The following is a 121,896-nucleotide window of genomic DNA, read 5'->3' on the forward strand; positions in this document are numbered from 1 at the left end:
TTCACGCCTCAGGCTGGCTCTGCTCATTTGTTCTGCCCTTGATATTTCTCCCTTTTCATCTTTTGTTTCATGTGTTGCACTCATTTAGCACTTCAAAGGGAATGCATATCACTTATGGAGAGTGTCTGTACTCAATTACTTCTCACACATAAATGAATCATTCAACACGGAGCTGATGTCAAACCATGCTGCAGGGATAACTGAGTAATTCCAGTCGAGGAGGTAATCGCTTGACCTATTAATCCCGCCCTTCTGGCTCACACCAGGCCTGCAAACAGGGACTCTGCAGCCAACCTGTCCAGCAGGTTGCAGTTATAACGCACTGATGTGTCAAAGTTTGATTGGTCGGATAGGGTCAGTGACACATCTGTTATGTCAATTGGAATCCAGGGTGCGTAGGTCATGACGGAATTGAAAAATCCAGACGGAGCCACAGGTGTAACTGTTGCACATGGGCGTACCATCCAGCGGCGGTGACCTCTCAGGGGCCCGTGGAGAGGATAGGGAGCAGGCTGAGAGAGCTCTTTTATGGAGTCCATGTACTCCTCCATGGTGTGGGTGGAGCAGTGAGGGTCACTGTCCTCTGAGTCGCTCTCTTGCATCTCATTGATGGTAGGAAGTCTGTCCACCGTGGAGAGGAGGCATCTGGGCTTCATCCTGTATAAGAAGGCACGCCCTTTAGAGTGTTATTGTTGTATTGTGATCAGAGCATATCAAAAGGATTTCCTGAGAGGATTAAATTTAATATTTAAAAGGTCAACTGGTCCAGTTTATGACAAAGCATTTTGTAAAATAACTATTGATGATTTTGTTAAAGAATGTCATCTTAAAATTTGTAATGTTAACTTAAATAGTGAATCCCAATTTCTAAATATAATAATATTATAAACCCTTATATAACACATATATAATTCAAATAAATATAATATTGTTTCAATTAAAATTCAAGTTTGGATATTTTTATTGTGAAAGGTTTAAAAGTCTTTTTGTTTGGCTACATGTCACATTTTTTACAGACAGAAAAGGGCCAAAGTCATTGTTTTAAAAGATCCCCTCATACTTTCCACTCCACCACCTCCGTATCCCTCCAACACCCCCAATAACATAATAAAGTGTATATTTTTCAAAAATGCCTCATAAAAGTTTTCTTTAGATGACCAAGACGTTTCTCTTCCCTTAGTGAAGGATTAGGAACATTCAGACCTGAACAACAAAGCATTTTATTGTATCTAGTATTAGCATTCTTATTATTGCTAATGACTAATTATTAATTCTGTTTGTACTGGTTCTGGCGCTGGTAGAATCAATTCAACTATTCAGATTTAATATACTTAAAGTTCATCCATCCAAATGCACACTCACCTGGGATGTCTCTGTGATTCTTGTCCTGTGTTTTTGTCACAGCTCCCTCTTTCTGATCTCTATTTTCGTAAACAGGATGCTACCAGTCTGTGGTTTTCATCTGTGTTTCTGCTGAGGCTCTCAACATGTACGGAACACGGAGGTGTGGATCTAGAAATGCTGCTAGAGGATAAGCCAGGTCAGGGGAGCTTTTATACTGCATTAGCCAGACTGGGCTAAGAGAGCTAAATATAGCTGAGCACAGAGGGAAAGTCTAGCTGTGATGGTGCATGTAGGCTGGGATGAGCTGTGCAACAGGAGGGAAACAGGTCGGGGGGGTGACAAGACCATCAGTGAGCGGGTTATCGACATGGAAATGTCATTAAGCCACATCCAAACAGCTAGCGGCTGCACAATTTACAAGTGGAAATCTACCTTTATTGATTTGTGGAGGTAGTGGTTAAAAATGTCAATCTTTGAATTTCCTTTGTTGAAACAAACGGGACAATAAACTGTTTTCTTAATAGTGACTTTGCAATGTCTCTGTGTTTTACACTTAAAAAGTCCCTGACAAGATTTAATATATAAGAATAAACAAAAATGCTGTTGAATCATACAGAAAGTATGAATTATTATGTATCCTAATGTGTGAGATGTGGGATTCTGAGTTTATCTCTGTGTTGAAGTTGGCTTAGTTTATTGATAGTGTGCAGTTCTTGCAGCTCCACTGCAAAAAAAGTAGTTTTTTAAGTAATAAGCTCAATATATGACCATCATGTGTTTCGGGAATACAGCTTGATACTAATCCTGCCAACATTCTTCACTACACATCTCATCTCTCATTTTGTGGTGTGAGTTTCAGGAAACAATGTAAGGCAGCTTATCATGAGTTTCATTGGAATTGTTATTTATCATCAGTTGAGAGAGTTTCAACACTGCACTGTAAAAGGAGTTGTACCCAGTCAGACTCTAGCCATCACACTCAATGTGTTTTATTTATCACAGTTTACTGAGTTACATTTTGAAATGAGCAGGTCCGTGGCATAATTCCTGTTAATCCCTTTTTTAATTCACACCTCTTACCTCCATTATCTACTAAATGTAATGTAAAATAGAACCCCAATGGGAATATCTGATCGTGACAATTCCTCCTCATCAAAGTGTGATGTATGTCTGGGTACGGAAAGATTTTAATGAAATTGAATTGTAGAAATGTACATTAACACTGCTCTTTATGTCCGGAACACTGCAGCACTCCTAGCTCACTAAGACTGTAACTTCAGCTCAGGGACACACTGTAAAAAGGTGTACACTCAGAATGCCTGCTAATGTGCTATTTCAAGCACATTTCTTTGGCAACACAGCCCAACATAAACCCTGAGATTAATGCCAGGGCTGAAAATAGATGCTGCTGTGATTAAGAATAGCCTGAGAGGCTCAGGTGCTTTGGGTACACAGATAATAAAGAGGACTTAGCTGAGCTAGCTCCACCGTGTCCGCTGATCTTTTTGGGACATTAGCATGAAGGTTCAACTAATGGTACTGAAGCCCACCTTAAAACTTAATTCATTAATTTATATTTACTGATGGCAGCAGCTTTGGAGTTGACACATATAAAAGAAAAAGAAAAACTTAAAAAAGAATAGTTGAAGATTTGGAGAAATGTTTGCCTTCTTGCCAAAAGTTATATGAGCAGCTCAATGCAAGTCTTATGTACAACTTATGTATACTGTATACATTATCTTCATCTTCATCTTCATCGTCATCCGCTTATCCGGGGTCGGGTCGCGGGGGGAGCAGCTCAAGCAGGGGGCCCCAGACTTCCCTTTCCCGGGCCACATTGACCAGCTCTGACGGGGGGATCCCGAGGCGTTCCCAGGCCAGTGTTGAGATATAATCTCTCCACCTAGTCCTGGGTCTTTCCCGAGGTCTCCTCCCCACTGGACGTGCCTGAAAAACCTCCCAAGGGAGGCGCCCAGTGGGCATCCTTACCAGATGCCCGAACCACCTCAGCTGACTCCTTTCTAAGTAAAGGAGCAGCGGCTCTAATCCGAGTTCCTCACGGATGACTGAGCTTCTCACCCTATCCCTAAGGGAGACGCCAGCCACCCTTCTGAGAAAACTCATCTCGGCCGCTTGTACCCGCGATCTCGTCCTTTCGGTCATCACCCAGCCCTCATGACCATAGGTGAGGATAGGAACGAAGATCGACCGGTAGATCGAGATCTTTGCCTTGCGGCTCAGCTCTCTTTTCGTTACAACGGTGCGGTAAAGCGAACACAATACCGCCCCCGCTGCTCCGATTCTCCGGCCAATCTCACGCTCCATAGTACCCTCACTCGCGAACAAGACCCCGAGGTACTTGAACTCCTTCACTTGGGCTAAGGACTCATTTCCTACCCGGAGTAAGCAATCCATCGGTTTCCTGCTAAGAGTCATGGCCTCAGATTTAGCGGTGCTGATCCTCATCCCAGCCGCTTCACACTCGGCCGCCAGCCGATCCAGTGAGTGCTGAAGGTCACAAGCCGATGATCCAATGAGGACCACATCATCCGCAAAAAGCAGTGACGAGATCCTCACACCACCGAACTGCAACCCCTCCCCACCACGACTACGCCTCGATATCCTGTCCATGTATATCACAAACAGGATTGGTGACAAGGCGCAGCCCTGGCGGAGACCAGCTCCCACTGAGAACGAAACTGACTGGCTGCCGAGGACCCGAACACAGCTCTCGCTTTGGGAGTACAGAGATTGGATGGCCCTGAGGAGAGACCCCCTTACCCCATACTCCCGCAGCACCTCCCACAGTCATTTCGCCCACGGTCCGTAGTTCCACGTCCGGGGCGAAAACCGCATTGTTCCTCTTCAATCTGAGGTTCGACGATCGGCCGAACCCTCCTTTCCAGCACCTTGGAGTACACTTTACCAGGGAGGCTGAGAAGTGTGATACCCCGATAATTGGTACACACTCTCTGGTCCCCCTTTTTGAACAGGGAAACCACCACCCCGGTTTGCCACTCCTTTGGCACTGTACCCGACTCCCACGCGATGTTGAATAGGCGTGTCAACCATGACAGCCCCTCAACACCCAGAGCCTTTAGCATTTCTGGCTGGATCTCATCAATCCCTGGGGCTTTGCCACTGCGGAGATGTTTGACTACCTCAGTGACCTCCACCAGGGAAATTGACGACGAAACACCATCAACCTCGAGCTCTGCCTCCAACATAGAGGGCGTGTTATTCGGATTCAGGAGTTCCTCAAAGTGTTCCTTCCAACGTCCGACGACCTCCTCAGTTGAGGTCAACAGAGTCCCATCCTTACTGTACACAGCTTGGATGGTTCCCCGTTTCCCCCTCCTGAGGTGCCGGATAGTCTTCCAGAAACACTTTGGTGCCGACCGAAAGTCCTTCTCCATGACCTCTCCGAACTTCTCCCACACCCGCTGCTTAGCCTCCGACACGGCAGCAGCTGCAGCCCTTCGGGCCTGTCGGTACCCTGCAACCGAGTCAGGAGTCCTCCAGGATATCATATCCCGGAAGGCCTCCTTCTTCAATCGGACGGCTTCCCTGACCACCGGTGTCCACCACGGTGTCCGAGGGTTACCGCCCCTTGAGGAGCCTAAGACCCTGAGGCCACAGCTAGCCGCCGCAGCTTCAGCAATGGAGGCTTTGAACACCGCCCACTCCGGCTCAATGTCCCCAACCTCCACAGGAATGCCAGAAAAACTCCGCCGGAGGTGTGAGTTGAAGATACCTAGGACGGGGGCCTCCTCCAGACGTTCCCAGTTCATCCGCACTACTCGTTTGGGCTTACCAGGTCTATCCGGAAATTTCCCCCATTCCCTGATCCAACTCACAACCAGATGGTATACATTATACAGCTAGATAAGTTTGGCACACTCTGAGGCTGTCAGGCCTCATTTGGGCCTTTTAAACCACACGTTGTCAAGCAAACAAGTTTGTGTTTTATAGGTGCCAGTATATGTGGAATATGTTGCAGCCTAACTGTTCTTTCTCTTTCCATGAAGCTTACCAGTTACCAGCTGTGGCTTCATGTCAACCGAACACAATAGTGTCATTTATCTTATCTGACTCATGACATGATATATTTCAATCAGGAGAGACTTGGTTTTTACTTTAACGAGTTTATTTTTTTCCTCTCCTGGAACCGTCACCTTATCGTGGTGGAGAGGTTTGCGTGTCCCTGTGAACCTGAGGGCTGTGTTGTCTGGAGCCTTGCTCCTGGTAGGGTCTCTCATGGCAGAGTGGTCTCAGGTGAGGGGCCAGACTAAGAATGGTTCAAAAACCCTCAATGAATATCGACGGAAGAGGAGATGTGACCCGGCCCGGAGGAAGCCCGGGGCCCCCGTCTGGAGCTAGGCCCAGACGGAGGGCTCGATGGCGAGCGCCTGGTGGCCGGGTTTGCCACGGAGCCCGGTCGGGCACAGCCCGAACAAACTACGTGGCACCCCCCCCCCTCTCTTCATCTCATGGGCCCACCACCTGTGGGAAGACCCGTTGGGGTCGGGTGCGCAGCCACATGGGTGGCAGCGAAGGTCAGGGGTCTCGACGGACCAGACCCGGGCGGCAGAAGCTGGCTCTGGGGAGGTGGAACGTCACCTCGCTGTGGGGAAAGGAACCGGAGCTTGTGAGGGAGGTGGAGCGCTACCAGTTAGATCTGGTGGGGCTTACCTCCACGCACAGTCTCGGCTCTGGTACCGTACTCCTGGATAAGGGTTGGACTCTATTCTTCTCCGGAGTTGCCAAGGGCGTGAGGCGCCGGGCGGGTGTGGGGATACTCATAAATCCCCGGCTGAGCGCCGCGGTGTTGGAGTTTACCCCGGTAGACGAGAGGGTCGCCTCCCTGCGCCTAAGGGTTGTAGGGGGGAAAACTCTGACTGTTGTTTGTGCGTATGCACCAAACAGCAGCTCAGAGTACTCGGCCTTCTTGGAGACCCTGAATGGAGTCCTGCATGGGGCTCCAGTAGGGGACTCCGTAGTTCTGCTGGGTGACTTCAACGCCCACGTGGGCAACGATGGAGATACCTGGAGAGGCGTGGTGGGGAGGAACGGCCTCCCTGATCTGAACCCGAGCGGTCGTTTGTTATTGGACTTCTGTGCTAGTCATGGATTATCCATAACAAACACCATGTTCGAACATAAGGGTGCTCATAAGTGTACCTGGTACCAGAGTACCCTAGGCCGAAGATCAATGATCGATTTTGTGATCGTGTCATCTGATCTGAGGCCGCATGTTTTGGACACTCGGGTAAAGAGAGGGGCGGAACTGTCAACCGACCACCATCTGGTTGTGAGTTGGATCAGGGAATGGGGGAAATTTCCGGATAGACCTGGTAAGCCCAAACGAGTAGTGCGGGTGAACTGGGAACGTCTGGAGGAGGCCCCCGTCCTAGGTATCTTCAACTCACACCTCCGGCGGAGTTTTTCTGGCATTCCTGTGGAGGTTGGGGACATTGAGCCGGAGTGGGCAGTGTTCAAAGCCTCCATTGCTGAAGCTGCGGCGGCTAGCTGTGGCCTCAGGGTCTTAGGCTCCTCAAGGGGCGGTAACCCTCGGACACCGTGGTGGACACCGGTGGACAGGGAAGCCGTCCGATTGAAGAAGGAGGCCTTCCGGGATATGATATCCTGGAGGACTCCTGACTCGGTTGCAGGGTACCGACAGGCCCGAAGGGCTGCAGCTGCTGCCGTGTCGGAGGCTAAGCAGCGGGTGTGGGAGAAGTTCGGAGAGGTCATGGAGAAGGACTTTCGGTCGGCACCAAAGTGTTTCTGGAAGACTATCCGGCACCTCAGGAGGGGGAAACGGGGAACCATCCAAGCTGTGTACAGTAAGGATGGGACTCTGTTGACCTCAACTGAGGAGGTCGTCGGACGTTGGAAGGAACACTTTGAGGAACTCCTGAATCCGAATAACACGCCCTCTATGTTGGAGGCAGAGCTCGAGGTTGATGGTGTTTCGTCGTCAATTTCCCTGGTGGAGGTCACTGAGGTAGTCAAACATCTCCGCAGTGGCAAAGCCCCAGGGATTGATGAGATCCAGCCAGAAATGCTAAAGGCTCTGGGTGTTGAGGGGCTGTCATGGTTGACACGCCTATTCAACATCGCGTGGGAGTCGGGTACAGTGCCAAAGGAGTGGCAAACCGGGGTGGTGGTTCCCCTGTTCAAAAAGGGGGACCAGAGAGTGTGTACCAATTATCGGGGTATCACACTTCTCAGCCTCCCTGGTAAAGTGTACTCCAAGGTGCTGGAAAGGAGGGTTCGGCCAATCGTCGAACCTCAGATTGAAGAGGAACAATGCGGTTTTCGCCCCGGACGTGGAACTACGGACCAGCTCTTCACTCTCGCAAGGATCCTGGAGGGGGCCTGGGAGTATGCCCATCCGGTCTACATGTGTTTTGTGGATCTGGAGAAGGCGTATGACCGGGTCCCCCGGGAGAAACTGTGGGAGGTGCTGCGGGAGTAAGGGGTAAGGGGGTCTCTCCTCAGGGCCATCCAATCTCTGTACTCCCAAAGCGAGAGCTGTGTTCGGGTCCTCGGCAGCCAGTCAGTTTTGTTCTCAGTGGGTGCTGGTCTCTGCCAGGGCTGCGCCTTGTCACCAATCCTGTTTGTGATATACATGGACAGGATATCGAGGCGTAGTCGTGGTGGGGAGGGGTTGCAGTTCGGTGGTCTGAGGATCTCGTCACTGCTTTTTGCGGATGATGTGGTCCTCATTGGATCATCGGCTTGTGACCTTCAGCACTCACTGGATCGGCTGGCGGCCGAGTGTGAAGCGGCTGGGATGAGGATCAGCACCGCTAAATCTGAGGCCATGACTCTTAGCAGGAAACCGATGGATTGCTTACTCCGGGTAGGAAATGAGTCCTTAGCCCAAGTGAAGGAGTTCAAGTACCTCGGGGTCTTGTTCGCGAGTGAGGGTACTATGGAGCGTGAGATTGGCCGGAGAATCGGAGCAGCGGGGGCGGTATTGCGTTCGCTTTACCGCACCGTTGTAACGAAAAGAGAGCTGAGCCGCAAGGCAAAGCTCTCGATCTACCGGTCGATCTTCGTTCCTATCCTCACCTATGGTCATGAGGGCTGGGTGATGACCGAAAGGACGAGATCGCGGGTACAAGCGGCCGAGATGAGTTTTCTCAGAAGGGTGGCTGGCGTCTCCCTTAGGGATAGGGTGAGAAGCTCAGTCATCCGTGAGGGACTCGGATTAGAGCCGCTGCTCCTTTACTTAGAAAGGAGTCAGCTGAGGTGGTTCGGGCATCTGGTAAGGATGCCCACTGGGCGCCTCCCTTGGGAGGTGTTTCAGGCACGTCCAGTGGGGAGGAGACCTCGGGGAAGACCCAGGACTAGGTGGAGAGATTATATCTCAACACTGGCCTGGGAACGCCTCGGGATCCCCCCGTCAGAGCTGGTCAATGTGGCCCGGGAAAGGGAAGTCTGGGGCCCCCTGCTTGAGCTGCTCCCCCCGCGACCCGACCCCGGATAAGCGGATGACGATGAGATGAGATGAGATGAGAGTTTATTTTTTACAGCGCACAGAGAATGTGAATATTTATAGTCTTTGGCATTTTAGACCCCTGTGTGATGTCATCAGGATTAGAAGGGGGTGGAGCAGAACGTTTTACAGGAATGCCCCCCCAGGGGTCTAGACACTGGTGGTGGTTCATTGGTCAATCGTCTGTTTAGATGGTCCATATATGAGCATTGTCTTATTGGACTTCCTAAGTGTGACATCCTCTGTCCTTAACCCTCACAAGAGTAAGGAAAAACTACGAAAAAACCCTTCTTGAGGGAAAACGTAGAAACCTCAGTAAGAGCCGCATGCGAGGGATCCCTCTTCCAGGATGGACAGAAGTGCAATGGATGCCACGAGTAACAGTCTGTTGTCAGGCAGTCAGCTGCCCCTTAATCCGTGATCGGTTGTCATCGGGATCCGGAAGAGGTGATTAATGTTCTTCTCAGGACTGGAGGAGATTGGGGTGGAGGAGGGGTTGTGCGAGTCACTGCATTGACACTGCTGAGGAAGAGAAGAGAAGGGATTTTTAAAGTTTGACAGCTGCTGTGTGACTGGCTGAAGGAAACAGCGCGGGCCTGATTAGATGATTGGGAACACCTACGATCAGCTGACAGCATGCAGGTTAAGCCCTCCCATGGGCATTCCCGATATTTTAGGACCGCCCGCAGTCAGCTGATCTGAATGGGGTTTTAAGTCTTCCTTACTGAACTTACGCTGAGCTCCATTTCAATCAGGAGAGACTTGGTTTTTACTTTAACGAGTTTATTTTTTACAGCGCACAGAGAATGTGAATATTTATAGTCTTTGGCATTTTAGACCCCTGTGTGATGTCATCAGGATTAGAAGGGGGTGGAGCAGAACGTTTTACAGGAATGCCCCCAAAAGAAGGAAGACGAAGAATGTAGATCAGGGGAAGTGAGATACTGGTGAGTCTTACCTTGTGTTGTAGTATCCTAGAGGATAATACATACTTGGAAAACAATGATTGTTATACATTTATCAAGTAAAATATAAAGATGACTCGTTGGAGTGCATCTACGCCCCCGAGTGGACAGATATGGGGTAAGTGAAGAGGTATTCACGAGTATAAACAGGGACCTAAAATGTAAAACATAATTAAATCAATTATGACGGTAACTACATGACGATAACGCAACCACTATAAATACGATTTTGAAGATATTTGAAAGCGCGTGACACGCCGCAACAGAAATGAAGTCGCACGATGAATGGGAATTAGGAAGGTCGGCATACCGCCCGAGAATTAAGGGCATGGCAAGCTTAAATCGAGGTCCACTGACCGAGTCAAGCCATGGTGAGTGTAGGTCCTAAATGTAGAAATGAATAAAAGGTCGCAGAGACCAACATAAACAAAAGGTCATTTGACCAAAATGAGTTTGTAAGATCCAAGATCAAATTAAATAAATAACAACAGAAATGCAAAAGCGGCACGGCACACCGCAACAGAAATTAAGTCGTAAGACAAACAGAAATTAAAGCGCCTTAGGAAAATAAGAGCGCCAAAGAAAATAAAGGGCATTTCTACCTTAACTTAAGGGTCCACTAACCAAGTTAGAGCCATGGGAGAGTAGGCCTATGTATGGAACTGAATAAACGGTCTCGGGGGACCAACATAAATAAAAAGGTCATTTGACCAAATGAAATTTTTTAAGATCCAAGATCAAATTAAATAAATAACAACGGAAATGCAAAAAACGGCACGGCACACCGCAACAGAAATTAAGTCGTAAGACAAACAGAAATTAAAGCGCCTTAGGAAAATAAGAGCGCCAAAGAAAATAAAGGGCATGGCTACCTTAACTTAAGGGTACACTGACCGAGTTAGAGCCATGGTGAGGTGCAAAATGTAAACTTAGAAAACGGTCGAGAGGACCAACGAAAATAAAAGGTCATTCGACCAACAGAATAACGGTCCAAGACCAAATGATATTAAATGTCAACAGAAATGCAAATCGGCACGGCACACCGTAACAGAAATTAAGTCATATGACAGAACTGAAAATAAGGTCCGCTGGACCGAAAGTAAAATACAGGGTGCACATACACCGCTCGCACGTATGGGGTCATCCGACCAGGTGTAGTGCAGTATGTAGTGAGGAGTGCCCAAGGCAATTTCCTGTATGTGCATATGTACATGGCAATGAAAATAATTCTGATTTAAAGAGAATTACTGTATAGCTAGCGTCACTCAAAGAATGAGCAGATGATCCGGAACCACCACCAGTTATATGCATTTGAAGACATCATTATATTTATTCATTTATTTTTTCAAACTTTGATTCAAAAGGAATGTGTTTATGCGAGGACGGATATAGGGAGTGAAGGCAAAAGATACTCTTCCCGGTTGTTCTGGTAAGCCAAGGGAATACCTGGAAGGCTGAAGAAGTTGCATTTCCTATTCTGAACGCATGGCTGAATAGAGTGCGGCAAGAGTTTGCTTTAATTAAACTTGTTTATGCTGGTGAAGAACTGTTTTCTTTTAGAGGGGAGGTTTCCGAAATGAGGAATACGGGACGAATGGAGAAGGCCAAGGCTGCGCCATTGTCCTTGAAAATCCCCCAAAACTCACAGATGCAGTACATTTGTGAATAACTGCAGATAATCAGTCAGATGCACTGCTAAATATATTATTATTTTGATTTATTTTGATTGTGACATGTGATTGTGCAGATGGGGCCAGACGCAGGTCGGATCGGCACCTTATAGGTGACATTCCAAGTCCCATGGATGGAATAGTTAATGGAATTTCATGAGATGATGTGTACCGCGAAGTGCTGAGGAAAGCAGCCACTTATTTGTGGCGTATTAGCTGCATGGGAGGATTTATGTCGCGAATATGCTGTACAATTGATTTATTTATTTTAATTCGGACTGCGGGACACCGAATGATTGAAGCATTTAGTTAGAGAGGCTGTGCCTGACTCCGTGGAACTATCGTGGGGGGGGGGGGGGGGGGGATCATCCAGCAGATGAAAACCGCAGGACCTCTCAGGAACACTCATCTGACAATTTAAAATGGAGTCAGCTGTTGCGCTTGCACCTTGATCAGATCGCGGTGTACCTATAATCTCACCACTGGGGATAGTTTGTGTATTAACGTGTAAGTAAACGTGTTCATAGATTGTTTTTATTTATTTATATTTGAATTTATGCATTTATTTTATGGGAACGATGAGTTGAACGAATCGATTTAATATAAAGAATGATTTAATTTATCTATTAATTTAGATTGTTGTTCGCTCCAGAGTTTATAAGTCTGTATTTAAACGTCATGAAAATACTTTTGTGCTCAGTATTCTACGATTTTTAGGGGGCTGAATTCCGCCTAAACTGTTCTTCAGCCCCCCAAAATAAGTTAGGATCTTTTATTTTTATCAACTATTGTTTTCACGTGAACGAGTTGTTTATAACTCTACCTGCTACATATGCGAGTGCGTTTCTGTTTTGTATGTTTTCTCCCCCTTCAAATTACGATCCAATAGCCTCTCATCATACTTAGTAAAACCGGGCACTAGGACCTTGGGGAGTCTGCATTGCTGCTGCGCTGGCTCTCACCCTGCCAAGTAACGTCTCTCATCGAGACGGCAGGATTACAGCCAAGGAGTTTAGCTCATAGTAAATGATTCACGGAGTGACATTTTAAGTGCAGGTAGTTACAGAATGTGGCTCTGTAGTTGTTAACAATTGTTACCTGCGTAAATTTAGGTTTACTTGAGGCAAATGAAAGGGAATATTGTAATGAGCTATGTTAACAACTTAGCTAGCTACTTTGTTAGAAAATGTCTCCCGTGAGCAAGACTGAACGAGCAAATTTGAAATGTAAAAAACTATCGACAGCTCTCTATTCTTTGCATTAATACCCATCTCTAGTATTTTAAAACAATAATATCGGTGCCTATAGAATGTTGTTTATAATCAGTTAATGCTAGTGAAAACTTAATGTCATAGTGTCCCTCGTAGCGCTATAGCATCCGATTCATTGAGACTTTATTTCTCTCCATTTGAGAAAAGTTCATATTTGTATTGTCAGATTTCACAATGACCCTGAAATTATGTCTAGGGTTAGGCTTAGACAACATTCAGCGTCCTTGGGGCTAAGCCCCCCCCCCCCCCCTTTCTTTTAATCCTAGAAACGCCCCTGGTGAAGGATGTTTGTGGATTTTAAGATTACGCAGGGAGGCAGCGCTGCCATGTAGATTATCTGTATGGCCCCTCAATCGTGTACGGCGTGACGATGCTAGTCGTTTCTAACGTTCACTGATACGGGGAATTGATGGGATTCAGGCCCAGTATTTTTGAATGTCCGCCAGGACGTTTAGATTATTCTGAGGACGTGCACGACTGACGCTCACGAGGTCTCGGTGTATACGAGACGGCCATCAAATGCACGCGCACCTGTAATCAATTTAGAGGAAATTAATCGGTCCGGTTCAGGTGTGTATTGCATGCCTCAACCACAGCGCGGTTTTATGATTCTGAAAAGGTCAAATGCTTCCGAGTCTCAGATCAGATAATAAATACGCCGATGCGGCGCCTGCGGTGTGCGAGGGTTTAAGACGAGTGTCAGTGTGCTGAGGACCGGGGACTGCAGAGTGGTGGTCAGAATATTATCAAAAGCTAGAGTGGTTACTATGAGTGTTAAAAGGACAATGTAATACTTATCTTCGGGAGGGGGCTTTGGAAGAGGTCGCTTGTTGAACTTTTTCGACAGCGAACAGACGCGGCGCGGGACCCGCTGGGGTCGCTGGATCAGGTTCCGAACTGCGACCCGGTAGAATCAAGCTGTTTCCTTGAACCGCTGCTCACGGAGCCGAGGAGGAGGCTGCCTGGAGCTGGCATGATGCCGCGGTGTTGAATCTGAGCCATGAAGTCGCCTCCCCGCTGGAGCCTCGTCAGTTAAACCGGCGAAGCCTTGCACCGACGAGCCGCAGGATTTGACCGATCTCTTGAATGCTGGGTCCAACCTCTTGTGTACGATAATCGTTGTCAGGATCCGACGTCGAAATGAAAGCGATGTGACTAAGCTAGATGAGTGACCGCTTGCGTTGTGCGAGTCACTGCATTGACACTGCTGAGGAAGAGAAGAGAAGGGATTTTTAAAGTTTGACAGCTGCTGTGTGACTGGCTGAAAGAAACAGCGCGGGCCTGATTAGATGATTGGGAACACCTACAATCAGCTGACAGCATGCAGGTTAAGCCCTCCCATGGGCATTCCCGATATTTTAGGACCGCCCGCAGTCAGCTGATCTGAATGGGGTTTTAAGTCTTCCTTACTGAACTTACGCTGAGCTCCATTTATCTCACCACTTTGAAAAAGATTAATTTAAAAGGTGTATTTGGTAGTAGCTTATTTCACGAGCTGATATTACTAATCTTAGTATAAATATCATTATTATTATTAGGGATGCACCGATTTATCGGCCGAACATCGGTAGCGGCCGATATTCGCCTCGTTAACTGATATCGGCTTATCGGTAGTAAACTTGACTTTCACCGATATCATTGGCCGATGTTCATATTTGTGGTAAAACCGCTGGGCACGTGCCGCGGCTGGGGGAGCAGTCGCTCCGTCGCCCTCCTCTCCGCGCCGCCGGAGGCTCAGTGTGCGGCACCGGAAGGTCCTAATCCGGTGCCGCCTAACGGCGTCGCTGGTGCGGGGGCTTTCTTTCTCTTGTACCGCGGGGCGGTGTCCATCGCCGGCGCGGAAGGCGGGCCGTTGGAGGGGACCGGGTACGCGGTCAGCGGCGGCCACTCTGGACGCGTGTCGGGCCCTTCTCGCGGATCACCTCAGCTACGGCGACCGCTGGGGGAACCCTCCGGCTGGCGCCTAGCAGCTGACTGAGAACTGGTGCGGACCAGGGGAATCCGACTGTTTAATTAAAACAAGCATCGCGAAGGGCCACGGTGGGTGTTGACGCGATGTGATTTCTGCCCGACACTAAAAACAGGTAAAACTGAGGAGGGCTTGTTAAGTTATCTTGACTCACGCAGTGTAACTTGGCGTAAAAAGTATGAGCGTAGCGTCTGATTAAGTACTTTATTATCATGTGCACCGGCTCTATTCATCCGTCTCATGCACAGGTAACAAGGGAATTGACAACATACGTCATACACACAGAAGCCGTAACACATCTAATAAACGGGCAATACTGCTACCGTAATTCAATGAGAAGAGCGTTCTCTATAATGATACTTTAACAGGGCTGTTTTAGACAGGGTAAAAAGGTGCTGTTTTAAATTATCCTTATGGTATTTTGACCAAAATATGTTACAGTCATTTCATTAAGATCCCAAGGAACCATTTCAACTTGCGGTAAAATGGGCATAATATGTCTCTGTTAAATAAAGTTTAGTTAAATCAAAGATTGTTTCATAAATCTGATTCAATTTGTGCTCATTAAAAGATAAGAGTGATGAAGGGCTGAACATTTTTTAAATAGTGCTTTTAAATAATGATTTAATTATTTTTCTGGCACAAAAGGGTGAATGAATAACAACAAAAAGAAAATAAACAAATATCGGTATCGGCTATCGGCCAGATTGTTATTTTAAATATCGGTATCGGTATCGGCCAAGAATTTCCATATCGGTGCATCCCTAATTATTATTAATATTATTATGTTAAACCATGTCAGTGTTTTCACCTTCATGATTGGAACACTGGTGACTATAGTTGCTCTTTAATTGGTTATACACTACCGTTCAAAAGTTTGGGGTCACTTAGAAATGTCCTTATTTTTCAAAGAAAAGCACTGTTTTTTTCAATGAAGATAACATTAAATTAATCAGAAATACACTCTATACATTGGTAATGTGGTAAATGACTATTCTAGGTGAAAAAATCTGTTTTTTAATGAAATATCTACATAGGTGTACAGAGGCCCATTTCCAGCAACTATCACAATCACAGTATTCTAATGGTACATTGTGTTTGCTAATCGCCTAAGAAGACTAATGGATGATTAGAAAACCCTTGTGCAGTTATGTGAGCACAGCTGAAAACTGTTTAGCTGGTAAGAGAAGCTATAAAACTGGCCTTCCTTTGAGCTAGTTGAGTATCTGGAGCTTCATATTTGTGGGTTCGATTATACTCACAAAATGGCCAGAAAAAGAGAACTTTCCTGTGAAACTCGCCAGTCTATTCTTGTTCTTAGAAATGAAGGCTATTCAATGCGAGAAATTGCGAAGAAACTGAACATTTTCTACAACGGTGTGAACTACTCCCTTCAGAGAACAGCACAAACGGGCTCTAACCAGAGTAGAAAGAGAAGTGGGAGGCCCCAGTGCACAACTCAGCAAGAAGACAAGTATATTAGAGTCTCTAGTTTGAGAAATAGACTCATCACAGGTCCTCAACTGGCAGCTTCTTTAAATGGTACCCGCAAAACACCAGTGTCAACGTCTACAGTGAAGAGGCGCCTCCGGGATGCTGGCCTTCTAGGCAGAGTGGCAAAGAAAAAGCTATATCTGAGACTGGCCAATAAAAAGAAAAGATTGATATGGTCAAGGAACACAGACATAGACAGAGGAAGATTGGAAAAAAGTGTTATGGACAGACAAATCAAGGTTTGATTAGTTTGGATCATACAGAAGAACATTTGTGAGACGCAGAACAGGTGAAAAGATGCTGGAAGAGTGCCTGACGCCATCTGTCAAGCAAGGTGGAGGTCATGTGATGGTCTGTGGCTGCTTTGGTGCTGGTAAAGTGGGAGATTTGTACAAGGTAAAAGGGATTTTAAATAAGGAAGGCTATCACTCCATTTTGCAACGCCATGCCATACCCTGTGGACAGCGCTTGATTGGAGCCAATTTCCTGGCCGGTCTTTACAAGGGAACATTTATAAACAGAAGTTACACATAATAAGAAAAGCAGCTATTTTTCACCTACAATGTGTAGGGACATTGTAAAATGACAACACCTCATTTTCTGTTTGTTTTTTGTTTATTTTTTAGTTCGTGACAGTTAGGTACTTTGACCACTAACAATTTTATTCACTCAGATTTAATGTGCATTGTAAAATATGTATTTATTCAAGCGACACAACTATTTCACTATAACATAGGGCGTGTTCACATGAAGATGTATCACTGCAATGTTCTTTGTAAGGTCAACCATATATAACTTAGGGGTGTTGGTTCTTAACATGAGGTACAGATGACGGAAAATAAAAAATGTGTTGTCAATGTACAAATGAAGTGGGCCAGCATCATTGATGTGGTGTTAAACCAAGAATGAATCAACAGGTGACTGGATATCCATAAAACTGTCATCAATGGAGGAGGGAGACACTCTTGAGATGAAAGCACTTTTCTACCTGAGAGAGACAGAGGAAAGAGAGGAAGAGAGATGCGAGAAGAAACATGATCGAGAACGGTAAAGTTTTTGAGTTAAGAAAGATTGGAGACATTACTGTGATAATGAGAAAACTCACCGGTAGTTCTCTTCTTTCATTAATTCAAAAAACAAAATAACTTCAAACTAGTTTATATTCAGATCTGGCACATGCTGCTATTGAGAACAACGTTTTCTGTATTTTTTCCCTTCCGTGCTGTAGCCTTCAAGCCACAACTTCAATGGTTGTTTCCTGCCCCCTGTAGGTCAGCAGGTGCTACTACACACTTCATCAGACTTCGAGAAAAAAATAAGTAATGTTTGCAGAAAGCAAACATTACTAAAAATAAAAATGAACAATAGAATAAATTATAATTAACAATATCTCAGTCCCATATCAACATAACAATTTGTATTTACGTTTTATGACATGTCGTGGTCCTAATTGTATCATAAGTTGTATCATCACCACGTAGTTTGTGGTGATGATGGTAATGTATAATCACCACAAACTACACTGAAGTGTCTCAGTGTGTGGATAGATTGCATGATGTAACCTCAGTGATCCTCCATTCTTTTAGCACTATAATCAGGTCAATGTGTCCAATACTTAAGTGAGAAAATGCTATGTAGGATCAGATTCAAAGGCTTAACGACATTCACATCAGCCCCAGCTTCTTCAACGGTCTCGTGCAATAACGCTGATGATCAAGGTAAATATGATGAGCATATTAGCAGTCACTGTGAGTGTGTGCAATCTCAGTTTCTTGCATTCTTGCAGACTTCTAGTAATATGATGCATGGATATTTTTATTATATGGATACCTGCAATGTAGGCTACTAAATTTGTAGGTTATATGTGAACCAGTCAGTGATGTTTCGAGAGTCTTTGTTTCTCCAGCATGTGTGTTACCCCTTTTCTTTTCACACAGTAGTAATCATTTACATTATCAATCAATCAATCACATTTTATTTGCATAGCCGATATTCACAAATCACAATTTGTCTAATAGGGCTTTAACAAGGTGACATACATTACATTTCATTTCATTTAGCAGACACTTTTATCCAAAGCGACTTACATTAAGTGCATTCAACCATGAAGGTACAAACCCTGAACAATAAGAATCAAGTAAGTACCATTTGCTTTAAAAAAGACCAATCTACAAAGTGCTACATATAAGTGCAACTAAACTTTATTGATTTTTATATATTTTTTCATGACCACAGCCTGAAACAGAACCTTTGCCGCCATCTGAGTGAGAAGAGGACGTATTCTCCTGATGTTGCGCAGCCTGTATCTGCAGGATCAGGTTGTTGCATCACTGTAAGGGAGAGTTGACTGTCGAGTGCCCACCCAGGTTCCTAGCAGTCTGGGTGGGGGCTACCACGGAGCTGTCAAAGGTAACAGTCAGGTCATGGGTGGGAGAACCTGTCCCTGGAAGGAAAAGTAGCCCGATCTTGTCAGGTTGATTTTCAGTTGGTGTGCAAACATCCACTGAGAGATCAATCTCATCCATCTCCTTTTCTTTTATCGTATATGTGTTACAGACTGGCTGCTTCTTACGAAGCAGCCAGTCAAATCAGTCGAATGAAGCACAGCGACGGGACGCAAACCAAAGTTCGCAGAGCATCAGCACCCCTGTAACGGAAGAGGATAACACAAGCACAGAAATGCCGATGGATGAACTCACCCAACCACAGAGACCTCTAAAAGAGGAAAAGATCAAAGGGCACAGACCGAGTGTGAAGTGGCCCAAAGCCGTTGAAAAGAGAGAGTGGGATACAATCAACAACGACCTGATAAAAATCTTGGAACAACAGGTAGGAACAGCAGAGAAAAAGCTTGAAAGGATGGGAGACATTATCTACCACTACGGAGAAGAGCGCTTTGGAGTAAACAAAAGGATAAGTGGCAAGACACCACCCGCGCCAGCCAAATCTAGGAGGCAGCAAGAGATTGAGATATTGGTCAGAGAGAGAAGGCAGCTGAGAAAGCAGTGGAAGAAGGCCTCTGATGCAGAGAGAGAAGGTCTCATGCTACTCCAAGCAGACATTAAATGTCGGCTGGCAACCTTGCGAAGAGCGGAAAACTTAAGGAAACTTCGTAGGAGAAGGAACACTCAAGAACACGGTTCTATAAAAACCCCTTTAAGTTTGTCAAAGACCTCTTCGCAAAGGAAAAGTGCGGAATCCTAAAAACTCCAAAAGCAGAACTGGAAGAACATCTGGAAAAGGTCCACCAGGACACGAAAAGGCATGAGCAGATAATCATCCCACATGACATCCCACCTATTCAACCACCAGAATTCAATCTGGACACTGACCCTCCAAAATGGAAGGAAGTAGAGAACGTTGTCCGACGAGCAAGAGCGGCCTCGGCTCCTGGGCCTAATGGAGTACCATACAAGCTCTACAAGAACGCCCCGGATGTTCTACGCTTTCTTTGGAGGCTTATGAGGATAGTTTGGCAGAAGGAAATGATACCAAAGGCATGGCGAAGGGCTGCTGGTGTGCTAATCCCGAAAGAGAAGGATGCGACAGACATCAGTCAATTCTGACCAATCTCCCTTCTCAATGTTGAAGGGAAGATCTTTTTCAGTATAATAGCACAGAGGCTGTCCACTTACCTGGAAAGGAACAAGTACATTGATACATCTGTACAGAAAGCAGGTATTCCTGGTTTCTCTGATTGCCTGGAACATACTAGTATGATCTGGCACCAGATCCAAACAGCTAAGAAGGACAAGAGAGACCTCTATGTCATCTTCCTCGACCTGGCCAATGCCTTTGGCTCAGTTCCCCATGAACTCCTCTGGGAATCCTTCAACTTTTTCCACATACCAGAACCCATCACTACACTGGTAAAGGCATATTTTCAAGACCTGCAATTAGTCTTGCAGGTCTTGGTCTTGCCATGTTGTTGTGAACTGACTTCACAACAACATGGCAGCGCTTGGAAGTAGGCATAATGGCAGGCTGTACAATTTCACCTCTGGCCTTCACTATGGCCATGGAAGTCATCATCAGGGCATCGAGATGGGTGGTCGGCGGTGAGAGAACTAAGGAAGGGCTCCGTCTCCCACCTATCCGAGCATACATGGATGACATGAATACACTGACCACCACTGCAGCATGCACCAGGCGGCTACTTGCAAAACTGCAGGATAACATCAAGTGGGACCAGATGAAAATTAAGCCAAGCAAATCTCGAAGCATCTCCATAGTCAAGGGTCAGCTTAAAGATGTGAGGTTTTGCATTGGAGATGACCCGATACCAACGGTGTCTGAGCAACCCGTCAAGAGCCTGGGTAGATGGTACAACGAAAGCCTCCGGGATAAAGATCAAGTGCAGCAAGTAAGGCAGGACATCGCCGACGGTCTTGAGAACATCAACAAGACCCTACTGCCTGGGAAGCTCAAGCTTTGGTGCCTACAGTTTGGACTTCTCCCCCGGGTAATGTGGCCACTCACCATCTACAAGGTCCCAATAACAACAGTGGAGATGATGGAACGAACCATTACCTCATACGTGAAGAAATGGCTGGGTGTCCCACGATGTCTGAGTAACATCGGCCTCTATGGCAAAGGGGTCCTTGAACTACCTCTTACAAGTCTGACGGAGGAGTACAAGTGCTCTAAAGTAAGACTTCAGATGACATTGAAGGACTCCAAAGACCAGACCATTAGCAAGGCTGCACCTCCCCTACAAACTGGACGGAAATGGACATCATCCAAGGCTGTGCAGCAAGCAACATCAGCCCTGAGACACCAAGACATTGTGGGGACTATCCAGCCTGGAAGAGGAGGCTTTGGCCACAAGCTTGGGACACAAGCTAAGGCTTGATCACCCTTTAGCTGGCCACCTTTGATGAGAGTGTTTAGTGATTTAAGGCCGAAACACCCACTGATTCGAAGGCACACTACTGAGGATGTGTCCCAAAATTGACATCTTAACCCAGTCTAAGAAATACACCTCCCATGCCACTCTGTCAACATCACAGCAAATCATGTGAGAGCATACCATCTATTGGCACAATGGACAGTTTTAACATCTCGTCCCGTGTTTTATGATTCAGAGTAACACATAAATGCAGTGTCTTCTTCTTCTTCTTCTTCTTCTTCTTCTTCTTCTTCTTCTTCAACACAATGTAAACTTACGTTTGGTGATTACATATCACTTTAAAGAAGATTTAACATTTAGATTTAGATTTAGATTAAACATTTAGATTTCACATTTCGATTTCGATTTCAATTTAACATTTAGATTTAGATTTAGCATTTAGATTTAACATTTAACATTTAACATTTAACATTTAAGTGTCACATTTAACATTTGGATTTAAATATTTAAAATATCTCTAAGTTAACAAATATTGTTGTAAATGTGCATAAAAGTGACTCTCAAAAATTCACACCAGTTTTTTAAACATGGTTTGAAGCTAAATGTGACAACATTTTGCTGTTATTTTCAGCGTGAGCTGCTTTACAAACGGCACCCCATACCATCGAGCCACATCCACTGGTCCTTGAGTGAGACAGTGATACATTATCATCAAATCCAACTTCTTTAAGGATTCATCTTATATCCACAAACTGTGCGAAAGTCAGGCCTTTTAAAATCCTACAATTTTAGACACACAGGTCGAAACTTAAAAAATTATATTTGGGAACTATTATACAATTATTTGTTTTCAGATGTATCTGCAATATAGAGCTAGAGGATGGGATTAGTTTACCATAAAACTTGAAGCAAGGTTACAAGGTTCAGCTCAAAAATATACCTCCCAGCTTCCCTAAAGCTCACTTATTAACATGATGAATCTCATTGAACCATCATAATAAATGTGAACTATAACTTAGTCACAAGCAGCAGAGACATAACCTGTTAGCGAGTCCTGAAGGTGCTGGTACCAAGCTAACCTCAGCTCAGAACCTTACTCCAGAGGTCATATGTCTTTCCCCAAAATGTGTACAGATTTACAGAGTAGTTACATAGGAAATCTTTGAATGTGTAATGTTGAGCAACCATTCAACCTCTTGAACTTAACTGAGGGCAGGGGTGGACTGGCCATCTGGCATACCGGGCATCGTCCCGGTGGGCCGTTGACCCAATGTAGGCCGGTCTGGTCCGCTTTGTGTTTTTTTTCTTGTTTTTTTTTCTCTAAACTCCCTCCAATTGGGCCGGCCAATTGGCTACAGAGGGCTAGCAGTGTGTTGCCAGCATCGACACATATTATTGGTCTATTGTTTGTCATTGTCAATCAATCATGGGCTAACAGGCTCAGAGAGCCCTGACAGTGCTGCCAATCACAACACAAACCAGGGTGGGGCGGGACCTCATGGCATTGGCGGGGGGAGTCGCGGGACGGGCTGCTGCTGAGACAGAAACTTAAAATGGATAATAAGAGTGACAAAAAAACGGGTGGCGCTGAGAAGCATCGGAAAAAAAAGCTGAAGTCTCTGGAGGTGGAGGCTGCTAAATGTGCCAAACTGACGGACCTGTTTGGTGCCGGGTTCACCAGCCCAGCAGCAGCAGGTGCGCCGGGAGACGAGTGAGGAGGACTCGACAATGATGAGCGAGTGGAGGCAGACATGGCCTGGGGCTGGCTAGGCTACATTTTTTAAACATGTCCAAAACAAAGTAGAAAAGGTTTTTGATTTTGTTTTAATATGCCAAATTGTGATATTATAGGTTATTATTGTTCAGATGATTCAGCTAAGCTAGCTAAGAGCTGCAACAGTCAACTTTCTGAGCTGTAAATAGAGATGAGAGTGCTTATGTGTTGATCCTTAATGGTGTGATCATGTACACTAAATGATCAATTATTCTCCATTACAGGTTGTTGTGATATATTTGAGGAGTCGTTCTCCCTCTGTTTTATATGTGGACATTTGGGACCACTGTTAGAATTTGGTACGTTTATAATGTATTTTTTTATGTATAAATTCACACTTCATAATTATAATAATTTTCAAAAGGTTTTAAAAGAAACACACATCCAAAAAGTTCTCAACAGAGGAAAACATTTTCTTTATTTTTCAGACATTATAATGTATCCATGTCCTTCTCAGGTTGACCACTTGACATGTGAGAGCCTGAGGAGTTGTTCACCCTCTGTCCATGTTCGAGGACTTGCTCTCTGTCTGCCTCCACTCTCTGCCTTCACTGTACCAAAGTTTGTCTGTTGAGTCTCCTCTAGTCTGGTGAGTTTATCATTTTTCATGTTTTATGAAATCATACTTAATTTGTGATGATTAGAGACATTATAATGTATCCATGTCCTTCTCAGGTTGACCACTTGACATGTGAGAGCCTGAGGAGTTGTTTTCCAGACACAGGTAGAGCTGGCAGGGGCGTTACCCTGGGCCTGCCCTTTTGGGCTGGGTTTCAGCTGCAGATCTAAAGGCTGCTTCCAGGGGCATGGGGCCCTCAGCCTTTGTTTTTCTTTGCTTCTGCACCTTACAACATACATCACACCTTATTTTCACACATCCAAACACTGTTAACACCACTGACGCGTAACATATTTGACACATCCCACTACGTAGTTAGAGCTATCTTGATTTGGAGTTAAATAAATTTACTTTTGGCTTGAGAGGTTTGTGTGTGGCCTCCCTTTTTGTTGCCATCTTTGAGCTAGGTGGTAACAGTAGTATGCATGAGAGAAGACGCCGCAAGATTTGTGGACTTCTATGTGGTGTCCGCTGATAATGTAGTGGGCTGGTCTGGACGGCCCCCGGGCCGCATCCGGCCCTTTGGCTGTCTGTGACCGGCCCGCGTGAGGTCAACGGAATATTAGGAATCACACTTAAATAAGTGAACATCATGCAGCGAATACAACAACATTTCTTTTATTTTGAAGGTTTCTTTTTTTAACATTTACCTGACGTACATCCTGAATGCCGCGAGCAGATGATGTGTTGGCGAACGGAGTTAAGAAGAGATGTGAGTTCAGCTATTAGTCTGCAAAAATGTCAGCCCACGTTAAGAGAAGACAGAGTTTTTAACGAGACATGGACTGCTAAGTATTTATTTACTGAAGTCAAAGGGAAAGCCGTGTGCTTATTTTGTGGAGAAAAGATCGCTGTTTTTAAGGATTACAATTTGAACCGCCATTACGAGACAAAGCACGGAGAGACTCTTACGGACAGAACGTAACGAGAAGGATCGAGGACATCGCGGGAAATCTCGAGCTTCAGCCGCTAAAGAAAGTGGTCGATTTTGACTTTTTCTCGTTGGCTCTGAATGAGGGCTGTGATGTCCGCGACACAGCCCAGTTACTCATCTTTGTACGTGGGATGACGAAAGACTTTGCGATTACTGAGGAGCTGGCTGCAATGCGGTCAGTAAAAAGGACGACTTTTGAAGCAGATGCAAGATAAAGTGAGGGAAATTAACCCACGGTCATGAAAAACCTGGAAAAGCCATGGAATTGTTAAATGTTTATTTCCAGTCCTGGAAAAGTGGTTGAAAAAAATGTAATCCCAAAAGTTTTGGAAAAGTCATGGAGAGTCATGGAGATTTGTTATATTCATATTTTCATGTCGTTCATTTACACTGAGTTTTAATTAATAATAATTCATATGCTTTTAAAAGAAATACGCTCAAAATATAAGTAGGCATACTATCTCATACTAATTGAAATGTTCGGTGGGGAAGCAGGTGAGATAATGCACTACGCCAGGGAAGTGTAGATTTAACCATGCTTGGCTACAAATGGAAAAGTAATTGCCATGTGTTACATCAGACGTCAATCAAACTATTGTCTCATTCATTTGTGTAATTCAAGGTTTACTGTATGCTTTGAAATTGTCATTGTCAGCTTAAATACTAAATATAGTCTCTTTTGCATGTATACACTGAGATCTCACAAAATGTTTGGTCATGGAAAGTTGGTTTAAAGTTATTGAAAGTCATGGAAATCCATGGGTTAAAAATGTGTATGAACCCTGTGTATTATACATCAGGAGGTATTGTGTAAGTCAGTGCTAAAAATAAATCATGTTACTGTTGTAACTAAATTAGTTAACTTTATCAGGGCAAGAGCATTGAATCTCAGACAGTTTGTTGCACTCTTGGAGGAGCCTGAGACTGAACATGGGGACATAGGCTACCACGCAGCTGTCAGATGGCTCAGTCTGGACAAAGTGCTTAAAACAGTATGGGACCTGAGAGCAGAGATTCAAGAGTTTTGTGAAAAGAAAGGCAAGGACAGCCCAGAGCTCTCAGATGCAGACTGGATGGAAGATCTTGCATTTGCTGTTGATGTCACTGCATTAATGAATGAGCTAAATACCAAGCTGCAAGGCAAGGGCCTATTTGCACAGGAAATGTACAGCCTGGTGAGACTTTCATGAGAAAGTTGCAGTTTCTTTCAAGCCAGCTGGAGGGTAACATTCTCAACCACATGCCATCACTGAAAGAAGCCCCACCATCAGTGGATCACCTCCGCAGGTACACTGCTGGCAGAGCACTTTAAGTCAGTATCACTGCTAATGTTTTATTCTTCTCTCAAAGAGGAGAACTTTTCATACGTGAGGAGGCATGCTCAGAAGATGTTGGTTCTCTTTGGATCTACTGACATATGTGAACAAAGCTTTTCTGTGATGAAGTTTAACCAATCCAGATACAGATCCTCTCTCACTGATGAACACCTGTCAGCTGTCCTTTGCATTTCCACCTCAGATATTCAACCTGACTTCAGTGCACTTGTTCAAGCCCAAAACAGACTAGATTTCTCTCACTTAACAAGAAAAAAACCTGCAAATGGGGTGATTAGACTATAGGCAAATAGTAATAGCACTTTGTATACAGTTAATTTAAAGGTTATCTTTGGAATACTGCAAAAAAATTGCTTACCTTGTTCACAACTGTTCTTGTAAATGTTGATTAAAGTGTGATATATTGTTGGCGTTATACTTTGCCTGCCTCACTTTTTCATTGCCTAACCATAACATTTACTCTTACCTGTAGAAGCTTATCAAATTAATATGAGTAGAATTAAGTTCAGCTTATTGGTCCGGCCCTCCACAACTGTCCATGTTTCTCATGTGGCCCTTCGGGAAAATTAATTGCCCACCCCTGCCTTAGACCTTTGGCCACCAAATTCCAATCAGGTCATTTTTTAGTCTGTACCTAATTTGAAGAATTGCCATCAAGGTTTTCTTGAGATATCATGTTCACAATGGTGGGATGGATGGACGTACAAATGTACAGACAGACGCATAAACTGTACAAAATAATGCCTCTGGCAACTGGCTGTCGCTCACACAGAGGCATCAACATTTTATGAAAAGGAAAACACAAAAAGTGAAAATATGTGCAAAAAGAACTGCTCCACTGGCAGAGCTCCAGGCTGCAAGGGAAAGTAATGGGCTCCTTTTGGATAAGCAGCATTTACTTTTGGGCTTATTAAATTGTGATATGTTGTATCCATTTAGATATTGAACATGTGGCCACTTTATCCAAATAATGCTTGTTTGAAAATTTGCCCTGAAGCTTTCAGAGATGTTGGGACCAGCAAGACAAGTGAGACCAGACGCCATCTTAAAAGCTCACAGTCAGATGAGCAGAAAGTCAATATGTGGTGGTGGCCCTAAGCCCTTTGTAAATTTGCTGCCAGATTTGATGTCTGGAGGAATTTGATAAATATCACAATTTCATTTGGAAGCTAAAATTTTGGGTCTGCTTTGAAATAATAATAAAATAATATTAGTTCCTGCCAGTTTGTCTGAAGATAAAGCTAAATAGCTCTGCAGACTTTGTTATTTCAACATATCTCTATAGCAGTGTGGTCCATATTCAATTTCAGGTACATTTTTTAAAGGTGTGCAACAGATTAAGATTACATAAATATGTTTTATTCCCCTCACTGTCTAATCGATTTTTCCACTGAAAAGGTCTGCTTATTTATGGGCCTCTATAAAAGATTATTTTATCATAGTACTCAGTGTTGAGCTGAGTCCAAACTCCCTTGGATGAGAGGATTGTTTGGAATTTGAACAAAATCGTTCTTGGTCACATTTGTCCAATTTACAGGTCGCTTGTCACTACCCTCAGATGCAACCAACATGACTGTACCAGGCGAACCAGGCCGTGGTTTTCATGTGAACACAAATAAATACATGACTGAGGTTGAGGAATTTCCAAAGTTTGGTTAAGTTTAGACTTGATTATGGATGTAAGAAAAACAAGATAAATGGTTTCACATTGCCTCCAGTGTGAGGACCCAGGCTGCCTTGCTCTAGAATGTTGACCTACATCCCATTTACTTCCACTTTGGCTCTCTTTTTGCTTTGGACTCTAATTTAACAATCTAAGCTTATGGTGGAACTTCTGGACATCTACTAATAAGAAGATGGTTCAATCCCCAACTCCTTAGTGTGTCCTGAGGCAAGAAACTGAACCCCCTGAGCCCCTGGCACCTGTTCCGACAGTGAATGAGTGATGTTTGATAGAAAAAGAGCTTTGTATTGAACCACTATATGAATGTGTTTGAATGGGTGAATGAGACTTGTACTCTAGAGCACTTTGAGTGGTTGATAGGACTAGAAAATCTGTATAAAAATACTGACCATGGTCTGAAAAACATGAAAGAAGTACAAGTGAGGGAGATGCTTTATGCATTATATGCAGGTGACAATTATTCATTTATTTATTTAGCTTGCAATCATTGATCATACATTTTCCATGACGTATGTTTTATTGGGGGGTTTGCATGGTTGTTTACCCATATACAGGAGCCCTCTAATAAATCTCAAAATGCAATGAAAATATATTTCTACGGTATTGTATTTTTACTGAAGTTAAATAGGTATAAGTAAAATACACATTTTGGATTTTCAATAAATACACAAATAATTAGTCAAAGACTAAATTAACATTAAATCCACTTTTTCAAAGTTAGTAGATTATACATGTGTATCTTTGAGTGTCTTGGTTTCCCTCTTGTGTGGATTTCATCCTTAATAGTCAATGTGGAACCTCATATCAAACTTGTATAGTTGTCTCACCTGAAGGTAGAAACCACCCAACCAGGTTGTAAAAAATCCATTATGGGCAGTTTGCAAAGAGGAAACAATATTCCAGAGGACTGTGGATGGAGACCAGGCTGTTAGCCTGATGGAGAGAAAGAAGACAGAGGAGAGTGATCCGTGGAACAGAGCAAGAAGAACAGGACAGAGAAGGAAAGTGGTAAACTGAAGGTCAAGGCTGGCATAGAGCGTGGAGATGAAGAAATGGGCCTGTAGAAGGTGAGAGGGAAAAGGAGGAAGTGACATAAAGAAAGGGACCAGCAGAGAAAACTCAGACTGACAGTGTTGGTGAACATTGTCAGGTTGTCACAGACTTGAAGATGTGCTTTTATAAAAAAATTCTATAAATAAATAGACTTCATGATTCAATGTTAATGCTGACACCAATACTTCAACGTCTTAGTCATCCCTTTGTTTTAAACCTAAATGGCAGGATGCAATTATGTTATTGTTATGTTATAGATGGATGGATGGCATCATCTCAACCATATTATCTCTACCTCAGGTAATGGTATCGAAGAAAATATACAAAACACCCTAGTTTATGGTCTCTGTGACATTTGATAAATTTAGTTCATACACCAAGACAATATTCCTTGTCGTGATTGTTATATGAGTATACTGTATATTATAAATTATATTATATTATATTAGTATCACATATGCAATGACCATTATATCAGTTATAGAATTGTATAAGTTGGTGTCAAGATTACAGAAGGGGTCCAACCAGTCTCCCATTTCAATGAAACCATGCCAACATTTTAATCATTAAGAGTGAGATCCACATCACTCACCTAAGCAACTACAGTAAATCATAACCGTGTTATACACATCTGTGTGATTCACATTAGTAGTATATATAAAAAACGACAGAGGATATCTGCATCGAAAGATATCCGAGTTGGATAACCGAGTACCAGCTGAACAGCCTCTTAGCAGAATGTACATGAAAGCATTAAGTAGCTTCATGAATAAATGTAAGTAACCTAATGTTACTACATGAAACAGAGTTGAATGAAATACATTCAAGAGTAAAATCCAAGCTGATTTAAAATTATTCAAACAAGTGGGTCTACAACTTCAAACAAACTACATTTGAATGTCAATTGTTACTGCCCATCTCTGTGTTTGAGAGTGCAAAGTTCTGATATAAACTCTGGGTATATTCTGATGTCAGAGAGTCATAGTTGAGGCAATAGCAGCGTCCCAGGATCCCTGTCCAGCCTTCAGGACACATTATCCCCTGTGCGGTGAAAGTAGAAAAAAACAAAAAATACAAAACCACAGTTTCCTGCCACACATTACTTCGAGGCATATTTGTGACATCACAAAATAACCTACTACAGGAGAACTTGCATTACTCAGTTAATGTCATTTTTGTGATTAAGACCAAGTCTCTCTTTGAGTCAGAAACAAGGCTGTGTCAAGCTTTGAAAACCCTAACCCAGGGGGTTATTTTAGTTTGAAATTGTGTTTAAATTGACAAATGACTCCCAGAAGTATTAAGATACCATAAGAGAGTAACTTAAATACCCACAAAAATTACGAAGGATTAAGAAATAAAATGCACACAAAAATCTTCGCTATCTTTATATGATTTAATCATGAATTTGTCGTGCATGTTATAATGTACGCTAAACTGGACCCAAGAGTAGTCACAGGCTGAAGTTAATTTTTTGGGGGGTTAAAGCAGTTTATTCAAAGGTGTGGATGGATTTCCAGAGTGAGCTGAGCAGATGCTGGTGTGCTGGCAGGCTTGGTGAAGCTGGATTGTCGATCTGGGCTGAGAGTCTGAGCGTGGCAGAGATGCTAATGAACCAGGTGGAGATCTTGAAACACAGAGACAGGCAGTTAGTTCGAAACTACCTGAGCCAGAGAAAATGAGACACAAGCAGAGCCAAGTTGATACCACTAGTAGTAGCCACAGGTGTATAGGCAATCAGCGGCGCTCCGGAGGCCAGACATGTGCACACGCACGCGCGCGCGCACACACACACACACACACACACACACACACACACACACACACACACACACACACACACACACACACACACACACACACACACACACACACACACACACACACACACACACACACACACACACACACACACACACACACACTTACAGACATACAGGCAGATAGGTGACTCACAAACACAGAAGGGAGGGGAAACAGCAGAGAAGAAACAATTGGACAAAAGGGATCCTGACAAGAAATCTATCAATCATATGTCGTTAGAGTAATGTGTGTTTCAGGTTTTGCATTGAAGTACTTTCATCACCATCATGGAAATGCTAACTAATATATTGTAGTATTTTAAAAAGATATTAGAGAACTGATGGATTAATAATAGACAAATATAGATTCTAATCTATCAAATATCATCCCCTTACACTAGAAAACGTGTCTCCAGAAATATTCCAGAAACAATTATTTCTTTGTGTTACTGCAGCTTCGTTGTACCTGAAGGTAGAAACCACCCAGCAAACCCTCTTGATTGCCATTATTGTTGGTGAGCTGCTGGAGGAAACCAAACTCCTGGGCGCTGTGGGTGGAGACCTGCATGGAGTCAAGAAAGGCGCACATTGTCTGGGGGGGACAAATAGGGACATGGTGAAGTCTGACTTTATGTGCTGCTTTATAAAGACCTGCAACGACATCATTAATAAAACTGATGGATAGATAGATAGATAGATAGAGAGAGAGAGAGAGAGAGAGAGAGAGAGAGAGAGAGAGAGAGAGAGAGAGAGAGAGAGAGAGAGAGAGAGAAAAATATAAATAGAGGGAATCTGACCAACATCTCACATCATCACAACACCACTGTTTGATACCATTATGTGATACAATGGGAAAGACATAGTGGTGGCATGAAATGTGTACAGTCACAAGTGCTTGAAAAAAAACTTGTGTTGATGTCATTTTGTACAGAAATTACACAGAAATATGTTCAAGTGAGCAGAATGTGACATCAAGTTATTGACTTAACCCAATATTCCTGAGGTCAGGTGCAAAGATTAGATTTAGATACATTTATTGATCCCAAACACATGCACAGTAGGGATATATAGGGGGTAGGGAGAGTGGTCTTTGGACCAGATCGGGGTGTTGCCCTGGCAGGTACAGTGCCTTGCATAAGTATTCACCCCCTTTGGACTTTTCTACATTTTGTCATGGTATAACCACAGATTAAAATTTATTTCATCGTGAGTTTATGTAATGGACCAACACAAAATAGTGCATCATTTGGAAGTGGGGGGAAATATTACATGGATTTCACAATTATTTACAAATAAAAATCTGAAAAGTGTTGAGTGCATATGTATTCACCCCCTTTACTGTGAAACCCCTAACAAAGATCTGGTGCGACCAATTGCATTCACAAGTCCCATTTGCAAGTCACATAATTAGTAAATAGGGTCCATCTGTCTGCAATTTAATCTCAGTATAAATACACCTGTTCTGTGACGGACTCAGAGTTTGTTGGAGATCATTACTGAACAAACAGCATCATGAAGACCAAGGAGCTCACCAAACAGGTCAGGGATAAAGTTGTGGAGAAATATGAAGCAGGGTTAGGTTATAAAAAAATATTCAGAGCTTTGAACATCTCTCTGAGCACCATAAAATCCATCATAAGAAAATGGAAAGAATATGGCACAACCGCAAACCTACCAAGAGGAGGCCGTCCACCCAAACTGAAGAGTCGGACAAGGAGAAAATGAATCAGAGAAGCAACCAGGAGGCCCATGGTTACTCTGGAGGAGTTGCAGAGATCCACAGCTGAGGTGGGAGAATCTGTCCACCGGACAACTATTAGTCGTCTACTCCACCAATCTGGCCTTTATGGAAGAGTGGCAAGAAGAAAGCCATTGTTGAAAGGGATCCATACAAAATCCCGTTTGGAGTTTGCCAGAAGCCATGTGGGAGACACAGCAAACATGTGGAAGAAGGTGCTCTGGTCAGATGAGACCAAAATTGAACTTTTTGGCCTCAATGCAAAACGCTATGTGTGGCGAAAAACCAACACTGCCCATCACCCTGAGCACACCATCCCAACAGTGAAACATGGTGGTGGTAGCATCATGCTGTGGGGATGCTTCTCTTCAGCAGGTACAGGGAAACTGGTCAGAATAGAGGGAAAGATGGATGGAGCCAAATACAGGGAAATCCTTGAAGAAAATCTGATGCAGTCTGCAAAAGACTTGAGACTGGGGCGGAGGTTCATCTTCCAGCAGGACAATGACCCTAAACATACAGCCAGAGCTACAAAGGAATGGTTTGGATTAAAGAATGTTAATGTCTTAAAATGGCCCAGTCAAAGCCCAGACCTCAATCCAATAGAGAATCTATGGCAAGACTTGAAGATTGCGGTTCACAGACGGTCTCCATCCAATCTGACTGAGCTTCATCTTTTTTGCCAAGAAGAATGGACAAACCTTTCCATCTCTAGATGTGCAAAGCTGGTAGAGACATACCCCAAAAGACTTGCAGCTGTAATTGCAGCGAAAGGGGGTTCTACCAAGTATTGACACAGGGGGGTGAATACTTATGCACCCAACAGATGTCAACTTTTTTGTTCTCATTATTGTTTGTGTCACAATAAAATTTATTTTGCACCTCCAAAGTACTATGCATGTTTTGTTGATCAAACGGGAAAAAGTTTATTTAAGTCTATTTGAATTCCAGTTAGTAACAGTACATAATGGGAAAAAGTCCAAGGGGGGTGAATACTTATGCAAGGCACTGTATGTTGTATTGTCACCGCGAGGAATCGAACCAGCGACATTCCAGTCCGATGTTCGTAACTTTCTGCCCATAGTCCAATTATTCTGCCACTAGTCCACCGCCTCTCCCATTATATCCAGTACATTTTACTTATAAAATTACAAATTGATTATAAAGTCTTAAATCAATTTGTCCATGATGTGCGTTAATATTTCATTATCAAATAGGTCCTCATGGCTAAAATGTGGTTGAAACCTATCATTAGCTATTGTCTAACGCAGGGGCGGCTCATGGCATAGGCAACATAGGCGGTTGCCTTGCCGAGGGGCGCAAAATGCTGAGAGGGCTCCACAAGAGGCTGATTTATCATGACGTGATACATGCAATGTTAACCAATGAAGTAACGTCACACCATCATCTTCTAACCCCGGGCACACACCAGAAGCAGAAGCGCCGCAAAGCGCCACGAAAAGCTGTCCGCCACCTTTTCGCGCCCATGTTTATCAATTGGGCTGTTCACACCGGTGAAGTGATGGGAAGCGCCGGGAAGTGCCACAGCAGGCTCTTGATCTGCATGGTTTCCAGGTCTGATCTATTATTTCCACTACCTGCGAGCGTATTGGGCCAGAAAGCACACTTAAAATCAATATTAATCGATATAAGTCAGATATTATGCATTATTTATATGTATAGTATATCGATTTTTAAATCTGCATCCCATACTTATTATTTCCCCGCTGTTCTCCTGGAGTTTAAATTTCCCAGATTTTAAGTATGTACTTACTCCACACAATTGACAGTGGTGTCTAAACAGACAGTCACACACAAGCACACAATCTCTTGTGGGGTGCAGCTATCTGCAACCTGAAATCTCGCAGAGGGCTCGAACATTGCCAGGGCCGGCCCTGGTCTAACGGTAGCTAATGAACAATCAAATATGTAATTTAACCTTGAAACATGGTCCAAGTTCCCAATGATGATCAGTTAGAGACTTGTGAAATGAAAACAGTAAGTTATATTCTCTGTGCTTATATGAATAAACAACGACAGGATGATATAATTCTGTTCTTAAGAGCAGCTTCACACCCTGGCTGAGGAGAATGGTTGCTATGTGTATGGTCTATATGTGCAGTATTTGCATAATTTGGTGTAGAGTACGAAGCACAGTTTGGTGAAGAGTGTGGTGCAAAGATTGGTATAGAGTATGGTGTATAGCAGGGGTCTTCAACGTTTTTCAGGCCAAGGTCCCCCAAACTGATGGCGAGATGGAGCAGGGACCCCCTACTATATAAATTGCATAAAATAGTGTTTATATTATTCTGGGCCTAGTGCCATGTATAAACATAGCTACCCTGTTATTGTGCATTCAATACTACCCTTGTGGGTAGTAGCATGCTAACATTAGAAAGGTGGCTCAGACACCTCGCAAATCCTCTCAGACTTATTTTTCGGTTACAGTTATGTTTTTTTTACATGCACAGTGTCTAGTTCTCAGTAAATAAAAAAAAAAACTAAGCAAAAAAGGTCAAACTAACAACTTTTAGGTACAAATACGACCATCTACAGAGTTTGGTCCGCCATCTTTTATTTTTGAGCTTCGCGCTCTTTAGACGTGAGCATAAACGCGATCTGATTGGCTAGTGCCTGTGCTGTCGTATTTGCATGAAAGGTGCTGTGAACTGGTGCCTAGCTTGAGAGAGCTCCTGTGTGTAGCTGAATGTGTGCATTGCTGACTAAAAGATAACGTCTTCTGCCTCAATTTATCCGTTAGCTACAATATGTCGGATTCATGTCAATGTGTATCTAAAGACAATATATACAATTCTGGTTCTGAAGACATGAATTTTGTGGGGGGGAAAAAAAGAAAGAAATATAAATGTTTTTATTATCCTCCAAAAATGTCGCGACCCCCCTGCAGTACCCCCGCGGACCCCCTGTTGAAGACCACTTGTGTAGAGCTTGGGTCACAGTTTGGTGCAGAGTTTGGTGCAGAGTTTGGTGCAGTTTGGTGTAGAGTCTTGTTGACAGCAGACTGCCAGTAGTCGACCACTGCTGTACCTTATCTGAGGACGTGGAAGAGGTCACTTTAAATTTAGTCCACAGAGTGAAAGCACACAGCCCCACCCTCTACATATCGCTGATCACATGTTTATCTAAATGTCATTAATATTGAACATAGCCTGTGTCCTAATTGCATCAATTTTGATGCTGCTTCCCGGGACCACGAAGAATACAAATGCCAAGTGGTCAAGTGTGCCCATCAGATCAACCAGTGATGATATCTGAATCTTTAATAACATTTCTAAAAAGTATCATTGTTTCATAGAGAACCAGCAGGGGAACATGTGGAACACTGATCAGCCTGTTCCTCCTCTCATGACTGAACCCTGTACTACATTTCCATCATATAAATAGTAAGGGTGCAAACACTGAAAAACAAATCATGAAGTTGGGCCTGAACCTGCTTACTTCGGTGGCTGTGCTGCTCTACACTTAGCATTAATGTGACAGTAGTCAACTCTGATTTCAGCTGTGCCTTAAGTTTCATGGAAATGTAAGCAGATCCGACCGGGTAAGATTATGTAAAACTGAATCTTAAGGCCTAAGACCATGCTGCCTGTCACATATAAATAACTACATGAACAAAAAGCTTCAGGACCTTATGACCATTGTAGTACAACACCCGGTGTATGCAGCACGAAAACCCTTTGGCATTTTCTGACTTCTGAAAATGACTTTTCTAGTCTGTGTGGTATTTTGGTGAAGTGAGCATGGTGCAGAGGCAGGAGGACATGCACAAGCAGCTGGGGGGTTCATTCAAATGAGTCAGCACAAAGCAAATTGATGATATTTTAGGTGAAAAATGGTTCTGAAAATAGATAACTCAAAAATACATAATACATCCCCAACCAGTAGGTGTGTTTCCATCAGCATCAAAAGACAAAGTTTAATGTGGATAAAGCACAAGTGTAGGTAAAGCAGTCAGCATTTACTAATAAAACTGAGCGATTATTTTACTGTATGACGTATGAAAAAAGTAGATTAATCAACACCCTCTGATTTAAGTGTTTTTTCTTTATATCCTGTAACTTAACTGTTCATTCTCACTGCTTTGGTCAACATGTAATCCTGCATTAACAGAACTGTGTTTTCCTCAATTTTGGCCACATTGATCAAGTCCAGTATTTCAGCATCTGTTTTGCTCTGCTTTGGTCTCCACCAACTCTTTGAGCAGAACATGGTCTTAATGAACTTACCTGTGCAACGTTTTGCCAGGCTAATTATTAACTATGTCTTTCTGCTGTTTGGTGCTGAGGCTGCAGCTCACACAACCCAAACAATGAGTCTTGTGATGAATGGCTAATTTATTTAGAAATTCAGATCTTTCCTAGACATCACAATTACTTTACTGGTAAATCAGCTGTGTACCAGCTTAATCACTGTAAATAATGTGGAATTTATGCAAAGAAGGGTGTTTATGAAATTATAAATAAATGACATTAATGAATCAGGTCCTTATAATTTGGGATGAGTGTTGGTGTTCATTGTTAGATTGTAAAGTGAATGCAAGTCAGCAGGAGTGTGGAGTGAGGAAAAAACAACCTTCTGCTCTGATCCTGAAGCAGCGGCGCTGATCTATTTGTTTTAGTGGACCGTTGTAGAAACCCTTGTCTTCACTGTTTTTGTCGCCATTGGGGGCCTGTATGTGTTTGAGTGTAAACTCTCCAGATGAGATGCCGAAGTGACACGAACAAGAACAGAGAGAGTTAATGTTTGGTGCACCGGTGCAACCAAAATGGTTGCACTCTGGAGCCCTAGCCTCGCTGCTGTGGTGAATGAATGGCTTTCATGTCGGATGTAGTGCTACTGGCTGCTCAGATTGCCATTACACCTCTAAATCGTTTGCAATATCTGTATTAATTTGCCCTTTATTCACACTGGTAACAGTTAAGTCCATGTAGCTGTAGCTTAATTATTATAATGCTGTGTGGTAAGGGCTTCTATTGTTGCCAATGATGACTGGAATACCCTGGTATGGGCTGATTCCGTTTTTTCTCATACGTATTGTTTAGCAGATCACCACAGAATTGTTTACTCAAACTTGGTTTGCTAATTAATTTATATCTGAACTCTGGCTTATTGTTTTAAGATGGAACAGGAGACCTTGTCTTGCACTGATGCATGTGTTTCTGCTCATGTTTTCCTTGTTTCCAAACACTTTTTGAATCTTGCACAATGTTTATCTGGGAGTAAACAGTATTATTGAATTACGTGGCATGAGGGGGGCTTTGTTCGTATACACAGGAACTTGCAACATTCTCATTGTTTCTCATGAAAGATTTAGAGTGTTTCCCTTGATTTGAGATACTACTGCATTTTCCCAAATGTTCATCTGAGGTGTAAATCTCCTACTTTTCAGATAAGCTCAGCTTTGACAACGTTCACATGCTAAGTTCAATTAGTTTCAGAAAATATCATTGGTTCAGGATGTTGCTGGCATCCTGTCAGGGCCACATCAGAGCATTCAAGGGGGGGAACATTAAGCCTAGAATGTTTCCCTTGAGTGAAGAATCTATTACAGTCTTGCCATATGTTCATCTAGGATTTATCCGTATTAATGAGTATACATCTCCTTAGAGCAGGGTGTTTTAGCTGTCAAGGGTAGTTGCAACATGCTTGTTGCATAATCAGGATGGCAGATCATGACTATGGTTTGGGAATATTAAAGTTTACATACACAATGTTCAATATGGCAGATGTCTACTGGTATAGTCCCTCCTTTGCTCTATGTTGCCATAATCAAACCAACCATTCAAAAACCTGGACTGGACTCCAACAACCAAAACAACTACCGGACAATATCCAATCTAGAAAGTAGTCGCATTTCAACTCCACAGCTACCTCAAGAACAATAACCTCTTGGAACAATTACATCAGGTTTCTGCACCGTCTTCATCATCAGATCTATTGATGTACGAACCGTTTAACTCAGCACAATGGGTACCAGAGGCTTCTCTCATACGGCATTCAGACTTACATGTGGCATCTATTGCACTTCTGGTCGTCCTGGGAGAGGGATCCCTCCCATGTGGCTCTCTCTGAGGTTTCTACATTATTTTTACCCTGTTAAAAGGGTTTTTAGTAGTTTTTCCTTACTCTTGTTGAGGGTTAGGAACAGAGGATGTCACACCATGTTAAAGCACTCTGAGAAAAATGGTGATTTGTGAATATGGGCTACACAAATAAAAGTTGATTGATTGAAACTCTGGAACTCCCTTCCCCACCACATCTGCACACTGGACTCCATTACAAAATTAAAAACTGCTGTTTAAGCTAAGATACTAGCTTTAATCCCTTTTCAATGCACCTCATTTATTTTTTTGAGTGAGGGGGGCGGGGCACTCAAAACAGGTCATCTGAGGAGGGCTGTGTTAGACAGGGTAAATATTATTATTGTTATTAATATTACAGTCACAATAGAGCACCAGCATCTTGGCACATTTATAGATGACAAAAAAAGGATGCAGTTATTTTCCTTAGATTCAGAGATTTCCAACCTCCTCTATGTGCTATATTAAACTGTGAGAGACAGAGTGTGGCATTAATAAACCATTCATTAGTTTATTTCAAGCTTTCATTTGATCGTTTGTCAGCATCTGGATACTTACATTTGTATCCCTTTCTCTCACTTTCTGCATTTCCTCATGCAGTTATAACAAGGATCGATACCAGGCGAGGGATACATGTGAGAGGGGGGAGCTTGACAATGGAACTGAGCCCAGAGTCAGTTACTTACAAATGCATTCCATTTTCTGAAGATGTTGGACCTGGATAACATGAATTTGTCAAAGAGAACAAATGGCTGTCAATGCATAATCCAGTAAAGTCTGAATTTGAACAATTTGTCATGTTTTTCAAGGCATCAGCTAATGTGAATTGTGCAAAGGAAGGTTATTGAAAAACTCTTTGAGTATTTTTACCCATCACAAAAGTTTCCACCTCAACTCAAATAAGCAATTTGCAAACCCTCAAAAAATAAAGTTCCCCATACATTAATTCAGCATTTAATCCATTTATTCTTAAACATTCGTCTGTTAATGAAAAATTATACATGACAAGAAAGAAAGAATAAACCACTTAAAACCACTCAAAATAATGAATTAGAAATAATTACTCTTAGTTTTGTAAATAAATATACAGAAGTGAACACATCAGCACTTGTTCCTGCTGTCCAGCTGCAAATTCAATAACTGAGTGGGTGGGTGGGGGTGGGGGGGTTGTTCTTGTTAGCTTTAAGAATACCTTGTTTAGAATCACATCATGAGGTGCTGCAGTTTATTCTGTACAACTGTTCTAGTACAGTGCCCATACAATAACAGACTGCAGTGTGACAACAGACATTACTCAGAATATAATTCAAACTCTGCCTCAAATAGATCCAGACAGAGGCTGGTGGAGCAGAGGTTGAAGAGCTTTTGTGTCACACCTGTTTCCTAAAATCCACAAGAACAAGAGCAGCAGAAGAGGAATATGTCTTTCTAAACAAGAACAAAGGAACAGGCAGCCCAAAGAGTTCAAAATAAAATAAATATGATCAAATATATAAGCATAAAATGATCAACTGAACTAATGCAGAAATATTTAACCATGAAATTGTAGATAACCCAATACACTAAGAGGGATTTTATCATTATTATGAAAAGTTGTTTCAATCTTTACAAATCCTCTTGTTTCTACATTAGAATCAAGTCTGAATCCACTGCAGTGCTCTTTAGCTGAATGCATCAACACCCCTTGTAACAATGCAAACGTGATGATGTTTAGCAGGTTGTATTTATCATGTCATTAGATTTGCAGCTTAGAAACCAAATTATGGTGCCAGATCGAGTCAATTAAAACATTTCATCCTGAGGGTTGCAAGAATATCTGCAACATTATTCATGTCAATTCATGCAATAATTGTTCATATAATTAAGTCTGGTGGACCGGTCAAACCACTGAGTGACAGACATAGGAGAATGCTCCTGTTGTAGCCATGTGTTCATTTAATTATTTCACTATTTCAAGGTTTTTATCTGCATTTGTTCATCTGACCATTTATTTCCTAATGCATTATTGTCATGCATACTTTAAGACATACATACAATTCGAAGGATAGTTTACACCTAGTGAAAATTGTATTCTCCACTACAGACCATGATGGACAGGAAGCTAATGATTTAGCCAATGAATAGAAGCATACATTTACTTCTGCAGCTGTTACTCATGTGAATATGTGAGATATTTGCACCGCAGCATTGTTCCCATTTTGTCCCATCGCTACAATACGTGTCTGTCTGTCTCCGCTATCTTTAATTGTCCATGTCATTGCACTGTGGAGACAATGGATTAAAGCTATGTAGCTGATAAGATTAATTTACTATGTCTGTTACAACATTTACACATATTTAGCCTCAGCTTCTTCGAAGAGCTGCCCGTGTTCTCTTGTTGTACCTAAAGATTAATGCAAAATTCGTTTTATTTATTGTAAATAATGTAACAAGATATAGTTTGATTAATCTCAATCTATAACCCACTGATTTAAAAACAAAAGACATTGCTGAGAAAATGTTGGCACAACATGAACCTCACAACCTTCCTATGATTCATCCAACTTCTGAGTAAGTGTCTGACTATGTCGGGCAATGACAATCAAACAATTCATAACATCAAGCACTTTATTTTTAATATAACTATTTTACCTAAGTTATGTGAAAAAATAGGTTTGTTCTGTTACCCAAAATATTCTTTCTATACAATATAATTCATTGTTTTCGGAGAGCACCACTTTACCAGCATTGACTGTACATTGTTTGCTTTTTATGGATGCTCTGTTTGTGTATATGTGAACCCTCCTTATAGATCCTAATGAATACATACAGCTTGTCCCTTTTGTTAAGTCCTAACATAGTGTAATCAGTCCGTTTTTACAATACGAGGACAGCAAGTGGGAAAACCTTTGGCAGCAGACATAAAGAAACGTCAAAAGAGAGAGAGATTTTCCATATTTTCACCTGACAGTCAAGAATATGTTATCATGTATGCAATGTATTATATGAAGGCTAAAGGTCTTTGTCACATTTCTACCTTTATGGAAAAAAGAATCCAATCAAAATATTTTCAGTTTTCTTATTGAAACGTCAGCCTGATGAACTAATTAAAAGCTGAGGAACTAATTCAATGAAAAACATAAATTACAGCTTACTTTTAGCTGTAATATAGAGCATATAGAGTACATACAAAATTAAAACTTAGCAGTCAGTCCATCATTTAAGTGACTTTAACTGCCCATGATGCATTTAGGGAAAGTGGTGAAGAAAATGGTCCTTATTGTGATCTCATTTGAAAATAATACTTTTACATAAGTCCTTGTTTTTTTTAATTAAGCTTTTCACAATAAAGTAGCCATCTGGCAACAGTGATCCAACTGAGGCTCTAAAGTCTATAAATTAAAGCATAAATATTCCAAGTTGATCCAGCGAAGTCTGTGTGAAGTGCACTTCCTTTAAACAGTCAATATGACAAATAAGAAAAGCTTGACAGTAAGACCCAAGAGGAGCTGTGTCTGTTTTAGTTTTCTAATTCGAATATGACAGGGAAAAAAAGTTTTTGGCCTTTCAGACACCTCTTAGTTAAACCACTTAAAAAAAAGCATGATACCAGAAATAAAACCAAAACCTTCAGCTCTGTACCTCAACACCTGCGGTATTTGAGAGAAAACATTAATCTGACCAAGGTCTGCAGCACAGGCTGACTCTGAACCTTTCCTGCTCATCTCCGATGTCCCTTCTGCTTCTTGTTCCTCGCAGGGGTCCTGATTGGCTGACTGGCACCTCCATTTTCCAGTGACATGGAAACCGGTGCTGATGGCGGAGAAGTAGGAGAGAAGGGCTCCGGCTCTCCATGAGTGCTCGACTTGAAGGGCCCGGCAGAAGAAAACTTCAGGGGACTAAAGGAAAAAATTGTTATTACAAAAATACAAGATTGTTTAATAGAAAATAAATGCATCTCCTAGGTTATATAAGACATTTTTAGAGACATTAGTTCAGATCAAGTCAACTTAATTATCAATACATTAGCTTCTGGTGTATTGATGATGAATCATGCTAATGCTTTGTATATGAGAGCAAAGGACGTAAAAAAGTTCAATGTTATAAATAACTTGAATTACTGCTCTGTAGTTGTATGGCTCCGCCAACAAGTGCAGTTTCTATGTACATATTTCTAAATACTTTTTTTCTGTTTCATATAAAAGGTCACTGTGACTTTTACCTCTGACAACTGAAACATAATAATAAAAATAGCTTGAATTTATATAGCGCCTTTCAAGAGACCCAATGACAAAACAGGATAGAATATGTCACATTCACAGTGACATGAGGACACTGCGATCTTTACCTTTGACCTCCAGGTACCAAAATCGAAGCAGTTCATCTTTGAGTCCAAGTGAACGTTTGTACCAAAATTTGAATTTTCATTCCCTCAAGCTTATCTTAAGATATCACATTCATGAAAAACATACATACTTTGCGAGGCCACCATGACCTTTGGATCAAAATCAAGTGATATAATGGTATGTACGTAAAGACGGACAGACAACTCCAAATCGCCGGCCTGGAGGCATCAAAACGTTGTGATGGCTTCATAGATGGGAATTCATGTTTTGTGTGTTACCTGATGGGTGTGCGTGGGCTGCTGTTGTGTCGGCGGACAGCTCGTGTTCGGGGTTCAAATGAGAAGCCTTCTTTTAGACTCTCTAGGACCGATGGAGCCACATAGGTGAAACCCTGATGGGGCACAGACAGTCACAATTAATTCCTTGTAAACGTATAAGAGCCGCTTGTTTTATTTAGGGTGTTGAACAGGAAGGTGCTGGGAAAGAGGCACTGACACAGTACCTTACACAAAGAAATTTGTAACTCTTGATTTAGAGTTGTCAGTGGTTTCTAGAGCCTAGATATAAACTTATTAAAAAAAAGTGTGATAAGGAAGACTGTCTCACAGCGAAGGCAAGCTCTGCACTGTGGCCGAGTGAGGTGTCGTCAGGACTGTCCACTGGTGTCTGTCTGGTGAACCTGACGTCAAACTGGCTCACATCCTCATCCGAGTGCTACAGAGACCCAGACAGGGGCAGTTGAAAGTTAGACAGAGGAACAGATTTTTTAAGGTGATTGAATATAGGGATGAGTGGTGTTTGTGTGTGTGTGACACAAAGACAATGAGAGGTCAGGGAACATACAAGGGATGTACTGTACAGCAGAGTTTGATGAACAACAGGCTTATTAGTAACTCAACAAGATGTTTCATAGCATAAAGGAGACAAAATGACATCTAGTGACTTACCAGCTGGGGCTTGTAAGGCGGCTCCACTCTCTTGTTAAGAAGATCATCCCAGTTAATGTGCCTGAAGAAAGGATGTTTCTGCAGAGGAACAAAGCATTTGTGTATGGTTGGTTGTTATAATATGTTTGAAAAACATCTGCACATTTATTAAATATATCAATTCTGCATTTATACTGTGCTCAGATCAGTGTGTGCAATCATTGTTTCACTTTTCAGAGGCTAGATACACAAACAATCTCTTACTATATGTCATGCATTGTATATATTCTGTTTAGAAGATATTTAGAAGAGGATATGTTAAGAATGTTTTAATTTTTGTAGATATTTGTTTAAGCCAAACTTTTTACACAGTGTTTAGTTGCAGAAACAGATTTTCTGACTATTAATTCAGATACAGATTCAAAGGGGGAAATAACAGTAGACCTAAATTGGTTTGGTCTTCTTCCATTTAACAATCTTATGATGTTGTTATGTAGCATCAGAGCAGTCTGATCAGTGTTCAGTGTCAATCAGGTAATAGACATCTATGCAGAATAGTCTAATGTGAACTTGCTCATGGCTTCAAGATGAAGGACCAAAATGTTTTCAGGGTCAAATGAGAATAAAGAACAATGATCAAATGAGGAAACTGGGCTGTACCGCATGTCTGCCATTTCAAATTCTTGAAATGGCAATAGATACCACGTGTGTCTTTATTCACATAATAACAGTGCATCAGTGTCAGGTGTGTTACTGCTGCATCCGCCTAGAATCTGTTTGATTTGCTTGCATAGCTCCAGTTGGTTAAAGTTTTTACCTTGCCTTGATGGAGTGAAGTACTCAACCCAGGGAGATTGTTTAGAATTATCACAATTTCAGTATGCCCTGGGTCGTGACACAGGGATTTTAATGTATTTCTAGTTTCATAAGAAGAATCATAGTGAAAACATGCTAAAACCAGGCAGAACGCAGTGAAACTACTCACCTGGATATCAGCACAGTCTGAATTTCTTGAACAAAGTCTCTGGGCTGGATTCTTCTTCAACAGCTGAAAAGATAGACATGTCAAACTGATATTATTTAACCTGATCAGTTCATTTATACAGTTAATGCAAACATGGGTCTGAAAGTGGCTCCTTATACCCACCTGAATTAAATTGAGTTGTCTTGACTGTTCTACATCTCTGTTTCAGCGTATACATTGTTTTTAAGTACATTTAAGCTGGAGGTTGTCATTTTCTTAAATTAATAGAAAAGCATTGATTTGTTTTTTACAGGATTTCTTGTAATATGCACTATGCAGAATCATCATCGAAGGTCCTGAATGATAGAATTGAGTTTCCATTCCTTGTTGTGAATTGTTTTGTTAGATATGGTCATCAAGACTAGAAAAGACTATATAAAAATACTATATATATAAATAAATACAGACTTTGTATAGAAGATCAAATATGATCCCAGTTCTTGTAATTCAAATCAGAGTTGTGATGGGCTGTAATGAACATAAATAACCACAACTGGCAAAATATTTTAATTCTCATACTTCAATCATCCTTAACAGATCATGAAATTATAGCAAAAAAGAAAGAAATTTATTAATGTTGTGTATGAAAAATAGAAAAAAACTTTTAAAGACTTTCAGAGAATAAAATTGATAGAGGATCCTGAATGGAGAAAAAAAATGCACTCTGATATAAATTGGCAATTTCTGTGTTGTTATGATAATGTTTACAGTTTGTGAGCGCATTTGGTGCATTTGCAGGATACAGACCTTCTTAATGAGGTCCCTGGCATCAATGGTCAGGTATGGGGGTAGGTTGAGTTTACACTTCAAGATCTTATCAATGGTCTTCTTCCTGTTTTCAGCTGTGAATGGAGGCTGGTGGAAAATCAGAGGAGTGTGTCAGTGAAGGACATAAACAGACTCCAGCAGCCATTTCAAAATTATGCTGCTTTTAGACATGTGCTCAACTCCAGAGAATAGAATGTTTGAAAATAATGTAGCAATGAGTTTGAGCCTTCTGAGTATCTGCTGACTTTATGCTATAAAGTCAGTAGAAACACTGGAAGAGCTCATGTGTGAACACAGCAGGAAAACCCCGGCTGGATAGACATAAAAATGAAAAATACAAAAAAACTAATATCTCCACATGAAAAAGGGAAGCCACACACAGAGGTCACCGACAAAGATGTCAAGAGAGGTCACGGTGATAAGAGCTGGCGTTCATGTCATGGTGTAGTTAACAAAAAACCCATAATCTCCGCAGCAGAATTTATACATTACATCCTGCCTCTGTATGCTACACCAGCCCTCACCTGAATCCTGTGGATAATGTTGTTGTGTCAAAGCTGAGGATCTCCCACCGTGTTGTGCATTTGTGAAAGGTAAACTAAGGAGCATGTCTGGAACCAAATCTAGGGAAATACTCAGCAGGACATGCCTGAAAACAGTTTAGGAGGAGCACACTGGGTTGATCTGGACCCCAGCTAAGACTGCCTTCACGTCAGAGGTGTGTGAATATGAGTACAGTGGGGAGATGTGAAGGAAGTAGATTTTTCCCCCCAAAATCTCCCAACTCAGTTTTCTCACCATTAATGTAATGGGGATTATGCGCTACTTCAGGCAGCCAACTCGAGCTGCGCTATCATTCATATGACGTGCCTCTCTCTCCGCAGTCCTCAAAAATACACACCCAACCAATTTGGCAGTCTATTTAAGCTGCAAAAAATTCCCATCACTTCCTTTGCTTGCCCCCTGTTACTGAAGATGGCTGCTGGTTGTTTCAGCGCTGCCACCACCCAAGCATCCACCTGTAGCCTACGACAGGGGCGTAATAAATATTTGGTCATTACTCCCATTATATATCTTTAATCATATCTGGGGAGTGCTGAAGTCGATTCTGCAAAGTATGTTCTGCTGGTGCAATAAACATTTCAAATGTGAGTTGTCTGACTGAAACAGATTTGGTCTATAGCAGTTCTCACTTACAGATCCAGTCATCATATCATACATCAGGGCCCCCAGGCTCCACCAGTCTACTGCTCTGTTGTGACCCAACCTGGTCAGGATCTCTGGAGCCCTGGAACGGAAAAAAACACACAGAGAGGGGAGACATTCACAAACAAACAAAATGAATAGGTTGTCAATGTAAAAATAATACTAATTAAATATAAAGTCAAATAGCTTTGTTTGCTTCATTTACAACTTGCATTCCCCCATAATATCCACTAGTTTGTAAGTGAAACTTGTATTATAGAATTCCACAGCACCAACAAGAGCAGAGCAAATATTATCAAAGTGTTGATAATATTTATTTGTTGTTGTGGTCATATAAGTGCTAAAAATCTTGAAAATGAGAGTAAAGCACTGTGTGTGTCTATGAGCATTACCCACATGTATTCTATGGTGCCACAAAAGGTGTGTGTGACCGATCCTTCGTGAATCGATTCCTTACAGAGGCCAAAGTCAGTTAGCTTGATGTGACCTATAAACAGAGAAAGACCCTTTATTATTGCAAACAAAGGCTACATACCAGTCTACAAGTCACGTGTCAACTCAATATTGTGACCCTTTGTTTAGATACAAGCTAGCATGCATGGCTAAGAGAGAAGAGAAAAGAGAGGGGTTGTCAGAAGAAGAGAGGTAGAGGGGATGGAATGTAGACTTGCTCATTGTTCTCCATTTTGACAAACAGAGTTAATATGAATTCCATTATAATCCATTAAAACACATCATTTTAATTTAAAATGATAAATAGACATTGCCTATTGCATGGCATTTAATTTTTGAAAATAATAAATATTTTTCTTAAATATGAGGGAATAGAAATTTAAACTTTCAATGTTCACTTGATGAAAAGATTATTGACCCTATTGTGACCTCTTTTTTTCACCAAATTGGAACCGAAACAAGGAGTCAAGCAGAAACTGAGTCGATAAACATCATCTGAATCCATATAATTAGGGCCGAGCACCAACGGTCAAAGTTTGATTACACACCATCAAAACACAAGCTTCTTTATCTCTGGCATATTTGGTCCAATCAAGTCCAAATTAGACATAAGACAAGACTCACCACCTGATGAAGTCTACAAAGAAATCATGACTTAAAATCACAGCTCCACCTGCTGGCTACAGGAAGTGAAGCGTTTATCCTTGCCGCATAGCGCAAACCGCATGCAACGCGGAGACGTGTGCTTGGTCATCGATCGCTCTCTCTTCACCGACCGCAACAGGCTTGAAATCGCCTGTGCTCGGGCCTGTTAGTGCTACAACGTAGCCCTAGTTTTAATTATATCTACCCAATTCTATTTCCATAAATCTGAGAGCTATACTCGATTTTTAACAATAATACATAATTCAGCACATGTGTTTCACAAACTATTATAAGCTATATTTATTGTTATTCACAAGGTTTCTACTTCAGTCAATAGATTTTATTTATTTTTTCCAAATTTAGTAAAGGAACTAAAAATGAATTCTAAGTCATTATAGCAGCCTCACTCAGATGGAATAATGATAAGACTGTTGATTAGTTTTGAGGCAGTGAGTGATTATATTTACATATACAGTATTTACTATACATACACACTGTGTGTTACCTTCGTGATTAAGCATGATGTTTTCAGGTTTGAGGTCTCTGTAAATTATCCCATGCGAGTGGAGGTGACCTATGGCCAATGTGATCTCTCCTAGATAGAAACTAAACACACACACACAGATGCTATTTAACTACACAAAGTAAATTAAACAGTAGAAATAATTTCCACTGAAACAATATCATTACCAAACTTAAGTTGTACAAACTCAAAATTATAACTTATACGCAAATAGTGAGTTGAAATGAGGACATCCTTACCATGCAGTGTCTTCCATGAAGATACCTTCCTTCTCCAACTGCATGAACAGCTCCCCCCCTGGTGAAAGAAAAACAGTACACATCGGTGAAAGATTTTTACTCCCATTCATTCCTTTATACATCTTTTTTCCTACAACCGATTCCTTGCTATGCAATCAAAAACTTTGTTGCCATAAATGTTAAAAGTGAAGGGATTTGATTAGCTTTTGCACAATTGCACTAAAATTAGTCCATGGCATTTGTCTCTCCTCTGATGTTTCTAATCCTCCACATCCGTAAGTCCATCCTTAAGGAACCCTTTCTTACCACTTAGACACTCAAGTATGAGGTAGAGTTTTCCCCCGGTCTGGAAGGCGTAGAGCAGATCCACGAGGAACGGGTGTCTCACCGTCTCCAGGATCTCCCGCTCTGCTCGCGTGTGAGCAGTGTCTTTAGCATTACACACTATCTTAGCCTTATGACAAACATGTTGAGAAGAGGGAAGGGAGGGGAAGAAAAATAGGTGTATGTGGGGGGGGGGTAGGACAAATACATGGAGAGGAAATGAGGCAAATAGTGGACAAGGTAGGAAATAAAATGAGAAGAGTAATGGAGGAACATCAATGCAAAATTCATATCGGATGAGTTGTGTATCAAGAGAAAGTTGTCAGCTCCTTCACTGTACCTTTTTCAGCACCTTCATGGCAAATATCTTCCCGATCTGGGCTCCTTGAACCTTTCTCACCTGGAAAACCTTAAAGAAAGACAGAGGTGAGTTGTAAAGAGTAACTTAGGACTGTGCTGAAAAGGATATAATTTCCGCAGTGCAAGATTTACTGATAATAATTTTGTCTCTGATTTAAATTAGTGTGAACTGGTTATGTTTCTCAGTCTTAGGCAGATATCAGCAATAACGCCTTTCTGAATTTCTTTTTCTCCCTTTTTTAATAGATATTTACATCAAACCTTATAAACACTTAATTACAACGTTACTGTGTTGTGGGATACATTTGGTTGGTAGCTCTAAACAGTTTATCTTTATAACTTTTGGTAGAAAGAGAAAGATCCTTTAAAATGGGTACATGTAAACACCAGCATGCAAACACATGCAGACACACACAGATACATGCACATACACACACACAAACCTTGCCATAGGCTCCTTTCCCCAGCACAGTAAGAAGCTCAAAGCAGTCAGGCCCAACTCTCTCACTGTCTCTGTTGACGCTCTCACTGGTCAGTTCCACCTCCTCTATCTGACCACTAAGTTAAAGGATGAGAATGACACAGTAACACAGAGGGTAAGGTTTAAAACCACTAAAAATTACATTCACCTGAGAAATCTAAATCATTATTTTCTGCATTGAGGAGATAGCTCAAATCCATGTACTGTTAGTCTGAACAACCACAAAATCCTAGTGCCTGCACAAAACCGACAAAGTAATAATGGCATATGTATTACTAAAAACACAAGTATCTCCCACTGTCACAAAACCAATTCAAAACACAAACTGGCTCAAGCAACACATGCAAGACAATTATGCTTCAAAGCCATTTTAAACATGACCTCCAGAGGATGTCCGGAGAATTCACATATTAACACCACAGCAGGAGATTCACTGCTCAGATGTGTTCACAACAACACAGAAATGTCAGGACTGTTCAGGTGAGAGTTGGAACAGCAAGTAGACCTAGGACTGTTTTGTTTTTTCACAAATTCGTAACTCAGCATGGTGACTGTTGGACTTCAACCCACAGAAACCAAGCTGCTATTTTTATTTTATTTTATTGTCCTTTCATCTGTTTTTATGTTGTACTTGTGAGCCGAAGACAATCTTCCTCCCTTGGTGGACAATAAAGTTCTATTCATTCATTAGCATATTAATTCTGCTGTCGAGATCACAGACACTAGCATCTGCCCGTATTAACAAAAGCTCTCTTGACATCTCTGTCAGTGTCTTCTATGTGTATGGCTCTGTTTTTTGGCTTTTTAGTTTATTTCATTTCTGCGTCTATCGTGGAGCATCTCCTGCTGTGTTCTTACATCGGCTCCTCTGGACATTCTGCATACTTTATACTGGGGGGCCCCTACTCACACATTTGCATTCACTCATACAGCCCCTCCGGAGAACGAGGTTCTTTGGGGTCCTGTGCATGTCTGAGATAATGCAAAATGTCTCTAAATGATTGGATTTGAAATTAGGCGCTTTCATTTATTCAGAAAAACTGCAATAAAACATTCTAAAGTGAATGCACTAAATAAATACATTTAAAATAAATACTTAAACGTACTTCTCTGGTTCTGGCACGGGGAAGTCACAGACATCATCCTACAGGCAAGGAACAACAAGCCAAGGGGGTTGAACAATAGTGACAAAGGTAAATAACAAACTGAAAACCTGTTCAATTTATCCCTGTGACATTCATTTATTGATATGATCTACTGTAGTCTCATCTATGATTAAGGGATACAAACCTCTGCATCACTGATGTCCTCCGTCTCCAAGTCTATGTCGAACACACCCGCCATCCTGAAATAGACACTGTACAGTGAGTCTGTTGGGCTTCACTTAACCCAAGACTTTCGCCTCAGTGGGGAATGTAGTATCGCCTTTGTACCTAAAAGACAAGCAGACCTTCCAGGAACACTGCAGCAGCACACGTGTTTGCTCTAAGTGAATTATCTGGAATGCAAACTGCTGCTCTGCCACCTTTCAATAAACATTATATTTCATGTTTCTGATTATCGTCGATTAGTTTACTATGCATCAAGAAGATTGTGAGAGACTTCCAGGGACAACTGGTGTCCTACTGAGTTATCTGCTGGTGTATTGTAGCTGTTAATAAAACAGCAGCGTTTACTGAACAGACGGAGCAGCTGATGGTGTGCATCCAGTGAATACACAAAGAACGAGCTCTGTCAAAACATGACGCCAGGTGGTTATTAGAGTTAAACATGACACAGCTCAATCATAGACCTTGACACAAATCTTGACAATCGTTTCTTAGGTGTAAACATGTGGTTTCAAGTGAAGCTGAGGCTTGTCCCACACTTTCGGAGTCAAACGCGTCGTCACAGAGCTAGCAGAAGCTCTCAAGTTAGCATGCTAGTTAGTCACACGGCAACAAAAGCAAGAGTGACCATGTCAGCAAATTCCAAGGAGCTGACCGAATCCCACAGTTGGTCTTCTAACTAACTATGGTGCCACTCCTTACCCAAAAAGCTCAGACTGGTTAAACTGGCTGATATCATTAAATGTTAGCCACTACAGCGCTGGTAGCAGGTTTGACAGGTAGCTACAAAACATGCTAATGCTAGCTAGCGGTTCACCTGTTAACGCTCTTTCATGCGGTGGAGCCTCGTCTGAGTCTGTAGTCCGAGAGTTTAACTGAAACAAAGCTACTTTTCATAGACAGCAGCTATAAAACGCTCGTTACATTTTAGTCAAATAACGTAACAGCGGTGTTCAGGTCCCCTTCATACTCTGTGTACGGCATGACGATTTCTTCTTCCTCTTCTTCTTCTTCTTCTTCTGTGAGGCTTAACGTCAGGCGTCAGCTGGCCTCCACAGAGTCGCATTACTGCCCCCTTCCGGTATCATTCTTATTCTTCCAGGCATTACCCAAGTGTGGGCTGCAGCCCCCTGGTGGCCTGTGAAGCCACTGCACGAGGACCGTGAGAGGTCATCAAAAAGTGCTTAAATAAAATAAGTTTCAGATTTGTAAGTAAGCACGAAATTACCACGAAATATGTATGATTGATTTAAAAAAGTTATTTGCTCAGGTAATGAAACAAAGCTATAACATTTTTAAATTAGTAAGTTATTATTATTATCATTGTATTTGCTGACCGTCACATTAACACCTGAACGCAACATTACTGGGGAAGCCTAGGTGAGGGAGAAGATGAGGTCAGTGTTGCCAATTTGTCGCTAAATCTGGCGACTTTCCAAACCCTCATGGCGACTTTTTTGGTCAGCTACTAGCGACAAATCTAGCGACTTTTTCTGGTGATATTGGAGACTTTCTGGTGTTTTGGAGACTGACGTGAAAGCACCTATCGTTCTGCAGTGACTGTCCTCAACGAACAGCGGGTGCTGCCGTGAGCCCCTCCGACGTCCCAACGCACTCACAGGCGGTCAGTCTCCCAGTAGCCTAACGCAGGAGTCCTGCAGTCAGAGCAGAGAGGAGACCCACACTCCGTGTCCTCCAGACTGCAAATGAATCGCATGCGCAAAGCCACCGCTGATCCTGCCCTGGCTTACAGAGCGGGATGTAAGTGTCAATGTATCTTCACTGTCACTGGAAAATATCAGTCATGAGTCATTGAAATCAGTCTCTTCATCGATGCAGAGTCCACATCTCCTGTGTTGAACGTGGTGAAACTGAACCCTTTCAGGGCCTTGAAAACTAAACCAAACTTGCTCTGCCAGAGTATCTCTTTTGGATCATTTTGACAAGTTTCTGATTCGTAAAAGTCAGGCAACAAGTTGCGCCAGTTGCAAAGAAGCTTTGCAAATATGACGAGAGCTATTTGCAGTTTGGTTTCATCGTCACTGGCAGGACTGAGCAACGTCCTCAGTGTGTTTTGTGTGCCGAGGTGCTGGCAAATGACAGCACCTCATGAGTCATTGAGTTCAGTCTCTTCATCGATGCAGAGTCCACATCGTGATGCATATAAGAATCGAGACATTTCCAGAACTGTAGTGTGGAACGTGGTGAAACGGAACCCTTTCAGGACCCTGCTGGTCTTAAGCCCGGATAAAGGAGGAGGGTTGAATCATCTGAACAATAATAACCTATAATATCACAATTCGGCATATTAAAACAAAATCAAAAACGTTTTCTACTTTGTTTTGGACATGTTTAAAAAATGTACCCTAGCCAGCCCCAGGCCAGCGTTACTTACCATGTCTGCCTCCACTCGCTCATCATTGTCGAGTCCTCCTCACTCGTCTCCCGGCGCACCTGCTGCTGCTGGGCTGGTGAACCCGGCACCAAACAGGTCCGTCAGTTTGGCACATTTAGCAGCCTCCACCTCCAGAGACTTCAGCTTTTTTTCCCGATGCTTCTCAGCGCCACCCGGGCTTTTTCACTCTTATTATCCATTTTAAGTTTCTGTCTCAGCAGCAGCCCGTCCCGCGACTCCCCCCGCCAATGCCATGAGGTCCCGCCCCACCCTGGTTTGTGTTGTGATTGACAGCACTGTCAGGGCTCTCTGAGCCTGTTAGCCCATGATTGATTGACAATGACAAACAATAGACCAATAATATGTGTCGATGCTGGAAACACACTGCTAGCCCTCTGTAGCCAATTGGCCGGCCCAATTGGAGGGAGTTTAGAGAAAAGAAAAAAAAAAGAAAAAAAAACATAGCGGACCAGACCGGCCCACATTGTGACAACGGCCCACCGGGACGATGCCCGGTATGCCAGATGGCCAGTCCACCCCTGGATACAGTATTAAAGTCATGAAGTTATTTTGAGAAGTGATGGCCTATTTCAATGGCAAGATAAAAAAAGAAAAGAAAATAATCAACAGATGAATACGGAAGCGTATTGCATTCACTTTTATTTTTTCGGGCATTTGTCTCGGAATTTCAGAGATAATTATCCCAGAAAAACAGGAAAAAAATTGGTGCAAATTAGGCGATGACGTCATTTAGCGCCATCTAGCGACTTTTAGGACAGCCAATACCTACTTTCCTTACTGAGGAGTTGGCAACACTGGATGAGATGTGCTGAGTCGAGCCAGATCATGGAGCAGTAGCTGTTAATGACGAAGGGGAATCAGAAAATCCAACTGAATCATTCAACACAAACAAGAGGACTCGCAGAAAGTACTCAAGTGAGTATCGGCCGCTGGGATTTACGAGTGCTGGCTTTAACCGACAACCCCAGGCCTGGGCGTGTGCAGTGCTCTGAGATGCGAGCAAACGAGGGGCCCTGGGGCCATGTAAAATGCGCGGCCATTCAGAGAGTCTCTGAACCAGCTACGCGGCAACATTCCCCCTCTCATTAGGTGAGTTACAGGTAACTCTATGCGATGTGTGATTCAACATCCAGTATATCGAAATAAACTGCTTGAGGTCTCAGACTGGAGGGAATCCAGTGGTAATGTCAGTTTATGTACATGTGAGAGCGAGTGGGGATTTTGTTTCGGGTGCCTTAAGCGCCACAAGTATATTTGGTTACAACGCAAATGTGTTTTTCTTCTTCCTGATATTATTGTTGTGAAATGTAATCAATCAATCAATCAAATTTTATTTGTAAATGGTTTTCTATTTATATAGCGCTTTTCTAATCTTGATGACCACTCAAAGCTCTTTACAGTACAGTGTTACATTCACCGATTCACACACATTCAGTCGTTTTACGAGGGGAAATTCTGGGTTCAGCATCTTGCCCAAGGACACTTTGGCATTCAGATAGGGATGACTGGGGATTGAACTGCCGACCTTCAGGTTGGAGGACGAGCACTCTACCCCTCAGCCGCTATATTTGTATATCCCATATTCAAAAATCACAATTTGTCTCATACGTCTTTAACATGGTGTGACATCCTCTGTCCTTAACCCTCAACAAGAGTAAGGAAAAACTACAAAAAAACATATTAACAGGGTAAAAAGAACGAAGAAACCTCAGAGAGAGCCACATTTGAGGGATCTGTCAGGCGTGTTGGTTTATCCTATATAAGAGATGAGCTGGACTGGTCCAATTTAAGTATTTATTGAGATGCAATGAAAGTTGAACAACACATAGCTATGGACAATTATCACAGCCTAGGCTAAATCAGTTAGCAATAGGTAGTTAATAATGGCCCGAACAAAAGGGGTTTGATATAATTATAACAGTAGATTTAATATGATTGGTTATGAAAGATTGAAGGGGAGTCACCGCGAATCAATTTGGTTCTCCCTTATTGGTCCACCGCCTCTTTTCAAGGAATCCAGGAAGTGACAAGAAGCCGCTCTCCGTGACGCTACTACAACTCTGATAGTTGCTAAGCAAAATGTTCTCTTCATGAAAGGCCTTGACACAGCTGATGCCATGTGGGCCATTGGAGAAAGGAATATGATGTTCCTGCTATATCCAAACAATGTCCTGTTGATGTAAACATTAGGATCCTCGAAACCAAAACAATGAAACAAAACAATATCAACAAAGTCACTCTGCATGAAATATATGTGATGTGAATGAATCTAAGGGAATAATGGTTTAATACCAAAAGTTAGAATTCAGAACAATTATGAGATTCATTATTAACACTATGCAGCAAGGGTTATTTATAAATCATTTGTATAAAGGCCTTATATCTGGCCCAATCTGCTCAAGGCCCCCCCTCCTGCCTTTATTATTATTATTATTATTGAATTCCTAACAATCCCTCTTTTCACACCATTTTCATGGTGTGAACAACTTACCGGGGACATCCATGTACCCCTAACCACCATCCCATCCAGTGCTGTTCGGACATCAGTTAAAGAGTCAATGATCTGGATTTTAGCCTTGTGGAGATCCTTTTGTGGAATTGATACTTTCCGTTTGTCAGGTGGAAGAGGTGAAATTGTCACCGGATAGGAGTGGGTTGTGGAGACATGGAGCCAGATCTCATAGATTGAAAGGAAACAGAAAAGTGATTAATATACTGAGGTGCGTAACTGAGGTTAAAGTAAATTATAAAACCTTATATTTGCAAAGAAAAGAAACAAATAATCAAAACAAGACATACAAAGACCCCCCTTTTGTGGTCAACAATTTCTTTAAAATTTTGAGGAATAGTAGCCAAATAAGTGGACATTTAAAAATAAAAGATTTCAAAAAGTGACATAAATCTTTGCCATTTCATGAAATATTAAATGAAAGATGAATTTCAATAAGCAGCAGACTTGACAGGGTTTGAGTATTTATGTTCAAACCATTTTCTAAAAGTCATCGAATGCTTCATTACGTCATAATTCAGAAGCTTTGACGTCAAACTGTCCTGTGGTAAAACAGGTATCACATACAAAGGACAAATGTGTGAGAGATGAGATTCAATCAAACATTTCAGAGTTTGACAGCTGAAACAAAGAAAACAAAAGTAAATAAAAGTCATTCTGCCACACTTTCCTTCATGATAAAATAAAAAACAACAAGTAGAGCTTAAAAACACCTTTCAAATTAAGAGTATTGGATGTGATGATAATTGGTGAAACAAAACATAAAAAAATGTATTCCCTTCTTCTGGTTCTTTAAAAGTTAAAGTGTCGCAAAAAAAAAATTATTGATATGGTATTCAATAGAGTCTGTAAACAAAGGGCTTGTACTATGGTTTGTTCTTTTCATTTAAGATGAAAAACGCTATGAGTTAAAAAAATGTAGACATCTGCTCTTTAATTAGATTTAGATTTATTCTTCTTTCAAATGTTGAAACATATTTATTTTTCCTCCTCTCTCCTTTCCACAGACACACTTTTTCATTCATACTAGTTCCTTCAGAAAGAACTCCCTATATTATATATCAATATTAATTTATAATTATTATATTATTATATAGTAATTTCCTCTTCCAAAGTCTTTATTCATAACCTTCCGTTATTTGTGCCCAATCGAAACAACTTTGTGTCTGACTAGTAAAGCTCCTGTCTCGTAAGACCAGGCCAACTCCTACCTCGTGAGACACAATAATATTTTTATGATCTCGCCGTCTTAAGGACCGATGTAAGCAATCGTGGTTCTGGCTAGTCAAGCACCTCACTTTTGTGTAGTCTGCTCAACTTCCTCCAGAATCCCACACTAATTAACTTAGTTTGCAGAGATGCCACATTTGCTCAAGTCGTCTTTCTTCTTTTAGTCCCGATCACTGGTGTGTCTCTTCTCTAATCTGAATTCGTTTTAAAGATTTGTGCGTCACAGACTTATCTGTTGCGCCAAGACTCTGCACTGTTTAGACTTATTGCTGTTACAAACAACCGTTGTTCATTTCCTTGATTAGCATTGCTTTGCCGTAGCCTTTCATTGCCTCCCAAAACATTACACATATCATTTTACCTCCTTCTCCTCTCCACACACTCAGAATCCATAACTAAACAGAATTTGTTTTCTGCTTACCTTTTGGTTGGAGTATGTGGATAATCGATAAGAGCAGCCTTGGACCTTGGGGTTCTCCGGTCTTTCTGGTCAAAAGATTCCTCCTCAGGATCACGTCGGTAAAAACTTCTCTTTAAGGATCACGTCGGGGTCACCAAATTGTCAGGCGTGTTGGTATATCCTAAATAAGAGATGAGCCGGACTGGTCCAATTTAAGTATTTATTGAGATGCAATGAAAGTTGAACAACACATAGCTATTGACAATTATCACAGCCTAGGCTAAATCAGTTAGAAATAGGTAGTTAATAATGGCCCCGAACAAAAGGGGTTTATTATAATTATAACAGTAGATTTAATATGATTAGATATGAAACAGAAGTGCAATAGGTGTCAAGTGTAAAGGAGAACATCACCAAGATAAAGGTTTTAGCAGCATTGATAAGGGTAAACATTTTGAAGGATAACTGAAGGTCAATGATTTGATGGATTATTGTCAGTAATGGTCAAGTATCTGAGGAGCAATACTATGTAACAACCAGTTCTGCTGCAATCATAGTCTATGGTCAGCAGCCAGCAAGATCATGATCCACCATCAAGATCGGATGCCACTATAGTCCAGTCATTGTCCACTGTTGCCAATTAGTATCCATCATCAGCTGCCACCTCGATCGTGGTCCACCACCATTATCTGATGCCAACACGATAAAGGATCAGCCAAACTGGATCCACCATTAAGATCTCTGATATGCGATGCACAGATCGTATAGTCCACGATGTTAAGCCTACTCTTAAATGTACAGATGGTGTCTGCCTCCCAAACTGAAAGTGAGAGAGGGGCTTGATGGCTAAAAGCTCTGGCTCCTACTCTACTTTTAGAGACTTTAGGGACGACAAGTAAGCCTGAATTTTGGGAGCGCACTGCTCTAGTGGGTTGATAAGGTACTATCAGCTCTTCAAGATAAAATGGCGCCATATTATGAAGGGCCTTGAAGGTGAGGAGGAGGAGGAGGCATTTTGGACAAGCTGCAGAGTCTTTAACAACTTACTGCTGGAGCCTGATAATAATGAATTACAATAATCCAGTCTGGATGTAACAAAGGCGTGGACTGGTTTTTCTGCATCTTTTTGCGAAAGGACAGTCCTAGAAATTTGTTTTAAGTGTGAATTAAAGGACAAATCAGGAACGTAGATCATTCCCAAGTTCCTGACTGTTTGATTGGAAGCAAAAACAATGTCGTCTAGCGCAGCTATAACATGCCAAGTATTATAACCTCTGTTTTATCTGAGTTTAATGAGAGAAAATGCGGGTCATCCAGGTTTTTATGTCCTTGAGACATGCTTGGAGTTTAGTTAGTTGATTTTTTTTCCAGCTTTTATTGACGAGTATAGCTGGGTGTCATCCGCTTGGCAGTGGAAATTTACAGAGTGTGCCCTGATAATGTTTCCTAGTGGAAGCATATATAATGGGAATAAAATTGGCCAGAGCACAGAGCCCTGTGGAACACCATGGTTAACTTTGGTGGACGCAGATGACTCATCATTAATTTGCACAAATTGGAAGCGGTCAGAAAAATAAGATTTAAACCAGTTTAGTGAGGCTCCTTTAATGCTAATTAACTGTCCTAGTCTCTGTAATAAAATGTGATGGTCAATTGTGTCGAATGCTGCACTGAGATCTAACAGAACGAGGACAGACACAAATCCCTGATCTGAAGCTATTAGAAGGTCATTAGTGACTTTTGCCAAGGCTGTCTCCGTACTGTGATTGGTTCTGAAACCAGACTGAAAGTCTTCATACATATTATTTTCCTGGAGAAACTCGCACAGCTGATTGGCTACAACTTTGTCTAGGATTTTAGACAGGAAAGGAAGATTACATATCAATCAATCAATCAATCAAATTTTATTTGTATAGCCCATATTCACAAATTACAATTCATCTCATAGGGCTTTAACAGGGTGTGACCTCCTCTGCCACATATTGGTCTGTAGTTGGCTAAAACCTCTGGAATTAGGGTGGGTTTTTTGAGAAGGGGTTTGAGTACAGCTATTTTATAGGACTGTGGTACCTATCCTGATGATAATGACGGATTGATTGTGTTCAGTAACGAACCATCAATTAGGGGCAGAGTTTCTTTAAGTCATTTTGTAGGAATAGGATCTAGGATACAAGTTGTTGGTTTAGAACCTGAGATTATTTTGGGAAACTGATCACGGGGGATCAGAGAGAAGCTAAATAATGGGTAGGATTCTCAGCCGTTTCTGAGATTTCTGTTCTTGGTAATGTTTTAGTGCCAATTGTTCTAATAATTATAATTTTACCAATAAAGATATTGCTATTCAGGGACCGAGGAATATTGGGTTTGGTGGAGGTGTGACTATCTGTCAGCCTGGCTACAGTGCTGAAGAGAAACCTGGGGTTGTTTTTATTTTCTTATTCACTTTTACTTTCCTCCTATTAGTTTTGAATAGTAGGCAGCTCTTGCTTTGTGGAGAGCATTTTATATTCTTTAACACTACTCTTCCAGTCTAGGAGATTTTCAACACGGTTGCTGGAGCGCCACTTTCTATCTAGTTTTCTTGATACTTGTTTTAACTTTAATGTGTCTTGGAATTATACCATGGAGCTAATTTACTATGTTTTACATGTTTCATTTTTAGAGGCCCTGTTGAGTCTAATGCTAATCGTAATGAGTCTGCAGAGCTATCGACGAGATGGTCAATCTCAGTGGAGCTCGGGTTCTTAAAGAATTTGTTGTTTATGTCGACGGATAATACGGGTTTAAATGTACTTGGAATTATTTCCTTAAATTTAGCTATATCACTATCAGGTAGACATCTACAAAATTAGTTTTTATTCTGAAGTTTGGGAATGTCTCGTCTAGTCCTTGGTATACAGTTCTTTCCTTTCTCTCGTAGATTCCCTGCATACGGTGAGGATGTGTTCTATTGTTTCTGGTTCTAGATATTGGTCGAAAAAACCTGTTGCATGTATTCAAATCATATGAAGTGCACAGTTGTTGCTGTGTTATGGTTTATTGTTGGTGTGATACAAATGTACTTACCTAGCTGCCTGACTAAATAAAAGAACATCTTCCCTCTCGGAAATAATGCCCAAAGTGACGAAGTTCAACAGGTGGAATTTTTCTGTTAGCAACTAGAGGAGGGCGGGACCTGTTGGTACAGCGATGGTTAGACACAGGCCATGGTGATTGGCTGTCAGTGACAATGCCGATAAAGATGGAAACAGAACTTACTGATTGGCTGTCAGTGATGGGGATGTCACATCAAAGATGGAAACAGAACTTAAGGCCGGCGCATGCTTCTGCGTTTTCACAGGCCCGCAAGTGCAAGAGCCCTTCCGGGCCCCTTACGTGCTTATGTATCCCTTCTTACGTGCTTACGTGTGTCGCCCAATTTTTCTAACTATACGGCAAAGCTCTGCGAGCCTCACGCAGCCCCCAAGGGATGTGATTGGTCTGCTAACTACATCCTTTCCGGAGTCGCATTTCCGGTTTCATGCCACATAATACCAGCAGAGACAACGGAAGATTTAGAAGAACGAATATGGACCAAATAGAAGATCAGTTGGCAGAAGAGATCGAAAGTATGACCACTTGTATAACCCGTCACTGACTGGCAGATTTGTCCGCCAGAAAAAGGGTTACAATGATGTCAAGTCAAAGATTGAGAACAGACTTACAGATTGGCTGTCAAGAAATGGAAATCATGAATTGTGATTGGACAATATTAGATTGGGCAATATTCTCTGGGGACCGAACCCTTAGCAGGTGTAAATAAGATACAAACACTTCAAATAAGATTTAAAACGGCCAAGGGCTGTTACTTTGACACCAATTAACTGTTCCACTCTCTGTATTAGGATGTAAAAATGCTGCACAAAGATCTAACAAGACGGGAGAGAGGCGAACCCTTCATTTGAAGCTTTAAGAAGTTCAATTGTGACTTTTACCAAGTTGCTTTCTGAGGTTTAACTTGAAGGATTCTACAAGGATAATCAATTACAAGCGTTACTGACACTGTTGTCTTTCCTAGCTGCTGTTGTGCAGATAAATTCTGCATTTTATAATTATCCAAAATGCATAGGAAACTATTATCCATGCACTCTTTGTAACCCGGCATGTACATGCCCAGTACGCTTGAGTGGTCACTTGATATACCTTTTCAGATGGGTTAGTATGGAAGGGGATTAAAATCGATACAGTGTGTTTCCACGTTTGTCTTACTTTCTTGCTCCTTGCGTGTGAAAGCACTAGATTCATATTTATACTCTATTTTTCTGCATAGGTAGATTTCAAAATACATCACTTAATTACAGTTAGGTACAGTTACAGTAAGTTTGATTTGATCACTCAGTCATATGATCAAGTTAAGCTAACTAATAAAACTAAATTAATCAGTGTCACTCAGTGACAGACACAGACAAATGATGTTGCTGTTGTCTTACTTGGTTTATTTAGCTAATGCTGAGCATTCATAGTAACTGCATCAGCAGCTGCAGCCTCCATAATCTACATGAAGTACCCGCATCACCACTAAAAAAAAAAAATCTCTTAGGCCCCAGCGAGATTTGAACTCGCGACCCCTGGTTTACAAGACCAGTGCTCTAACCCCTGAGCTATGGAGCCTGTGGTGCAGCAACAGATTTGATAATCCATTTTTATCTTTAAGATATTATAATTATTTGGTAGTTCTTATGATTGGGGATTAAAAGGCATCGTTGTCACCACATGTCGACAACAAGAAGATGTAGGTGGAGAGAGTGTGACGTTAGAGCCTTTATAAAAACTACATTGATTTGAGTTATTTCATCCACTAGGTGGCAGCATGCGTCCATCTTGGACAGAGGAGGCGGACTCTCAAGTACTTCAGGGTAAATTCGGCTTGATTTCACTGCAGCAGGAGTTAATAATAAAAAACCTTCAATCACATATAACTGTGGTGGGATGGTGTTTCTGACAGGATCTCCAACAGGTCAAACACCGCACATGCAGCAGGAGTGCGTGCTGCTAGAATCGACAAGGACCCTGACATGAAATGTTTTGGGAGTCTGTCTTTCTATTGGCTGACGGGACTCGGTGACCAGGGGGGTTTCTGGGCGTGGTACGGAGAAAGAGTCGGGGGGCCACCATGTCCACCATGTCCCCCCCACAACCCCACATCAAGTGTTCCTACTACCATATGAAGATGGACGCGAATGGATAGCGTTGGGATCAACATGGCGGAGTTTATTTCAACTCGTTGCGGATACATTATTCACCTCCCGTAACTTCGCAGTGTGATTCTGGTCCCGCTCGGTTTGGATCAGTTTTTATTCTAAAGACAAATTAGTAATGTGTGTTCACTTGGGGTGAAGGGGAGAGAAGGAAGGAGCCATGGTGGAGCCGAAAGATTTAATTCATGAAGAGGTCTGAGACGGTCCTGGATTCTGCTTTAGAGGAGAGAGGACCCAAACTTTCATCTGAGCAGGTGAGTGGCGGATCATTTTTGTGCAGTTGTGAGAATCCATGGTTTGAGTCATTAAATGGATGTGTACATAGACTAACTACCATAGAAACCAGTGGATCAACATCAGACAACTAGTACCAACACTGTAGTAAATAATGACATTTGAAGCTGTTATGGGAACAAACGCTTAATAATATGGATAATAACACGGTAAAGCGTTCCCATGGGCCCAGATGTGCATTGACCTGTTTGTTTGTAATACAAGCCTGCGGTGTTGTGCTCATGTTCACGGGATCCAGACCAGTCGAACCGGTTCTGGTCTCTTTCTGGGAGTCGTTACAGTGGATCTGAGGTTGCGCTGTTGGAAGCCGCGACTTTCTTTTGCGCTAAACTACGAGATAAACACGCATTGTATCTGTGGAGGCTAATGTCGGGATTTTCACGCCGACAAGCGTGTAGTTCCTGCTCCACAAGAAGGAGGCAAGACAAGTGGTCGTGCTTATTTTCGCCGCAGCGACGAGGTTTCTTCCACCGTGTCCGGAGCAACACAGGCCGCCGCTGGAGACCGACGATCCGCTGGAGAAGCTAACCGTGTCTGGAGCAAGAGGCAGCGAAACACAACCTCTTCAGGCCGTTTTATTGTCCATTTTGTTCGCAACTGGTGTAGAGCTCGTATTACGGTGTATTACAGACCGTGGCCTCCCTCTCTCCTTGGCCGTGCCAGGAGCTCGACTCTCCCCAGAAGAATGCAGTGCTTCCTCCCGGAATTAGCTCAGCCGCGGCTCCATGTAAGAAACTTGGCTTTGTTTTAGCTCCGGGGTGCAGATGGCCTGTGTTCAGTAATAACGAGGCTGACAGACAGTCACACATAAAGAACGGGCTACACTAAAATACACATCAGATAAAAAAAAAAGAGTATTGTGTTCTAATGACACCTTTGTACGGTGTGGTTTGGCCTCAGTCTCCGGCGGTCAGGCTCTGTTTAGTCAAACAAGCCTCCCGCTCGTCTCGGAGACAACAAGCTACCGACGTGGTGTGTTTTCGAGTGTTTCACCGTGTGTCTTCTCCTCCAGGGCCAACAATAACGACATGCTTCTGGCCTCGGCCGTGGTGGTGTGGGAATGGCTGAACGAACACGGGCGGTGGCGGCCCTACAGCCCCGCCGTCTCCCACCAGATAGAGGCGGCCATACGGGGCAGCGACCCCCGCGGAGGGAGCGTGGTCCTCGGCCAGGTGGACAACCGGCTCTCGCCATACATCATAGACCTCCAGTCCATGCACCAGTTCAGACAGGACACAGGTAAGACGAGGGGAGGGGGGTGAAGCTGGATGTGATGAAGGTGGAGAGGGAGGATGCTCTCTCACAGGATTTCATGTTTGCTTCTTATTCACGATTCAATAATAGCATAGAAGAGTGGAATACTGTCATGGCAAATTAGTGTACTGTGCTTCATTGAACAATGAGTTTTCAGTCCTCATGTGTTGTTTACTTCTGATCACCTCTGTCGGGCTCTTCCTGTGCACTCTGCTTTGCCAGGACCTCTCATATAAAAACATTAGATGATTATGTGAGATTAATCTGATCATAGTTTAACACATGTACTTACATGCTTATAGGTTGAACTTACTAGGGAAAGATGTAGACTGCAATATACCATGTTTGGGTTATTTTCAGTGCAGTTTGATTATGCTCATCAACTTACAGTATACAGAGGACATGTTTCAGGGGACAGGGGATCCGTTTTGATAGAAACATCAAAACCCATTACAAGTATCTATGCTGATCCAGTGACTTGTGTAGGTGGCAACAGTGCTGTTGTCACCAAAATCAGTGGAGAGATTAGCACAAACGGATTAGTTAACCAAATCCTCAGTGGTTTCCACCAATTAAACGTCAGCTGCATTAACATCCATAACAGAAATGTTATTGTTATAAGTATAAGTAGGCCCCAACACACAGTCGTCATCAAACAAAGCCATAATACCAGCCAATGATAACATGTTTTTTTTTAGTGTTAGTCTGTGTCAGTTTAACTGTGATAGTGGGCTCCAGCTTTGTAACTTAAATGGTTTGAGTTCGTCAGCAGTGTATCTGCATCTGTTCTCAGCAGTAACACATAGTGGTTGGATAATTTTCAAGGGCATGGAAATATTTTTTTCTTTTGATAGTTCATTCAGGTAAAATAAGATCCCATCCGTATATGTCCTATAAGATGTACCTTATATATAAAACAGATCAAAAGACAGTGGGCTGGAAAAACACCATTGATTACAAGCACAGTTGCATTCAGGGCCTGATATGTTAAAGATAATTGTTAGATTCTTTAGATGTAAGAATTCTGTGTTGCACTGACATCACTTATAGGTAGGGATGCACCGATTTATCGGCCGAACATCGGTAGCGGCCGATATTCGCCTCGTTTACTGATATCGTCTTATCGGTAATAAACTTGACTTTCACCGATATCATTGGCCGATGTTCATATTTGTGGTAAAACCGCTGGGCACATGCCGCGGCTGGGGGAGCAGTCGCTCTGTCGCCCTCCTCTCCGCGGCCAGAGGCTCAGTGTGCGGCACCGGGAGGTCCTAATCCGGTGCCGCCTAAAGCCTGAAACATGCTTCTGCAACTGCGTCTGCGTCTTTTCACGCCGCTGTGGCGCAAGACTCGTTGTCATTCATGCTTCCCCAACCGTTGCGCGTCTTACAAAGCAATTCCGCGCCAGAACACTAGGCGGAGTAATGCTTTTACCGCAAGGCTGTGATTGGTCTGCTCTACATCCCTTCTGGAGCTGCATTTCCGGTTTCATGCCCCATAATACAGGCAGAAACAACGGGAGATTTAGAAGAATGAATATGGACCAAATAGAAGAGCGTTTGGCAGAAGAGATCGAAAGTATGTCCACTTGTATAACCCGTCACTGACTGGCGTATTTGTCTGCCTGAAAAAGGCTACAAGGAGCCGCAGTAGCTATGTAAATAAACAATCGATGAAGAAGAAGGAAGGCGTCTCTCAGGTCGTCTTCGACAAAAAGCATTACTCCGCCTAGTGTTCTGGCGCGGAATTGCTTTGTAAGTCGCGCAACGGTTGGGGAAGCATGAATGACAACGAGTCTTGCACCACAGCGGCGTGAAAAGCCGCAGACGCAGTCGCAGAAGCAGTCGCAGAAGCAGTCGCAGAAGCAGTCGCAGAAGCATGTTTCAGGCTTAAAGGCGACCGCTGGGGGAACCCTCTGTTCGCGCGGGGGGGGGGGGCACCCTGCGGTGCGCCTCGGCTGGTGCCTAGCAGCTGACTGAGAACTGGTGCGGACCAGGGGAATCCGACTGTTTAATTAAGACAAGCATCGCGAAGGGCCACGGTGGGTGTTGACGCGATGTGATTTCTGCCCGACACTCAAAACAGGTCAAACTGAGGAGGGCTTGTTAAGTTATCTTGACTCACGTAGTGTAACTTGGCGTAAAAAGTATGAGCTTAGCGTCTGTTAAAGTACTTTATTCTCATGTGCACCGGCTCTATTCATCCGTCTCATGCACAGGTAACAAGGGAACTGACAACATACGTCATACACACAGAAGCCGTAACACATCTAATAAACGCCAAATACTGCTACCGTAAATCAATGAGAAGAGCGTTCTCTATAATGCTACTTTAACAGGCCTGTTTTAGACAGGGTAAAAAGGTGCTGTTTTAAATTATCCTTGTGGTATTTTGACCAAAATATGTTACAGTCATTTCATTAAGATCCCAAGGAACCATTTCAACTTGCGGTAAAATGGGCATAATATGTCTCTGTTAAATAAAGTTTAGTTAAATCAAAGATTGTTTCATAAATCTGATTCAATTTGTGCTCATTAAAAGATAAGAGTGATGAAGGGCTGAAATTTTTTAAATAGTGCTTTTAAATAATGATTTAATTATTTTTCTGGCACAAAAGGGTGAATGAATAACAACAAAAAGAAAATGAACAAATATCGGTATCGGCTATCGGCCAGATTGTTATTTTAAATATCGGTATCGGCCAAGAATTTCCATATCGGTGCACCCCTACTTATAGGCATGAGATAAAGTGTTGTTCACTTGTTTTGTTCAAAGTAAATCTGGCATTGGTGCAACAGCTTTTCAATGGTGTAGACTTATGCGTTGAAATTCTTTCAGAGGCCGGGTGGATTGGGTTGAGAGCCAGCAGCATGATGATGTGAGGCAGCTGCAAATGGCCATTGCACCACTGATCACCACTTAGCAGCATTCTTTAGCCCTTATCCATGGGCACTTCACACACACATGCACACATACACAGATGCGCAGAGCAGCTGCACACGGGTCACATGAAGTAAAGAGACTGAGACCATGATGCTCTGGAAAAAAATATTTCATGCCCAATGAACAGGGAGTTCACTTAAGTTCTCCTCCCCCGGTCACTCGGCTAACTATCTCCCCAAATCTCTGCCTGGGGTCTCTTGTCCTTTTGCCACTGTTCTACTCTCTTGTAGAAGTGTTTAGCTTCATCAATACTCGAAAGTCCTGACGATTTTTCAGTTTCGGCTTGGACGAGAGAGATAGAAAGATATGAGTGTGTATGTTGTTGGGGTGTTGCCAAAGGAGTGAGATAATTGGGGAGTCTTCTGTATTCCATCCATCTCCCTCCCCGTCTTTCAGTCCTCCACCATTGTTGGATTATGTTGAACAGATGTGAGCTACTCCATTGTGGCTGTGAGACACACACAAGAGGGGGAAGTCTGAGGGTTCTGAGAAGCAGACCAACCCCCAGAGGGAGGGGGGGGGGGGTTGTTTCAGGTTTGGGGTCCATGGTTTAGTCAAGTTCACATCAGTGGAAGATGAAGGGAAGAAGGAAATACAAATAATACATAAAATAGAGCAGTCACAGATTGATTTATAACTGGTGGCTATTTCCACTTGGGGTCCAGTTTTAGGTTTGTCAAAGTACCTGCACCTGTCGTAGCCTGATGCTCAAGTGTCTTTTTCTTCAATTTTCTATCCTATTCTTCTATTTCTACTTCTCTATTTGACTAGCGTCTTTGAATCTGAACATAACAGGGTTCTCATTTATAATCCAGAACAGATAAAACAACATGCTTAACAAATACCACTTAAAATGTATGTGATCACTGCTGAGTTTGATTCGAGGGAGAAAGACATGCATGACACTACCAAAGGCCCGGATTGGTTTGAGCAAGTTGTTTTGGCTGAAATCAAGCTGTGTCATCATCATCATTACCGTCTGACATATGACACCTCACGTAACACAGATTATGCCTAAATAAGTGAAAGACACAAAAAAAAGCAAAGGCTGGAGTGGGGCTCCACAGCAAGGGCTGTGGCTGAGGGGTAGAGTGGTCGTCCTCCAACCTGAAGGTCGGCAGTTCGATCCCCAGTCTGACCCATCTGCATGCCGAAGTGTCCTTGGTTTCAATAGTTCGATATGGCCCACTAAGGATGTTATCAAAATTGAAATGACCCTCCAGGCAAACTGTTTCTCATCCCGGCAGCAGATGAAAAGGGAAACTACAACGCAAGATTATCTGTTACTTATGGCTCTAGAACTTCCGTCACACTTGAGGTTCTTTTCATTTTCAATTCCTTTGTATAGGAAAAGATGGTCTCCTCCCTTATAAATGTTTAATCAACTGACTTAATTTTATCTAACTGATTGATTTCAAGTCACATAAACTCCTGTTCTAGTAAAAAAGTAACTGGGTGAAGATAGGATTAAGTTGTTGATGATGTACGATCGTAAAGATCTAATTAATGGACTGGACTTAGAATGTAGTTTCATACGGTTGGCAAATCTCTAACCCGCTTCGAAACGACTAAATCCAATCATTTGATAACACTTTGAACTAGGGATGGGCATTCGATTAAATTGTCTTAATCGTTCGTCGAATTAACGACGAATTTTCGATTAATCATTAATATTTTTATATTTAATATTCATAGGCTATATTAAAATGCAGTGAAAACACAGCGTGTTTCTTTTTGAGATCTTTATTACAAGATGAACAAAATATGCGCTGCCGTAATCTTAAGCAGCGGAGCCGACAGCTAGAAGCCGGTGCTACTAAACACAACTGATCCTCGTTTTTTTTGCTTATTTCTCCAAAATGAAATAATAATAATATTATAAAAAGCAATCATGTTAAACAATAACTTAACCACAAATATATAATACTTTGGTCTGACAGGTTTTGCCAAATGTAACTCAAAATTATCAAACAAGGCACCGAGTCGAGAAAGCTTCATAAAAATAACCAGTAACTCACATAGAACTTCAGCACCAGCCTAATGATTTTTGTTGAGAAAGATGAGCTTGTTAACATGCTCTGGGGTCAGACGCGAACGCAGCCTGGTGACCGTCAGTCCAGCCGCCGGAAAACCCGCTCTGAGGGGACTGACATCGCCTTGATTAACAGGTAGCTCCGTGCTAACTTGGCTAGCCTGGGTAACCTTACTCCATTCACTTTCCAACAGTCTGTAGGGGTGCATCCAGGGATGGGGGAGCTTCCCTAAGAAAATTCTGATGTTCTGCTTCGATGCCAGAATCAGATTGAGTGGTATAGTTCTCCCCAAGGAGTTGTGTCATAGCAGAGACCTGGGACTCGGAGGCCGCGGCTCCGGTGGTTGCGCTCCCCTCGTCTGTGTCAGAAAACGCAGTCTCCTCGTCTCCCCAAGCCTCTGGGATAGCCGCCCTACCGATCCCCACTGCTCTCCCAGTTCAACAAGTTTCACTTTACCAGCCATTTTCTGTACTGGTGTAAGAAAGCAAAGGTGCTTGTGACGAGGGTCCAGCATTGATGAGATCATGGCTGCAGATGACACAAACTCATCAGACTGAACCTGTAAATGATGGGGGAAATCAATAAGATTAGCATATCACATGTATTTCCGTCTCGGGGTACCTGCAAATGCAGACCGAATTGGCTATTTATTATGGAAATCATTTAAACTAAGAAACAAAGTTTAGCTTACAGTAATTCGGTTGATGAGGGAGGACCGCATTTTAGCTTTGAATTCGATGAGTCTGGGACCGTCTTCCTCACTGCGCATGAGGTGGATATTGACGAGGCCGAAGGTGACGGGATAAGTGTTCGAGATGGAGACGTCTTTCTCTGCAGACATAACCGTGGTGGCACATTTAAGTGCTGACAGCACAGGCTGTGTGTCCTCCATCATCTGCCAGTACTCATCCTTCAACTCCAGGATCCTGGCATCTTGAAGCTTGGTCACGGTTCGGTCCGACAGCAACACAGCAACAGCCCCCTGCTGCTCCACCAGCCGATCAAACATCTCGCACACGGAGTTCCACCGTGTTTTACACGACTGGATAAGCCGGTGATTTGCGAGTGACACACATTCCCAACTGGAGTGTGTGTGCAAAGCAGGCGACGGAAATCCAGTTCACTCTACTGGGATTGTTGGCAGCAACAATATTGTCCGCGTTGTCGTGAACGCATGCAATAACTCAGTCTTTAAGTCCCCATTGCTCCACAGCTCCATTCATTTTCTCAGCGAGGTGGTCAGCTGTATGGCGGCCTGGCAGGCTTTCTGTGAGCAGAATAAGATCGAGAGCAGGATGCGCCGCCACTAACCAGGGTCGGATGTGAGTTCTTCAAGTGGTACATAATTTGGGTCGTGGCCGAGTTGTACTTATATACAGCATCGCAGTGTTGGCAGTGAACCAAGTCGTTTTTAACTCAAAATAGTCCCACGCTACACATCGCCGTGGCTTCTTCATGTTTACTTTGGAAATAGAAATGCACGGTAACTCGCAGGCAACTGATTAGGCCTGTGGCGTTTTTTTTAAACACTGCCCCCCATGGTCAAATGTGTAATTAGCGAATTTATCGATGAAAAAATTATTTCATCGACGAAATTCTTAATGATCAATTAATCGATGGTCGATTAATTATGCCCATCCCTACTTTGAACAAATGACAGATGCAAAAAAAAAACAACTAATATTTCAGGATGAGAAAGCAGGGCCGAAAACACAGACAAAGAAGTAATTAGTGTTCGATGTGCTGTAAAGAAAAACACGTGATCTCCGCAACAGAATGAATACATCATAGCTTCTGCCTTCTGCACCACCCCTGACCTGAATCATAGGGAGTATTTGTTGCTTTTGTAAATGCGTCTGAACGGAGAACCTCCTGCTGCATTGTTCATATGTGAAAGGAAACTTCTAGATAAAATACACCATGTTTGAAGACAGCCTTGGACTGTAACTTCCAAACAGAAAGTCTTGATTTTTTAAATAAACAAGCCTACAAATTTTTTTTATTCTAGTAAAAATTTGGAGAAACATATTTTACGTTTTTGCATGTGATCGCTTTCTTAGCAGGGCATTGTTCAAAGTCTGAAGGCATTTATTTTTCCTGCTCTACAGCATGTTCCTCCTCTCATTCCAGCTGGTCCTGCTGAAGGAGATACATTCCCAGACCCCCACAATGCCCTCGGGCATCGGGGTCATCATAGAGGGGGGTAGGGTTTGGATTGGGGACTCCCTAGAGACGAAGGGGAGGAGGTGGATTGTGCTAGGGAGGGGGGGCTCTTGAACCAAACATTAGCCCTGACTGCGTTTACAATCTTATCAAAACCTATGACTCTAAATCACAGAACAAGTTTAGTGTCTGTCCTGGCAATCCAGAAGGAGTGCTTCCTCACTCAGAACCAAGATGGGTCAAAGCCTGTCCTCCTGTGCATGTTGATGTTACAGCAGGGGAGCAGCCAGTGCTCTGGTCAGGACTAGCTTCTCTGTCATCAGCAGAGGAGCTGCTAGCAGCTTTACCACTGTCGTAGGACTGTCCTTTAAGAAAACCTAGGTAATTTGACCTGGCCTTAAGATGTTTGGGGTCAACATCTGTTCCTCTTTGGTTGGAGATGACGAGTAATCTACCGTCTCTGATTGTTGTATGTGAAGAAGGACAAAGACAACTTCCAAGGGTCCTACAAGGCAGTAGTAGGGGAAACACTGTTGAACTGCTGGTAATGCTGGTGCCAGGTACCCTCTATATGTTTTTATACTGACTGAAAATAGACTGTATCGAAGACCAAAAGCTTGGCGTATATTATTGATCAGTTTCATTATCTATTCTTTGGTTGTACGGTTCCTGATTCTAATTATTTGTATAAAGTGATCTTGTGTACTGTTATGGGGCAGCAGAACAGCTGGAAATATGTCTGATATACCACCGTTCCATGTTTTTATCGCCATAGCCATCAAAGCGTCATTGCTGCTCCCTTATTTATATCGGACTTTCTTATATATACGTAAGTCAAACAGGGACTTGTAGGTCGGTCCCTTTATCCGTTTGTCCTAAAGCCTTGTTTTTGTTTTTACTTCCTCTGGTCCATCTGATCTGTTTCTTAGCCTTTCTCTCTGCCACACCATGCAGCTGAAAATTGACCCTGAACCCAAAACTCAGGGGACTGGACCCTTTCAGGCTGAGACAGAGTAGAGACAAAGGGGAAAAGAGAGCTGAAACAAGTAGTCAGCATGACAGAGTCGGAGCTGACGGGGGAGTGTGGTGAGGGCAACATAAAATTAAACAGTGAGGAAGTACATGGTGTGAAGGCAGATGCATGAGAAGTTTGGAAAGTCGTCATACATATAATATGAATAACTCTCATTATCTGAACAACATTTATTCAACAAATACACTGAAATCACACCGTTACTTGACTGAGTAGAACTAACATAGCTTTAAGTTAGCCGACTGGGTCCTGTTTTGTATGTGGACACATCATAAATCAACAGGAAACCCAAAGGAAGGAAGATGAAGAGGAGGAAGAGGTCATACTGCAGCCTTTTTTCTCTTGAGTTGTTGTGAAACTCTGCGTGTCGAGTTACTGTTACTGTGAGGCCTCTGGGGGGACATCACTTACTGACTGCTCCACAACACACTAACACACACAGCGACACACACACTAGCAGCAGACCTACAGCACATGAAGGCATCTCACTGTATGAACAAAGATTCCCTCAAAGTATCTTAGCTTGGCATTCTTCACTTGAAAAACACATCAAGCCAAAAGTCAACCACCTATCTATTGGCTTGGCTTGTCTTTGTATTTATATAGCGCTTTTCTAGTCTTGATGACCACTCAAAGCACTTTACAGTACAGTTCTACATTCACCCATCCACATACACATTCATACAGTGCTATTCGCAGCACTTTGTTATTCTATGGGGGGCCATTCGGGGTTCAGCTTCTTGCCCAAGGACACTTCGGCATGCAGATGGGTCAGACTGGGGATCGAACAGCCGACCTTCAGGTTGGAGGACGACCACTCTACCGCTCAGCCACAGCTGCCCAGTTAAAGCTAATTGCCCGAGCATTAGCTTTAACTTAACACTTAACCCAGGTCCACAAATTCATTACACACGATTATCTAATTCTTGGAACGAGAAGACGAGGAAGGCAACAAAGAATATGAGACTACTGTTTACTTTCAATGTGCAACTTCCTAGTTAGATCAAAGATCATGCAATTCAAAGATCATGCAATTCAAAGATCATGCAATTCAAAGATCATGGCTTTGCATCTAATCCTACATTGCTACACATATTTTAACAAAGCCTGGTAATAACACGCTCTTCTTTTCACTAATATAATTTAATTCAATTTAAACTAAATAAAAGTCTTAAAATCTTGACGCATTCCCATCCAATCATGACCCATCCTAAACACACGCACACACACAGGATTGCCTGTGACTAATGACTTTCATGTGATAGGGTTAAGAGGGTCTCACGGGCTAGCAGATCTCAAATGCAGACAGATTGGTTGTTCTATCTAATCTGACCAGTAAATTATATTCAGTAAATACTGAAGTAACATCAGCAAATACCTGGAGGAGTGATTCGCTTTCTGATTGTACTCACTAAATTTCATGTTGTTCAGTTTACTTGTCACAAGGAGTACAACCCCATGAAAACTACTGTAAAACAGTCTTCTGTGGCTGTGGAGGCAGCTTTTTAAAGTAAAGTAAAATAACCCAGATGACTCGTGAATTCAGAAAATTGGCAGCATGTGTTACAAACTAGACTGTGGTTTATGAAAGACGTTTTTAATAGGCTTGTGGGCTTTAAGTGATGTTTGTAATTCTGACCATTAGCTTGTTTTTCTGTGTCTGATGTGAATTACAACCACATCTATCTCATTTTGTTCTTCTTATTGCTGTTTTTATTTTTCATTTACAAAGTATGTCTAGGTAGCTAGAGATGTAAGAAAATGATGTACCCATCGGGGCTGTACCTTTTAATCAGAAATTCAAAACTTTACTTAAGGAACTGGTTCAAAGTCTGGAAATCTTTACTATACAGCAATTTACTGAATAGTCCCCACACACTGATCAATTTGTTAGCGTTTCTAATCTGGTTTGGAGCCTTTTTTAATTTTAAGATCAATGTAAGATTTAGTCATTTTAACCTGGGTTTAGAAATGCATCCATTTGACATATTTTATTTTATGTGATGTTAGCAACAGACAACATGAAAGAAAAGACAGATTGACAGCATCAGACAACAGGAGGGCTAGATAGCAAGATGAACCAAGGAAGTTGGAAAGAAGTTTAGCCTTTGTCATTGGGTCAGCTTGACCCTTTAAATTATGAGTCTCCTTTATCTACTCTTTTAGCTCATGCTTTTACCTCATCTCACGGCTCTCCTTCCTCACTCCCATCTTTTCTGTATCTGAGAGCACTGAGTGGAGAAGGGAGTTAGAGGTCAAGGGATACTATTGAGGGGGATGTAAGATATTGCTAGTAGAATAACTGAAATTTTCGCTCAGATGCCTCGGGCTGGGTTCAGATTAGGACAGAAACTGTTTTCATGTCAAGTTTTAGGCTGAAAAAGAAATGGGCAGAAAGTGAAGATAATTTTCCTGATGGTGGAAACAAGGTCACGATGGATTGAGGTCATAATACTTGTATATATGTGTTCCATTACTCTTAACTTTAGATTGGGGACCTATATTTGTTAACACACTGGGGATTTGTCTTTGTTAAGGGGGAAAAGTGCAAGGTTATAACAGCTCGACTAAATACTGCACTGTTTGTCGCTTTGGGTCTTTATTATGACATTAAAGGGCAAATCTTCAAGGGGTCCACACAAAGACAACAGCAAATCAATCAAAGAATCCTTGTAATCATAAAACAAAACCAAATTGCTACTAATATTTTTGTATATATCTTTAATAGTTTTAAATATGAAACAACATAAACTAGTTATCTAAAATGACAACAGATATTATATGACAAAAAGAAAACAATATTTGAAACGTTGAATGAACTCCTCTAGCTGGGCATGAAACTGCTTCACTGGAGGCTGTTTCAGCTTACTGTTATTTTAACATACATTTTATTTACATATTTAAATGTGGCACTGCAGTAACAACGAACCCTTTGGGAAATTCACACACTATAACAGCTAATTAAAACTCAGTGAGGAAATAGCCTGTTAATATCTATTGATTTTGATCTCAGAGTGAGTCTGAGAATTAATTTGGTTGAGGTCTGTAAAGAAGTGAAGTATGTGGACTTACACCACCTGAAGAGTGCATAGATCTACATGAGACGAACGCAGATTCATGCTTTCTAACCACATGCTGACATGGAGAAAGTAACATGGAAATTGAATACACTGCGGAGAGAGTGTCCAGAATTGGCAGGACTTACAGGAAGTGCACACTTCCTGTAATTTCCTAGAGTCATTGATCTTGATCTTGATTTTAGGAGAATGGCTTAAAGGCCATCCTGCCATGCATGAAACAGCAGTCGAACCTTTAATGCGCTCGCCGGCTGGTCAGTCTGCAGTTATGTATGGGTATGTGTGTGTTTCTGTGTGCAGGGAGGGGTCAGTGGCAGAGAGAACAATAAAGACCAGATGGCCTGTCTCTCTCTCTCCACCTGCCCCAGGCATCTTTGTCCTCTCTCATACACTTCACACACTTTAATTTCCCCGACTGCTCCCTGTATTTCCCATTTATTCCTTTGCCTTTAGATCTTTTCCAAACGTGGTGACAATTGTTTCATCTTTCAGATATTCCACAATTCCTTAGGCTACAGTGTGGATTTTCCTGGTTACAATACAGAGCTTACAACTATTTTCTATAGGTTTCAGTTTAAAACCTCTTCATGAACATAGGAATATTTTATTGAACCAATGCACAGAACCACACCTAGACACATGCATTTGATTCTATCTAATACCATGTGTAAGCAGCAGCAGCACGCTTAAGGCCTTTGCCATATTTGTATTTGCTGTGTACACAGATACATGCTGCACTTGTTGTCACTTTGTGACAATTCATATTCTGCCCTATATGTACTATATGGAATGGATGCACCTATTCAACTTCTTCTCTTTCAATACAAAAGCACTCATCCCTACAACTGTAATTCTCAGAGCCACTAACACCTCGTTTTATCAAATAGGTGTTGGTTTGCAGAAAAGGGGCACAGCCTAAGATAGCTACATCTAACTAATCTATTTAATAATTCCAGAAATCTCTTTCAATTAGTCTGCATCGTCTGTATGTATATGTTTATGTATGTATGTATGTATGTATGTATTTATTTGTGTATGTGGCTTCTGTATTATGAGAACTGTGCGTCGTAAGGAAGCGCAGTGTCTAATTAGGTGTGATTTGGACATGTGATCTGGTTGATATGAATAGAATTTGAATAAGCAGATGACCAGCTGTGGTGCAGCTTCAGGGTTTTGTGGTCTTGATTTGCAGTGGCGCAATTAGTAATGTCAGTGCACTAGTTTATATAAACACACCATTACAGAAATTCAAGGTTACATTTGAGGGATTGGTTCAAAGTCTGCAAATATTTCGTAAAGAGCAATATACTGAAGAGTCCCCACGCTCTGACCAATTTGTCAGCTTTTCTCAGCAATATTGGATTGGTGACTTTTACTCTATTTTAAGGTGAATGTTAGATTTATTCATTTGAACCTGGGTTTAGAAATGCAATCATTTATTTTATACAGTCATTTCTGACCAACTTTTGTCCTGATTGTTGAAACACATTCACTCGCTCCCCCACAAACTCTGTGGGGGAGCAGTCAAGATTCTCTTTGCCTGCTAACTGAATGGGATAGCAGTTGAGAATGCTTCGCGAAAAGAGTCTTACGGTTATAAAGTTGCTGCCCACAGATCAATTAATCTACTGCACTACACTATATGTACTGTAAGGATGCACCCATTCAACTTCTGCTCTTCAAATATCAATTCTTATATCCCAGTTCATGCTATTTTGGTATCTGATATTGATCAACATCAAATGCCACAGATCTGTTTACAGGTTGTCAATGGGTTCTTTTTCATTTATTTTAACATGAGGATTAAAGGGATTGCTCTGGCAACAAAAACTGAGTTGGCTGAACAGCATGAATTGAATGTGCCTGATGTGAAACATAATTCTAAAACTCACTAGGCCAATAAAATGGTACACAACCTGCCTTTACCTCATGCAGGCATTGCATGCAAACTGGTTTTGGCTTTCATAGTGACAAAAGGACAAGAAGCATGGCTGCTAATACTCAACTCTGCAAAGGAACCTGAACTTTATCCCAACATATTTAGTTTAGTATGACTCCAGCTGTAATAACGTTTTCATCACTAGGAGTGCTTCCCCACAAACTAGGCACACAGACTTGAACATATTTCTGTATCAAAGGTCAATGCCTTGCAGGGATACAGATGTGTAAATAAATGTTGTACTAATTCAAAAGCACAACTGCAAATAATAATGAGAATACATTAATGGGAGTATTTTCCCATTAATGTTTTAAGTCAGTGTTCACAACCCAAGTTATTATCGCCATTCTCTGCAGATTCAATGTTAAGCCTTGATAATACACACACTTACATTCACACACATACATACAATGCTTCCTGAAGTCAAGTGTTGATGCCATGATAAGAAACAAAAGCAGCTTGTCCTCTTTGTGATCAGACCTTGGCCTGATTGTCCTGTACAGAACACAAAGCTAAAGCTTCATGCATAAAAAAGCCACGGATGCTATTTGATAGTCATTTTGAGATGCACATCTCCCTTTTCCCATTATGGCTCTTTCTTTAATCATGCTGTATGTATGAAGAGAATATCCCTTCAGCATTATTCCTTTTATTAGTAGTATAATGGAGAGGGTTATAAAAGAGCACCCAGTCCTCCTGGACTGGACACCTCTAATAGATGGTGGTTTTCAGCTGTTTTTCTCCACAACAAGTCCCTGAGGTAAAGTCGTTCTCTGAGGACGGGAATCTGAGTGAAACTAAAAGGAATATGCAACATCTAAATCTGCACGTCATGGCAGCTTTTCATTAATAATAACAAGCTTCAATGGTAAATGGTCTGTGTTATTTTCTAGGGTTGATGGACTCAAAGCGCTTTGCAGTACAGTTTATCGCCAATCACCCATTCACACACACATTCATACAGTGCATCTATGGGCAGCAGTTTTGTCAGAGGGGCCATTTGGGGTTCAGCTTCTTGCCCAAGGACACGTCAGCATCCAGGTAGGGAAGACCGGGATCGAACAATATTAATAATAATGATACATCTTAGTTGTATAACTCTTTTAACAATGCTCAGAGAAACTTTACAGGATTACAAAAACAGAGCACATAATAAAACTAACAATATAAATAACACATTGAAAGTCAGATACACGACATTACAAAATGACTATGTAAATGCCTATTATAAGCTCCTTTCATATAATAAGCATAAAACTTTCGCTAAACAATTATTCTCTCAACTTCATCATATTGATCCTTTACCTCACACAAAACCGTGGTTGAGTCCCTATAATCCTGTAATGTCGTCATTCTGATGATTTTTAAGTTTAGTGCTATAAGATTTGATGCATTTGGCATACAGTGCTGGAGTTATGGGAGTAAACAAACCTTTGAGGAATCAATCAATCAATCAATCAAATTTTATTTGTATAGCCCATATTCACAAATTACAATTCGTCTCATAGGGCTTTAACAGGGTGTGACATCCTCTGTCCTTAACCCTCAGCAAGAGTAAGGAAAAAGTACTAAAAACCCTTTTAACAGGGTAAAAATACGTAGAAACCTCAGAGAGAGCCACATGTGAGGGATCCCTCTCCCAGGACAGACAGAAGTGCAATAGATGCCACGTGTAGGAAAACATCATCCAGATTAAAGTTTTTAGCAGTATTGATGAGGGTAAACATCCCATAGGACAACCCCAACATGGCATGCCAAGCAGTCCCGCTGCAATCACAGTCCATGGTCAGCAACCAGTAGGACCACGATCCACCATCCAGACCAGACGCCACTCCAGACCTCAGTCACCGTCCACCGCCGCCCACCAGGACCCACCAAGGGCCACCACCGCGGTCCTGGTCCACCGCCCGTACCCAATGCCAACTCGACACAGGGTCCTCCACCAGCACCACAATCAGCCCACATGACTCAGAATCCGCCACACTGGATCCAACACTGCGACCCCCGGTGCGCGATCCACAAACCGCAATCCATGGTGCGGCCACAGAGGCCCTGGATCTGCGGGTGATAAAGCAAAGGGATTCCGGGGAAGGGGGATAGGGATGGAGAAGCTGGAAAGAGAAGCTCCGTGTGTCATGTGTCCGTAATGTGTCTTCCGTAATTTCCGCGTATTGTGGGGCATGAAACCGGAAACTAGACTCCGGACGGGATGTGGTAAACAGACCAATCACAAGCCTTGCGGGCTGCGTGAGGCTCACGTCGCTTTGTCGTATAGTTCGAAAAAATTGGCGGGCGCACGCAAGCGCACGTTGCGTGTTTTGCGTGCATTGACTATAATTCGGCCTTAAGGTGTTTGGGGCCAAATATTATAACCTCTGTTTTGTCTGAGTTTAATAAGAGAAAATTGCGGGTCATCCAGGTTTTTATGTCCTTGAGACATGCTCGAAGTTTAGTTAATTGATTACTTTGTTCAGGTTTTATTGACAAGTATAACTGGGTGTCATCTGCATAGCAGTGGAAATTTACCGAGTGTGTCCTGATAATGTTTCCTAGTGGAAGCATATATATGGAGAATAAAATTGGGCCGAGCACAGAGCCCTGTGGAACACCATGGCTAACTTTGGTGCGCACAGATGACTCATCATTAATTTGCACGAATTGGGAGCGATCAGAAAAATACGATTTAAACCAGTTAAGGGCGGTTCCATTAATGTTAATTAACTGTTTGAGTCTTTGTAATACAATTTGATGGTCAATTTTGTTGAATATTGCACTGAGATCTAACAGAACGAGGACAGACACAAGTCCCTGATCTGAGGCTATTAAAAGGGCCTTTTGCCAAGGGTGTCTCTGTACTGTGATTGGCTCTAAACCCCGACTGAAAGTCTTCATATATATTATTTTCCTGGAGAAACTCACTCAGCTGATTGGCTACCACTTTTTCTAAGATTTTAGACATGAAGGCGAGATTAGATATTGGTCTGTAATTGGCTAAAACCTCTGGGTCTAGGGTGGTTTTTTTTAGAAGGGGTTTGATATTGTTCTGCTATTTTAAAAGACTGTTGTACATAACCTTATGATAATGACAGATTGATTGTGTTAAGTAACGAACTATCAATTAGGGGCATGATTTCTTTAAGTAATTTTGTAGGAATGGGATCTAAGATACAGGTTGTTGGTTTAGAACCTGAGATTATTTTGGTAAACTGATCACAGGTGGGAGGAAGAACATTATTTTATACTCTCTGGCGCTGTCTCAGTCTTCAGTCTCAGAACGGACTCACTCACTGTAGTAATCAATGGATCGAGTATAGATTATGATGTAATCAATGGATCAAGTATAGATGATGATGTAATCAGTGGAGGGCGGGAGTGTTGAATCTGGTTTAAATAGCCACCCATACAGGGCTCTCAAAGACATACAGCTAACACACAGAAAGTTTCACTCGTCAACATTACGCCTGGCATTTTATTGGCCGGATAGTTTGACTAGTTGCACCAAAAAATTCTAACTGCAGAAAAAATTTGAAACTAAGACCAGAGGGGAAATCTGAGAGTAGACATTTCATGTGCACACATAAACAGCACGAGGAGAGGCCGGAGCACAGGGAATCTAAGAAAGGACAGGAAATATTTGAGTTGAGAGCATTCCAAAATCTGCACATGAAATCAATAAGTCCTGCTCTCAAACTGAAAGACCATGCTTTTGAATAAAATAGGGGAAATAATCATAAAGTAGCCCCTTTTTCAGTCACTTGCTGCTTGTTTTGTCTCCTCTGGTCAGAATCCTTCAGATTGCCCCCCTTCTGTGTCATGTCCAAACTACCATGGTTGTTAGTTTTGGTTTCAAGCTAATTTCCTGCCTGCATCTGTACCATGCTGCAGAACATAAAGTACTGTCCAAATTCGGACAAGGAGAGGGATGTGTGGCAAAAAGAAAATTACAATATAAATAATGCTAAAATACTTTTTGTGCCGTTACACAATATATATCGTTACAGTGCACCGCCAGACACAACACAATAAACAATTCAGTGAGTGATAATTCAGTATTAATTATTAACCCTCTCACTGTCTCTATCCACAAAACAAATGAATCCCCTATCTATTGAACCACTCCTTGATGTCTGTGTACCCATGCCCCTATGCCAATATCAGAGCTTTGCACTCGTCTCTCTCACTCTCACTCTCTCACACACAAACACAAACACACACCCACAGACACACACACATACCTTCCTCTCCTTGTCCTGGCATTGACTGAATAGCCCATCACCCCTGGAGAAAGAAGTGGTTTGTGGTTGGTTGGTTGAGGGACACTCCTCCCATCCCTCTGTCCCACAGGGAGACAGAGAGAAGTTGTTGTATTCTGGATATATTTGTGTTTTTAATTATTCATTCAGCTGTGTTTATTTAGTTTAGCCTTGTTTGTGCCTTTGTCAATAATAGGCTGGACTGGAAGTTAAAACCACAGTATGTGAGTTTGTGAATGTGAAATAAAGAGCAAAGTTGATGAAGTGTGAACTATTTAACTCACCACTTGGGACCACGAGGCTGGCAACCCCCACTGTAGACACTATTGTTGTTGATGTGTTCACCTACTCACCCAAGTAGGTAAATAATCCAATTCAAACCCTGCATCTAGTAGGAAAGGCTACATCATGGCTTATGTATGTTCAAGTGCTTTTTCATAATTTAAGTTTTTTACTTAATTTGCATCACATTAAAATGCATGGAAATGGAAATATTCAGTCATAGCAGAGTTTTGATGCAGAGTAAGAACACACTCGGACCTCGTGAAGACCTGGTATTCACATGTGCTTTGTGGACAGCTCTCAGTACAGGTGTGAACGCACTCAGATCAGATAGTGATATGATCACGTCAGACCACATTTGGCGTGGCCACATGTGGTCACAATCTTTGAGCAGTGTGAACACGAATGTGGTCCTGGCCACATTGAAAGACTGCCTACAGGCACAAATATTCTAAATGAGTTTTCAGCTTCTTACCAAACTCTTGATTGACCATTTTCATTACAGGGACCACGTCCCTTCAAACAAGACACACTGAATCGTCTTTTACTGCCATGAAAATACTTTTGTTTGTTGGTGCATTTATCTTAAAAGTGTGACATTTCCCATCTACTTCTCTTTTCTTCAAAGTCAACATTGTGTTTTGTAGTTTGCCACAAGCCAGGCTCCTCGTTGTCAGGCTAAATGGGGTTATGTAAAAGGTTGTATCATAGCATGTTTTATTGAATTTGTGCTCATTCAAAGATAATGGTTAGATAGCTCTATTTTTCACAATGTAAGCTTGTGGTAGTTTAATGGTCGCTCAAAAGGTCCCCCAGGCAGACACACGGTTCTAATTAGTTGTCTTTGTTTACTTGGTCTCTAAATTAATTATGGGTGTATTTGGTGTATTACACACAATAAACTGTAAGATAGGGTGCGGGTGTGATGAAGAGCTAAATGCTTTTAAAACAACCAACAATTTCTTTGTTACCTTGGTAGAAATGGGGAAACTTTATCAGCAACATTTTTTTCTTGTATCTTCCGAATCAGTTCTTTCCTTAAATTAAAATGTTCCTCTTTTTTGCTTCTCAGGAACCATCCGTCCGGTACGAAGGAGTTTTTATGACCCCGCTTCGGCCCCGGGTCAGGGCTGGCAGTGGGAGTGGGAAAACGATGCAGGTTCATGGACGCCCTATGACATGGAGGTGGCCATTGCCATTGAGAGTGCCCACAACCGCCAGCAGCCTTGCCTGGACCTGACACCACTTGGTTTCTGCTACCTCATTGATTTTCAAAACATGACACAGGTTTGTTTTAATTCTTTACATCAACATCAATGACATAATCAACTTGACACTTCCTCCATATCTGTGGTTCTGAACCTGTTTTCCCTGCTACAGGTAAACAGACAAAGCCAGAGGTGTCGGAGGACCCAGAGACGTGCTGATATGGCCTACCCTTTAGTGTCTGGTCCTCTCCCTGTACCCAAAGGCGGAGGTGTTGGAGTAGGTGGAGGGCTAACAGGAGCCTTGCTGGGTGTGGGAGTGTCAGGGGTCAGCATGGGGATTGGAAGCTCTGTCTACCCTAATGGAGGCTTGTCAGCTCCTGGACTGGGTCAGCCCTGTTCCTGTCAGCAGTGCTTATTGGTCCTTAGTGTGAAGACAAACACAGTAGGACCAAGGGGGGGGACAGCAGGGATACAGACTCTTGGCAGACGCTCACTAACCATGCAGCGGCCGAAGAACTTAGCACCCATTGCATCCAGACCTCTGAGTCCATCTAAATCATTTACTCTGGGACGAGGACAGCAGCTGAACTCCAACTTCTACCAAACACTTCCGCACGGCCTCGCTATCTCTAGAAACATAGCCTCGCCAAGAAGGAACGCCCAGCTCTTCGCTCAGTCGCTGGCCGCCCTTACTGCTGGCACGTCCTCTCTGGGTGTCTCCTTGTCTTCCAACAGGCCACCTCCGCCATCCCTCCCACCTCCTCAGCCTCCATCATCCAACCCAAGCCTGAACCCTCCGCCCATTCCAGCCAAACACTCATCATCCACAGCCAATGATTCAGTGCCAACTGCCACATTAATAACCCCTGCTTGCAAGGTGACCACACCTCCTTCTCCAGTGCCATCTCCGTCGCCATTGGTATTGAATCCGCAGCGTACACCATCGTCCGCATCAACAGTGTGCCATGCCCCGTTGCCACAGAGGTCAAGTTTAGCCGGGTTGAGCAGACCAGCGTTACAGAGGATTGCAATGGCCCAGTCCAGAGCGCTCATAGCATCAGGGTGAGTTAATGAAACACACACACACAAAACCAGGAGCTTGATTTGAAGCATTTTCTTCACTTTCAGCAATTTTCTGAGGCAGTGGAACTATTTATTTTCATCTCATTTAATCGTTGCAGTGTATCTCATATTGGAGATTTGTACATATCATGCAGTCCTGTTGTATTCAGTCTGAATACTATCCCCTGCAATGACACATGCCCATGCGCATGTTGAAACATGCAAATATCCGGCAGGCCTGGGCATGCAGCACTAAATATTCACATTCACAACAACATTTACCCAAACAACCCTTATCACTCCCACTGACGGCTGTCATATGTGTGAGTGTTGTAACGAGTGGTGTTGCTCTGCACTGACTATGAGCGGTGTGATATCAGGTGTGATTCTTCAGATTCACATTCATTCCTCTTGAAAATTTTAGGTTTTCTTTGTGCTGTTGTTCAAGTGTATTTTTTGTATTTAGTTTGGTGCGTATCCTTAATCAAAGATACGGTGTGTTGAGGCAGATGTTATTAACACAGGGGAAAGTGATGTATTGAAATGATTGCTCATGAAGGTTAAAAATGAACAGACATAAGGAAGTGGAGATGAATGAGATTCAGCAGCAACCACCCTCCTTTCATTGTGTCTTGGGTCAACAGAACCAGATGCCAGTGAACTGTGGGGATTTATGTACGAGACACATTTTTTAATCCATGTAAAGTAAGAATCCGTGTAGATTAATGAGAATACAAAGTCTTTAAAAAAAATTAGATTGACCTTAGTTGGATTCCTGTGTGTGTGGCAATTTGTCTCGAAAATTATTTAATACATATGGTATGCAAATTTCAAAGAGCAGCAAGCAGCTCTGTCTCAGGTCTCAACCACCAACCTTTGATCACACAATGACCCTATTAAATATACTGTGCACTCAATTGAGTTGAAGGACCATAGTGAGACACCAACACTCCACTTTAAAGACAAATCTTTTAAGTCTATTTTTCTCTCATACCTCTGTCCATCTTCCCGTAGTAACACTGGAACCATATTCCAGTTTTATGCATTTTCAGTCTGTCGATTGAATTCAGGTCTGTTGGTTCATGTAGTCAGTGTAACCTGGTTTACTTTTGTTTGATAGCCGGTAATAGTGTGGAAACACTTATGGTAAAGAATACAATGAGTCAGCTGACACTGTCAGCCAGCTGCACAAGGCGATGGATTTGACACAAGTGAACTGCAAGACTTAGCTGCTTTCCTCCCCCACTACCTCTCTCCACTCAGCCTGAACACTGTCCTTGAACAACTGCTCCTCTCTATTCACTGTTAAGACCCTGACCTCCTCTTCTCCTTTCCTGTCATTTCTCTTTTATCTTGTATTTGTTTCTCTAACTTTCTTCTGAATGATAACTTTCCAACAAAATCTGTTCAAAACTGCTGTCCTGATACTTGTGTCTTTTATACCTCTATCTACTGCCTTGCAGTTCCACATTGTAGACATCCTTCACTTTCATTCTGGTTGGTTCACATGTCAGTGGGTCTGGGATAACTTTCCATTCTGCTAAAGTTATAATTTTAATTATTTAGAAAATGACCAAATGCACGTATACAGTAGATTATATTTTAGACCTTTTTGCGATGCCGGCTTATATGTTCTGTCAGCGTTTCTCTATTCTGTGGATTCTATCTGTGGAGGTCGTTGAAAAAGTGTAACAAATAAATGTGCGGCACACAGTATTCCAATATAGCAAGTTATCAAATTAACAACACGTTATCTTCTATGTTATATGAGTGTGGTATAAAATTGTTTTGTTTCATTATGAAACTGTCACAGGACTGATCAGACTGTGGTGGGCTGCCAGAGTCTATAGTTATTTAACGAGGAACACTGTCTTTAGATGACAATGTGTCTGTTGCTCTATCAGTTGCTTCGACCACTTTGGTTCAGACAGAAATATCTCTACAATTGCTGGATGTATACCATGGTTTTTTGTATTACATTATAAATCCTACAAACTTCGTTCCCGATTTTCCACCACCAGGTTTATATGTGTGCTTTTGAGTGAAATCTCAACTAGATGGTTTGTTGGGAAAACTAGTACTAGGGATTAGGGATGGGCATAATTAATCGACGATCGATTAATTGATCATTAAGAATTTCGTCGATGAAATAATTTTTTCATCGAGAAATTCGCTAATTACACATTTGACCACGGGGGGCAGTGTTTAAAAAAAACGCCACAGTCCTACTCAGTTACCTGCGACTTGCTGCGAGTTACCGTGTTGTTCCATTTCCAAAGTAAACATGAAGAGGTCACGGCGAAGTGTTGCATGGGACCAATTTGAGTTAAAAAATGACATGGTTCACTGCCAACACTGCGAAGCTATCCCAGAGACTGGGGGAGACAAGGAGCCTGCGTTGTCTCACACGGACGAGGGGAGCGCAAACACCGGAGCCGCGGCCAGGCTAGCCAAGTTAGCACGGAGCTACCTGTGTATCACGGCGACGTCAGTCCCCTCAGAGCGGGTTTTTCTGCGGCTGGACTGACGGTCACCAGGCTGCGTTCGCGTCTGACCCCAGAGCATGGTATCATGCTCATCTCAACACAAATCCGTAAGCTGGTGCTGAAGTTGTATGTGAGTTACTGGTTATTTTAATTGAAGCTTTCTCGACTCGGTACCTTGTTTGATAGTTTTGAGTTACATTTGGCAAAACCTGTCAGACCGTAGTATTATATATTGCAGTTGTTGTTAACATTATGTTTTTTTTAAATTATTATTATTTTATTTTGGAGAAGAAAAAAAACGAGGGTCAGTTGTGTTTAGTAGCACCGGCTTCTAGCTGTCGGCTCCGCTGCTTAAGATTAATTTTAATAAAAAAAATTTAATTCAAAAAAAATTCAAAAAAAAAAAAAAAATAATAATAATAATTTAGTAGCACTGAAATGGCAGTTACTTATAGCACTATGTAGTTTTGCTCTATTTTTGAAGAAATTGTACTTTCTTGATTCTTGTTGTTCTGGGTTTGTACCCTCGAGTAGGGGAGAGCGGGGTAATGTGAGACATTTTTTACATTTGCTCCCCTCTAGGCGAGCTAAAATCATATATCAGTAAAATTTACACATTTCCTATTAATTCAGGATGTTTCTCAGCAATGGAAATGATCAGAATGTCTTCAGGACAAAGGGCAGTGAAAATATGATTGTTTGTAAAAAAAAGTGGTCTTGTGTCTCACTTTACCCCAGCTTAGGGGTAAAGTTCACCAACTTCTCCTTCATGGCAAGGGTGGAATGGGAGGGGCTTGAAAACATAATGATCACATGACCACAAATGTGTTCCGTTGCCTAGATACGGGGGTGTCTCACATTACCCCGCTCTCCCCTTCCCTTGAATGCACTGATTGCAAATTGCTTTGGATAAAAGCGTCAGCTAAATTAATTGTAATGTAATGGACTATGGCCCACTGTATTGTACTACTCAGTTTTGACACTAGGTGGAGCCACGCCCCCGCCCTAAACTACGCGATTGAGGCGCACTGTCAACAGTCCGCTCCAGGGCAGGGGGGTGTAGCGGCGTGAGTGGCCCAGACCTTCACATTTTTTTCTGTATGTGGCCCTCAGGATAAAAAGTTTGGACACCCCTGAACTAAACCGTTCTCTTTGTTAGGCTTGCGTTTTGGCTCTGTATCAGTTGTAATCCCCCTCCAGACTAACATGCCTGATAATGCACAACTTGTGACTGCTTATGTACATTGTAGCAGCTTGCTCGAATAATAGCTTGTCTGCTATCCATGTAAGCAGTTGTTCATTATATAATTCTGAATTTAGCTGCACAACAGCCATTAGCAAAGGCAACAGGGTCAGCAATGGTTATAATTGATTATCTGTGTTGCGTTTTGCGCTGGCCTGACCAATCACAGAAAGCCGTTGTGAGTGTCGAAGACTACGTCATCGTTCCCAAACATCTCAATTTTTGACCATCCAAACTAAATCACAACCCCGGAGTTGTAAAACCAAAATGGGACCAGCAGTGTTTCTAAACTTCCTTTTAGCAGCTCTAAACCTCCAGAAGTTTAGATGTAACCTAAGAATGAGATGTAAACTTCACTGTTGTACCATGGAGAGGAAAGTGATGCTAATTAATAGTTTTCTGTGTGGAACAGAAAAAAGATTTCACTAGATTTCACTGAGACATTTCCAAATTTCAGTCATGATGTCATACAACAATGAATAGAGACATCTCATTAAAAAAGACTCCCATGCTAAACTGCAGGTGTTTGTTTCACATCTTTTGTGAAAAAGGAATGCATTTTACTAGTTTAAATAATGGTGAGTTTTATTTCACCTCGAACTGAAATCAAGGTCAGATAGTTTCGAGTTGTAGTTCCTCCCCTGGCCCTGTCACTGTTTGCCCTACCCCCTCCTCCTCCTCTTCCCTGGCTCCTCTCCTCTCGCCTCTCCCGTTGCGTCTCAGTAGTCTGGGCCCCTCAGAGCCTCATTGTTGGTCTCCACAGTAACCTTTGTTGGATTACCCAAGTCTGGGCTGCATTAGAAGCACAATGTCAAGCCTCCACTTCTCTCTTCTTTCTGTTTCCTCTCCTTCCCCCTCTCTTTCTCTCTCTGCTCTGGCATTTTCTTTTTCTCTGCCTGCTCTTTCTTTGCTTTTCTCCTATGTTATTCTTCTGCAGTCTTGATTCTGATGAGTTCTTGCTGTGCTCATTTCTTTAGTATTTAAGGTTTCTAAGTTTCAGGCTGTTTAATATAGTTGTTTTTTCTTTCAAGCTTACCCTGAGAGTATTTATTGGGGTGTTTGGATTGCTTTGGGTGGGTGAAGCATTGTATCAAGACCCCTCATTTAGATGGTTTTACTGATCCAGCATATTCATAATATGAATCTTTTTTCGGTGGGGAAGAGGCAGACAATGGTGCTGGTCCAGTCAGCATTGTTGCTACCCCCAGACAAACACAATCGTGCGTGTGCATGTGCGTGTGTGTTTGTGTGTAGAAAGTCTCAGACTCAGACAGTGGCCTGAGACATGGAACTGATGAGAAGGGGGTGAGGGGGGTACAAGACAATGAAATGAGTCAGCAAACTGTCAAAGATTGATCACACAGTGGTGCAAGAAATCAGGACAACACTACACTGAGAGGAGGAGGTGACACTTGCACACTCACAAAGTGATGCCCGGCTGTGAAGGGATTCACCCACACACAAACACACAACCACATAGTGTCCTCCTTTCCCACACAGAAAAGGTAAATATTGACAATTCTGATTGGAGCTGCCGTGAAGAATGTTCACTCTCTCTGCAGTGGAGGATTATAGGAACAAGACAAAGGAAATGAATGAGTGGAGAAGAAACTGATTTGTTAAGGACAGGCTGGTGCACACTGTGGTTGCACAGTCTGACTTTGTTTGAGCAGATCAGATGAGAACAGAGAGGCAGAAATGGGCAGTGAGAATGTGTTGGCACCTGTTGGGTTCACCAACAGGCTGCAGCTTCAATCTTATCTCGTCCTGCACAGAGCGGAGCTGTAGGACCCAATCTTATCTACCGCTTTTTTACACGTTCAGAGACAACATGCAGAATGAAACCTTGGACAAAACTGATAACCTGGAATGTGTGAGAAGAATGCGACTGCTCTGGTGAATAAAGTACACAATCTCAGTTGCGACCTACCGCAACAATCATATGGACTTTAACAGATAGTTCCCAGGGTAACTGTCCTGACAGCTGTGTTTGTTTTGCTGGTGGCTGATACATTTAGATTTCCGTGGTCTCTGTGTGATCTTAGGTATTTTAACATTTCACATGTTTTTTAATTTGTTTTAGACATTTAATATTTTGATTGAACAGTAGGCACTAAATGACAGGGAAAAGAGATACACAGTTCCTGGAGAGATTTATATGTTCAATAACACCAAGGATCCCTTTGCTATTTTATCCTTGAAATAATAAAATCAATTAGGATCACTGAATCTATATATACAATCTGCATGATCTGTACATCTGGCTTATTAGAGTATTTGTTGTAGAATATGAATTCATTATTTGTGTATAAAATTATTTATATGTATTCAATGTATTTAAAATACAAAAGAGCAACATAAGTTATAATATTAAAGAATGAAAAATTATTTGTTGCCAAGACAATCAACACGAAAAATATCCTCTAGCCTTGTCCAGGGCCTTGCTCTGACCTTGAATTAAGATCTGAACCCAAATGTACAGCCTAAGTTCAGGTGTGGACACACATTAAGAGGTGGTCTGGGATGTTTGTTGACACATTCTGGGTCACACTGAGGCACTGCGTACTCGGCTGGTGTTCTTTGACCTGTTTCAGTTTAACAATGAACTGAAAATACTTTTACACTTACCATAGAATGTATTGTTTGTGACCCACATATTGGCTTTATTTTTTATGCAGCACATTCACTACTCGGCTCTTCCTTACCCTGCTCTCACGCTCTCATACACGCTGTACACGTAGAGAGCAGGGAAGTGAGATCTGATCACAAGTCGTCATTGGAGACACATGACAAGTCAAATTCAGGGAGTTTTTTCTCTCCACAGTCACCAAAGTGCTGCTCATTGTGGGAACTGTTGTGTTTTTGTATAATATTTAAGGTCTCAACCTTAATATGCTAACTGTAATATAATTTATATTGGTATTTGACACTATACAAATAATATAGAATTGAATTTAATATTTGAACGTGAAGGCCGTAGCTGTTATATCATATTGATTTTCAATACTTATTCGTATTTCTAACAATATAAAAGCAATAAGAGAGAATATAGGATGGAAAAATATTGACAGAGACTAAAACACCTTCTACACACCCGTTGGTGTGTGTGTGTGGGGGGGGGGGGGGCGTGGTTTTTTGTGTGTATGGTTGTGTGTGTGTGAGGCTGTGGATGCAGCTTTATTTGCATGTGGCAATATGTGTGTGAGAATGTGTGTCAGTGTGTTATTGTCTGGTGTCTAAATCAGTCCAGCCGACGTCCATCTGGGCCCGGGGGAATAGACGGAGCAGAAGGGTGAGGGCTAAAAGGAGTGTGTAAGACAAAGCTGTGGGAGTGTGTGATCTGGTGGGAAGCGAGCAGTGGGTAGGAGGCTGGATTTGAGGTCACTGGGGGTCAAGAGAGTTGAGTCTCATTCAGGCCCATCCCCCCAGGCAGCGACGGGATAGTCCTCTTTTAAAGTTCCCGAGGTTCTTTTCTTGTTCACTGGTCTCACTTTCCCTTAGAGCTTCCTGGTTTCCTGTTTCCCCACTAATACTTCCTCCTTCTTTGTTTTTGTATTTTTATGGAGGATGAATAGTGACATCTACTTATGTGTTTATTTGAGCGGGCTACTGGATGTTTGTTCATTGGGCAGGTAATGTTTTGGAATTTGGGGATTTGGATACTTGTTTCTATGCCTCCACCCTGCAACAGCTGTGGCTAAAGGCACTATTTTTGGGGTTGTCCGACCATCTGTCCTACAATACGCCCGTTCCCATGAACGCAAATAATGAAAACCACCAATCAACACCTTTCTGGCACAGACAATAGTGCATATATCAAATAAGACCCATTGCAGGGCTGTGGTACAGGGTTATTTGTTATTTGTACCAGGTAACTTTTGATTGTGAATGTTGTTGCATGAGTTGTTAAGACTTAATTGGAATAAATCAGTTCGATGAAAACCAATTAATGAAAATAAATCATATTATAATATGAACCTTTTGAACAGTATATGTACAGAAGGAACCTGACCGACTGCTTTTGTTATCACACATTACAGTACTACTTATTAAGACTTGCATGAAGCTTCAGTGGACAACAAGTAGCAATGACACCTTTTTTGTTATTGTTGTCTACAATAAACTATATAATTTTCTTTACACATAAAAAAGACCACATGCCTTTATTTGTGTGTTGCAATGATATGCTAGTTAGAGTTGATACAGTGGTAAAGCATTTTTTAAATACAATCAGTGGTCTATATAAATATGTACCATTTAGCATTAATAAAAGGCCTGACTTTTTTTGGGGTCTCTCACAGGTTGGTGACAACTTTACTACAGGAACTACATCATATGTGTACCATCTGTATAAACACAATTATCAAACGTCACCAATGTGGCAACTACCATGCTTAATGGCTAAGCTGTGCTAACAAAGGTGTGTGTGTGTGTGTGTGTGTGTGTGTGTGTGTGTGTGTGTGTGTGTGTGTGTGTGTGTGTGTGTGTGTGTGTGTGTGTGTGTGATCAGCTCATCAGTTTGTAAATGAACCGCATGAAGCTTATCTATGATCAGACTTGGCTCTCCTATTTACCTCACTTCCTAAATACTTCTTTGCTAACGCAGCAGCGCGTTAGTCGTGCTATTTATAGATCTAAAGTGATTGACAACAAGTGAGTAGTGCATGTTTGAGATCACTGTCATTGTCACTCACTGCCTTGATCCTGGACTTATCTAATAGATGTGTTTATCATCCATCATTAGCCTACTGAAAGGAGGCTGTCATAAATACATCTTCATGACAAGTGTAAGACCATAAACTACTTCAACTGCATACGACAGCACAACACTCGTCAAACAGGGCGAAGCTCGGACTAATCGGATCGTCGCAGATGGAAATTTATTATGATTAACTATGTGATCGTAGCCACATGCAGCCATGTGCTCACACTGATTAAACAAGAAAACAAATAGTTTGTTATTTTTGATAAAATCAGGCATAAGTAGAGAGTGTTTGCACAGATCCAGATTCAGGAATAGTGGGGTTGTCACAGGGTAATATACAAAAAATCCTTTCAACTGTATCAGAGAATGGAAAGTTGTCCTGCGTGTAATGTAAACAGTTACACCTTTCTCTGTGTCTCAGATATGTACCTGATCTCAATACATGTATTCATTTACATGTATTTACTTCAAAAAAGAGTATCCATTGCATATCAGTCAGTCTTTCTGGGTTTTATTTCATTAGCTTCATTGCACTACTTATTGGCTTGTTCTTCAAGCCCAGCTGATGTTGGTCAAAGAAATCATGGAGCTGGATGGCAGTTGAACAATATTGCATTCTAATCGCTAAACACAATTTTTTTTATATCACAAAAAAGATCATGTACACAAATAAAGAAAAGATGATGGCATGAGTTTATCGTTTCTTTGTTATCTTAACGTTTTGACCCTGCAGCTCAGTGTTTACAGTAGAGACCTGTAATGTGTTAAAGAGCATGTTGAGGTGGCTGTTTTTTTATGTGTCTTGAAGAATAGTGTATGATGCAACTAGTCCCACCACCTCTTTACTCATCTGACCCTCTATGCTCTACTCCGTTACTATATGATAGATCTAGACACAAAGGGAAAACCACCAGTGTTATTGCATCATTTCCGGATTGTCTTGACTTTGTGGAAACTCAGAGTGGAATAGTGTCATCTGGTCATTCCTAGCGTGACTGCTTACTGTTGTTTACCCCTCACTCTGTATGTTTACTGTTCTTCTACTCACACTCTGCTTTTACTCTCTGAAGTAACACCTCATTTCACACCGACATAATCATTTCCTCGTACTCTTTCCCAGCGCATACTTACACACATACCTACATGCACAAACACACACACCAGTGAATCATTCACCAGCGCGTAGTCATGTGTCACTGAGTGGGGTTAAGTGAAAGCGGCTTAGTGTACTAACACAGAGCCTGTTAAAGCTAAACCTTCAACCGGAAACAGCACATGATCACTGGCCTTCTGTCAGGACTGTACCATTGTCTAGACGGGGTTGTGAACTAACATCTCCCATCCCCTTCGATAGCTCAGTTGGTAGAGCGGAGGACTGTAGTGGTTAGTGCCGTAATCCTTAGGTCGCTGGTTCAAATCCGGCTCGAAGGAGGTTGTCTTTTGTTTCGACCCCCTTATAATCCCACTCACACATCGGCAGCTGTTAGTTAACACATCTTCGATTGGTGTTCAAACACATTGAGTACAAAATTTGGATAGTCATGTTATTACTATACAGCAATTACGAGTATTACCATCAAATACACTGGACTCCACTGAAATCCTGTCATCTATGAAAACTGATGGTCTGAGTCTGTATGTCTGAAACTTGTGTTTGTCCGTCAGAGATGATGATGATGATGATGATGGGCTTTGTGATGCAGCAGGTAATCCCCAGCAAGCAGCTGTATGACGTCAGTCTCTTTGAGCTCAGTGAGCAGATGGAAACTCAGTGGATTAGCTCTCGTAAACACACACCGACAGCCCGCCGACAGCCCTCTCCAGCCAGCAAACACAGTAGTAACACTGTGAGAAAGAAGATACAAAGGGACAAGAAAACAACAACTTTTCTTTGTACCACATTTTGAAGTTTTTTTTGGAAGTTGGACAGGTCGCTAATTTATTCAGCTGACATAATTTGCCCGTTTTCTTTTTTCATCTTTGCGTGAAGCTTTTAGTTTTCTTGACTGTGACCTCTGACTGTAAGAATGACTGTCATCAGTGTTTCAAAGTGAGTTATCAGTTTGGTCGACTTTTCCCAACCTGTAACGTCTTATCCGGACGTAATTGTAGGAAATTTGAAAATCCACCCTCACTAAAGAGTTTGTGTTTTGTATTGCAGTGTGCCCACCGTCCCAGTGAAGAACCTCAACGGATCCAGTCCTGTTCACCCTGCCCTTGCCGGTAAAAACACTCTCTGATTTACCAAGTGCTGTCACTGAGAGGAAAAATCTCTAATTCAGGAAATTAAAATCATGGAATTTCTTTTTTTTAAATCTTTTTTTTTTCTTGGGTATTTCAGGGATCACAGGAATCTTGATGAGTGCTGCCGCTCTGCCTGTGTGTCTGACCAGGCCTCCCAAACTTGTGCTGCATCCTCCACCTGTCAGCAAGAGCGAAATCAAACCAGTGCCAAGCTTTGGCCACTGCTGCAGGAAGACCACCAAGAAACAAGCTCGCAAGGGTAAGAGTGAAACCAGTCTAAGTACTGGAATTGCTGTTATTTCTTTAAAAATATCGAATCATCAGCCTGATAAGAGAGAAAGAATTTCAATCTTTGTGTTTATCATCAGCCTTTCTGTTATGTCTGTACATCAGCTGCCACACAGGTTTACAGCCTGGACTGTTTTTCTAGCCTTTCATCCACTCATCACTCCCCTCTGTTCCCTGTCCTCTTCGTCTCCAGGTAAAACCCCAGAGGAGGTGGTAAAGAAGTACCTGCAGAAAGTAAAAAGTGCACCAGAGGAGGTAGGACCTGTGTTTTGTGTTTGTGTTTCATAATGCTGCTGTAACTTATGATAATGTTTTATAATGAGTGTCTTTCACTTTTCTCATCTCCCCCAGGACTGTACCATTTGTATGGAGCCTTTGGGGGGTCCATCTGGGTACAAAGGTCCAGGGGTGGGGCACGTTACTAAGGCAGAGTCCGTTGGGCGACTGGCACAGTGTGGACATCAGTACCATTTCCAGTGTCTAGTGGCCATGTATAACAACGGGAACAAGGACGGCAGGTAGATCAGAGACTCAACACTCGTCTTCATTCCCTCATAGGATTTAATGAAATCATCCCAATATTCAATCAATATCCCCCTTTTCTTTCAGTCTTCAGTGTCCCACATGTAAAACCATCTACGGCGTAAAGACAGGCAACCAACCGGCAGGCAAGATGGAGTACCACGTCATCCCTCACTCTCTACCAGGACACCCTGACTGCAAATCCATACGCATCATCTACAACATACCCCCGGGAATTCAGGTACTGCTAAGAACTGGACTGACAGGGGTGTTTTATTATCAGATGTAATACATTGTCAGGGTCAGTCTGATCAGCACGAGTGTCCACTCTCTTTTCAGGGACCAGAACATCCCAACCCAGGGAAGCCCTTCACTGCCAGAGGCTTTCCCCGACACTGCTACCTCCCAGACAGCGAAAAAGGACGCCAGGTAAACCCAACTCACTGTCCTGTTACAGACACTTATGTGCAACTGTTGTTAACAGAGATACATTTTTAATACGTGTTTTTCAAATTAACATTTCATCACAAACCTAAATGTGTTCGTCAGGTACTGAGACTGCTCCTGGTAGCGTGGGACCGCAGGTTGATCTTCTCAGTTGGTACCTCAAGCACTACAGGAGAGTCTGACACCGTCATCTGGAATGAGGTACATGTTTAACTAGAATGTCACCCAGTAGAGTGCATATCTCCACCAAGGGCCCTATCTCGCAATGTTAAACAAAGTGACGAGAAATTCCTGTAACTGCCCCCGAAACCAAATTTAAATATAATTCATCTGCATTTTTATCTGGATCCGCACCAAATTAAAAATACCCAAAAAAAAATTTATATCGATCCAAAATGTAAACAAAAAACGTCACAATATTAGAGAATGTGAAAAATACTAATGTATCTGTGCCTAAATGTATTGGGTTATTTCCTGGCCCATGTCCAAGCCTTTTACCAAGTTTCACTGAAATCCTTTCAGTATTTTTTTTAGTTATCCGGCTGACAAAGCAACCATTAAACCAACTAACTAACTTTGACAAACAAACAGACAGGGTTGCCAGCATAACCTCCTTAGTGGTGGTAATAAATTATGACTGTAACTCAGAGCGACTGTGGTTTGTGTAAAGATTTATTATCACTGAAGCTAAATACAACTCTGTCGTTGTTCTTCAAGGTCCACCATAAGACAGAGTTTGGCTCCAATCTGACAGGCCACGGCTTCCCTGACCCTGGACACCTCGACAACGTCCTGGAAGAGCTCCGGGCTCAGGGTATCACAGAGGACGACGCACTGATGGAAAAGTGAACGGACAAACGAGCAGCAGAGAAGGAGGAGACATCAGTGAGAGAGCAGTGAAGGGTTAACGGGTGAATGGGGAGAGAGCAGTGGGCCTCACCGTGAAAATAAATCGAGGAAAAAAGAGGAGAAACTGGACTGAGACTCTTCCAGCACTTAAACGGGGTGCGGGGGGACGTTTCAGGTTATGGAAGACATTGGGTTTGTTTTGCAGAGTTAACAACTTATCTAGATGTTGATGGAGTCACTGTTGGATTCGCTCGTCAGTGCGAGTCAGTTCAGACTTCACAGCTCTCGAGCAGGCACATCAACACAAGTTGGAGTTTGTGGGAGCAACACCACAGAAAGAAAGCAATGCAGAGGCACAGGTGGATTCGAAATAACACAGAGGAACAAGGGCTCTCATGGTTTCAGGTACTACATAGCGAGGTACTAATGTGAGAAAGTAAGAATGAACCAGAACTAATATTTAGGACAAAACAAGTTGACTTTACTGAGAAAAGAGATACATGAAAAGATGGTTGGAAGTTAGAGCAGTTCAATGAAAACTGGGAGGGAAAGGACAAAGGGAGGGAGAAGTTGGAGCAGTGGGGGAGGTAACTGAAGGAAGGAGAACAGGAGAAATGTAGCAGAAAGAGACAAGATGGTGTGTGAATGTGGCATAGGATAGGAGTAGAGCAAAATAACTTGTGTGGTACTATTCAGGTACTCGAGCTTTTAATAAAAACGCATGGAAACCAAGAGCGATGGAAGAAGGTCAGACAAATCTATGCTTTGTTCAAACCACCTGCCTGCTTATGGCTGAAGTACAGAGCTGGTGCTCCCTCTGGCGGCGATCCTTGTGAACTACACCTCCGCCTGCAAGCTACTGTAACGAATCAAAACAATACTTTTTATTTTTTTTTCATTGCTATAATCCTCATGTAACATCATTCCATGCATTACCTCTTACTTATGAGTTGGGTTTATATGACGTAAGCTGAGTTAATGTACGTCTATGTTGAAAAACACAAGACCAAACCAAGGCCTCGTCATTTGGGCATATTTGGAGTCTTACTATCGAGCCACTGTGGTACAAGTTAACCCTAAATACACAGGTACCAGTATTTACATGTATATCTTTATTTTATTTTTGTCCCTTTTGATGCTTCCTGTGGTTTCACTGGATGTAGATGGTGCTGTGTCTTATCAACAGTGGGAAGCCAGGGAAGATGTGATGAAGAGGGTTGGGGGTTTCTGCCCAGAATTATGCACTGAAAATTTGCTTCAAAGCCTCAGTGTTTAGTTCTTGTTTAATGAGCTTCACTGTCAGACAGATAAAGAGCCTGATGCTGGTCTTACAGCCAGGAAGTCCCTCAGAGTGAGTGAGAGTTGGCGGCTGGAGAGGGTGGAGAGATCGAGAGAGGAAGAGCTGAAGCTCCTGTGATGAAACACGGTGCTGCTCAGGAGAAGAAAGTTTTAGATGAATGTATCTTGGCCCTGGGTGATACACAAAGGATATCTGTGGTTAACGCTGACTAGCAAGAAATCACCATCCACCATCAAGTTATCACCCATGAAACTGAAGACCCACTGGTGGACCAGGACCTTGGCTCCTGTCAAATTATGTTATTTTAAAGATACCATATTTACATGCTTTTCAAACCTCTCTTTATATTAAATCTAAGACATTTAGTGGAGAGTTAAGTGGAGAAATCTTGAGTTAACAAAACGTTCAGAGTTGTGAAGTGGGAGGAATTTGTTTCAGCTGCTCCTGGTTCCTGAGTCTCAGATTTTTCCAATTAACAAAGTTAAATGACTCACTCCTCTAGGACTCGGATGGGCACAGCGTTCTCCTGGTTTAATCATCAGTATGAGAGATCAAGATCTATGTTAGTAAATATCTGGTACTTTATTAAAAGTCAAAAGGTACAAGCTTGTTTACATATCAACAAGGTACGAGATCTAATCACCCAAGATATATTTCAGTCAGGTGAGCTGCTACGGGCAATCCAAATCAGGCCCGTGTGCAGCATCAGATCGTATTTGACTGCGATGAGCTGCTGATGTCAGCCAGTAAGGGTTCAGTGCTGTGAGCCTGTAGAAGGTTTGATATATTTTAGGTTATTACTCTGGTGGTCAGTGGTTTTCAGGACAAAACAGGAAGAAAAGCCTAATCTTGAGCCTGAGAAAAGATTTTAAATGTGGGGCCTTTAATTTGTGATTAATCGGAAAAGTGAGCGACTTATCTTATCTCAGCAACAACGGTAGCTCTCCTGTCATCTCCATGCTGCCCAGCCTGTAAGTGTGTGTGTGGTGCGTGTGTGTGGAGGAGGATTTGTGTACTGTGTATACTACCAACATGCTCCCAGGTTAGAGTATTATTTGGGTACGTGGGAATCACATCCTCCTTAAACTGTTTTGATGATTTATGATGCTTCTCCCTGTACTGTAACTTCTTTATTGATTTTTAATATTAAATATAGTAACATGTTTAGCCTTTTATTTACACTATTATAGATTATTTTGCCTTTTTATAATTTCCTACATTTATGTTATAGTAATAATAATGCTCTTTCATTTGTTACAATTGGTTTACAAAGACACTATTGTTCTTGATTTTAATTGTGTACAGAAGTTAAGCAGGTTTTAAGCTGAGCTCTACTTTTCTTTGGAAAAGGAATTTGATGGTAGACTTTTATCTGAGTGTGAAATATAATGATATCACGTTGTCTGTGAGGTAGAGAATCCTTCTGTTCCTCTACACATCATGTGTCCGGCTCCTGGTCTGCACTGAGTGTCTCTCTTACTGCAACTCCCAACAACAGTGAACCTGATCTCATGTCCTCTCTTTTATCATCAGTGATTCAAGTGCAGGTCACATGATGGAACAGATTATTTTAAGATCTCTAAATGAATGCCCTCTTGTTTTGTGGCAGTTTACTCTCTCTGTTGGCTCAAACACTGACTTTGTATAATTACATAGTCACTTGCATTGATTTCAATGTGACTTTGTGTTATAGAAATAAAGGGTTTGGTTTCTAAACAGTCTACAAGGTATTGAATTAAATAACATTACTATATTTATTACATTTCTTTGGATTTAGTGAAATCAGATGAACTGAATCATCATGAACAGCATGATTTTGTTATTGTGGAGTTAAAGGGAGATGTAGTCCCTCTTTAGCAGACCTTCATCCTGGTGCACGAATTACGATCATGAACTGCAAATGATTTTTTAGGAGAATGAATGTTGGGTAAAGGCTCTGATCCGTGGTGTGCAGTGTCTGCAGCCATGGAAGCAATGTAGCAAACAGCTATGACCAGCGTAACTCACCATTTAAGTTTTTCTCCCTTCGGTTGTTGGTTTCTATCCCATCGTTCCATCCCATCGCTACTAAAGGCAGTGTCTCCTCCACACGTCTGCAGACAAGGGCCTGCCGTGATGTCGTCTTCTCACCTGTGGGGGGAGGCTGGGGAGGAGGGGATCATAGGTGCTGCACGGGAAAGAGAGAATCCAAACCTGTGATCAGAAAAACAAAGTGTAAATATTGCAAAAATAAATGCTGGAATACGAATGATTAATACAAGAAAATAAATAAAAGAACAAATTAAACAAATCTGTTGTGTTCAAATTGTTTGTATTCATGTACAAGGCGGCATAAAACTTGAAAAAATCCACTTAAATTTTAACAACATTTCCCAACATGTAATCAATCAATCAACAACAAACAGACATTTCATTTGATTGTTTGTGTCTATATCTACAAATCTTGTATCTACTAATTAGCTTTTGTCCCCCAACCCTGCCCTGCCATTGTCATATCGTTATAAATGATATCAATAATTTTATTCAATTAGAAAAGAACATTCTCATCCAAATAAATGTACCAGATGTGTGTAGGTGTACATATTGATAGTTACAAATTTGTCTTACATTGCTATATAAATAAGTATATCAATACTATCACAATTAAAAATCTAATTTCAAAGCCAGTATTAAAAGTTGTAAATTGTACTATTTGGCAGTATGGCATTGTCAATAAGCCGCTGTCCTTCTGGTGTCATCACTGGGGAGATATTTGAGCGATGCATAATACTGGAGAAGAGACATGTTCCAGTCAGGGTTCACCTGTGGAGCCATGATTCTAAAGAGGTGTCATGATTCTCAAACTAACACAATCAGAGCTGCATCATATGACTGGCAGCTGCATCAATATTAATGATCAGTTTACTTCAGTTTCACTAAGTTTCTCTACGTTTTCTCTCCGTCTTCAACCTCCTCCTCTGCAGAGTGCTTTCCCTCCGTTTTAGTGTCAGGGGAAGACCCGTAATTCACGGCCGTACGTTCCAGCCCCTCATCTCAATAGACGTATGTTTCTTTTTAGCTCCGGAACTTATTTCGCATCGACCAGACAAAAGCGACCCCAGCTGTTCAAAGATAGGTTGGCCTTAATGCTTTTAATGGAAAGTGCTCGAAGCTGACATGTGTTTACATGCAGCTCCGCCGTGTTACACTACCGTGACCACAATAAGCCGATGTTAAAGTAAAACTATGAAGTACTTGTAAGTGGTAAATGTGCATTAAGTGAAGACGCGTCGTCTAAAAACAGCTTCTGTAAAGTGAGACGAAGAAAAAGATTGTCACTAGCAGAGGATGGTTTCGATCCATCGACCTCTGGGTTATGGGCCCAGCACGCTTCCGCTGCGCCACTCTGCTGACCGGTTCTCCCTCCCGGCATATTCCTTATTTATATGATACTACTCGTATTTTAGGGTTCATAACTTTCTATTTACCGAGTATGAGTGTGACGCTATACGCTAATGTGTGTTTTTTCCACCCTTCACACTCGATGTTTGTCTGGATCGCCAATCCTCCATATTACATTTCACTATTAAGCCGCTAGAGGACGCTGCAATCTGATGTCTTTCAGTGCTGTCGGCAAAAAACAGATGTTCTTCAGAAGCCCGTTGAAATCAGACTTTCACTGGATGGTTGGTGATCGTTGAAGATTTTATTTTTGACAAGTTACCAATCCTTTTACAATACGGGAGGTGATGACTTTGACCCAGGATGAAAACAGCTACTCCACAAGAGTGCTTTCACTTGGAGGACATTTTGCTAGAAATAATAACATGCTTTAAAAAAAAGAAAAGGATATCAAGCTGGTATCAAACATCGGTAATGGAATATTTTGTTCGAATTTTTTGACAGTTAGACATTGATTGGGGTCTAATTCATGTTTTATTTACTGTGGTATGATGGAATAATAGTGTAAGGGATGCTTTTATTTTGTAGTAACAGGATGTGAAGGAAGACCTGGGTGAGGCTGATGGACAGACCGGTAACATGCACACGGGTGTTCTGCTGTTAATAAGGTTTAATAAAGACCGACTTCGAATACGTCGCTGTACGAACCTCATTATAACCATAACTTGACATGGTGTCAGAACTGGGCGACTTGTAAGCAAAAAAAAAAAAAAAAAGAAGGTGAGGAGAAAGTATCGTTTTGGCGGAGGAAGAGGAGACGACCCGGCAGATATGGCGCAACCTACACCAACTGCTACGTTCACAATACAACCTCCAGAGCCATTCGACTTTACCAAGCTTCAAGAATGGGAGCGTTGGATTAGGAGATTTGACCGCTTTCGGCTTGCAAGCAATTTAAACGCGACGTCGGAGGAAAACCAGGTAAACACGTTAGTGTATTGCATGGGCGATGAAGCTGAAGAGGTGCTAAGGGGGCTAACGCTAACTGCAGATGAGAGGAATAAGTACACGGATGTCAAGGCGGGCTTTGATACATTTTTTGTGCCTAAAAAGAATGTCATATACGAAAGAGCGAAGTTCAATCTGCGTGTGCAACTGCCGGGAGAAACGGTGGATTCCTTCATCACTGCACTATACGGATTAGCTGAACACTGCAACTATGGACTGTTACAGAAAGAGCTGATCCGCGACAGGTTAGTGGTCGGGCTGAGAAACGTCTCATTGTCAGAAAAGCTACAGCTAGACAGACACCTAACACTTGAAACTGCTATAACAAAGACAAGACAGTATGAAGAAGTTAGAAGGCAGCAGTCTGACTTAAGAGGAGAAAATGGCGGTGCTAGCCAGTGTTCAAATGTTGACGCAGTGCATGCTAAAAGCTACAGAAAGCCCAAATTTCCCTTTAAGCCTCAGCCACAAGCACAAACACCAAGCAGCTATAAAGCTAATGCATGGCCACAGCCAGGACCAAAAGCATGTTATAGATGCGGAAAAATGCCCTTACATAGACAATCAGAATGCCCTGCTACAGATGCTGTGTGTCACAACTGTGGCAAAAAGGGACATTATGGCAAAGTGTGCAGAAGCAGTGCAACATCTCTGAATGCTGTCACTACAGAGGAAGAAGAGAGCTTTTTCCTGGGAGCCGTGGATACTGGAAAAGACCCGTGGACAGTGCAGCTACAAGTACGACAAAAAAACGTGTGCTTTAAAATAGATACTGGTGCTGATGTCACCGCCCTGCCAGCCAAGGTGTACCATGACCTTACAGGGGGGCATGATGTGAGGCGTCTGGCAGTGCCGACACGCCCATTGGTTGGGCCAGGTGGCAATGTGCTCTCTGTCCTAGGTGTTGCCAGAGAAACACTACGCAGAGGCAAAAAGACAGCCACAGAGGACATTTATGTGGTAAAAGACCTGCACACTGCACTGTTGGGAAGGCCTGCCATAGAACAGCTCCAGCTTGTGTGCAGGGTTGAAAGCATCACCATGGACTCAGTGAAACATCTGTATCCGAAACTGTGTAGCGGCTTGGGTCTTGTTCGGAGGCCATATGCAATTAAATTAAAGCCAGAGGCTGTGCCCTTCTCTCTCCACACACCACGCAGAGTTCCTCTGCCGCTTATGGGAAAAGTGAGGGAGGAGATAGACCGTATGGAGAAGATGGGCGTAATCACCAAGATTGAGGAGCCGACTGATTGGTGCGCCGGGATGGTGGTGGTGCCTAAAAAAGCAGGCAATGTCCGCATTTGTGTGGATTTCACAAGGATGAATGAATCAGTATGCAGAGAAAAGTTTATCCTGCCTTCTGTCGAGCACACTCTGGGCATGCTAGCTGGGGCAACAGTTTTTAGCAAATTAGATGCTAACATGGGCTTTTGGCAAGTACCATTGACAACAGAGTCTGCCAAATACACCACCTTCATCACGCCTTTTGGGCGCTACTATTTTAACCGGCTACCCTTTGGCATAGCTTCAGCCCCAGAGCACTTTCAAATGATGATGATAACAGAAGTGACTGGTGGCCTGCAGGGGGAACTGTGTCACATGGATGACATCCTGGTCTGGGGACAGACACAGGACGAGCACGATATGCGGCTGCATGCGGTGCTAAAGAAGGCACAAAAGGCCGGCATTACGCTCAACATGGACAAATGTGAGCTCTCACACCACACAGTCAGATTCCTGGGTCATGTGATTTCAGCAGATGGAGTGAAACCAGATCCTGAGAAGACGAGAGCAGTCCAAGAGATGGATGCACCCAAAAACGTCAGCGAACTCAGGAGTTTCCTGGGTATGGTCAATCAGCTGGGCCGCTTCTTGCCTAACTTGGCTGAAAAAGACAAAGTGCTACGAGACCTGCTGTCCAAGAAGAACCACTGGTACTGGGGGACAGAGCAGCAGGCCGCCTTTGATCAGTTAAAAACAGAGCTGTCATCCACACCGGTGCTCGCACTATACAACCCAAACAGTGCACTAAAAATCTCTGCTGATGCCTCTTCCTTTGGCCTGGGGGCAGTCCTGCTGCAGAAGAGCGATGCCATGTGGTCTCCTGTGGCATATGCGTCCAGGTCAATGTCACCAACAGAGCAGCGCTATGCTCAAGTAGCGAAGGAGGCATTGGCTGCAACATGGGCTTGTGAAAGGTTCAGCTGTTTCATTCTGGGCAGACCATTCGAGCTGGAAACTGACCATAAGCCGTTGCTGAGTCTGCTGGGAGGGAAAGCTTTGGATGACCTCCCACCAAGAATTCAAAGATTTAGGATGCGACTCATGAGGTACAACTATACAGTCAATCATGTCCCTGGCAAAAGCCTGTGGACAGCCGACACCTTATCTCGTGCTCCTATGAGAGCCGCAAGAGCACACACAGATGCAAGCCTACTAGAGGACACCAACATCTATGTAGACTCTGTCATCAGCAACATTCCTGTCAGTGGAGATTATCTAAGTAGCCTACGTGAGCACCTGAAGGTAGACAGCACATGCTCTGCTCTGATACAGTACTGCACAGATGGCTGGCCAGACAAAAGCCAACTACAGGGAGAGCTGAGACATTACTGGGCTGATAGAGCAGTGCTGACTGTGCACGATTGACTGCTGCTGCGGGGCACGAGGCTCGTCATTCCATCAGCCTTACAAGGTGATGTGCTGCAGAGACTACATGAGGGACACCTGGGGGTTACAAAGTGCAGGTGCCGGGCCAAACAGACAGTATGGTGGCCAGGACTCAGCAGCCAGCTGAATGACATGGTGCTGAAATGTAGAACCTGCATTCAAGAGAGACGGAACGTCAAAGAGCCACTGTTGCCAACGGAGCTGCCAGACAGACCCTGGCAAACCTTGGGACCTGACCTGTTCACGCTGAAAGGCAAGTCCTATCTACTAGTAGTAGATTATTTCTCAAGGTATGTGGAAATTGCGCTGTTGGCACCCACAAGGTCCACAGATGTGGTAGTGCACCTGAAGTCCATGTTTTCTCGTCATGGAATTTGTGAATTTCTTAAAAGTGACAATGGGCCCCAGTTTTCTGGTAGCCACTTTAAAGCCTTTGCAGCAGACTATGGCTTTGTGCACATCACGAGCAGCCCCAAGTTTCCTCAGAGCAATGGGGAGGCGGAACGTGCGGTGCAAACCGTGAAAAACCTGCTAACAAAGGCATCAGATCCATATCTTGCCTTGCTGGCCTACAGAGCAACCCCTCTACAGAATGGCTATAGCCCAGCTGAGCTGTTGATGGGGCGCCGCCTCCGCACTACAGTTCCTGCCCTTCCGACCCTGCTGAATCCAGTTTTGCCTGACTACAACGCACTGGAGACCAAAGAAAGGGAGAAGAGGAGGAACGACGCAAGATCCTTCGACAAGAGACACAGAGCGAGAAACCTGGAGCCACTCGTTCCTGGGGAAGATGTGTGGATCACCGATGCACGAGTCCAGGGCACAGTGCTATCTACACACAACACCCCTCGCTCTTATATCGTCCAGGTGCCTCAGGGCACATTGAGGAGGAACCGGCATCACTTGGTGCCACTGCAGACCAACAGTGGGGTAGTCGACGCTGATGAGTCACCGGGGGGAGAAGATTCACTCACACCAGAGCCAGCTCCACCAGTGACAACATCTCCCAGCAGAGAGGGCCCCGCCACAGAGACTGTGCGGACCAGGTGTGGGAGAGAGGTTAGAGAGCCACAGAGACTTGATTGGTGATGTATTGATTTGTCTTCAAAAAAGAAAAAAAAAAAGAGTGAAATGTGATTGTGAAATTGTTCTGCTTACATTTACCTGAAACCTGAGAGTTTACGTTTTGAAGAACACAGCCTGCTAAAGTAACAGTTCATAGTATGGTAAAGTGTAAGTTACTTATTTCTATTTTACATGCTTGATACAGGGACAGATCAGGGACAGGTCTTCCAGCAAAAGGGCACAATAAACCCCTTAAGACCTTCAGAGACAAAGGTAGTCCACCCTTTGTTGTCAAAGAAAGGGAGATGTGGTATGATGGAATAATAGTGTAAGGGATGCTTTTATTTTGTAGTAACAGGATGTGAAGGAAGACCTGGGTGAGGCTGATGGACAGACCGGTAACATGCACACAGGTGTTCTGCTGTTAATAAGGTTTAATAAAGACCGACTTCGAATACGTCGCTGTACGAACCTCATTATAACCATAACTTGACATTTACAATCGTATCTCATGCAGTCCTATGTGCACAACACACACTTTTTAACAGCTCCGCTTCATCAAACTTCTGTCATTACAAGTCAGGGGGAGCAGCTGTCCTTCAAAACCTTTATTTCATTTAAACACACAGATTTTAGATCAGATAAAGCCACAGACGAGATGACACATTAAGAAAAGAGAAGATTCAGGTTTGGATTAAAATATGTAGTTTCAAAATACAAAGTCATTATTCAATGGCCTGTAAATACATAGTATATACACTGGATAGAATAAAGACATCAACAGCTGTCAATCCACTGAGGTACAATTGGTCTGGAAATCTCATCTGCTTCGGAAGTTTCATTTTATTTAATAAGAGCAAATCATGTTCTGTCAACCTGCTTTCAAGTCCACTGATGTGTATAACCACATATCATCAACTGCATCATGGTTCGACTGAGTGAAGACCGGATTGATTTTATAAATGTCTGATTGACTGAGTAAAGATCCAGTGGACTGAATAAAGCCTGGGTGCACTGATAGACAACTGCAACTATCACCATAAATCCTGTAGCGTCAGCAGGATTATTACATGGAGCTCTTGTTCTCAATAGATGCAGTAGTAGTATTTACAGTCGCTCTATTGCCGTGAACATGTAAATGTTCCTTTGACCACATTTTTAAACCTCATTGAAAATGTGGTGATGGCTAAAGCCAACCCTGATACACCGAACTGTTTAGGCTATGATACTCAATAAGAAGCATTGCTCAGTTTCAGCTGTCATGCTGTAAACTACTGTTAAAATTCGAGGTCTCTAAATAAGGACTTGGAAGACCTTGTTCTAAGTAGGTTTTCCTAAATCAGCCAGTTAAAGCTACCTGATGGTGATGCTGCCCTTATCAATTTGTACAAAGGTTTGAAAGGTGAAATGGTTATTTGCCCTGGTGCATCAGGAAAAATATAACAAATCAAACAAACATCCATACTCAAAACTTAAAGTCACACAAACCAATGACAAAGGATGACAGTTATGCACAGTTAGACGAATAAAGCTGAATCTGAGTGAAATAGTGAAAAACAAGTATGAGCTGGATTCAAGAATCTAAACCAACAGATTTAGCTGTGAAATTGAATTTACATATTAGAGTGCAACATCACATTGTGTCACAAGTGACGCTACAAAACATCCCGAAAACAAAGTGATGTCACAGTTGCACGGGGGTATGAGAGACCACAAACTGGTGCATTGGAGTAATGCTGTGGCATTATATCCCATATCACATAGTTACTGGTACTCTCACTACCATGAATCTTCGGGGGGTTAGGGTTAGCGTTAAAAGGAGACAGGGACGACCCTCTTATATTCTAGAGCCACTGCAGAGTTTAAAGGAAAAGTTTAAACCCTGAATAGTGCCCAGAGTATCAGTTAATTTCAGTCTTGACCCTCAGCAGTGAACAAAGTGTGGACGTATTTCTGTCCCTAGTTGGATATTTGGAGCAGCTAGATCTCCAAGAGGTTTTAAATGCACCGTCATTTTCGTTGTTGCTTTTTTATTAGAATGAGGACAGATTTGATTTGAAGCTCAGCCTGTGAATGTGTCAGCAAATGATCTCCACTTCTTTAATGTCCTCTCTATTGTCCTGGTCCTCCTCTTCCTTCTGCTGCTTCTGCTTTATGTCGTCTTCACCCTCTGTCCTCTTCCTCTCACCTGCGTCGATGTCCTCTGCCTCTTCTTTCATCGTCTCCTCCTCCTCTTTTACCTTTGTGCCACCCTCTAGTTCCCCTTCCATCCTCTCCTCAGCCGTTGCCCTCCTCCTGTCTCGCAGGGCACAGGGCAGGCAGTTTGCCAAGAAGAGGACGGCAGAGAGACAGAGCAGAGAGAGGACAGCACCAACACCGATCTCCAGCTCTCGAGTTCCTTGTCCACCCTCCTCGTCCCTCTCTCCCTCTCTCTCATGGCTTGGAGAGAAGTACACAGAGCCCTCCTGCTGGCTTGGCATCAGAACAGCTCTTTCCAGATTGTTGCGACTGACCATGCCTCTGTTCCCCACCTTGTTCCAATTTCTATTAGACACTCCCCCGCTTATCTTGTCATAGTAGTCGTTGCTCACATTTCCACTGTTGTCTTCATCAAAGTTTGATGTGTAGACATTGCTGTCTGACTCAACCAGCATGTCTGATATATCAAACTCAAACTCCTCCCCCTCCTCCCCCTTGTCCCCTGATGGCTGCAGGAAGCCCAGGTCTAGGTTGACTCTTATCCAACCAGATCCCCTTGCTAGCCTCCTAATCCTGCCTCCTCCCCCTGTGTCTGTCCAATCTGTGTTGCCTTCGATTATCAAGTTGGAGGTGACTGGCTGGTCAGTGCAGGTTGAAACCAGAAGTTCTGCTCGCAGTAACGGCCCACCTCCATCGCCCTGGGCAAAGATGCGTTGGTTGGGGCCCGGTGTCACCACAACCACAGTCTCAGCCAATGAGGAGAGACGCAGGAAATAGGGAAGGTCACTGAAGGAGGAGAGGAGGGAGGCGGCGTCATCGCTAAACTGAAGCCAAACGCTGATGGACGCCTCCTGTAGACAAATGATATGCATGGAATTATCATTAGACCTCAAAAGTCATTGTCCTCTTAACTGTCTCGCATGTGTTAACCGTTAACTATTGTCAAGTATCAGCCAGATAGTGGCATCACAGTGATGAAAGAGGGCCAACCTCAGCTTCATTCCAGCTGGAAACCCAACAGACAAGACCACAGCCAACGTAATACTGCATACAGGCACAAAGGAAGCTGAGCCCTCATTTAGAGGGAGAATTTTCGGCATCTTATTTTAAAGAACCATCACAGAGCAGAGTACTAATATGATATATCTGTGAAGATTCTCCCCTTATTTGTTCAGGACTATTACATATTTAGTGTAGATTGGCATCTGGACTTGTTTATATTTCTTGAAGAGGTTTAGACCTCTTCAGGATTTTTTAAATGGTAAATGATCTGTATTTATATAACCCTTTTTTCTAGTATTGATGAACACGCAAAGCGCTTAGCTCTAACTTACAAGAGGGAGTTTAACCAATGCTGAGAGTGGTTATATTAAGCATGCTGGCCAACCCATTTGGATGAGAGGTGAATCATCTTCAAGAAACACAGGCATGTCTAGTTGCCTATGAACACTGAACCCAGACTTGCCCCTGTTGGCTGTGCCATAGAAATACAGACCATTTACAGAAAACACAAGGCTGGAAAGGTTTAGAGGGAGGGAGCCTTATGCAGATGAGGAGTGTAAATCCCATACACACATCAAAAATGGCTGCTCTCTTACCTGTTGGTGGTTGTACAGGATATTGTAGGCCGTCACTGTTGTTGTGACAATGGAAGGGTGTGTTGGGCTGCCCATGACTGACATGCCGAGGCCATTGACCACTTGTACTGAAAGGTCTGCAGGGGTAACAGGCTCGGAGGTCACAGTGATGTCACATCTGCCCAACACGCCATCCCACTGCTCCGAGACAACCTGAGAGAGATAGAGAGAGATGATGATGATGATAGAGGAGAGAGATCCAACTGACATGATACAAAACTATCACCTACATAGAGTGAAGTCTTTCCTGGCCGTAAACCAATCAGGTTGTCCTGGGTGCCGAGGGAAGCCACTCCAGGGTCCTCCACTCTCAGCCACTCACGGACCAGCTCTGTCACATCCACGAACCAATCAGACGAGTTTAAGAGGTGTACCGTTCTACTGCGGGAGTCCTGAGCTGTGAACTGAGCCAGAACCTGAACCGTGGTGCGCTGATACACCGGCACACACCTGAGGAAACATGGGACACGTGAGCAACTAAAGTGTGTGTGTGTGTGTGTGTGTGTGTGTGTGTGTGTGTGTGTGTGTGTTTGTGTGTGTGTGTGCGTGTGTGTGTGTGTGTGTGTGTCGTGTGTTGTGTGTTGTGTGTGTGTGGGAGAGGGAGAGGGACGCCTGTGTCCCCCCCACAGAAGTTACATGTGTGACCTCAGACTACAGATAAGGGTTAAGGCTCAACAGACCCTAAGAGCCTTTCACACTTTCACACCCAGCACTAAACTGTCTTAACCTCAGTCCAGTAGTGTGTGTCTGCACATCAGTGAGTGTAGATTGTGTAATTATGTTTTCACTCTTTGGTCACTAAGAAATGAGAAATCACAGCTGTGGCGACAGGAGGATTATTTCTGAACACTCATCACACAAAGAGATTTTGCACAGCTGGTCATTTTTTTTTTTTTTTTGAGTCACCCTCAGTAAGTCATACTGTTTTTCAAAAGCTCCCAAAGATATACCATTCTAAAATATTTTCAGATTTACTTCAGACTTTAGACACAAATGAAATTAAATGTAATTCATGTTGTATGAAACATCTAGGACGATGGATCAAGTCCCACTATGTGCTGATGAAACACATGTTTAGAGAATTGAGGGTACTATCAAAATAACAATAGCCACTGTATTTCCAAGAGGTTGAAAAGAAAAAGACTTTTAAAGGATAAGAGTTTGAGAGTAATTTAAAGTTTGGGGATCTCAAAATGTTGAGCTGAGGAGATCAAATAAACTGCATCCCCTGAGGAAGTAATAAGCACAGAACTGAATGGATCTGTTATCCCAGATGTAGTCCCAAAGTTGCAGCTGGAGGAGAACGACTGCATGAGAGGTTTTAATATCATTTGATGACAAATATTTTCAACCAGCTTCGTATTAGGTTGAATGAGTCAAACCTCTCCTTTTCATAGAGAAAGTGCTGCACATAGATGCACTCTGTCCTCATCCTTCTATACCTCTCTGCTGCATTTGACACAGTGAGCCACCAGATCCTTATTTCCTCCCTTCAGGACCTGGGTGTGTCAGGCTCTCCTCTCTCCCTGCTCTCATCCTACCTCAATGAACGCACTTATAGGGTTATCAAGGTTCAGTCATTGGTCATCTCCTCTTCTCTTTGTACACCAACTCTCTCGGCTCTGTCATTCACTCACATGGCTTTTCCTACCATAGCTATACTGATGACACCCAACTAATTCTGTCTTTTCCCCGATCTGAAACACAGATAGCAACATGAATCTCTGCCTGTCTTACCGACATCTCTCAGTTGATGTCTGCACACCATCTAAAGATTAACCTTGACAAGACTGAACTACTTTTCCTTCCAGGGAAAGACTCTCCCATCCACGACCTGACTATTAACTTTGACAACTCCGTGTAACCCCCACTCAGACTGCTAGGAACCTGGGTGTGACACTCAATAGCCAACATCAATGTACTACATCAGGAGAATACGCCCCCTTCTCACTCAGAAGGCAGTGCAGGTTCTGGTCCAGGCTCTGGTCATCTCATGCCTAGACTACTGTAACTCCCTCCTGACAGGTCTACCTGCTACTGCCATCCGACCTTTGCAGCTCATCCCGAATGCAGCAGCTTCGACTGGTTTTTAACCAACCTAAATTCACTCACACTACTCCGCTCCCTTCACTGGTTACCAGTGGCTGCTCGCATCCGGTTCAAAACACTAGTACTTGCGTACCATGCTGTGAACGGATCAGGTCCAGTCTACATCCAGAACATGGTCAAACGTTACACCCCAGCTCGTTCACCCCGCTCTGCTTCGGCTAATCGGCTCGTTGCTCCCTCACTGCAAGCTAAACACTCATCAAAATCACGACTGTTTGCAGTCCTGGCTCCTAGATGGTGGAATGAGCTCCTCATCGACATCCGGACATCTGAAAGTCTACACATCTTCCGCCGAAAACTAAAAACACACCTCTTCCGACTTTACCTTGAATAAAAATTAAAAAAATTAAAACACTAACAACTCTTTGAAACTAACACTTTAGTAGCACTTAAATGGCACTTACTTATAGCACTTTGTAGTTTTGCTTTATTTTGAAGAAATTGTACTTTCTTGATTCTTGTTGTCCTGGGTCTGTACCCTCGGGGTTGATGCACTTATTGTAATTCGCTTTTGATAAAAGCGTCAGCTAAATGAAATGTAATGTAATGTAATGTATGAATGTGTGTGAATGGGTGAATGGCAAAACCTGTACTGTGAAGTGCTTTGAGTGGCTATCAAGACTGGAAAAGTGCTATATAAATACAGACCATTAAAAAATGTGTCTCAGTTCATATTTTGATCATCTTTAGAAACTCAAACACAGCCTGTACATGAATTATATGGAAACCATGACTGAAAGGTGAGGACACATTCAGGCTGTCTTGTACCCGTTCTCTGTGAGGTGGTTCCAGCCACTGATGGCGTTGAGAATGGGGTCTGACAAGGAAACTCGCAGGGGCACAGACGGAGCCCAGACCTCTAGACACACAGAGCCGCTGAGCGCGCCCAGTAGAAACTCCACCACTGCACACGTGTTGCCCAACCCTGATTCGCTGCCATCCACAAAGAGGGTGGAGCAATCACTGGACACCTGTAGTTAGGATGGAGACGGAGAGGGGACAAATGTAAGAAACACCAGGAAGCATACAGTAAAGGACATAAAGTAAGTCAGTAGAGGAGATGGGTTACAAAAGAATGTGTAAATATGGCATTAAATTAGTGATGCCTTCATCAGTATATTTATAATAACAAAGGCTAAATACTATTATATACCAGGAAAATCATGACTCTCCACAATCATCAGTGCTGCTCGATGTGGTAACTGTTGGGATTCTCTATTATATTGTAAGGTCTTACTATGTTAAGTGTCTTGACCCCACAGAACCATTCCTACAAACCAAACTGCTTTTTAAAACTCACAGATTTGATGTAGTTCTCCAGGAAAAATAGCTGATTGTTACCTGCTGCTGAAAATCGAATACAGTATGAGACAGTGTGATAAGATTGCTTTTTGTCAGACTTGTCTAAATAAACATGAAGGAACATAGAGTAATTAATCAGTGCGCCAGGCTGATGTTAATGATGTGTGTTTCACCTTGAGAGTGTTCTCGTTGGTAGAGTGACATGTGACTGCAGCGGTGACATCTGACAGCTTCCCATTATGGCTTATGGCCAGCACAATGACAGGAAGTGATACTCGCTGGTTGGTCAGTATGGCGGTGTTGATGATCTTGTTACTCTGAGGACAGACGACCAGATAATCTAAATTATCTTCAAACATATCATATGAAAGGGACCTTAAGAAGATTTCAAAGATTTGGGAATGAATAAATACATTCAATAAGAAAATATAAAGTAATATAAAGTAATATATAAAAAGTACCTCTGTGATGGGAGCAATCCCAACAATGTGTCTGTCAGTGAATGAGAAGGTGCTAGCTGTCTCCCCTCGTGGCGATGGCAGGTTATTGCGCCCAGAGTACTCCACCCACCAGTTAGCTGACACGGTCATGGCAACACCGAAGCTTCGCCTCAAACCGTCTACTGACAGACACACTACCTGCAGAAGAAGGGTGGAACTGCAGGACGACACAGAGACTGAGCTGTCAGTATGCACAGTACGTCTAATGAAACACAGTAGCTGCAGAGGGAAGATCCCACCTTCATTACACAGGGGACTTGCCTTTAGACCATTGAATTAGTCCTTACTAGAGGCCTTGAGGCTGGTCCCAAATACTGTGCTCAGCCTAACATGCTAAGTTTCAAAGATGCCAAACTTAACAAACTGGTCTTTTATGGTCACATGAGGTAGAAACATTTCAACAACTATTGGATTTTAGGTCCTTTAGCTGTAACTGTGTTCTCATTTATAGAGAACCTCACTCCATGTTTCACTGGCACACTAAATTGATGTGCAAATAAACTCTGCCTACTTGTGCGAGTGCTTGAGTGTACTGTGTTTGTGGCAGAGGATGGACAACACATCATGTTTGGATCCTTGACTTTTCTCCAAGGTCACTGCCCACAGGTCAGAGGTCAGGGTTCTCTGTGCCACCATCGACACCAAGCCCTTCTTCACCTTCAGCCTGAAGACACACATAAACACGCACACATACACACATACAGATTTACAACGTAAAACTGCAAGAGTTGTTGGCAGTATTTAAAAATTGCTAACATAAACCAGGATGCATAATTTGACTTAGCACATAAAATAATTCTCTAGGACAGCCTTCTTCCACCTGCCCAATATTGTGAAAATATTCCTTAACATCAGGATGTCCCAGTACGTCTGTGAAAATCCTCCAGCTGGTCCTAGAAGAAGACATCATATTACTCATGTCTCAGCATTTGCTCTTTGTAAAAGTAGAGTAAAGAGCTCCAAATAGATCACTTAGCCCTAGAATGAATAGAATGGGAGATGGGTCTTCAACTACCAGGCTCCAGAGCTGCAGGATCCATATCTGCAATTATAACTACTTTTATAAATCTGATTATGATTAGGAATTTTGTTACAACTTATACTATCAACTAATGCCGCTATCATTAATAAAATGATTACATCTTTAAAAAAAAAAATCATTTTGACAAAACTGACATGATTTATTGCTCACCTTATGACAACAAACTCTGAGCTGAAGTTGGATCTTAGATTTACAGACATCCTGATTGGCTGTCCTATCAGGACTGGTCCCCTGTGGTAGCGAATCACGACATGGGAGTCCAAGCTAAGCTCCTCCCCATCCTGCCTGTTCAAGCAGGCTTCTTCTTCTTTGGTCCTCCTCTGGCCTATATGCGTCTCCCTCTCCTCCTCCCTCAGTGCCACTGCTTTGATATGGAAGAGCTGCCTCTGGGACTGAGCCTCTCGGTCCTCTACACATCTGGATGGGTGTTCAGTGGGTACAAGTAGATCAGACAAACATTATTGAGAGAAGAGAGTCAGAGAGAGAATCACACTCACTGCAACATACCCTGGTGGTGTCAGCTTCAGGTTGGCCACCGTGTCAAAATTGGAGTAGTAGAGCTGTATTTGGCTTCTCGTAGGACCCCTTGGGTATCTGAGGGCCTGTGGAACATCTGCGTGGGTGTCCCCATTAACACCTGGATGATACCTGAATCATGAGATATATTCATGTATCACACGTGTAACTGCTAAGGATCATCGTCATCTTCAGCTAACGGAGGACAATTAGGATTCATGGCTTTACACACACCTGTGATTGAATCTTGAAGCTTGAATGTCCGCATGTTCATGATCCTGTTTCAAAGTCTCATTTTTTCTTATGTTCCAAGTTACATATAGTAAACTATCCTAACGGCACAAAAATGTATTAGATTGCTCATATCGGCCTGATGAGGGCTTTTTGTTCATGGAGATTTGTTTGTTTGTGGTGTTTGTTCATTGGCTTAATTGATTGTAACTGATGAATGCAAAGAACTGCAAACACTGTAACACTGTGGTGCTACACTGGATGATGCCAACAATCATCACAATGTTGAATCCAGCATCATGACCATCAACAGCTTGGCAATCCCTGGCACACATTCACACAGGCACAACATTTCCAGTATCTCTGCTATAATGTAGAGGATTACTATTATATTATTTATTGTGAGTCATGTCCCAGTCAAGCTTTATGATCCCATTCATAAATCCCAGTCTTTCACTGTTAACGTCTGGCGATACCAATTTGAATCCTATACTTATTTTACATTTATTAGATATTGATTGTATTGTGGGAACGGTTGGATTTCTCAATAATATTCTATGGTCTCGACCTTACTATGTAAAGTGCCTCAAGATAATGTATGTTGTGAATTGGTGGCAGGCTGGGGATGCTAAACACGGATGCCAGGATTCTCTGCAACTTCTACAGGTGCACTATAGAGAGTATCCTGACTGGCTGCATCACCGCCTGGTAAAGCAGCTGCACCGCCCTGAACCGTAAGCTGCCATCCATGGACGACCTCTACAACCGGCGGTGTAGGAAGATCCAACCGGATCATTAAAGACCCCTACCACCCCAGATATAAATATGATATATAAAGATATATATATATATATATATATATATATATGTATATTACTTGTGTTATATTTTGAGCATTGCTAGAAGAGAGCCTGTGACCCAAGCATTTCATTGCCAGCAATTGCTTAATGTAATTGGTATGCACATGACAATAAACTCTTGAATATTGAATCTTGGTCCACAAATAAATTGAATTGAATTTAAATAACCTAGCTGTCAACTAATCAAACTCACAAACCTTGTTTTTTGATGAGCTTCTTTTCCAATTGCTGAAGGTCATGGTTCAAGATTATGATATCGTCCCCAAAAGAGGCATGAGACAGACAAGTTTAGATTTCTCTGTGTGTTGCAGAGGCAGATCTGGGATTTTTCTAAAACAGGAGCCACAATTTACACAGAGGGTCGATTACATGTCCAACATGCACCACAATTCCTGATTCATGAGGTGCACATTGAAGTCCTACCTTGTTCTGTAGCTTTGAATAAAGCCACACAATTGAATATATTTTGAAAATTGCTCCTTTTTCAAGCACATTGTGCACTAAGAAAATAAAAACTCAGAATACATTGTCATATCTATGGTTTATTGTTAATGTTATTGTTAACATAATGATATATTTACCATGAAGTGGCTTTACACTATATTACCTTTCATTTAGCTAGCACTTTTATCCGAAGCGACTTACAATAAGTGCATTCAAGCATGAAAACCCAGAACAGCAAGAATCAATTAAGCACATTTGCTTCAAAAAGCAACAAAGTACTACATGTAACTGCAACTAAACTGATTTCTTTAAAAAATAAAATAAGTTCACGGTGTTTTATTAGACATCATCACCTCCACCAAGATATAGTTGGAAGAAATATGTTTTTAGTTTGCGGCGGAATATGTATAGACTTTCTGCTGTCCTGATGTCAATGGGGAGCTCGATCCACCATTTATGAGCCAGGACAACAAACAGTCATGATTTTGCTGAGTGACTAGTGAGGGAGCAACAAGCCCATTGGACGCAGACCATGTCCTGGATGAAGGCTGGACCCGATATGGGCAGCCACTGGTAACCAGTGAAGGGAGCAGAGGAGCGGAGTAGTGTGTGGTGTGATTTTGGCTGACCAAAATAAATGTAAGAACTTATACAAGAAGAAATAACAAACTTTAGCACCTCACCTCAGTGAAGGAGAACTCGCACGCTGACGGTTGACGGGGTTGCTGTGATGATGTCCACTCCGCTGCCGTTCACGCTGGTGGATGCGATTGTGAGGGTGGATTCTACTTTGCCACTTGTGCAAATCCGCATGTGATCGATTTGTGTTCTGATCCTCGAACCAGTTACTGGGCAGCGTGAGAGTAGCTACACATAGCCCTAGAGGAGGCTGGGCCAGGACAGATTGATGGACAGATAGAACCAGTTAAGGGAGAAGGTGCAATGAATCACTGAGAAAGACGGAGAGAAAGCACTGCAGTTTTCACCTGTGTTATACAGGAGGCCTTGTGCTCCTCTGTATCCTTGAAGGCATGCAGGGTAACACAGGTCCTTCGGTTGCTTGTGTCACCCCACTTGTGGAACAGTGTCCTCAACAGGAACCTTTCCTGCCCTGCCTTATCCCTTCCTCTCTCTACATGCTCTGAGAGGAGGGAGGCAGACAAAGGGGGGGAGAGAGGGAGGACAGCCTCTGATATGAGCTGTGGAAAGACACAGAGGTACAGTTAGGTCCATAAATATTTGGACATTGACACAATTTTCATTATTTTGGCTCTGTACACCACCACAATGGATTTGAAATGATACAATCCAGATGAACTTTAAGTGCAGACTTTCAGCTTTAATTTGAGGGTGTTTACATCCAAATCAGGTGAACGGTGTAGGAATTACAACACATTTTATATGTGGCCCTCCCTTTTTAAGGGACCAAAAGTAATTGGACAAACTAACATAATCATAAATGTAATTGTCACTTTTAATACTTGGTTGCAAATCCTTTGCAGTCAAGGTTCTGAAGCATTTGGCACATAATATTGCACAAAACACTTCAGAATTTATCCTACTGCTTTTGTCAGCAGTCACAACATCAATAAATACAAGGGAACCAGTTCCATTGGCAGCCATACATGCCCGCGCCATAACACTACGTCCACCATGCTTCACTGATGAGATGGTATGCTTTGGATCATGAGCAGTTCCTTCCCTTCTCCATACTCTTCTCTTCCCATCATTCTTGTACAAGTTGATCTTTGTCTCATCTGTCCATAGGATGTTGTTCCAGAACTGTACAGGCTCTTTTAAATGTCGTTTGATAAACTCCAATCTGGTCTTCCTGTTTTTGAGGCTCACCAATGGTTTACATCTTGTGGTGAACCCTCTATATTTGCTCTGGTGAAGTCTTCTCTTGATTGTTGTCTTTGACACAGATACGCCTACCTCCTGGAGAGTGTTCTTGATCTGGCCAACTGTTGTGAAGGGTTTTTCTTCACCAGTGAAATAATTATTCTGTCATCCACCACAGATGTTTTCCTTGGTCTTCCGGGTTTTTTGGTGTTGCTGAGCTCACCAGTGCGTTTTTTTCTTTTTATAAATGAACCAAACAGTTGATTTGGCCACACCTTATGTTTCTGATATCTCTCTGATTGGTTTGTTTTGATTATTCAGCCTAATGATGGCTTGCTTCACTGATAGTGACAGCTATTTGGACTTCATAATTAGAGTTGACAGCAACAGATTCCAAACACAAATACTTCACTTGAAATTAATTCTAGACGTTTTATTTGCTCCTTGTCAATGAAATAACGAGGAAATAACACACACCTGGCCATGGAACAGCTGAGCAGCCAATTGTCCAATTACTTTTGGTCCCTTAAAAAGGGGGGTGCCACATATGAAATGTGTTGTAATTCCTACACCGTTCACTTGATTTGGATGTTAATACCCTCAAATTAAAGCTGAAAGTCTGCCCTTAAAGCACATATTGATTGTTTCATTCAAAATTCATTGTGGTGGTGTACAGAGCCAAAATGGTGAAAATTGTGTCAATGTCCAAATATTTATGGACCTAACTGTAGGTGGTTGGCTTCCTGAGGTTGGAACAGAACTAGCATGCATTACCATCGACAGTTAACCCACCAACAGATCTCAGCTGTCCTTTTCCTCTTACCTGTGTCACTGAGTAAGGGCCAAATGAAGCCTGGAGGCCCGGTCTGGGACCCCAGTTGGGTGGGGGTATCATGAAGAGGCTCTTTGAGAAAGAGAAGGGGCTGGAGTTGGAGAAAAGAGGGCCGAGCTCTGCCTGGGACAGAGGCAGGAACTGCCAAGGATGAGGGACAACTGACATGTGGACTGGCAGGGAGAGAGGGAAAGGAGGCTGGAGGAGGGATGGACAGACTGAAGGGATAAACAAGAAAAAAGAAGGTAAAGTTGTGAAGCAAAATGTTTAGAGAATGAGGCCTAAAAAAAAGTCCACAATGAGGAAAACAATCCCACTCTTCTTCCCTTTCCTGTTTGTCTTAAAAAAAAACATCAGATTTTTTTATGACTTTTTCTTTTACTACAACAACAGGAAGACAAAAGTAAGTAAACCTATATATTAATAGTCATTTGTTTACATGGAATTGTCATGGTGCGGCCTATATAGAGGCTAAAGTAACACAACACACAGGAAGTGATACAAAAATGATGATTTCTTAGAGAATAATTGACGAAAGGAATGTTAAGGGGACTGATATTTATGGTTGTGTAATCTGTTGCAGATCCAAATAAACATTCAGATCTAGTAGCCTAAATTTAAATGTGGTTCCATAAGGGGTTCCATACGCTTGGCAGGCGTATGAGCTCTACTGAGTGACTTATCGTTTCTAGTCGAAGGTGGAACGTTTCTCTGAGCTCATAATAAAAACTCCACCTTTAACACCAGTAGAACCTTTGAGGGACTATAGAACTTGAAGAATGGACTATTCAGGTAGGATGACACACTGTGTCCAGCAGTGACATTTGAGATTAACTGTATTGTTGAAGCAAAGTACTGGCAAATGTCTATATATTTGATGGGAACAATGTAAAAAAGAAAGAAATATGTGAGAGAACATGGTTGAAAAGAACAAAACAAGAATGAAGCAGGAATAAAGCGTAAAGTTGTACAAGCAGATATGCAGGCAGTATGACACGTGTACATGAAGTCAAACTCAGTTAGACGCTACAGACAGAAAACAAATCCCGATGGTAAAGACTCACCTGCTGTGAAAATCCAAAAGAACAGCAGCATGCTACCTCCTCTTCTGTCCCACCACACACCGGACCCGCTGACACATGCCATCACCTGTGACCTGGTGCAACACAGTATTATGTGAGCAGCTGCATTTAATCATTATGAAACTCTTCTTTATTTGATAGATCTATGCAATGATTCACACTTTAAATATTCAACTATATTTTCCCAACCTCAGTCAGGTGCTTTTAGTATTTCTTATATTTCAAAACTACGCTAATGCTGTTATAATAATGAAGGAATGTCCCATCCCTGCATGTAAACAAAAGCAGTCTCATCTTGTTTATTTGCTTCCTCTGCAACTTCTGAGCTGATCCCCGTCTTCATCGGCAGATTAAGTTTTTCACAATCTGTTCGGTTCAGCTCTTAAGACAACATGAACAAGAAGCCCTGGAAATGTTCAGGATAATGGTTTAAACAACTACTGCTGAAAATGAACAAATCAGCTGTTGAGGAAGACCATTCGATAATGTCAAAAGCTCTAGAACATGCAGGTCAATGGTGTTTGACTGGAGATTCTTTTGAAAACCAGTGTTTGAAGGTGGAGGGTAGTCTCACTGTACACTCCAGCTATTAGCTTGATACAGAAAGAGGTAAACGTGTGATCAGCTTTTAATTAGTCATGCTAATTTGAAGATAAGTGAGTTATGGCAGAGTCAGATGTTAACAGTACAGGGATGGATGATGACTACATAGAGTTAGATAGCTAACAGTGACTATAATCAGGTGTCTTTGATGCAGAGGACAGACATACAGTGCTGTGAAAAAGTATTTGCCCCCTTCCTGGTTTCTTATGTTTTTGCATATTTGTCACACTTAAATGTTTCAGATTATTAAACCAATTTTTAATTTAGACAAAGACAACCCGAGTAAATATAAAATGCAGTTTTTAAATGACGATTTCATTTATTAAGGGGAAAAAGCTATCCAAACCTACCTGGCCCTATCTGAAAAAGGAATTTCCCCACATGATAAATCATGAATGAATTGTGATTAACAAAATTTTTTGGAAAGCTGAATTCAATTTCACTAG

General features: G+C 42.4%; 3 protein-coding genes, 1 long non-coding RNA gene and 2 other non-coding genes across 9 annotated transcripts; 3 read left to right on the plus strand and 3 right to left on the minus strand.

Annotated features, from left to right (window-relative positions):
- The first annotated feature begins 23,066 nt into the window (after nt 1-23,066).
- LOC128436611 (uncharacterized) lies at nt 23,067-23,576 on the plus strand. The gene is made up of 3 exons (XR_008338095.1): nt 23,067-23,142; nt 23,301-23,432; nt 23,519-23,576. It is a non-coding gene; the product is annotated as an uncharacterized LOC128436611 (long non-coding RNA).
- Nucleotides 23,577-39,054: 15,478 nt separating this feature from the next.
- LOC128436550 (ribosomal protein S6 kinase beta-2) lies at nt 39,055-51,736 on the minus strand. 3 transcript variants are annotated; one of them, XM_053418301.1, is made up of 16 exons: nt 51,528-51,736; nt 50,673-50,727; nt 50,489-50,526; nt 49,345-49,459; nt 48,882-48,950; nt 48,524-48,671; nt 48,218-48,275; nt 47,961-48,061; nt 46,754-46,844; nt 46,349-46,439; nt 45,131-45,238; nt 44,345-44,407; nt 43,381-43,458; nt 43,040-43,147; nt 42,712-42,824; nt 39,055-41,986 (listed from the first exon to the last, which is right to left on the minus strand). In XM_053418301.1, exons 2-16 carry the CDS (start codon nt 50,724-50,726, stop codon nt 41,809-41,811), a joined length of 1,413 nt encoding a protein of 470 aa, XP_053274276.1. In that variant the 5' UTR covers nt 50,727; nt 51,528-51,736; the 3' UTR covers nt 39,055-41,808. The 3 variants fall into 3 exon arrangements, with proteins under 3 accessions (XP_053274276.1, XP_053274277.1, XP_053274278.1); XM_053418302.1 differs by having other exon boundaries at nt 50,673-50,815; XM_053418303.1 differs by lacking the exon at nt 49,345-49,459.
- A 10,106-nt stretch (nt 51,737-61,842) lies between these two features.
- On the minus strand, nt 61,843-61,915 carry trnat-ugu (transfer RNA threonine (anticodon UGU)). Its single transcript has one exon. It is a non-coding gene; the product is annotated as a tRNA-Thr (tRNA).
- Nucleotides 61,916-62,173: 258 nt separating this feature from the next.
- LOC128433940 (E3 ubiquitin-protein ligase DTX4) lies at nt 62,174-99,843 on the plus strand. Of its 2 annotated transcripts, none has more exons than XM_053417824.1 (12): nt 62,174-62,756; nt 63,809-64,035; nt 82,846-83,060; nt 83,154-84,043; nt 94,639-94,700; nt 94,819-94,980; nt 95,203-95,264; nt 95,361-95,527; nt 95,619-95,772; nt 95,871-95,960; nt 96,081-96,179; nt 96,696-99,843. In XM_053417824.1, the coding sequence occupies exons 2-12, from the start codon at nt 63,825-63,827 to the stop codon at nt 96,825-96,827; spliced, it is 2,244 nt and encodes a 747-aa protein (XP_053273799.1). In that variant the 5' UTR covers nt 62,174-62,756; nt 63,809-63,824; the 3' UTR covers nt 96,828-99,843. The 2 variants fall into 2 exon arrangements, with proteins under 2 accessions (XP_053273799.1, XP_053273797.1); XM_053417822.1 differs by lacking the exon at nt 62,174-62,756 and adding an exon at nt 63,041-63,523.
- trnay-gua (transfer RNA tyrosine (anticodon GUA)) lies at nt 93,822-93,908 on the plus strand. The gene is given in 2 exon segments: nt 93,822-93,858; nt 93,873-93,908. It is a non-coding gene; the product is annotated as a tRNA-Tyr (tRNA).
- A 7,041-nt stretch (nt 99,844-106,884) lies between the features above and the next one.
- On the minus strand, nt 106,885-120,911 carry tmem132a (transmembrane protein 132A). Its single transcript, XM_053418224.1, has 13 exons — nt 120,830-120,911; nt 119,757-119,983; nt 118,078-118,290; nt 117,775-117,980; nt 115,548-115,688; nt 115,191-115,457; nt 114,510-114,662; nt 113,960-114,155; nt 113,672-113,815; nt 112,965-113,167; nt 110,318-110,537; nt 110,049-110,240; nt 106,885-109,301 (listed from the first exon to the last, which is right to left on the minus strand). Exons 1-13 carry the CDS (start codon nt 120,909-120,911, stop codon nt 108,330-108,332), a joined length of 3,216 nt encoding a protein of 1,071 aa, XP_053274199.1. The 3' UTR covers nt 106,885-108,329.
- Nucleotides 120,912-121,896: the final 985 nt, after the last annotated feature.

This window comes from Pleuronectes platessa, chromosome 3 (assembly GCF_947347685.1).
Source record: "Pleuronectes platessa chromosome 3, fPlePla1.1, whole genome shotgun sequence".
Lineage (NCBI taxonomy): Eukaryota > Metazoa > Chordata > Actinopteri > Pleuronectiformes > Pleuronectidae > Pleuronectes > Pleuronectes platessa.

Coding starts and splice junctions, on each gene's coding strand:
- LOC128436550 (XM_053418301.1), bottom strand. CDS start 50,726: ATGGCGGGTGTGTTCGACATAGACTTGGAGACGGAGGACATCAGTGAT. Junction 48,672..48,881: donor CCATGAAGGTGCTGAAAAAG/GTACAGTGAAGG, acceptor GTTTGTCATAAG/GCTAAGATAGTGTGTAATGC. Junction 41,987..42,711: donor AGCCCACGCACACCCATCAG/GTAACACACAAA, acceptor TTTTTCCTTTAG/TCCCCTGAAGTTTTCTTCTG.
- LOC128433940 (XM_053417822.1), top strand. Junction 95,528..95,618: donor AACGGGAACAAGGACGGCAG/GTAGATCAGAGA, acceptor CTTTTCTTTCAG/TCTTCAGTGTCCCACATGTA. Junction 95,961..96,080: donor ACAGCGAAAAAGGACGCCAG/GTAAACCCAACT, acceptor TGTGTTCGTCAG/GTACTGAGACTGCTCCTGGT.
- tmem132a (XM_053418224.1), bottom strand. CDS start 120,911: ATGGCATGTGTCAGCGGGTCCGGTGTGTGGTGGGACAGAAGAGGAGGT. Junction 115,458..115,547: donor CTGAAGCTGACACCACCAGG/GTATGTTGCAGT, acceptor ACACCCATCCAG/ATGTGTAGAGGACCGAGAGG. Junction 113,168..113,671: donor CCAACGAGAACACTCTCAAG/GTGAAACACACA, acceptor TCCTAACTACAG/GTGTCCAGTGATTGCTCCAC.